Source organism: Amblyomma mixtum, chromosome 10, assembly GCF_055824585.1.
Source record: "Amblyomma mixtum isolate Tamu chromosome 10, ASM5582458v1, whole genome shotgun sequence".
Taxonomy (NCBI): Eukaryota; Metazoa; Arthropoda; class Arachnida; order Ixodida; family Ixodidae; genus Amblyomma; species Amblyomma mixtum.
The window spans coordinates 136,864,448-137,008,626 of NC_143021.1; the positions used below are offsets into that span (position 1 = coordinate 136,864,448).

The 144,179-nt window shown below is 47.8% G+C and overlaps 1 protein-coding gene, 1 non-coding gene and 1 pseudogene across 2 annotated transcripts; 1 reads left to right on the forward strand and 2 right to left on the reverse strand.

The window, feature by feature from the left end:
* Nucleotides 1-670: 670 nt before the first annotated feature.
* On the reverse strand, nt 671-116,519 carry LOC149327054 (uncharacterized). Its single transcript, XM_089562340.1, has 7 exons — nt 116,377-116,519; nt 109,123-109,298; nt 71,334-71,467; nt 69,601-69,644; nt 50,683-50,788; nt 11,067-11,159; nt 671-798 (listed from the first exon to the last, which is right to left on the reverse strand). The coding sequence occupies exons 1-6, from the start codon at nt 116,429-116,431 to the stop codon at nt 11,114-11,116; spliced, it is 561 nt and encodes a 186-aa protein (XP_089418466.1). The 5' UTR covers nt 116,432-116,519; the 3' UTR covers nt 671-798; nt 11,067-11,113.
* Nucleotides 105,239-105,312, reverse strand: TRNAT-AGU (transfer RNA threonine (anticodon AGU)). The gene has a single exon. It is a non-coding gene; the product is annotated as a tRNA-Thr (tRNA).
* Nucleotides 116,520-124,088: 7,569 nt separating the features above from the next.
* LOC149327056 (uncharacterized) lies at nt 124,089-125,572 on the forward strand (annotated as a pseudogene).
* Nucleotides 125,573-144,179: the final 18,607 nt, after the last annotated feature.

A 144,179-nucleotide genomic window follows, 5' to 3' on the forward strand; every position in this document is an offset into this window, starting at 1 on the left:
GATCAATTCCGCATATATGGGATTTGCCCCTTAACAGTATCGCTCATAGCCTCAAGGCGAGCGTAATGTGGCCAGCAGTTTCACCAACTGTCTTCAGCACCACGTAACCGTATGGATATTTAACTGCAACACTTCAGCAAAATCTTCGACAGACAATTACACCCAATTAAATTCAACTGAAAAAATTCTTTTAGAAAGCTTATCATTATTTATGAGGCTATTTAGCTTTTTCCAGACAAGATCACTTCAGCCTTCGGTTGGTTCGCAGTCATTCATGAAATATTAATTTTTAGATATGTTCAGTTCCTTATTTAGGCGGTAGCGGTAAGCTTTGAAAACATGTAAGTCGCCAAGCTCTCCTCTGCTGATAAGCTTATGGCATAGTTGATTCTTTTTATATTATTGTGCACCTCATTAATATTGTTTGTGATCATTTTTGTAATTATTTGGCATTTTAACTTGATTTTTTTTTATGCGCTGCATGCAAGGGAACGGAGACCGTTTCAAGTGTCTGCTGACATGCTTTTATTCAAAACCAAGCGCCCTGCGTTTCTTTCTGTAGAATGAAGAAATAAATATTTCATTTGATACCTCTCAAAATGCAATGGCTATTAACTGCAAACACTCTCTGAGTCATTCCAACTATTTGAGAGTGCAATGCCGAATTCAGTACAAACATGTATATTGCCTTTACAGGGCACAGAAGGAAGACGACCAGTTTCAGGAACTTTCCATATATTAAATCCTTGGAGAGGCAGACATTTCTTGTTCTTGTAGGTGAATGATTTTTTTGAGCATCTGGAAGCAAACAATATAAATGTGCCATATTACCAAGCAAGCACCGTATTGTATGAACGAGGTTACACAGATTCCACTGTGGAGAAATTGGATAGGACTAATATATATGACGTTTTCCAAATCTTCAGATACATACAAAATAGGCAAGAGAGGTTTGGCATGGGTTTAATAGCACGTGCCACTAAGTTCTGGAAGTCAAACTCCTCCTGTTCTACCCATCGCATTTGTCCCATATTTCTTTAAGCATCTTTGAGAGCATTGGGTAATTCTGAATGCTCGAAGGAGCCAAGCTTTATATAGGAATTTTTCAATTTACCTGCGACTACAAACTGCGCTAGTTCCTCTTAATCGCGCGTAAACCCACTACACGAATTATAAAGGTACAGTACAGCGGTTCATGCAGCCCGAAGAAAAATATACTGACGATTATGATGGTGTATATCGGCAAGAGCCGCTTTGGCCAAAAAGCGCCACGGCACAGGCTATTTTCAGTCTCGTGTGGAGGGGGATCAGACACAGTCATTTTCTGAGCATTGCACCATGTTAAGCTGCGCACCAGGCGAGGGCTCTACAGCGCAGTAAAAATGCGATCGGCTAACGCCCATCATCTGCTCGCATTTCAGGTTCCTCTTCATGTTTTCCTGGCGGCACTATTTACGACTGTGGAGCCAATGTAGACACCGTGGTGCCGACACCCAGTCTGTGCGCTACCCACTCGAACGTGTTTACTGACGTTTCATCATCTGGACCATCGAGCGCAACCAGTTCTCTGCATATTTGCTCTGTGGCGTCACTGGGCACGTTGCAACTGCACTCGACGGCAGCTATTGCTCCCAGACCAGCATCCGCATCAGGAGCGACGCCAACCATTTCCGGCAACCATTTCCGATAAGAGCACATCAAGTTCCATCACCCCCTTCAATGTAATCGGCGCCACAGCAACAGTGTGATTGACTTACGCCCGTCGTCTGCTCGCCATGCAAGTAAACAATCGATTCTCTATGGACGTGTGGCGTACCCGTTATCGTGAATTGCTAATGATCCCGAGCCCATGCTACTGTATTGAAATCATTCGTGAGTGCGCACGCATATTTATTTGAGCTGTTAACACTTGCCGGAAACATTGAAGTTATCCCGGCCCTAATATGCGGTCCCATTCGACAGAGAAACCTCACGAAATCATGGAGGCACTTGCCTAAATTCGTGAAGGCCAAATACCTATTCTGAATGAAATGAAAACGATTGGGACCCAACGATACCAAAACGATGTAGTCCTAGGGGATAATAGATTTAGTATTTTGGTTATATTATGGGCATTATACTTTTACTGAGTATTTTATTTTCCGTTATTTGTTGCTTTATTTGTGTACTTTACTAGCTTTATCTCATAGTTCGTTATTACATGCATTATATTTATTTCAATTGCCAGTGTCGTATTCTTATGCAACAATCTACCCCCCCCCCCCCCCCATGTAATACCCTCGCACAAGGGCCCTTAGGGGTACTGTATATAAATAACTAAGTTGAAAACGTTAAGGCATGTGTCAAAGCGAAAACAAAAGAAATATCTATCACAACATCCAGGATAGACCATTCTGAAGATAGGGCACGCCATTCTAACCTCTTATACTTTGTATTGACCGATGAAGATCACGAAACGTGGTCGGAATTTTAGAATTTAGTAACACAACATTGTGCTTCTAAGCTAGGCGTCAAGGTCTCGTCAAAGGATATCAAGCTGTCACATCGACTGGGAAAATTTACAGAAAGTGAAATAAGGCCTATCATCGTAAAATTCGCTCATTTCAAAGTTAAAGAGTAGCTACTTTCAAGCGCTAACAAACTAAAAAATACAGATTACAACATAGTTCTGGACTGCTCACCCAGCATCTGCGCAACAAAAAAAAACACCTAGTTGAAAATGGCAAGTCACAGAAGAAAAAATCTAAGCTCCGGCATGATAAGCTCATTATCGATAACAGAGTTTGTGTATACAACCAAGCCAGGCAAAACGTTATGCCGAATTCATAGCTATAACAGACCACTGTCACAATTCTGAGTGGTAATACTATTTCATTTATCTGCACTAACATCAGAAGTACACTAGCCAATCGTGAGACACTTCGCAGCCTCCTAGACGAAACAAAAGCAAGGTTCTCGTGCTAGCAGATACTGGCTGAATTCATCTGTCTAAGGCTCAGCGGTTCTTTCATTTCTTCCTGGTTTCAATGTTTTTGGCGTGACCGCAAAAACAGACGCAGAGGTGGTGTACTGATAGGTACTGATCGCAACCTTCATTGCGCTGTTACTAACCTCAACGATCTTTTCGAAGCTGTGTGTGTAATGTGCAACGTGTCATACCCACCCATTATTATTGGAGCCAGGTAAAGACCATTACACCCGTTCGAATCCCCTACCCCCTCCCCAGACCCTTCCTTTTGCAATGATTTCCTTGATACGCTTCAAAATTTGACGTCATCCTTCGCATAAGCTTCTATGCTCCCTTTTGGCGACTTTAGCTTCGCTTGTTCACATCATCTGCTATAACTTTAACAGCCGCAAAAAAAACCATTCAAAGCGACTTCGTAAATGCATGCCCTACATTCAATTTAGCGCTGCTCGTTTCCATCCCTACTAAGGAAGGTATCAATTCTTCGACCATAGCAGACCTGATACTAGTTTCACACCCTGCAGCTGTCTCGCCTCTTACGTACTTGCCTGGGATCAGCAATCATAAATATTCCATGCTTCATTCGATTCTATACTTAATAACTGCATAACCGAAACTGAGCGACCGGCATCCCCATGGCTTAACACTACTCTATAGCATAAGCACAACAAAAAGAATAGCTGCTTGATAAAGCAGCTAAACGCCTGAAGACCTCATCAGCATGGGGAAAATACGACGCCTTCGAAAAGGTATTTCCAGAAGTCGTTGCCAAGACCAAGCGCGCTTTCTATTCAATAACGTTGTCCAACATGCTGCGCGCCAGTGCCATGGAATTTTAGAAATCTATTAACCACTCCCACTCTATTCCCTTAGCTCTAGTAGGCAACGAAAGTAATCCTATTCCTGATCACGGAATTCCTGGAACACTAAATTTTATATTTTCGCCCGTATTTAGTCAAGAACCCGATGGAAATCTCCCAGCCACAGTACAATCATCCAGTCATGCCTAGCATATCTCTTCATGCTATCGGCATCGCGAAACTAATAGAATCAATTAAAAGTGTCATCGTCAGCCGGTGTGGATGGTATCAATTCTAAGCTTGTAAGAAACACGAAAACATTAGAAGCATTATTTTTGTACACGTATTTAAGAAGTCATTATCAGACGTAGTGAGGCCACAGGACTGGAAGGAAGGCAAGGTTATTCCAGTACCAAAAACAGGTTCCCTGTCTTCATGCAATAGTTTCATCCCATATCACTTACTAGCATTTGTTTAAAACTTATGGAGCCCATTGTTCACTCACATATTGTAAACTTTCTGATATCGGCAAATTTCTTTCATCCTAACCAACATGGTTTCCTGAAAAGTATCTCAAGTGACACACAACTGGCTCCATTCATTAGGGACATCAGTTCCAATTTAGACCTTGAAATACCAGTGGATACATTATTTCTAGATTTCGAAAAACATTTGACAAAGTTGCCCTCAAGCGGCTTTTCTATAAACTTTCATGTTTAAGTATTTATCCCCTCACTCTTGACCCAATAAAACGCTTTCTTTGTAACCGTCAACAGTTTCTATACGCTAATAGACAGAGCTCTGATTTGACCCCTGTTGCTTCCAGTGTGCGCCAAGGGACAGTACTCGGCCCTTTGCTTTTTTTAATTTACAGAAATGACTTGCCGGCTCGCATCAGAACTAATTTTCGATTATTTGCCGACGACTGCGTTATGCATCGACCTATCACTAACAGCAACGGTACCCTAAAATTACATTGAATCATGGTACAACAACTTGCTGATGACTCTAAATGTTAACAAAACTTCTCTAATTACATTTCACCGGAGGCAGTCCTATCCTTCGACAAAAAGAAATACGTCTCCAGTTCCGAAATTTCTGCAGTAACCCCTTATAAATACATTTGTGCAACTATTTCCCACTATCTAGCTGGATACTCCGCATTTGCAGTATTACTAAGGGTGCCAACCGTACGCTTGGTTTCTTAAGCCATAACTTGTGAATAGCCCCTCCCACTATAAACTTCTGACCTATTTAACGCTCGTTCGTCTCAAGCAGGAATACGCATGCGCAGTTAGAAAACCTCACCAGTCAAATCTTTCTCTCACCCCCGAGTCGGTTCAACGTTGTGCGGCACTCGGATTATTCTTTTATTCACGCTTCACCAAACAGAAATCAGAACCTAATCTTCCATCCCTCTTTTCATGCCGTAAAATTGCCAGATTATGTATCTTTCATAAATTATATCACTTGCTGCTAGGAAGCTCAGTTATAACACCAGCTTACCGCGTTTCTGATCACATTCATCACGAGAGAGTCCTTTACCCACAATGCGCACATAGTACCGCACATCTTAACGCTTTCTGTCCACCGACAGCCATGGACTGGAATCGCCTTCCGACCGACGCAGTTCTCCACATTGATGCAGCTCGCTTCAACGCGTTCACTGAAAAATTATTGACATGCTGTAACGACCCACCCGTCATGTATTAACCCCAACAGGGGCAGTTGAGGTGTCAATGAAGAAGGAAAAAAAGTTTACGCACTATCATTGGTGTGTTAGGTGGGATTTGTTCTGTGGAGCTTCACAACGGGGGCAGGGCTAACAGCAGTCCAAGGTGAAGTGGTCGACAGGAGCGTGCACCAGGCGATGGCAATGCGGCTCGCGCGTATGCCTGTCGTCTTCCTTACAATGGCTTCTGGACAGAAGTGGAGCCATCCTGGCGACTTAAGGGGGCGGACAAGAGAGCGGGGTCGTGGTATGTCTTCAGGCGGTTCATATGGACAGTTTCACGGCTGCGGCGTCTGAGATCGGGTGAAGACCTGAGGGGCTCAACAATGTAGTTGACGGGAGATGTTTGCTGCAAGATGCGGTAGGGCTCGTGATACCTAGCGAGCAATTTCCTGGAGAGACCCGGAGTACGGGGAGGTATCCACAGCCAGACAAGAGAGCCGGGCGAGAAATGCTGGGGAGGTTTTCTGAAGGGTGGCGGGTTTTCTGAAGGGTCTGGGTAGCTGTCGTGAGCGACCGGGCGATCTGGCGGCAGTCTTCGGCGTACCTGGTGGCTTCGGAAGCGGTGGTACACTCAGATGCGTCATGGAGGCAGGGGAGAACAGTATCAATGGGAATGGAGGGATATCGGCCGTAAAGGAGAAACAAAGGAGAAAATCCGGTTGTAGACTGCGTAGCAGTATTTTAAGCGAACGTAATATACGGGAGAATGAGGTCCCAGTTCGTGTGGTTCGAACCAACGTACATAGCCAGCATGTCCCACAGAGTTCGGTTAAAGCGTTCAGTGAGGCCGTTTGTCTGAGGGTGGTAAGCGGTGCATGTCCGATGGATGACGTTGCACTCATGGAGAAGAGCTTTGATGGCGTCAGATAGGAAGACGCGGCCTCTGTCGCTGAGGAGTTCACGCGGGGCACCGTGTCGAAGGATGATCGACACAGAAGAAAGGATGTCACATCCTGTGGCGTGGCAGCAGAGAGCGCGGCGGTCTCAGCATACCTCGTGAGGTGATCAACGGCAACAATGACCCTTCGTTTGCCAGAAGCAGTATACGGGAGGGGCCCGTATAAATCAATGCCAACGCGGTCGAAAGGGCGAGGCGGGCAAGACAGCGGCTGCTACCCGTCAGCAATACGGTTGGTGGGTTTCTTGCGGCGTTGGCAGTCGAGACAGGAGCGTACGTATTTCAGAACGAAATTGTACATGCCACGCCAGTAGTAGCGGAGGCGGAGGCGCGTGTAAGTCTTGAAAAGGCCCGCGTGACCGCATTGCAAGTCACCGTGAAAGCATGAAAAGATATAGGACCTGAGGTGGCGAGGTATGAGGAGGAGCCATTTTCGTCCATCAGAATGATAATTACGGTGATAAAGCAGGTTATTTCTGACCTCAAAATGTGAATCTTGACGGCGCAGTGCGCGGGATGGTACAAACGCCGATGGGTCGGAGAGAAAGTCGAGAAGAGCACGAATCCAGGGATCCTTGCGCTGCTCAGAAGGCAGGTCACTGATGGTGGGAGACGGAACAGGGGCGTCGATTTCGCAGAGGCTGGCAAGTTCGGCCGGGAGCGCGCAGCGAGACAAGGCGTCGGCGTCCTGATGCTTGCGGCCCGATCGGTACACGACTCGGATGTTGTACTCTTGAAGACGCAGCGCCCATCGCGCCAGGCGACCGGACGGATCCTTTAGTGAGGAAATCCAACAAAGGGCGTGATGATCCGTAACGACGTCGAAAGGACGGCCGTACACGTAAGGACGAAACTTGCCTAAGGCCCACACAATGGCGAGGCACTCTTTTTCAGTCAAAGAGTAGTGTGACTCAGCCTTGGTATGTGTGCGGCTGGCATAGGCAACGACATATTCGTCGAAACCAGATTTGGGCTGGGCGAGCACTGCACCAAGACCAATACCACTGGCATCCGTGTGGACTTCAGTGCGGGCCGCCGGGTCGAAATGTCGCAAGATGGGTGGTGCCGTGAGGAGACGACGCAAGGTGTTGTAGGCGTCGTCGCATGCGGGTGACCAAGCCAAAAAATCAACATTGGTGCCGAGCAGCTGAGTCAAAGGGGCAGTAATTGAGGCAAAGTTGCGAATGAAACGCCTAAAATAAGAGCAGAGCCCTAGGAAGCCGCGAAGTTCATTAGTGGTGGAAGGTTTGGGAAACTCAGACACGGCTCGAAGATTCGCAGGGTCAGGGTGTACTTCATCTTTCGACACAACGTGACCTAAAATTGTCAGTTCGCGGGCAGCAATGGTGCATTTTTTTAAGTTCAGCTGGAGGCCTGCGTTTCAGAGGCATTTCAAGACGTGCTTCAGGCGACATAGATGCGTTTGAAAGTCGGACGAAAGAATAACTATATCGTCCGGGTAGCACAAGCATGTCTTCCACTTCAGACCACGCAAAACGGTATCCATCATTCGCTCGAAAGTAGCAGGAGCGTTACACAGGGGTCACAAACGCGGTTTTAGCATGATCTGCAGCTTCCATTGGGACCTGCCAATAACCACAGCGCAAATAAAAAGAAGAAAACAGCTCCGCGCCTTGTAGACAGTACAAAGCGTCATCAATACGGGGCAAAGGGTAGACGTCTTTGTGTGTGATCTTATTAATGCGGCGTTAATCGACGCAAAATCGATCGGAGCCATCCTTCTTCTTGACGAGGACAACCGGTGAGGACCAGCGGCTGGTGGAAGGCTGAATAACGCCGTTCTGAAGCATGGTGTCTACCTGTTCTTGAATAATTTCTCGTTCAGTGGCGGAAACACGATAAGGCGCTGTCGCAGAGGGGCATGGGCGCCGGTGTCAATGCGATACTCGACAGTCGTCGTGCGGCCCAAAACACATTGGTGGCAATCGAAGGAGGAGAGAAACTCCTTAATAAGCGCAAGAAGCTGGGTTCGCTGAGTTGGCGGAAGACTGGCGTCAATAGAGCAAAGGAATAGATCGGTCGACAACGTGGCGGGCGCAGGGGTAGGTGATTTGAGCGCGTCCATGGCGATCGGCGGTAATTCTGAGCCAGCGTTGGGGTGGTTGAAAACGCAATCGAAGAGCTGCACGGTTCCGACGCACTCCCCACGGCGCAATTCGAAGAGGCTGGAAAACGGGTTGAAGACCCACAGTGCTGTGAGGCCGACGGATAAAGCGAACAGGGCATAAGGCAGAGGCAGACAATGTCGGCGTAGAAAAGTAGGAGACGGCGCGAAGATGACACTGGCATCGCGAAGGGAGTCACAGGAGAGAGGCACAATCACGGAAGAGCACGCAGGAATATCGGTACTGTTGGCGATAAAAGCTTTGGCAGAAACAGGGGTACCACAAATTTCAGTCTCTTGCACGGGATTTGGCATGGTAGAAAGCTCTACTTGAGCCCGAGCACAGTCGATGACTGCGTCGTGGAGCGACAGGAAGTCCCAGCCCAAGATGATCGAATGCGAACATGACGGCAGAACGATGAACTCGACCAATTATAAAATGTCTTCTATGACTACTCGAGCAGTACACGGTGCTAACGGCTGGATGAGTGGCGCACTTGCAGTTCGCAACGACGGGCCAGAAAGGGGCGCCTTCGCTTTCCTCAAAGAGCGGCAAAGCGCTGCATCCATGACAGAAACCGCAGCACCGGGGTCGACAAGCGCCATGACAGATGCGCCCTCTACAAAAACTTCAATTAAATTAGCAGCAGACAAACAAGGCCTTTCAAATTTCGACTACTGCGCAGTTTTCGCCTCAGTAACTGCGGCACCTAGTTTTCCTCTTGAGTCGTCGAGGGATGCCGTCGCATCGGAGTGATGGATCGCCGACGTGAAGAAGGCGAACGGCGTCCATAGAAGGCGGTGCGCTCAGGAGACAGAGAACGGCTTAGGGGCAGCTCAGCAGGAGGCGAATACTGTCGCTGGGACCAGTAACTGGAAACTTGTGGAGGTGGTCGTGAGCCGTTCATGCGTCGACGGCAAAGCCTCACCACATGACCTGGCAGGCCGGAGAAGTAGCAGATCGGGCGGTTGTCAGGCGTGCGCCAGGAGTTGCCCAGTTGAGCTGGCGGTCCAATGTTATCAGGCGTGCGCCACGAGTTGCCCCAGTTGAGCTGGCGGTCCAATGTTATCAGCCGTGCCCCAGGATGTTTGCAGATGAGCAGGTGGTGGAATAAAAGCAGAAGGCTGTCGAAGAGGACTAGGAGGCGGAACGTAGGTGGGTGCTCGAGGTCGCGCAACAACCTCCGCATATGTCAGCGGGGCCGCGAAAGGTGTGGGCTGAGGGGCTTGCGGGAGAGAGAGCTTCAGCGACCTGTTCTTGAATGACGTGCCTCAGATTCGGAGTTATGTTTGGTGGTGGCTCTCGATGGCTTGAAATAAGCGAGAGCTCTCGAGCAACTTCTTCACGGATGAAACTTGATTTGCGGCAGGAGCGATGACTGGTCTCTTGCATCGTTCAGGCCAGCAAGCGAGTCGATGCTCGTGGTGTGTTCGCGTGTCAGAGCCCTCTGCTTGCGTAGTTCGTCGAAGCTCTGACATGCTGTGACGACTTCGGCGACGGTGCGCAGGTCTCGCGCCAACAACATCTGAAAGGCGTCGTCATCAATGCCCTTGAGGATATGCCTGATCTTGTCGGCTTCGGACATCTGTGCGTTCGCCCTCTTGCACAGGTCCACGACATCTTCGATGTAACTCGTGAAGTTCTCGCCTACCTGCTGCGACCACGCGCGCTAGCGTTGTTCGGCACGGAGTTTTCTGACAGCCGGGCGGCAGAATACCTATGAGAAATTTGTTTTGAAAACGGACCATGATGTAATGTCCGCCTCGTGGTTTCGATACCACAGATTCGCCACGCCCGTCAGATAGAAAATCACATTGTTCAGCTTGGTTTCCGCGTCCCACTTATTGTATGCGCTCACCCGCTCATACGATGTGAGCCAATCTTCAACATCATGGTCGTCCGTGCCGCTGAAGATAGCGGGGTCCCGCTGGCGGAGAAAACCAGCACAGACGACGGCGGCCGGGCTCACTTGGACGGCTTGGTGGGTCGAAGGCATCGCGGTAGGGGGTAGCGTTCGGCTGCGGAGTTCAAGGGCAAGAGGACATTACCCCGCACTTCCACCAAATGCAAGGTGGGATTTGTTCAGTGAAGCTTCACAACGGGAGCAGGGCGAACAGCAGTCCGAGGTCAGCTGGTCGACAGGCGCGTGCTCCAGGCGATGGCAATGCGGGTCGCGCGTATGCCCGTCGTCCTCCTTACAGGTGTATAACCGGCGGCATTGGCGATGGAACCGCACCTCCCGCATGCGAGTATGATGCCTAAACCGCTGGTTCAAAAGCGTGGTCCATGAAAAATATATCGCAACCAGTTGTGAGGAAACGTTTCATCGTACACTTACAACGATAAACAAACAAAACTAAAAACCTTAATTGGCCACAATCACTTATAAAAATAGAAAGATTGGCTCCTTTAAGCATCGTAACTATACATAAGAGGTGAGAGTAAACACGAAACAGTTAGGTTTCCGAAACCTGACTTGAAAAGTGATAACGAGGCAAGATAAAAATAATTTTACTTAATAAGAAAGTGAACACCGTACCCGGCCACTGTAAAACGGTAGAGAGGTAGAGACAGCAGTAGCAGGGCTCACTGCTGCGTGCCGTCTGACAGCAAACAGAAGGCATTTTTCGAGCTGCAAAAAAGTAAGAATGTTTAGTAAAAACTACAAGGCAGCGGTATTGGCACCAATCTTGTTTTAATTACTATCGTTGATTACTGAACAGGAAATCCCAATAGGGCAAATCTACCGAGCATTAATCACTAGACGTTAAAATGAGCCCAGTCATATGAGGGTGTAGTTGACAACTTTCCAATGCGTGGAGCTTGAATGAAACATAAGAAACTACGAAAAATGCAGCTTAATTCAGAATATTGCATCTTCTGAGACCTCTTTTATGCAGCAAGAAGCACTGCTTATTGATCTCTGCTCAGTAGTAGGGCAAACAAATTTACAGGAAGCAAAATGTACATCTGGCATAAATTGATAGCTGCCACATATGGATGAAGAATGTTCAGTGCACTAACAAGATCATGACGGTGTTTTTTTTGTCTTCATTATGTGTATGCGTTCAGCGGGGAAAGTCTCTCTGGATGTCGAATTCCGGATTAATATGGGAGGTGGTGGTAAAGTTCTACGCATAGCGGAAATCTCCTCGTTTACTGAGGTGTTGTGTTTTGCAATGCCGTGTTGTAATATGTAAATATTGATATATCGTGAATGCAGAAGCTCTTAGCTTTCCTGTGCTGAAGCATTATCGAGAAAAAATAAAGCCTTCGACATAAAGTTTATGACATCAATGATAAAAGGACCTCTCATAAGCGTTAGGCGCTTTGCTCGTAGTATGCTGAGCGCAATAGCTTCGGTGGCCAGCAGCATGGAAATAGAATGTAACCATATGGTAAGGCACAACGTACAAAAAAGCAGTTGGAAAAAACAACCCATAGCTTGAAGGGAGTTGTGTTACGCTGCTAACAAATCACCGCAGGAAACAATGCCATGATTTCAACGATTCAGTCTGTTTTATTGTTTAGGTGGATTTAACATCCCAAAGTGGCTCCGGCTATGTGGGCTCAGGAAATATCAACCACTTGGAGTTGTTTAACATGCGCTGACATCACACTGTACACGGATCTCTAGAATTTCGCCCTCATCGAAGTTCGGCCGCCGCGGCCGCGATCGATCCCGCGTCTTTCGGGTAGTCTATAATGTCAGAGAAATCAAAAGCTTTGCTGCGATAGATTTGTCCTGTGTTGTTTTCTTTCCTCATCAAGGAAGGCTATAACAAGTGATTATTTGCTTGTCGCACAGGAAGAGCTTGTGACCGCAATGGCTGGAGGGGGTGGGGAGTTTCAATGCATACCTAATTGTGTTGGAATATAGTAGGCATGTCACATGTTAGCAGTGTAATAGTGGTATATTTAGGGACATCGAGGACGACGGAAGCAGCGTTGAAGCAGTGGCTGTTCGCCGTCGGCCAGGCAGGGTCTCGCTCGGAGCGATGGCAGTGCGGATGGGTTAATGCCCATCTGCTCCTTCACAATGGCGCTGGGGAGAAAAGGAGCAATCCTGGTGACTGATGGTGCCGACAATACAACCGAATCGCAGTATAGATTAAGGCGTTGACTATGCACAGTCTCGCGGCCATGGCAGCGGATATCGGCAGACTGCATGAGTGGCTAAACAGTGTAGTTAACGGGGGAGGTGCACTCCAGGGCGTGGTACGTGCTATAATATTTCAAAATAATTTTCTTGAAGAGGCCGAGGGTACTGAAGGGTATCTAGAGCCACACGGGTCCACCATTTGGGAAGTCCGGTGCAAGCTGATCTTTGTCGTGGTGGTGTTTGAGGCGCCCCTGAGTCTCGGCGAATGACCTTGGGATCTGGGGGCCGTGTTCGGCGCGTTGGGCAGCTTCAGAGACAGTTGTACACCCAGATGCGGCAGGGCGTAGGAGACAACTGTGTCGATGGGAGCGAATAGATGCTGGCCGTTAAGCAGAAAAAACGGAGGGAAGCCTGTAGTGCACTGTGTGGCAGTGTTATAGGCGTACGCTATATGGGGTAGAACGAATTCCCAGTTCGTATGGTTGGCAGCGACGTACTAGATGGTCAGCATGTCACCAAGTGTCCGATTAAAGCGTTCGGTTGGACCATTTGTTTGGGGATGGTAGGCGGTAAAAGTCCTATAAATTATGTGGCACTCGCCAAGGGCAGCGTCAACGACGTCAGACAAGAAGACGCGCCCTCTATCACTGAGCAGTTCACGAGGAGCACCTTGGTGAAGAATGAAACGCTGCAGAATGAGCGGCGGCACATCACGAGCCGTAGCAGCAGGGAGCGCCGAGGTGGCCGCATCAGCTGTTGAATGGAAACGATAACCCACCGGTTTCCAGCGGCGGTGTATGGTGGAGGGCCATTTAAATCAATTCCAACGCGGACGAAGGGGCGGCGCCGACAAGATAGTTTCTGCAACTCGCCAGCGCCGCGATTACGCTGTTGCTTTGGCATTGGCAGGCCGGGCACGAGCGCACCAACCTGAGGATGAAGCTGTACATGCCGTGCCAGTAGTATCGGGCACGGATGCGAGTATACGTGTTGAATACTCCGCCGTGACAGCATTGCGAGTCAGCATGGAAACAGGTGCAGAGCTGGGAGCGTAGATGTCGTGAAATAACAAGAAGCCATTTGTGTCCACCAGGGTTACAGTTACACCTATAAAGCAGGTTATCGCGAATGGCAAAATGGAAAGATAGGCGAAGAAGGGCGCAGGATGCTGGAAACCTAGATGGATCAGATATAAAGTCGAGAAGGGAGGCAATCGATTGATCTTAATGCTGCTTTCAGACTTTCAGACTCTGAAGGCATGCCGCCGAAAGTGACCGAAGGCGCAGCGACTTCGATGGCGGAGAGCCTGGCAATCTCCGCTGGCAGCCGGGAGCGGAACAAGACATCGACGTCCTGATCCTTGCGGCCCGACCGGTAGACTACGCATATGGTATAATTCTTCTAGGTGGGGAGCCCATGCACCCAGTCGGCCGGATGGATCTTTTAACGAACAAAGCCAAGAAAAGGCATAGTTTTCCTTGACCATGTCAAAAGGATGGCCGCGAGGTAACGTCGAAACTTGCGGACGGCCCAGACAATGGCCAGACGCTCTTTATTCCTGAATGAGTAGTTGGACTCTGGTTTAGTGATCGTGACGCCGGTGTAAGCAAGTACAAATTCTTGGAGTCGAGATTTACGCAGTTCGAGCGCAGCACCGAGTCAAATACCACTGGCGTCCGTGTATACTTCGGTTGGTGTTTGCTGGTCAAAGTGGCGAACGATAAGAGGGGCCATGAGGAGATCACGCAAAGTGTTGTAGGCATCGTCGCAAGCAGGAAAGGAACTCGAGAAATGTACGTTGCTGCCGAGGAGTTGAGTTAAAGGGGCAACAACTGCAGCAAAGTTCCGAAGAAAACGCTGAAAGTAGGAAGAGAGGCCTAGGAAGCTGTGCATTTGTTTGATGGAAGTAGGTTTTGGAAAAGCAGTCAGAGCACAAAGGTTGGCGGTATTAGGACGGACCCCCTCTTTTAACACAACATGACACAGAATCATCAGTTCGCGAGCAGCAAAGCAGCACTTTTTAAGTTGAGGTGCAGGCCGGCCTCCGTAAGGCATGTATGTCAAGACGTGCTTTAGCCGGGACAGTTCAGTGTCGAAGTCGGGAAAAAAGACCACGACGTCGTTTAAATACCACAGACAGGACATCCACTTCAGGCCGTGCAAAATAGTGTCCATCCTGCGCTTCAAAGCAGCCGGATCACTACAGAGGCCTCAAGGCAAGACATTAAGTTCATACAACCCGTCAGTGGCCACAAAGGCGGTTCTTGGGCGATCGTCGGCAGCCATGGTGACCTGCCCGTACCTAGAGCGCAAATCGAGAGAAGAGGAGTTCCAATTCTTACAGGCAGCGCAAAGCGTCATGAATACGTGGCAGAGGGTAAACGTCTTTCCGTGCTATCTGATTCAAGTGGCTCTAATAAACGCAGAAACAAATAGAGCCATCTTTCTTCTTCTCGAGTACCTTGAGGGTTGTCCATGGACTGTGAGAGGACTGCATCACGCCGCTCTTAAGCATGGGGTTAAACAGTCTTGAATGACATGGCACTCAGTGGCGGAGAAGGGGTAAGGGCGCTGACTCAGAAGGGCATGGACACCGGTGTCGATTTAATTGACGGCAGTAGATGCGGCCAAACGCGGTTCGGTTTCAACCGAAGGAAGAATGAAATTGATGAAGCAGCGTAAGAAGTTGTGTTTGTTGAGGGGGTGGAGGCCAAGGGTTGCCTCAGTGGAGTGCAGGAAAACGTGTCCAGGCGAAATGTCGAGCGCGGGAGCCTGACACAGGCTGAGGGAGTCTAAGATGAGGGACGGTGAATTGTCATTCTTATCCTGGCGGAGAATGAAATAAATTTGCTGAATGGTTCCGACACGCTCACTGCGCCGCACAGCGGAAAGATACGCTAAAGTATTGGTGACAAACAACGCGGTAAGGCCAGCTGACAGGGCAGTGACTTGCGGTGGATAAATATGGGGGATAGCGCAAAATGTACGTTAGCACAAGATGGGCACAAGAAAGCAGAGCATGCAGGTAGGTCAACGCGTACGGCAACGACGGCTTTGTGATAAGCAGCAGAAGGGGCAGCGGCTGACGGGGAATCGCTGAGCGAAAAGAACTCCAGTTCAGCAGGAGCACAATCGATGGCGGCGCTATGGCGTGACAGCAAGCGCCTACCTAGATTATTTAATGAGAACAGGTTGGCAAAACGACCAATTCATTTGTATATAAAACTTCCTCAATAACTACTCGGGCAGTGCACGTCGCTAACGCCTCAATAGGTTGCGCAGTTACCATGCGCAGCGAGAATCCAGAAGGTGGTGCTGCAACCTTTCGCAAGAACGGCGAAATTGTTCTACAGCACCGGTATTGACGAGCGCCGGAACAGGAACTTCCCCTACAAAAGCTTCGATAAGATTGTCGGTAGAGAACTGAGGCGTTTAACATTTCACTGGCGGCGCACTTCTCGCCCCAGGAACTGTGGTATCTGGGTTTCCTTTTGCGAAAGAGTGGGGCGCCGGCGCATTGGAGAGAGGGAGAGAGGGAGCGGCGACGCGGTGAAGGTGAGTGCTGCGTGGAGAAAGCGGAGCTGTCAGCTGAAAGAGGACGGCACTGGCGGCTTGCCTGTCACTGAGTATTGAGCTTGAGGAGGCCAGCATTCGGTAACTCGTGGAGGTAGTGGGGGATATACTGGCACACGACGGCGACAAAGCCGGAAAACATGACCAGGCGGTCCACATTAATAACAGATGGAACGATTGTCACCTGTGCGCTAGGGAGTTCTGATTCTTGGAAGCGGTCGGAAAAAAATTACCGACGATTACGTTACTTCCTAATGCGAAATTTGAGCGCAGCAAATAAGCTGTTTCACCTTTTCGATAGATTGAGGCAAAGAAATCGAGCAACACATGTATGCGCTATCACAGAATTTTTTTTTATTTTTCACACGTATTCGCAATTTCGGCTCGGGCGGTGCACATATACAGATCCGCCGCCACCGATCTGGCTCTCTGATTGCCACCGCACAGGGGTTGTATTGGAGGAGGAGCGAAGAAAGGAATTAAGTTCGAGCCGGCGCTTTGACAACCGGAGACTCGCAGGAAGAGGGGGGAGGGGGGCGGCGTGTACACCCAGCGGCAAACGATGGGGGCAGAAGCGCGCGCAGCAAGCGGACAACACGATAAAGGGAGGAGGGAAGAGATAGCAGCGACTGACTGATGCCGCTGACGCCGATAGCGCTGGGGGGATGAAAGGGGGGCGGAGCTGGTTACGAGGCCGACGCCGACGACGACGCGAAACCCAGGAACGGACGCCAAAGAGCTGCGCTCTAAAAAGGCCTCGTCGCTTGAACGACCTGAGGCACAGGCACTTGAAGCGTAGCAACGCTCGAGCGGTACCTAGGTGGCCGCGGCCGTGCAACGGCTTCAGCGTATGTCAATAGGGCATCGACCGGGGTGGAATGACGTGGTAGCGCAGCCGGCTGGGTCGGTGGAAGGGCTTCAGCTACACGTTCATGATGGTATGACAAAGGTCGGGCGCAAGGCATGGAAACGGCGCAGAGTGGGACGGCAGAAGGGGAAGTTCACGAGACACTTCCTCACGCATGAAGTCCTTGATCTGTTGCGACAGCGCTGAGTGGATCAGGTGCAGCTGACAGCCCCGCAAGTGACTCGTCCGGAGCGGCGGTCTTGCGAGTGAGAAGCGTCTGCTTGCACCACTCGTCATAGTTTTGGCAGATGCTTACCACTTTGGAAAAGGTGCGAAGATCTCGAGGCAGCAGCACTTTAAATACGTCATTCTCGATTCTTTTCAAAATATTATTGATTTTTTCAGCCTCGAACATCTGGGTGTTGATGCGCGATAACAGGTTGACCACATCTTCAATGTAGCTCGTAAAGGTCTCACCTGACTGCTGTGAACTTTCGCGCAAGCGTTGCACGGCACACAGCTTAAGGGCAGCAGGGCGACAGAACACTTCGGAAAGGATCTTGAAAGTGGCCGAATTGGAGAGGTCTTCTTCATGGTTCAGATACCACAGGTTCGCAACTCCGGCCACACAGCATACGAAATTGTTCTATTTCGTAACGTCGTTCCACTTGTTACACGTCATAACCCGCTCGTAGGATGTAAGCCAGCCTTCAGGAATGTGGTGGTCAGTCCCGCTGAAGAGGGGGAGGTCCCGATGGTGAGGGGAGCCGGAGCATAGGACTGCCTGGCCAACATGGACGGCATACCGGGGGTCGGCAGCGTGCGACTGCGGAGTTCGAGGGAGGACGCGGGCGGCAAACCTAACCTCCTACAAATGCAACAGTGGTTTATTTGGTGAAGTTGAGGACGATGACAGTAAAGAAGTGGCTGCGATAGTAGCAGTGTAAAGATAGCAGGGTAAATATGTTGCTCTACAACGTGTTAGTACTAACTCATATACAATACTTCATCTTGGTTTGGGGAACAACCGGGGTAACAAATTTTCATAGATTGCATTTGCTGCAGAAAAAAGCCGTCCGGTCCATAGCAAATGTTCCATTCATTTTCCCTGCAAGAAATATCTTTATAACGTATGATATCCTTCCAATCTTCGCATTATACTTTTACAGGCTTCTATTATGCTATAAATACTCTTCACAACAACGTGATTATCTCTTCACTGTACTTGGACAACTGAGAGAAAATAACAGCTGCCATAACACTAGATACAAAGAAACTTGGACCACTCCAACACCAAGAACTTACTCTATGAACCAGTCCTTAAGTTACAGCCTTCCCGTCTTGCTAAACAAACTAATCAATGACAATTTTGCTATTACCAGAAATTCAAAACACAATATTCGTGACTACTGCCGTGACAACTGACGGCAGCCCAGCGGTCAGGAAGACACCAACCAATCTTGGAAACAAAGTTCTTCATTTGGGCTGACTTGCGCCCGCAAAAGAACTGAATCACTCGGCGGCGGCGTAAGCAACAAACGTGCTCGTCGGTCGTCGAACTACGAGTGCCCGCCGCTCGCGGCATCGCTCAATGTAAAGCGAGCAAGGAAACTTCGATATAACAGGTCAAGATCGTCTACAGTAATCTAGAAAAACGTAGATGCAGCTCTTCATGGCTCTGATCAATCGAGATTAGTCCGGTCTCTTCTCGCGTCACAAACAAAAATGATAACAGCCCTTTCCTGCGGCATTGAGCGCGAACAAATGGACACTACATTGATACGTGGCATTATCCCCCTTCCAAAGAAGCGTCGCCTCGACGCTTCAAAAATGAAAAATAAATAAGCAGAATGTAAACGTCGAGTCGATTAGCGTTCATAGTAAGGTTTAAGGCGTACGACATGTATGACTTCCGGGCGTGTGCATCGTCGTTGAGATGCTGTAGTGCCGTCGGGGATGACTTCATAGTCGAGGTCACCGATGCGACGGAGAACCCTGTACGGGCCAAAGTAGCGTCGAACCAACTTTTCACTCAATCCACGGCGGCGAATTGGCGTCCACATCCAAACACGATCACCTTGCTTATAATGCGTGTCTCGTCGGCGCAAATTGTAGCGTAGGGCGTCGGCGTACTGCTGGTCTTTAATGCGAAGCCGCGCAAGTCTTCGAGCCTCCTCGGCGCGATCAAAGTAGGCGGCGACGTCGTGCTTGTCTTTGTCTGAAACGTGCGGGAGCATTGCGCCGAGTGTTGTCGTCGGCTTCCTGCCGAGTACAAGCTGTAATGGGGTAAACCTGGTAGTCTCCTGGACGGCAGTGTTATAGGCAAAGATCACGTACGGTAGAATGGTGTCCCACGTCTTGTGTTCGGCGTCGATGTACATGTAGAGCATGTCTGCGATAGTTTTGTTCAGACGCTCTGTGAGTCCGCTCTGTGTGGTTTGTGGATGATAGGCAGTTGTTCTCCGATGGTTGTCTGACTGTAGTTGAGAATGGCTTGCGCCAGCTCCGCTGTAAACGCCGTTCCTCTGTCTGTGATGACCACTTCGGGGGCGCCGTGTCGCAGGAGAATTTGTTCGACAAAAAATTTAGCGACTTCTGTTGTGGTACCATTAGGCAACCCTTTTGCTTCGGCGTATCGGGTCATGTAGTCGGTGGCCACGATGATCCATTTGTTAACCGATAATGAAATCGGAAAGGGGCCGAGGAGGTCCATTCCAATTTGCTGAAAGGGGTTAGTTGGAGGTGTTATGGGGTTCAGGAGTCCGGCTGGTCCAGTCGGAGGCGTTTTGCGTCGCTGACACTCACGGCACGTTTTCACGTAATGGGAATCATCGGCAGCTAGCCGCGGCCAATAATACTTCTCCTGGATGCGGTGCAACGTGCGAGAAATCCCGAGATGCCCTGCAGTCGGCTCATCATAGCATGCCTGCATAATTTCTTGCCTGAGATTTTTGGGCACGACAAGAAGATGCACTGTCCTGTTGGGCGCGAAGTTCTTCTTCAGGAGTACATTATTGTGAACGACGAAGGACGACAGTTGGCGCTTGAACTCTCGGGGAGGCGATGCGGTCTTTCCTTTTAGATAAGCAACTAGGTTTTGCAACTCAGGATCCGAGCGCTGCTGCTGCGCGAAACTGCTCGCGCTTACCGGCCCTAAGAAAGCGTCGTCGTCTTCCTCTTCCGGTGCTGCGTCGACGGTGGCTCGGGACAGGCAGTCTGCGTCGGAATGCTTGCGGCCAGATTTGGAGACTACAGTTATGTCAAATTCTTGAAGACGCAAGCTCCAACGAGCAAGGCGGCCAGAGGGATGCTTCAAATTGGCAAGCCAGCACTGAGCATGGTGGTCACTCACAATCTTGAATGGTCGTCCGTGCAGGTAGGGTCGAAATTTGGACGTGGCCCAAATAATGACGAGGCATTCTTTCTCGGTCGTCGAATAGGTGGCTTCGGCTTTGCAGTGAATGAAGCCGATGAGTGGGCACATCGGCTGGCCGTCCGACAACATCGCCATGAACCCATTTCTGCTTTTTACGCAGATATTGACGCTAGGAACTGCTCTGACGGACAGCGCAACGGAAGAAGCAGTGTGCCGAACCTATCAGGCTTACCTGATTGGAGCCTGCGCACGCGAAAAGTCTGCCCGTATCGACACCAACGCCTGGACACCGTCCCCTCGCACGTCATCGTCTTCGCCCTATAGGCACCCTGCGCACCTAACTCCAGCGCGACGCGCGCGCCACTGGCGGCGGCGCGCGCGTCCCTGTCAGGAAGGCGGGGGCAGTCCGACAGCTCCCGCTGTGCTGCCCGCGCGGTCCCGCAGCAGTTTTGGGCGTCCTTACCGAGCAAAAAATGGCACATAACAACAACAGGACGCACTGCTGTGTTACAGGATGCAATAATGCGTATATAAATTCGCCTGGGACAAGGTATTGTGGATTTCCGACGCGACATTGGGAGACTGCCCGCCCTTCGCGACGGGCAACACGCACGCGCGGTTTCTGGTCTAGCAGTGGTCAAACCCGTGCAGAAGCTTACTTGACTCATGCATGGCTGTAAACAATATGTGGTCTTAAAAAGCCACGCATAACTCTGCCGCAGTCACGCCTGAGGAAGAAGCCCGAATTTTGCGCAGTAAAGAATCGTTCACCTTAGTTCCAGTTATGCGCGGAATCCTTGCTCGCTTCCACTGCGCGTTGTCGTCCAGCGTCTTTTTCGACAGTAAAGGCACGTTTTCAGGGGCAACGGCAACATGTTCCTGATAAATCTTTGCCGCCACATCTGAACGACTGGGTGATAATTTAGTACAATGCCAATGTCGAAAACTTAGGGTACTTGTACTGAATGTGTAGAAATTAAACAAAGCTTGCAATAAAATCCCGCTTTTTGAGCACACGCTTTCTGCAAGGATCCTGCATGAAATAGCTGGGATGCTCCTTTTTTTGTAAAAAGTTTTATGTTTTCCGCAGGAGTTTCATGCGCACAGGCGCTTCGCCGCAGCTTGCATCCTTTTCTGCTTGCAAAAGCTCGTTCATTGGACATCTCATATCATCAAAACACTGACGCACGTGTTGCAACAATAAGGACCTGGCAGTTGCTGGAAAAATTAGAAAATATGAGCGGCAGATTACGCCATGGGTACATCATTTCAAGGCGTAGTATGAACAGGGCGTTTCACATCGAACACCGAAGGTGCGGCAGACGAGAATGTTATGAAATTAAGTTTGCGCCGCTCGCTCAAAAACTGGACTTTTCTAATTACCTTCAATGTTATGCCGCCTGGCCGTCTTTGAAAGTTTAGGATAAGTTTTTTTAAATGCAGGAACGCTCCAGGCTTGCGGTTGGCTCGTTTTGGAGAGCGTTTCACACCGCTCCAAAAACACGGCAACGGCAGCAGCGCATTTACATTTGCCTGCGATCCCTGCCTTGCAACTACAGCTTGCGGTAACAAGCTGTCTACTGGAATATAGCTACATAAAAAAAATGAGTGAGAGTTCAGCGGTAACAGGCACCAGATACAAATATTTATTAGCGTTAATTTGGTGGTTTTCGGTGGCGCAGGGATGCTTGTCTGCGCAGTGCACCGGGCTGCTACTTCGCTCCCGTCGCAAGATACCGCCTCTTTCACGTTGTGTACATGGCCTGCTTCAAAAATCTTCGTTCCTTTCCTGACGTTCGCTCTTGGAAAGAATTTTTCAGCCTCATGAATGAATAGGTCGAAATCACGCCTCTACGAACAGCGGCAGCCGCTAGCAGACGCCATCCCTTCGAAGTCGCGGGGCGAGCCTTCCTGACAGGGACGAGGAACTGGCCGCGCGGGGGAGCTGAACGCAGCCTCGACGGTGGCGGTGCCTGGCGGGTGCAGGGTGCCTATATAAGGAGCGGTCCGATCTGCGATTCCTTCAGTGGGCCCATCGGCTCGCCGTCCGACAACATCGCTATGAACCTATTTCTGCTTTTTACGCAGATATTGACGCTAGGAACTGCTCTGACGGACAGCGCAGCGGAAAAACCAGTGTGCCGAACCTATCAGACTTACCTGATCGGAGCCTGCGCACGCGAAAAGTCTGCCCGTATCGACACCAACGCCTGGACACCGCCCCCTCGCACGTCATCGTCTTCGCCCTACATAAGGAGAGGTCCGATCTGGGATTCCTTTAGTGGGCACATCGGCTGGCCGTCCGACAACATTGCCATGAACCCATTTCTGCTTTTTACGCAGGTCAGTAACAAATATGGCACTATTCGAACCAGTGATCGTTTCCTCGTCCAGCTGATGTGCCCTCAGAGTGTGTGTACTTTATGTTCGCGCATTCGGAATGTTTTTGTTGATCTTCGCATGCTTTGCGGAGATGTCGAGTGTAACCCTGGGCCTGGTAATACAGCAGAGCTGCTCCAACGGTTACTTGAAGGACAGAAAGCTATTCACAACCGCTTGGATGGCATAGAAGCAAAGTTAAAGCAGCTAGATGAAACCGTGTCAACTATAAAGGAATTGGGCAGTAAAATTGCTCACTTGGAAAGCACTATTCATAGCCTGGAAAAAAACTGGTCGATCTTGAAGACAGGAGTCGCCGCAACAATGTTATCATATATAGCATGACTGAAATGGTCGATGAGACTTCTGAATCACTTTCGGAGGCAGTAGTAAACTCATTTCATGAAAAATTAGGTGTAGAGGTGTCTTCGATGGAGAAAATTCACCGATTAGGGCGCAAACAAACAAACAAATCACGACCAGTAATCATTAAACTATTCGACCACCATGAAAAACTAAACATATTCAAGAATTGCCACAGGTTGAAAGGAAAGAGCATTTCTGTATCTGACGACTTTTCCACTGCCACAAGAACTATTCGAAAGTACCTCTGGGATAGTACAGCTGAGGAGAGAAAAGAAGGAAAAAAAGTAAATCTAGTATACGATAAGATTAAAATAAACGACGAAGTGTTTCAGTGGGACAGCACTCTGAAGAAAAGAGTTCCTATAATCGAAGAACGCCGCAGTTCAAAACGGTCACAATGAATAGATGATTGCTCTAATAAGACCTTCCGTTGTATCTACGTCAATGCCCGAAGCATTTTGAATAAAGTAACTGACATAGAGAGCATTGTCCTGGCACAAAATCCTCACGTTGTAGTCGTGACAGAAACGTGGTTGCATCCTGATATTTATGATTGTGAAATAACACCCTGTGGTTATAACATTTTCCGGAGCGACAGAGATGGCCGCGGTGGTGGCTTTGACATATTATACAAAGAGTCCCTGCGGGTCACAAGGTTGCCAAACATATAGGGGTTAGAAAGTGTTATACTCAAAGTATTCCTTGAGGAATGTCATGTAATTATAGGAGGATTCTACCATCCCCCGAATTCGAATAACATATTTCTAGAAAAGCCTAATGAATTCCTATGCCGAAATGAAATCCGCTCAGCCAATTTGTTATCGACGGGTGATTTCAACTTTCCGTCAACAAATTGGTTGCCTGATACTCCGGTGGCTCTCACTGGTGCCTCCCAACTATTTCTCGACGTAGTGTTCTTTCATAACTTGACACAACTAGTCACTGAGCCCGCCCGTGTACAAAACGACTCTCAATCACTTCTGGACCTGTTTCTTGTTTCTGGCAACCTGCTACGCCGAACACTACGTCTGTCTTTCTTAGAGGGAATATCAGACCATAAAATGTAAAGTTTAACTTTGCAGTTGCGCCCTATATCAAAGCTTCAGCAGAGCGAGACAATTATACCGATCTTCTCACGTACAAGGGATGTCGATATCTTAGATGCACTAGACACTTCATTTTCTTCCTTTTCCTGCTTGTACGAAACACATAGTACCTCTATTGAGCACATGTGGTGCTTCTTCAAAAACTTAGTTCACCGATGTATAAGCGATTTTGTGCCAAGAAAACGGAAAATTTTGCGCATTAGCAATCCTTGGATGACAAAAGATATTGCTCGTCTGGGACGTAAGCTTAAGCGAGACAACAACGCCAAAGCGTCCTTCATCGGCCACTGCAGATAAGATTTACATGCTACGCCTGTCGTTGCGGAACGCTATCAATACAGCCAAACATCAATTCCACACTGCACGTATAAAAAATTTCCTTGTTTCTTCTCCAAGCAAGTTCTGGCGACATCTCGCGCCGCGCAAGAAATTGATTCTTGGCCTTTCTGCAGATAGTGCGGGTATGCACGACAAGTTAGAAACAGCGCAGGCGCTCAACCAGTACTAGCTCAATATTCACTCACGATGACGGCTGCAAGCCACATTTTTCTTCTTTTGATGATCTGGCACCAACCAGTGACATTTGCATAACTGAGGAAGGTGTGCTAGCTCTTCTGCTTAACTTGGACACAAAGAAGTCGCCAGTGATTGACGAAATACCTAATGCCTTTCTGGTACGGTACGCTGAATGGTCCACCAAATGTTTAACTTGAATATTTAGGAAATCACTAAACCGCTCTAAATTGCCAAGTGATTGGAAACACGCGAAAATCACTCCGATTCCCAAAGACCAACACAAATCAGCACCTTCTTCCTACCGGCCAATTTCTCTTTTGTGCACTTCAGTAAAATTGCTTGAACACATCATCTGTAAACACTTGACTAATTTCCTCGAGGAGAACCACGTCCTTGATAACCGCCAGCACGGGTTCCGTCGCGGTCTCTCCAAAGTAAGACAGCTTATTGCAACAGTCTACGATTTAGCGGCAGCACTAGATAGGCATAATCAAGTAAATATTGTTTTTCTTGATTTCGAGAAAGCATTCGACCGTGTGTGTCATCAAATATTAATCCAGAAGTTAAAACCTATACTGAAACACGAGTGCGTACTCTCATGGATCGAAGCCTATCTTTCGCGTAGATGTCAAAGTGTGGTTGTTGATGGTGTCCTCTCTGATGCTTTTTTTTCTTTTCTTTTTATTTGTTGCTTAGACATTTGCCTAAGAAGGGGCTCTCTCCCAGTAGAATCCGGTATTCCGCAGGGCTCAGTCTTGGGGTCCCGTTTTTTTTTCTAGTATTTATTAATGACATAGTTCACAACGTACATGCTAAAATACGGCTTTTCGCAGACGATTGCATAATTTATCAAGAAATTTCTAGCCCTGAAGATCAACTCATTTTAAGCGATTCACTGTCTGCAGTAGAAAAATGGTGCTCCACGTGGCAAATGACTTTGAATTCCAACAAGACAGTAGCGATGACTGTGAAACGTAAAAAGAATCCTTTTAGTTTTACGTACCGCTTAGCCAATGAGCCCCTCTCAGATGTCAACGCTTTTAAATACTTAGGAATTAAGATTGCCTCAGACCTTCGATGGAACGAGCACATATCGTATGTAGAAAAAAAGCTCTACGACAACTGCACAACTTCAGAAGAACGCTGGCACAATCCACACAAGAAATAAACCTTTTAGCTTATGAAACATTTGTTCGGCCAATGTTGAAATATGCTGTGGCAGTGCGGGATCACTGGACCGAAAGTAACAAACTTAAATATAAAATGTCCAATGCGAAGCTGCTAGGTTTATCTTTAATTGTTACAGTTGGAATATTTCCCCAATTGCCCTACTGCAAACCGCAGGACTTGAACACCTTGCCATGCATCGTCATCGTGAAAATTAGTTATTGTACCTGTATTATCTCAATAAACTAACAATAGAGGAAGGAATTTTAGTTGAGCACACATCTCGACACCCTACACGCTCTTACCATACGAAGAAAGTGCCGCGTTTTCATGCAAAACTAATGTTTTTAAGCATTCGTTCTTTCCCCATACTATAATTAAGTGGAATAGTTTACCTATTCCATTTGCTCAGCGGCGGTGGCACCGAACGCAGCGGCCTTCGCTAACAGCAGTATTCATACTTCGCAGACTGCTATCCAGGCCCAGCGCTGTTCTTCGAGTTTGCTGCCCCCATTCCTCTGCAAGGACGCCGAAGCGAGTGATTGGCCTGCTGCTCCTGGATGGGACTACGTCAGCCACGATATCTTGAAAAAGACGGAGCTGACCCACGCTCGGCGCATTTGCTCAGCGGCGGTGGCACCGAACGCAGCGGCCTTCGCTAACAGCAGTATTCATACTTCGCAGACTGCTATCCAGGCCCAGCGCTGTTCTTCGAGTTTGGTGCCCCCATTCCTCTGCAAGGACGCCGAAGCGAGTGATTGGCCTGCTGCTCCTGGATGGGACTACGTCAGCGACGATATCTTGAAAAAGACGGAGCTGACCCGCGCTCGGCGCATTTGCTCAGCGGCGGTGGCACCGAACGCAGCGGCCTTCGCTAACAGCAGTATTCATACTTCGCAGGTTAGTTGGGTTTTTCTGTAGTTTTCCTTGCAAACTACCTGCCCCGCCACCGCCGCTGTTGCTGAAGTCCATTCTGTGTGTTTTGCATCTTTTGCTTTGTTACACATGGCTGCAAACGACTCCTGCTTGGTTTGCAATGAGCTGCTACCGGAAAACGGCACGTATCCGATGTGCTGTGAATGTGCTTATGGTTATCACTTAGGATCCTGCTCCGGAGTTTCTAAAACTGCCTTTAAATCTAAAAGTCTCACAGACAGGAAGGCATGGACGTGTCAAACATGCGTCATTTTATCGGCTCGCGGCACTGCATCACCTAGGAAAGAAAAGCCGGAAAAGGAACCTGCCTTTCTGGACGTTTTACTACAGATAAATAAGAAGCTGGCAGAAATAACGGAGATAAAAGCCAAGGTCGAGACACTGCTGCAAATTAAAGAAACTGTAGACAGAATGGAACATTCTGTTCAACATATGTCTGAAAAGTACGACGAGGTACTTGTAGAAATGAAACAGCAGTCAGCTGAAATCGCGGCTCTTCAAAAGAGGGTGGAAAAGGTTGAGGCTACTAACACCGGACAGGAAGTTCAGGAGCTCAGGCTCAGGCAGTTTTCTAGAACTGGAATAGACAGAACCAAATATATAGCCAACCCTGATTACGTGTCTTTACGTAGAGATCATTCACTTAAAGTTAAAGAATACAGGTGCCGGACTGACCTTTTTAAAATGTCTTTTTTCCCCAAAACGGTTCGGAATGGAACAAGCTGCCTGAGGAAGTAGTGTCCATATTATCAAATGATTCATTTTCTTCCATGCTGTGACATTTTTTTGTGTATAATAATTCCGTGTTCCTTCTATCTCATTGTTATCTTTTTTTTGTAACCACCTGCACGCGGTGGCATTTGTGTACTTTTTCTTCTACCCCCCCACTGTAATGCCAGCCAGTGGCGCTGTGGGTATGATGATAAATAAATAAATAAATAAATAAATAAATAAATAAATAAACAAATAAATAAATTGAACAGCTTCGAACAATACACTAGGCGACATAACTTGGAAATTCATGGGTTGATGCACGATAGTAATGAAGACCTGCTTGGTAAACTAAATGCACTGGCAAATGAACTAAAACTTCCTCTGCTGTACGAACATGAGCTCGATGGCCTGCACAGGCTGCCCGAGAAACAAGGAAAATCGCCGGCGGTACTTGTTCGCTTTGTGTCACGTACAACACGGGACCAGTGGATGGCGAAGAGGCGTGCTCTCAGTGACACGAATTCAGGTGTGCATATGCTCGACAATCTGACAGCATATAACAAAAAGCTGCTATAGACAATGAAGAGGAAGGCTGCGGAAATGGCTTATCAGTACGCTTGGCAAAGCAATGAAAAGTTGTTTGTGCGCAAGGCACAAGGTGACACAGCTATTCGTATTGAAAGTCATGCAGATCTAGATAAGATTCGCTGAATCTTTTCTACTTCCTGCTGTGTTGTTCATTCAAAATTCTGATGTCACAGCCCCGAGTAAATACTTATCATGACTGCTCGTCTTTTACACGCATTGCACAGACTGAAAGTGGAAAGATGTCATTGTTTCATGTTAATATCAGAAGTTTAAAAAACAAATGGAACGATACTGAGTTATCTTTGAGTTCTCTGAACCACGAGTTTGATATTGTGGCCTTCACTGAAACGTGGTTTTTAGACTAAACAGGTTGTCGGGGTCCCAGGATATAAAGAAGTAGGCGTGTACAGAAGAACTCGAAAAGGGGGTGGAACTTCACTCTACATTAAAGATAAACATTTGTATGAAGTCTTGCTGAGTTTTTTGTTGTATGCGACCACTATGAGTCTGTCGCCGTAATAATTCATGGGACCCTAATTGCTTCAGTTTATCGTCCACCTTCTGGTGATATCAATGACTTCTTGAATTTTGTTTCTAGTATTTTCGAACATTCCTTCCTTCTCAATGTACCTATTGTTTGCGTTGGTGATTTCAACATTGATCTGTCATCTGAAAGCCCTCTTTGCCTACGTTTCCGGGATACCTTCGAGTCGTTTGGCTGTTGTAATGTTATAAATGCACCAACCAGGATAACACCTAACACAGAAACACTGCTTGACCTGTGTATAACTAGCCATAGTAACGAGGAAACTATTTCAGGAATTTTAACACTGCCACTTAGCGATCATCTACCCATATTCTGTTTTTTTCCATGGGCAAAAAGAAGGGGAGGTCGTAACCGGTTCACTCCAATTTTTCATCGTAATTATAGTGCTGAGGCGCTAGCTACGTTCCGTACTGGGTTAGAAGCGACAAACTGGGATGATGTTTACTCGGAGGAAAGCCCGAGTTTACCCTATGATATTTTCCTACTTAAGGTAAAGGAAAGTTATAACAGAGCATTTCCTTTGCAGCCGGTCAAAGTTTGCAAGAAATCCAGAAAACCCTGGGTAACCAAACAGTTATATAAAAGAATAAAGGCACGCGATAAACTGTACGACAAGTTTGTTCGGTCAAAGAACCTTGATCTCTTAGCTGAATATAAACGAACCAGGAACAAGCTCAGTTCAGATCTTAAGAAGGCCCGGTTACAATACTACACGCAAAAGTTTGAAGCCATCTCCAGTAATACTAAAAAGGTATGGAACTGCCTCAAAGACATTATTGGAAAAACTAGCAACAAGATACCTAACGTTCTTAAAATTGATGGTGTTGAGTATAAGGACACTTGTTTGGCCAATAAATTTAACACTCATTTTGTAAACTCCGGGGCTACGACACAACAGGTGTTAGATATTGATGGACTTGACAAATACATATCTCCTAGTGTGGTTGATTCATTGTTCCTGACTCCATGCAGTGAGCTTGAAATTATTTGCGGTCTTAGCTCTTTAAGCAAAGATGCTGCCCCAGGGAACGATGATATCAAGGCTCTGCCTATAGCATCTGTTGTTGACCTCATATCTCGTCCTTTGCAGCATATATCCAATAGCTCGTTGGCTACAGGAATCTTTCCAAACAGCATGAAAATTGCAAAGGTGATGGTTTTGCATAAAGGTGGTGCGCATTACGATATTAACAAGTACAGACCTATTTCAGTACTGCCATTGTTTTCTAAAGTGCTTGAGAAAGTGATAAAATCACGCCTAAGTAAGTTCTGTATTGAAAGAGAGCTTCTTGTGAGGCAGAAATATGGTTTCCGTCGAAATAGCTCAACTGAAATAGCCCTTCTGAATATTAAAAACAAGGCTATCAATAATTTTGAAAATAACCGATTCACGCTAGGTCTGTTCCTTGATTTCAGAAAAGCGTTTGATTCTATTAAACACCAAATATTATTTTATAAACTTCCTTTTTTTGGAATCCGTAGCGTTGCTCTCAATCTGATTCGCAGCTACCTGACGGACAGATACCAATTTACAAGCCTTAATGGACATTCTTCTATTATAGAACCGATTGCATATGCTGTTCCACAAGGTTCAATCCTGGGACCCTTGGTGTTTATAATTTATATTAATGATATTGTCCTCATACCAAATACACACGATATTATACTTTATGCAGATGACACCAGTGTGTTTTTTTTTCAGGAAAACAGTTATCTACACTAGAAACCTTCGAGAACACCTGGCTACATGAGCTTTCATGCTGGCTCCGGATAAACCAAATGCAATTGAACGTTCGGAAAACAAAGTACGTAATGTTTAAGCCGCGAAATAAACCTGAAAATTTTAATATCCAGGTCAATACCAAGACTCAGCCCTTGAATGCGTTTCCAATTATAAGTTCTTAGGTGTCTTATTTGAGGAAAACTTAAGCTGGACTTCTCATATAAATAAGGTGCACACAAATATCTCTAGATCTCTAGGCATTTTGTATAAAGTGAGATATTTGGTTCCCAGCTCTATTAAACGTCAGTTGTATTTTGCTTTAGTACAATCTCATTTACATTACTGTCTGTTAATCTGGGGCTCCACTACCAAGACAAACTTGCACAGGCTTGAGATATTGCAAAAACGAGCTCTGCGTTGCATAGAAGATGTAGGTCCGCTAGAACATACATACCCATTATTCTTAAAACATAATTTACTCAAGATAAATGAACTGTTTCAACTAAAGCTTGCATATCATATTTATCATGAAGTCACCCGTGACCCAGTTTCCTTTTATGCTTTATACTTCCCTAACAATAAACCTTATGATTTCAGGTATAGTCATTTTCAAATGCCTCTGATGAGAACGAATTATGGTATGCAGCACATTGATTACTTAATTCCTGATTTACTTAATAAACACCCACGTATTATGGAACTTCTGCAGCAGCCTCGTTCCCCCCGTAACTTCAAGAACAATGTTAAAATGTACCTTCTGTCCCTGTCTCCTCCATAAAGTGTCCAGTTTCTAGTTTGTTTTTTTTTACTCACTGGGTGTATGTCCAGGTTCGATATTTTTGGTTTTGTTGTCCTAAAGACGTAGGAGGCATGCGATGCGGTTTTCATTGTTTTTGGTTTGCGTGCTATTTCTCCCCTTGCCTGTATGTTAATTCTGTGTATCTCATTGTTTGCTATTTCAATTTTTTTGTTTTGTCCTAGAGACATTTTAGCTATGCGTTGTTGTTTTCTTCATTTTTCATTGCATCTGTGTTAATTATGTGTAACTCATTGATCGTTACATATAATTCATGTAGTACGTGTGCGATGTGTTTACTTTTCTTGTTTTTTGCTTTGTGTACTTTACTGTGTAATTTGCAACCCCCCTGAGCAATGTAACGGGTGACGGGGCCACGTCAGGCAAAAAATGAATTGCCTTTTGTCCCGTCACCTCTGACAAATCGATGTCAAAATAAACTTCACTACTACTACTACTACCTGCTGTTGTTGTCAATTGCGAATCGGTGAATTTATTTTTACAAGCTCTGAAGGATGTATAGGGCTCTTATGTATCCTTGTTGTGGGCCAAATCCGATGCCTTCGTTTGCTGCCAGGTTCGATGTCATCATATGTTCTATGTCTTTGTAATCGATTTTATGTTGTATGTTCTGGTTTTTGCTCTGTTCCCTATCTGCTTCTTTTGCAATGTACTTGTCATTTTTATCAATGTTTCCTCCCCACTGCTGCCTAAGGCCTGTAACACAGGCCGGCAGTATTTCGTAAATGAATAAATAATAAAAAACGACTTGCGTACGCGATAACTTTCTCCTGTTTACCATTTTTCTGAACGAGGACCGCTCCTAAGCCCACACTGCTTGCATCTGTATGAATTTCGGTTTCGGCGTTTTCATCAAAGTGTCCGAGCACAGGAGGGGACTGTGAGCGGCGCTTCAGCTCTTTGAAAGCTTCCACTTGCGGCGTTTCCCATTTAAAAGGCACGTCAGCCTTTGTAAGTTGGGCCAAAGTCTCAGCGATGCGTGAAAAGTTCTTGACGAATCGCCGGTAATAAGCGCAAAGTCCAAGGAATCTACGTGTAGATTTCTTGTCATTAGGTGGTGGAAACTCTGCGATCGCGGCCGTCTTCTGAGGGCCCGGGCGAACTCCATCCTTGCTTACGACGTGACCAAGGAACAGCAGCTCCTCGTAGGCGAAGTGGCACTTCTCTGGTTTCAGTGTTAGTCCTGAAAACTTGATTGTTTCCAGCACTGTCCAAATCCTTCTGACATGGTCTTCAAAGCTTGAGGAAAGGACAACAACGTCATCTAAGTAGACTAGACAAATTTGCCACTTCAAGCCTGCGAGCAGCGTACCCATTACTCGCTGGAACGTCGCTGGGGCAGTGCAGAGGCCGAATGGCATCACCTTGAACTCGAAGAGTCCGTCTGGCGTGATGAACACAGTCTTCTCACGATCTCTTTCGTCGACTTCAATTTGCCAGTACCCGCTCTTCAGGTCCATCGATGACAAGTACATAGCGTTGCGTAGCCGATCCAATGTGTCGTCGATGCGGGGGGGGGGGGGGGGGGGGGGGTAGACATCCTTCTTCGTAATGCTGTTCAGGCGGCGGTAATCGACGCAAAAGCGAAGGGTGCCGTCTTTATTTTTCACTAGGACGACTGGAGCTGCCCAAGGGCTCCTCGACGGCTGGATGACGTTGTCACGAAGCATTTCCTCAACTTGCTTGCGGATAGCTTTGCGTTCTAGCGGCGATACGCGGTAGGGCTCTGTCGCAAGGGTCGGGCGTGTTCGTCTGTGACAATGCAAGCCGGGTTCGTCCCACATTCGATGCTGATGAGAAGCAATCGCTGTACTTTTAAAGAAGATTGCTTATTTGGTCTTGTCTGCTCCGTGGTAATGCTGGGTTGATATCAAGCGTTGGTTGATGGCCTTGGTCAGATGGTTCTACGGGTTGGTCGGGTAGGGTAAATATGTCTCCGATGTCTGCCAGCTCGTCCAGAAAAGCGATCGTCGTACCTTTGTTTAGATGCCGGTATTCTTAGGTGAAGCAACTGGGCTTGGCCATTTCGGATTTGGGCGACTCCCCTTGCGAGGCCCAGTCCTCGATCAAGGAGTAACTGGGTGTTCCCCACGACGACGCCTTCGGCATTCTCGATGTCTCCAGTACCCAGTCTCGATGTCTCCAGGACACTTGATCGTGCGGCAGGCTCAATGCTTCGTCGAGGACGTTTAAGGCAACGTGATGAGCCGCGCTCGTCGTAACAGGTATGGCTTTGTCTGTGGAAAGCTTGATCGACTTGGATCGAAGGTCAATGATCGCTCGATGTTCATTCAGGAAGTCCATTCCCAAAATCACGTCACGCGAGCACTGCTGTAGGATCAGGAACATTGTTGCATAGGTTCTCCCATTTACAGTAACTCTCGCGGTGCAGCGTCCTGACGGCGTAATCAGGTTGCCACCTGCGGTGCGGATCAGCGGGCCATCCCAAGTTGTTGTTACCTTCCTGAGTCGGACAGCGAGTGGGCCACTCATGACAGAGTAGTCAGCTCCCATGTCGACCAAGGCAGTAACCTCGTGACCGTCGACCGTAACTTCAACCTCACTTGTTCGCGTTCTCGTATTGTACGTTGTCTTCGGTGTCCGATCTCGGCTTCGTCGAGTAGTGAGGCTGTGTTGGGCGTACTCCCACGTTACTTCACTGGGCAGCGGTAAAAGTTTCAAGTCTGGCCGCGTCGTCGTCGTCGTCGTTGTCGGTGTTGTCGTCGGTGTGGTCGTCGTACTCGTAGTTGAGGCACGGACTTGGGTTTTCTTCGATGGAGAATCTTTGTGCTTGCGCTAGGAAGCAACCTCACCTCCATCATCATCACATCATCATCATCATCATCAGCTTGACTACACCCACTTCAGGCCAAAGGCCTCTCCCATGTCTCTCCAATTAACCCTGTCCTGTATTCAGTTTAACCTTTGGGGGCTGGGTGAGCGTCCACGCATCGTGTAACCTCGGCTAGGAGATACAAAGCGCGGTGAAGATGGCGAAGGGGAACGTGATAGGCGGCTGGGCGGTGAGCATTCTTCCCGACGCAAAAACTCCTCGATTTCGGCTGGTCGCTGGCCGGGTCGGGGTCGTGGGGCGTCGTAAGAAAACCCACGGATGCCCATTCTCCTGTATGGGCAGTGCCAGAGAATGTGACCGGCTTCGCCGCAGTGGAAGCATAGTGGGCGGCGCTGGCCGGGAGTTCTCCACTCGTAGCATTCCCTCGGCTGCGCGCGTCGCTCGTAGGACGGGCGGGTTGGGGCGAGTGGGCGGCGGTTCAACGCAGCTGGCTGAGGGCGATAGGGGCTTGGGTCTCGTCGTCGAGGTGTAAGACGGCGCACAGCTGCGGCGTAAGTCATCGCTGGAGGCTGCAGAGGCTGCGTGGTTGTCGGCGTCAAACCCAAGGCCTGTTGAACCTCGTCCCGGATTACGTCAGTGAGTGATGTAAGCTGCGGCAGCGTTCCCGTTGGCAGCAATCGTCCGAACTCTTCTCGCACAACTTGGCGTATAACCTCCCGCAGGTAATCATTGTTAGCGGTGCCCAGGCAGCTTGATGAGAAAAGCGCTGCTGGCGGTCATACTGGCTGGCTCGGGCATGAAGTTTTATGCGAAGCATACTAAAATAGCCCAACCCAGCTCCTCGAGCGCGGCGGTGTCATTACCATTGACCTTTCGTGACCTCCATGTCATACCACGTGATGCGTGACGTCACAGCAGATGAAAAACGGGGGCCCAGGAGGTATTGGCCCAACTCGTGCCGTCGCGCGAGGCGTCGTGACCAAGGATGACCACGTGGTGCGTGACGTCACAGCAGATGAGAAACGGGGGCCCAGCTCGCGCTGTCGCGCGAGGCGTCGCGACCAAGGAGGACCCCGTGATGCGTGACGTTACGACATAGGAGAAACGGGCCCCAGCTCGCGCCGTCGCGCGAGGCGTCGCGACCAATGTGTTTCCTGCTTCTGCCGCTAGGTGCGCTGTAGTGAACACGTGATGCTGGAGCGGCGGTATACAAGGGGGTGCGCCTGCCTCTGCTAGGCGTACACGGGATAGAGATGCCTCCTGGAGACAGGGCTGCTCGTTGGAATGAGAAGCAAAAGTTGCGGTGTGCTACAGAGACCGATGAAGAGCGTGAAGAACGTCTAGCCAAGCGGCGTGCTCGATATGCAACTCGGCGACAATATGCTTCGCATCTGAGTAGGCTTAACCTAAGCTAAGCCTCAGCCATTTTAAGCATGAAATGCTTTTAGCCCCCGTTGTCGGCAGTATGGTGACGTCACGCCGAGACCGAGAGCCATCATCCCGGCACTGAAATCCACTCATCCGGGCATTAAAATCCACTCATCCGGGCATTGAAATCCACTCATCCGGGCATTGAAATCCACTCATCCGGGCATTGAAATCCACTCATCCGGGCATTGAAATCCACTCATACGGGCATTGAAATCCACTCATCCGGGCTCTGAAACGAGAACATCCGGGCACCGTACGAGACTTAACGAGATTTAACGAGACTCTCTAAGCCCTCCTACGCGACCGGCATGCAAGCGCCGGTTGGTCTCCAAACGAGACAAAAAATAACTGCTGCCAGTGCCTTCTCAATGTTTATCAAGATATCAGTGGAGCTGTGGGTTTGATAATGCACGGAATTAGAATTTCCGATTTCTAATAACGCGTACAAAAAGCACATAAATGCCATGTTACACTTCGTTGTCATACGTGATCCGGGGGAGAAGCGCTGCGTTCAAAGGGCAAGGCATCGCGCCGAACGGGTGGTGGCGTTCCTCCCTTCCTTTACGGTGCGGTTCGGGTGTCCACCGAGATGGCAGAGAATTACTGCGCCATTTCCTTCCCTCAAAAAACCTTGCGTTCAAATGGCAAGGCATCGCGCTGAACGGGTGGTGGCGTTCCTCCCTTCCTGTACGGTGCGGTTCGGGTGTCCGCCGAGATGACATTAGGCCCGTAAACATTTCATGCTTACTCTACTCTCGTTTACGGGAGAGGCAGAGAATTTTTTTTCCATGGTGGATGCCTCTTCGACGAATTCCGCGACGGTTTTGGGTGGGATCCGTACGAGGCCCGCGAAGAGTTGCTCTTTGACTCCTCGCATAAGAAGGTTTACTTTTTCTTCTTCTTTCATGTCTGCGTCGGCACGCCGGAAGAGACGCTTCATCTCCTAAGTGTACATTGCAACGGTCTCGTTTGGATGTTGTATGCGAGACTGCAGGAGCTGCTGGGCTCTCTTCTTTCGCACGACGTTTGTGAAGATCTTCAGAAGCTGCTCCTTGAAGGTTTCCCAGTTCGTGAGGCTAGCTTCCTCATTCTCAAACCAGATTCTTGCTGGTCCCTCCAAGGCGAAGAAGACGTACCTAAGTTTCGTACCATCATCCCAGTTGTTGATGACAGCAACACGGTCGAACTGTTCTAGCCATTCTTCGGGGTCGGCGCCAGGCGAAGCGTCGAAGGTTGGTGGCACCCTGGGCTGCTGAAGAATGACTGGAGTCGTCGTCTGGGGCAAGCTCATGGTGGACGTTGCTACTGGATTTCGCTTCCGGGTAGGGTCTGGCAGAGTCCCGAACTCAGGTGTGTCCCCTAGCAGACGTCGGCTTGCGCGTTGGACTGGAGTCACGTCCTCCGGTGAATGGCTCAAAGGGCTGGTGTCACGACTTGCAGGGGGAGTCCAGTACATGGAAGGCTATCCAGCACCTCCACCACATATCACGTTGTAGCGACGGCAGTCCAGCGGTCAGGAAGACACCAACAAGTCTTGCAAATGAAGCTATTTATTTGGGCTGACTTGCGCCCGCAAAAGAACTGAATCTCTCGGCGGCGGCGTAAAAAGGGAAGTTTATTTTTTTATAATGTCAACAAAAATACAAAGCAAAACTGCTGAACTCAACGCTCTGATCAGTCAAGCACCTGGGCAGTGACGCAGCACTGAGTACGTCAGTAAGAAAGCCGACACTCGACCGCCGCGCAGGACGATCAAATATGTCGACCATTTACGCAAGAACTGAGCCTCACTCATTGACAGTGCGTCCACGCATGCTTGCTCAAAGAGGCGCGTGCGGAGGCGCTGCAACATGGGAAACAATGCTCTTTGCGGACGCACATTTAGGGAAGCCGCTCCACGCTGCCGCCACAAAACGAACATGCCGACACACAAGAGCATATTTGTAAACAGTTCGCGTGAACTAGTGCGCGCTTCGAGGCGGGTTAAAAACATCCGTGACACTAGTACCCAAAAGGTCCGCGCCACTACACAGTCGAACATAGCGTGCCGCAACGTTTCTAAAAGACCGCATTGCAGGCATCGGGCGGAGGGCGCCACGCCCCACGCCGCAAGGCGGTCTCTTGTGGGCAGGACCCGCCAGCCTCGCAGCCAGCCGAAGTCCCTGACATCTGCAGGAAGCGCAGCTGAGGTCAGTTGGCGCCAGCGTGCCCGTCTCGTTTTCTGGAGTTGTTCGCGGGTCAGTGCAGCGACCGTTAGTGCTTCACACATCCTGGAGGGCGGGGTTTCATCAACATCCAGATCGGGCACGCTGGCAGTCAACGACGCCAGTGTGCGACACACATTAACGAAAAATGCCGGCGGCTTCTCGGCTATAGGGCCAACCACGTGTTGTAAAAAAAACACGTTACGCGCTGTACCCAGAAAGTATGTGAGCAGTGTTCTCCCGGGATAGTCTGGGTTGCGTACAAGATCTCGTACTCCTCGCAAGGCGAGCACATTGCACATGGTGCGGATGCAAGGTATACCAAACCCACCCATGTACGATGGAAGGCGCATAAACATTCGTGACACAAGTTCGGTTTTGCCCGCCCAAACGAAAGAGCCACAGGACGAGGTTAGCCTGCGAGCAAACGTGCGCGGTGGGTTTGCGACGCGGGCGACAAAAAAACATGCGGCTAGGATTGTGGACTTACCTACATAGCTGCGCTCTGCCATTGAAAGGCGGAAAGTTGACGCCACCGAGAGGCGTTTCTCAGCATTCGTGCTGAGGTTAGTCCAGGTTTCGCGGGCTACTTCCCCGCTGGCGAGGAATCTACTCCCAGGACTCTCACTCCCTGCACCCACTCCACCTCGCGCGCAAGGTTTGGTGTGAAGGTGCCAAACCTTAGTGCCTTGCTTTTTCCTTGTTCAATAGGGCCCCCGATATCTCGCTGTACTCGAGAAACAGCCGCGAAAAAGCGGCGTAGCTATCCTCGTCCTTGAGGAAAAGCGACACGTCGTCGGCGTAGGCCGAAACCTTGATTTGGCCCTTGCCAGACAGAGGGAAGCCGCGTATGGATGGGCTGTCGTTAATGCGCCGGATGAGTGGATCCAGGCATAACACGAAGAATGTTGGGGAGAGAGGGCATCCTTGCCTTATGCCCCTGGTGACTGAGAAGGGAGCGCTCTGGTGGCCGTTTACGGAGAGGCGAGCATTCAGGTCTGCGTAAAGTAAGCGCAGCCTGCTGACAATTTGCGGAGGGAATCCGAAGGCTTCGAGGACTGCGAACAGATACGAGTGTTCCACCCGATCGAATGCTTTCGCCTGGTCTAGTGAAACAAAGCACCCGCTGAAGCCCGTCCTGCTGGCAAATGTGAACAGGTCTCTGGTGAGTGCCAATGCATCAAACACAGAGCGGTCAGGGACACTGCTGGTTTGAGCCCGGTGGATTAGGTGAGGCAAGATCGTCCGCATTCTTGTGTTCAGTAAAGATGCGACTATTTTGTAGTCTGCGTTTAAGAGGCTTATTGGGCCGCCATGCTTGCGGGTCGGAGGGGTCACCGCCCGCATTCGGAATGAGTACGATGCGACATTCGCGGAAAGAGTTTGGACGTAACCCATCCGCGAGGAAGCCGTTGACCATCTTCAGGAGCGCTCCTTGGATCTCGTAAAAAAACTTTGAACAAAAACTTGGTGGAATGCCGTCTGGACCGGGGGCAGAGGCTGCATTCATACTCTGCAGGATGGCGTGCAGCTCTTGGCTTGTGGCTGGTGCGCAAAGGTTTTCATGCAACTCTTCAGCTACTCGTGGCAAGTTTCCAAAAAAACTTTGTAGTAGCCCGTCATAACCATCTTGAAGATTTAGCAAACTGCCTGTAGAGAACAGGTTCGAGAAGTGGCTTGCGAAGATCGTGCTGATATCGGACGTGGTTTTGCTTTGAGTGCCGTCTGGGAGTGTCACGAGAGGCACAGTAGCGCGAGCGAATTCCTCTGCCTTGCCTGTGCGTACGTGTCGTAGCACAGCCGGGTCTGATATAGGCCGCCCGAGCTGGTGTGCGTGACTAGCTGCCCGTGATGACTGGCAGAGCAACACGTGGTAACGTGCTTTAAGTAGACTCAGGTAATCGCTCATGGCACAGGTTAAGGGTGCTCCCCTCTGCACTATACGGTTGCGCTTGAGGGTGTCATTGAGTGCATGAGTTACTAGGCGTCTCCGGTCTTTACCGGCCGCCACCAGAGTTGCCTGCCAACGAGCCTTAACTGTGTCCCATGAATCAGTCGCAACGAAGCTCTTGCACGATGCGGCCAATGCCGTACGCAGTGACGCCACGCTTTCCGGGTCCGCCAGTAGGCTTGTGTCCATGCGCCACGTAACAGTACGTGGGGTGTCCTCACCAAAGTCGGGCCTGACTGACAAGGGGTGGTGATCGGAAATCACCGGCGTACCTGCAGGGAACGCGAGAACTTCGCAGCTAACGACAAAAGAAGCGAGCTCTGGTGGAAAATAGAATTTGTCTATCCGACTCGCTGACTGTGCTCTCTCCCACGTCGCTCCAAAGGTATCCCCGTGAAGCTGTACCCACGCGTCAGACAAGCGCAACTGAGTCACGAGATCGCGGAGCGCGGGGGCACCGCTATAACGGCGACCGTGACCCTGTCCGCGGACGTCGCGGTCGACGTTAAGTACACAATTGAAGTCACCGACGATGAAAGTGGGGTAGGGATCAAGGAGGAATGAGTCGAGGCGCTCAAAAAAATCAGAACTACTAGTCTGCCGTACTGGCGCATATACAACCAACGCACGTACTCGCCGCTGGTTTAGTGTGAAGTCGACCGCAAGAGTGCGGCCGTCCAGCCCGAAAGTGCAATGACCACCCGCGCGCAGGCAGGGGTTTACAAAAACGACACCAACACCGCACATATGAGAATCAGTCAAGGAAAAATAAGCAAAAACAGAAAACCGAGTGTTGAAATTCAGCACATCAAGCGAAGTACGAAAATTGCACTCCTGTAAAAACAGGATGTCGACGCCCCTAGCCCTGGCAAAATGCATCACCTCTCTCTGTCTGTCTACGGATTGAAACCCCGAACATTCAGGGAGAGGAGATGCACAACCGCCATGACTGCCAAGAGCACCGACGGCATAACATACAACTTAAAGAGCGCTGCCATTGGCGGCGCTTGACGCGCGCGGCACTTTTTTGCTACAACGTTCGTTAACCGTCCCTTCGGATTCCGATGATTGGGGGTGGGCACGTTTGAAGTCTGGTCGGGAAAAGTCCATGTTTTCGGGGTCGTCGGCGCTTGTGGCCTCGCTCACCGGTTGCTGCGTGGTCTTGGCGACGCTCGCAGCTGAAGCCGATGCCGACGCCAGGGTCGCCGATGGGAGGGTGTGGCTGGCTGGTGACGGGAAGCGCGCGTCGTCCGCACCTCCAGGAGTCGTCGGTCCTGACACCTGGTCGCACATCAAGTCGCCTGTCAGGCGAAGCGGCGTGACGTTGTCCGGTACGTCCACCAGGTCGCCCGACGCCACGCTCGACTCATCGCCGCTGCTGCTCTCGGTGTTGAAGGAAGCGTCGCGGAGGTGGGCTCGGGCTCCCCCGGCCTGCTGGTCGTAGGGTCGGCGTCGGCAACAGGCGTCCGGACGGTTGGTGTGCTCCGCGTTTCTGCGACCACGTTGTCCTTGCTCGGTTCCTTTATCGAGGCGGCGGCCGCCGCATAGGACCGTGGTCGCAGGCAGTCCGCTGTGGCGTGGCTTCCGCCGCAGCGCCTGCAAGCCGCTCCGCATCCGGCCGTGTCGTGGCCGAACACCTCGCAGCGAGCGCACCGCGGCGTTCGACACGCCGCGCCGATGTGGCCGTCCTGCCCGCAGCGGGAACACACCTTCCGGACGCCTCGGTAGTCAAACATGAAGCGGTGGCCCTGGGCGGTCAAGAAGTTCGGCACCGCCTCCTTCATCTCGATCCGGACCACGCGCGTCCCGTTGCCGACGTGACGACGGCCCTTGAGGACGGGATGGGTGATGTCAAGCACCTTGCCGTAGGAGCTCGGTGACGCTGCCTGCGCCGCGTCTCCCACGAACAGCGGCACACGAAAAGCCGTCACGTGGACCACGGCAGGACCCACGCAGGCTACTGGGACGGAAGTGCCGTTCACGTTGAAAGCGCCTTCCACGAGCATCTTCTCCGCCGCCGCAGCCGAGGCCATGGCGACGCAGAACTTCATGCCTCCATGGTGCTGGAGGCTCTCTAGCCCTTTCGGGCCGACAACCAACTGGATGCCGTCGACGATGTGGTCAGCTGTCGCGTCGGAAGTAACTGTGAACGAAAAACAGTGCGCCTTTGGGGGCGGCGCACGGAACACCGGAGGGGCAGCAGGTCCCGGGCCTCCCATGACGTCACGGGTGGCCGGCTGGGCTGCTGCTTGCACGACCTTCACGCAGTTTGCCCTAGCACCGGCAAAGGCGCGGCGCCTGGGCAGGGAGGCTTGTTGCGGTACCTCCGGGTAGCAGTGGATCCGGGGCCCGCCTGCACTTATCGTTGAAACTTCTCAGGAAGCCAGCGCCGAAAAAACTTCGCTGGTTCTGGATGAGCTCGGGCGTAGAAAGAGAAGTTTATTTTTTCTAATGTGAACAAAAATACAATGAAAAACTGCTGAAGTGAAGTCTGATCTTTCAAGCACATGCGCAGTGACGCAGCACTGAGCACGTCAGTATGGCAGTATGAAAGCCGACACTGGACCGCCGCGCAGGACGATAAAGTATGTCGACCTGGACGAGCTCGGGCGTAGAAAGAGAAGTTTATTTTTTCTAATGTCAACAAAAGTACAAAACAAAACGGCTGAACTCAAAGGTCTGATGTCACATGGACATGCGCAGTGCCGCTGCACTCAGCACGGCAGTAGGGCAATAAGAAAGTCGATACTCGACCGCCGCGCAGGACGATGAAATATGTTGACCACTTGCGCAAAAACTCGACGAGCTCGGGCAGCAACAAGCGTGCTCGGCGGTCGTCGAACTACGAATGCCCACCGCTCGCGGCATCGCTAAATTTAAAGCCTACAAGGAAACTTCGTGATGACAGGTCAAGATCATCTACAGTAATCTAGAAAAACGTAGATGCAGCTCTTCATGGCTGTGATCAATCGAGATTAGTCCGGTCGCTTCTCGCGTCACAAACAAAAATGATAACAGCCCTTTCCTGCGGCCTTGAGCGCGAACAAACGGACACTACAATGATACGTGGCAATATCAGTCTGTGAAAGAAGCAGACATGAATTTCCTTGTCGAAATCTTGGGACATCTATCCTGTATATTCTAGCTATTTATAACATTTGCTTTGAGTACATGTGTGTATTGCGATTTTCTTTTCGCATGTGTGTTCGCGCTTAGCGTAAATGTGGATCTGCATCGCATACCCATGACATTACGAATTGTGTGAATGATGTGACCCTCGTCTTCCTTCTGTACTGCTTTCCAAAGGTAAAAACTTGCGCAAAGAGTAGAAGAAGAAGGAGACGGTACAACAGGACAGAGCGCAAACTTCCAACTGGTTTATTTAGGAAACTGTACCTACATATATAGACAGGTGAAATCATATCAGAGTGATCAAGCGTAAACACGTGTGCACACAACCAGCGAAGATCCACTACCAAGCAGGGCAAAACTAATAAAATCTCATCATGTTATCACTGAGGCCAAAAGATGCTAGCTGTAAGAAGGCTGAATGAAGTATGCAGGGTAATACCAGCAACGCAGACAGATACACACACATACACATGCACGACTGCGCGCGCGCAAACAACACATGCACAGACACACACACACACACAAATAGACAAGCACACGTAACCTTGTAACAACACATATCTTTGGCAAAGCCAAGTCAGACCTAAAAACAAAGTAAAACAGGCAGTCACAAACTAAAACCGATAAAACAGCCAAAAGGCTAAACCTGAGTGAATAAAATCAATTTTCTAGGCAAAAGCCGCGTCACTCATAAAAAACCAACAACAAAAAAATCAACAACAAATACAAGACGTATAGATTTCTAAGCAAAAGCCGCTTCAGTTATAAAAATCAACAACAGACAAGAAGGTATGTAACAGCAAGTAGCCCAACAAATCACACATGTCCTAAAAAGGCTAGCTCCTTATCAAGGAGTGTTAAAGAGGTGGAACTAATACATTTTTCACCGTTTTTCGTTATTAAAAAGGCCTCAGTGATCTCTCTCTGCATTTTGGTTTTGCTACGTGCGAGAATTATAGTGCCCTCATACACAGGTTTGCATTTATGGCAGACAATATGGTCATACAGGTTGCCAGTTTTGTAACTCTCCACATTCCTCTTGTGTTCAATGATGCGGTCATTCACGCATCTACCCGTCTGTCCAATATATATGCACCCACAAGTGAGAGGCAGGCTGTACACAACATTGGTGGAACATTCGACGAACCTAGTGCCATGCTTCTTTTCACATCGCTGAGGTTTTTTGGCCAGAACGGTACATACGCTTGACAGCTTAGTAGGCGCGGAAAAAAGTACCGTCACATCATTCCTGTTTCCAATCTTCTTCAGGTTATGGGAAATTTTGTGCAGATAAGGGATGACTTGAATCTGCTGTCTTGGCCGAGGCACTGTCGAGGCTTCCTTACTGTCATTCCTTCGTGCTTTATGTAGTATACCTGCTGTTACACTGTGGATTGCGTTGGCGGGATACCCTGCTTTTTCAAGACGATTGATCTGGATGGTGACGCTGCTTTTCAGGTTGTGTGAACAGCTCCTGGCAAGTGCTGCTTGAAGAAGACCAGCTATTATTCCACGTTTGACGAGCTTCGAGTGGGCGCTTTCATAGGGCAATAAGCTTTTCTTGCTGCGTGGATTGTATTTGTAACAAGGGCCGCATCCGGAATCGTTGAAGGTTATTAGCAAATCAAGGAACTGAATCTCCTGACGATGTGGTAATTCCCAGGTGAACTTGAGGCCTTTTGCTTCGGCGGTGAACAACCCTACAATTCTGGCGACAACGGCATCCATGTCGCAACCAGGAGTCGCTTGAAGTATGATAAGGTAGTCATCCACATACCTCAGGACTTTCAGTACACCCATGCCTGTCAGGAAGTCATTCATTCGTCGGTCCACGGCAGACAAGTAGATGTCACAGAGCACCGGTGCCACAGATGAACCTATGCATATCCCTTCTTTTTGGACAAAGAATTTTTCGTTAAAGAATATTGCAGTGGAATTGAGATAAAACTCAAGCAGGGTGATGAAGTTGTCAGTGCTTAGCCCTGATGAGCTCTGGAAGTTGATTTCACTAGAGCACTCAATCTTGTCCCGGACGGTTTCGAGGAGCCTTCCTTGTGGAACAGAATAATATAGATCTTCCACGTCTACGGAAAAGGCTGTCTTTGCTGATTCCAGGTTTAGAAGAGCTTCGACTGCGTCAGCAGAACTTTTAACTAGGAAGGGATCCTCAAGTGGCAGGGACTTAAGCTGCTGCTGCAGGAACTTGCTTACTGCGGCTTGCCATGTTCCCTTTTCCGACACTATGGTCCTCAGTGGGCATTCAGGCTTGTGTGTTTTGCCTGAAAAGAATATTTCTAAGAAGTGATTCTTGGACTTTTCGGCAACTTTCTTCACTCTCTCAAGGGAAAGATCCTGCAGCAAGGGAAAGATCCTGAAAAACGGTGAAAAATGTATTAGTTCCACCTCTTTAACACTCCTTGATAAGGAGCTAGCCTTTTTAGGACATGTGTGATTTGTTGGGCTACTTGCTGTTACATACCTTCTTGTCTGTTGTTGATTTTTATAACTGAAGCGGCTTTTGCTTAGAAATCTATACGTCTTGTATTTGTTGTTGATTTTTTTGTTGTTGGTTTTTTATGAGTGACGCGGCTTTTGCCTAGAAAATTGATTTTATTCACTCAGGTTTAGCCTTTTGGCTGTTTTATCGGTTTTAGTTTGTGACTGCCTGTTTTACTTTGTTTTTAGGTCTGACTTGGCTTTGCCAAAGATATGTGTTGTTACAAGGTTACGTGTGCTTGTCTATTTGTGTGTGTGTGTGTGTCTGTGCATGTGTTGTTTGCGCGCGCGCAGTCGTGCATGTGTATGTGTGTGTATCTGTCTGCGTTGCTGGTATTACCCTGCATACTTCATTCAGCCTTCTTACAGCTAGCATCTTTTGGCCTCAGTGATAACATGATGAGATTTTATTAGTTTTGCCCTGCTTGGTAGTGGATCTTCGCTGGTTGTGTGCACACGTGTTTACGCTTGATCACTCTGATATGATTTCACCTGTCTATATATGTAGGTACAGTTTCCTAAATAAACCAGTTGGAAGTTTGCGCTCTGTCCTGTTGTACCGTCTCCTTCTTCTTCTACTGTTTGCGCAAGTTTTTACCTTTGGAAATTATGAACCAACTCGCCCAGAAGAAAGTACTTATTGTTCTGTACTGCCACTGTCTCAAGGAGTCGGGACCTTCAGTCAAGCTGTTACCACAGCTTTTAGTTCCGGCTCCTCATTTGTAAGAAAGGAAAATGAACTTGAACTTGACTGGGGCGGCTTGACCATATCACCACTCATGAGACATTCTCAAGAGCACTTACTTGGAAAAAACAGCGCTGAACGAAAGGACAACGAAAAAGAGTACAACAGGACCGGCGCTGACTTCTCGACGTTCATTCGTTGCGGGCCAGACTGAGTCGTTTTGCCTGAATACAGGTGGCACACTGGCGAGTGCGCACGTTTTTCTTGAGGTAATCGTTCGTTCCCCATCCGAGTCAGTCGATAGACACCGATGTTTCAATAAGCAGGAAATGTACTATAAATACTAGGAACGTTACGCGATTTAGAGCGGTGGAATATCTGTATAGGGTCTTTGATATAAATTAAGATCAATATTTGGAAAAAGTGGTGCAGCGCTGCTGGGCAAAACCGACGACTTATTCTTCGCCAGCATGCGGTTATTCAGAGTACATCTTTATTATTCCGTATATTTAGGTAATGCACTAAGAATATTCAAGCGTCATTTGAAACATTAATTTTATGACGAAGTGCGTTTCATTAGGTGGTATGGCGATTCAAATAGAATCGATACGATCCTTCCAAATGGTTTGGGATCCAAACAGAAGATTTCAAAATTGGTATGATAGGCTTCAGCTAATGTTAGAAGAAGCGCCAAACAAAGGCACACAGTAGACACCTTTAGAATGACGTGCATCGCGCTACCTTTACTAGACTACCGGGAGCCCCCGCGCCGTCAATGCTGATGTGCAAAATTGCCTCGAGGGTGCCAACTGGTGCCAGGTACCTGGCAGTTGCGCGCGTGCCTGCCGCATTGGTATGAATCAGCGAGGCGGACTTGTGGTGGGCGAGCTCCCGGTGCTCCGGTAACGGAAGCGGTTACACGGTGCATGGTGTGGCTAAAGATTTCCAATATGTCATAGGTGTCACCGGGCGGCGGCCTACCTAGTTTCTGAAAATCTTGGCTAAGCTCACATGAAGTACCCTGTATACAGACAGCGCACTCAAACACCCCTGGACATTTCGCACTCCATCAGGGTGAAGTAGTTGAAACTGTACTCTTCATTACTGTATTTTATGTGATTCCTTTGTTTTTATACATGATTTGTGTGTCTAATGTATTTCTTGAACCGGTTGTTGCAATCTTCATTCGGATTTAGGCTGCGGCCACGGCAGTTAGACAGATAGATTTTTGAAAAGCGGCTTTTACCTGCAGCTCCCTATAGCGGAAATATAAAAGAGGAAAGCCTAGTGCTATTGTTATTCTGACGCACAAATTATATGACAGAGAGACAAGACGTACCTCAGAAATTTTGCAACAGCTTGCTTACTACATCTTGAGAAGGTAGCTTGCTGCATTCTACTGCCGTGTGGGCTCATGAGATGACCGGTGGCTGGGCAGCTACTTGATGTTCCCTCACCATCGTGAGGGGAACCTAGGCTGGAGAAATTTGTTTGGTGGTTACGAAAGGAAGGGTCAGTAGGAAGAGTTGCACGGAGTGAACCCAGCATGCCTTGATTTTAAAGTGAGTTACTCTCTAACTTGTGCTCACGGTAGAGAGAGGGCTAGTAGATAGGTTTTCGAAAACAGAAAGTCAACAAGGGAGATGGAAGCTTCGGAGTGCTTGCAAACGTTTCGACAAGAGAACTTGTCTTTGTCTGGGCAAAGCGTTCATTATAGGCAGAGTTTAAGTAGGGTCTTCACCCCGAGGAGGAAGGCACTGCGAGGTGGAGGGTAGCGTAAAATGATAATGTTGTTAGGATACGGAGCGTGAGTCTTCTTTCTTCAGAAGGCTACTAAACGCGACTATCCGGTTCACCTCCAAGACTATGATAAAAAATATGCTACCTCAGCTGAAGAGATGCGGGGTAGGAACGTTGGACAGAAATTGGACGTGGGCTTAAAAGACGGTGTGTGCACTCGAGGGCAGCAGCGACAGGTGCATGGTATGACATGAGGCTGATCTGAAGAAATAAAAGAACACAGTTAAGCCCAAAGACCGAGAGAAATACTAGCAAACGAGAAAAAAAGAGGGCTGCACAGAAAGAGCGAAAGGAAGGAGAAGAGAGCGTGGAATCAAAAGTGTCTTATAAAAGGTACCAGGTGGTGGAGATTATAAAAGAAAAGTTGCTAAGAAAAAACTGATAATAAAAGGCAGAATAGGAGGTGCAGGGAGTGAAAGAAACGATAAAGAGGGGGAATGGAGGGCTGGAGAGACAGTATAATAATATTTTGTATTTTTTTTTTGCTATGACAACGCGCAAGGCATTTTTAAAGATGTACTTGAGTGCCGGAACATAACGGAGAGATTTTAAGTTTATTTAGGAGATGATGATCCTTGGTCGTTGCAGTTTTAAATTAGTGGATTAGGAATGCTGCCAGTATTTTGTATTCCTTGCATATTTGAAGCATGATAGAAGAATGAATCGTTGAATGGGGTCTCGTGTATGCTACGGTAACCCTTATGCTTGAGTTGCGTCTTTATATCCACTGTGCTGCATCAGAATATATTTTCTTCAGATGCTCGTCGCTAGTTAAAATAGGGTAGTATTTCTGGAAAATATTTGTGTTGTTATGAACTGCGCTTGAGTATTCCGTTATAAGTGCAGGCAAGCTGATCTGATAGTACTTGATACGAGGCATGGAAGCATTTACCAAGTGACACTACTGATAGCAGCCCGACAATCGATGTCATATTAGATAAAATTGCTACCATTTAACCTCCCGTCGTCTATTGTTGTCTGCATGCTTCAGTGCTTCTGTTGTCAGAAACATTATATCTTCGAGACACTTGGCAATCATTGAGCGTTCAACTAAATGGTCGCCATGCTGACGCAAAAAAGACGCCCAATGGAAGTTTGGGAAGATTTGGTTATAAGTACACGCTACGCTCGATAACAAACCCGCTCCTACAGCAAGCTTATGTGCTAAACATAGATATGAGGCATGGAAGCAATTACAAAGTGACATTACTGTTGGAAGCATGACAAGCGACTTCATCTACAGTAGAAAGACTCCCTTTAACTGCACATGGGCATAAATTTGATGAACTTAAACTATTCATTATCAAAACAGGTTTCAAATCATCTGCAACGGATAGAAAATATAGAGAGGCATTCTTAATTCGCCCATTCAACACCTTCTATCTCCGGACGAAACAGACTCTCTCGGATAATTCTGACACTAAAGCAATTCTTTAAAATCATCCACATGGTCAGAGGAAAAATAATTCGAAAAATTATTACATCCGTCGGCGCAGTACTCCATGTCACCTCTTTATAGGTTATTTCATCCTACCTCTCCATCTCTATTGATTTGATCTTCTTCTCATCCTTTTTATTTCTCTTTTGTATTATCGTTTATCATTTTACCTTATGCTTTGCACCACCCGCTACCTTTCCTCAGGAACACTGATCCCACACTCCCACCACGTTCTTTTCGATCAATCTCCTCACCGCTATGACCCTCTCTTTTTTTCTGGCTTCCCGGTATTTCTTTCCGCCTCACTTATGAACTGCGTTTTTCTAGGTTTTGCAAGTCAGCCGCACCAGTCATACCATGCTACCTGTCGCAGCACCCCATGAGTGTTCACACAACCTTAAAAACCAACGCTCCCTATCCCTCCCCTCCCTCCTCAAAGTGTACCGTTCTGCATAGCTAGCATATTTCCTTATCACTTTCGCACATCAACCAGCTAATCCTCTTTAGCAGCAGTCATGCCTACACAATATTCACGTGCCCGATGCAAACACCCTTTCCACTTCACGCCTTTCTTTCCCTCACCTGGCGTTCCTACTTGGATTGAAGGCTCTATTTAAACCCCTCCAATGAAGAAACCTTTAGCCAGACAAGGGCAAGTCCTTTGGTCAAATGTAGGCAAACTTCCTAGGCTGTCTACTGTCTTCTTCACTTTTCATTTTCTTTAAATTGTTCTGTCTTATTGCGAATGAACGCTTTCGTAAGGGAAGCGATTTGAGCGAATATTGACACAAACAGGCGATGTGAAGAAGCGCACCGCCGCTACAAAAGCCGTCTACCTCACAATGGCTGTCGAGTTCACCTCAGCTCTGACGTCTTAGATAGACAGGTCTGCTGATAGGATGGCCGTTGACGGCAGTGACGTATTAAGGCGAAAGCCTCTAATGGTTCATGCTCGCTGTGTCCGTCCGTGCGCTGAAGCGTGCCAGCTGTGGCCTCTCCTCCGCGCAGCGGTGCAACCTCCTCCTCTTCTTAGCAACCGGTGCGCCGTTGGGGGGCGCAGCTGTGCACAGAAACCGTGACGTCACACGGTAGCGGTAGAACGAGCGCACGCGCGTCGGTGGTGGCAGCTGCACGGCCGCTCCTTCGCCACACGTCTCGATGCACTCGAGTGAGTGAGACGCATGGCTCCGAAGCGGCCCTGTGATTGCGCGCCAAGCGGCTCGGGGAAACGGCAGTGGGTTGACCACAAGGCGTTCGCCAAGCATACTTTATAATTTCCAAAGTGTCTTAGATAATTTCTTTTTTTACCTAACTTAGATTAATGTCACGTTGCCGTATGGCTCACATCTCGTTTTGAGGCACCATGGGAGGAGCTTCAGAGGCAGTTACGGTTTCCGGAAATTATTTCGTTAAAAGATGATACATTTCTCTTTAAATGTGGTGAACGCAATGTTTGAGGACTCTTACAGATGTGTAATTTCGTGGGCTGCTGTGTTGACTCCAGAGTAATTTCCGTCATCATAGACAACTGCAACGTTCTGCGGGCTGCAGGCTCCTCCTTGAGGGGCGGCTCCTGTTTGCGAAAATTGAATAAAATATATTCATTACAGACATGTCTGCGATCGCCGGACGATGCTACGACAGAAATGAATTATGTGCAGCACTACACATGTGCTAGCCGAAGCGCCATTTCTCCTTCATTAGAGGCCATTTAACAGCTGACACCAGACACTCGACTGCACACGTGCTCTCTGACCTAACCTGTCTACGCTGTGTTGTGTCTTCTCCCTTTTCTACATCGGCTACTTTTAGCTGATATCGCTGCGCACTAAAATGCAAAACACCGATGAATCGATGACCCCGTCTTCGAATTTTACCACAAAAATCTAAAACAACCATGAGGTAAGAAGTCTTCATTGCTATCAGGATACAGCTGTTTTGAGCTCCCATCAGTTTTGCGTATCACTCTTGCGTGACGCAAGCAGTATTGCTTACCGCCTGCGTCCGCAGCTTAAAATTGCTCATGCTTGGTCCTGCAAAGTTAGTGTATTTAGGTTCAGTTCAGTTTTATTCCTTAAAGGCCCCCATTCAAGGGGGTGGGGATACACTGGAGTATGAGAAAACAAACGGCGATGATTATTTAACATTGAACACTATCAGTTACACAATCTTAAAAAAAAAGATGTTGAAGCGATGACGATGATCTCGTAGGGTAGGCCATTCCAGTCTGTAGCTCCTCGAAGGAAGAAAGAAGCAGAAAACATAGTAGTATGTGATTTCTAGCGCGCAACTTGAAGTGGATGACTGGTGCGTTGAGCTATGCGCGCTACGGGTGTGATATATGGTGCTTGATTGAGAGGAGAATAGAAAAACAAAGACAGCGGTGGAAGTCCAGATTTGGCTTTGACAGAAGAAGCACTAACATCGTATGAATATGCGAAATGAATGAATCGGGTGGCACGACTTTGAACAACTTCCAAAGCAGTCATTAGGTACGCCTGATGTTGGTTCCAGATGCCAGATGCATATTACAATTTGGGTCTTACAAGTGATTTATACGCGAGAAAGTTTACATGTGATCGGCAAGACGGAGGTGGCGCTCAAGAAAACCTTGTGTTTTGTTCGATGCTGAAAGGATGTTAGTGATAGGAGCGCGCATGATAAATTGCAGCCGCTGGTGTCGCTCTGGGGTTATAGCACTCGGATGCTGGCCACAAAGGCGCGGAGTCGATCCTGATTGCGAAGTACAAATTTCGATGGAGGCGAACTTCTAGAGGCCCGTGCACTGTGCGTTGTCAGTACACGTTATAACCCCAGGTGGTCTAAATTTCCAGAGGCCTTCATTACGGAGTCCCTCATAGCCTGAGAAGCTTTGGGACGTTACACCCCCACAAACCAAACCATGATGAATTGGAAGACAGGGTGACTCCTGAATACTTACATGACTGTACCAGCTCAACCGGTGGGCTAGAAATGAAATAATGGAAGGGATAGGTATTCTGAAGACGCGTGAAGGGCATGAGTTTACACTTGGTAGGAATGGGGCACATCAGCAAATCATCGCACCAAGTTAGTACGCTGTTAAGATCTGTCTTAAGAGCTTGTTGGTCATGACAATAATGATGCGATAAATGACGCAATCATCGGCGAACGTACGAATTCCACGGGAAACATGCACGGGTAGGTAATTAATATATATCAGAATAGAAGGGGACCGAGGACAGACCCTTGTGGTATTTAAGAAGTGGCCACTAAGACAGACTCAGTAAAAGCAATTAGGAATTCTTCACTCAATTTAAGAATATTGGGTGGGAAGTTCAGCTGTTCAACTTTTAGTAGTAGACGGCGGTGAGGAACCTTCTCAGAAGCTTTCGCATAATCTAGAAAGATAGTGTCGGTCTGAAGTTAGGATCAAAATTTATGTTTAGGTCGTGAAGGAAGTGCGCTAATAGGGTTTCGCAATAGGGGCCCTTACGAAACCCGCGCTCTGAAGAATGAACAAGAATTCATCTGAGTCCGAGAAGTTCATTATTTGTGAGTAGATGACGAGTTCCATGATTTTACAGGGCACGCTTGTTAATGATATAGGCCGGTATTTCAACGGTGAGTTTCTGTTACGTGATTCGTGGACTGGAACGACCTCTCGCGTTTTCCAATCATCTGGAATGATTCCTCAGGAAAGCGACTGTGAAAAAATGACATTCAAATATGCGGCACAGACTGATTCTACATTTTTCTGGAGTTCTGAAGTAATCATTTCCGTGGCAGCTCACGACGAAAGGTTCTTATTATGGATTGTAGATGAAATATCTTCTTCGAAAAAGATGATAGCTGGCATGAAGGTTTCTAAGCTAAACGATGGAAACTCTGCTTCTGCGTTAATTTCAATAGTGAAGACAGATGCGAATGCATTGTTAAATGTTGCACAATCATAATCAGTAAGCCCCTCATGTGTGTCGTTTGTAAGTGTATTATCGGGAGGATGTTGAGGATTAAACTTGCCAGCATTGCTTGGGATTATTGGTTAATAGGTTGGACAAGGCACGGTGATAAAATTAGTATTTCGTGTAATGAACAGAAATCAAGTATTGTTATTCGGCTTCGAAGTATTTTGCCATGCGGTATGCGTGCCGTTGAGTTTGGTCGCACGAAACAAGCGCTTCTTTTTGTTTTCTATTCGTGCAGGCCTTTAGGCGTCGGATAAGTCATGGTTTACTAAGGTTAGTTTTAAAAGTAATACTTGGGGCAAAGGAATTACTGAGATGATTTATTCTGCTCTTGAAGATCAACCAGTTTTCATGAATAGAGCGAGTGTGAATGCTCATTCCTATTCGGGATAAAAGGCGTTAAGATCTTCAGTTATTGCACTATAATTGCCCTTCTCGAGAGACGTATATTTTTTCGTATGTATACATGTTTTTGGGATGAGGTAAACGGGAATAGAGCTCGTATGACTTTGTGATCGCTGATTTCAGGAAGGTAACTGATGAATAATAGCTTTCCAGGGCTGTTGGTTAGTATTAGGCCGAGGATGTTTGCTGATCCTCCTGAGACACGAGTTGGTTGAGGGTCCAATTGACTGACATTAAAATTTACGCAGATGTCAACGAAGTGCTTTGGCTCTACATTACATGTTATTGTGGCACTAGCTACAATCTGCTAATTTATGTCCGCGTAGCTAAGATCACCAACAAGAAAAATGTGGGCATTTGGATAGATGGAAACAAGTTCATGAACAGTACTGTGCAGAGGACAGGAGAAATCTGGATTAGTTTTAGGAGGTGTGTAGCAAACGCCAAGTAGCACTGTTACGTGAGAAGCGCGACAGATGAGCCATAATGATTCGATAACGAATGCAACAACAGGACATGCTATACCTCGACGAAATGCAATACGAACACCCCCCCCCCCCCCCTCCCCTCTTCCCCCCGTTAGCCTTTGTGATCATTTCGATCGACTTCGAAATCAGGTAGATTAGTTGTGATTTCAGCGTCCATTACGTCACTGTTTAGCCAAGTTTCTGTTAGCATGAGTATGTTGCTCTGACACGACGAGGTGATATACGATAATAGCCTACGTTCTGGAAGGAAGCTGCGGATGTTAGTGCATATAGTTGAAAGCGATAGAACATATCATGCCGAAGCAGGTCAGCGGCTTTTTGATGCTTGCGGACGGGGCAGTCGCTATACTATTCCTTTGAAGGTATTGCACGATGTGTCGTATGGATAGCGTTTAGAGCCAATCTGAAGAGTTTTGAAGCGCAAGGAGTAGCGGTGAGAATGTGTTTTGGCAAATGGAAGTAATTGATTCTGTGCGTGTCGAATGGGGCGGGAAAAGTCCACATCGATACAGTAGTTCGTATTTTTAAGTCTGCGGTCTTTTCATAAAAGTGCGTCTTTGGTTTTATGAGACCGGAATATCACGATTATGGGACGAGTTGTGTAAAGTGAATGCTTACCGAGATGATGTGCTCTTCCTATATCGTTAGGCTGTGCTTCTATTTCAAGATTATTGTGAAAAAATTACTGTTTAGTTTCTCAGACTCAGCCCACGTATCATGGTTAGTAGGGTCACGAATGCCATAGAAAATAAGCTTATTCCAGCGTGATCTATTTTCAGCACCTGTTTAAAGCGCGTGAATCTTTCCAGACATGTTCACTGCGTTTTTCTGCACTCTATCAATGTGGTTTCTGAGGTGAAGGAGTGTTTGGTAATGCGTCTTCAGTTCAGTCATTCGCTTGTTCAAGTCTGTTATCGTTTTGTCCGTTGTGCTTTACTGGGTTTCCAGGCCATGTATTTATTTATTTATTTATTTATTTATTTAGTTATTTATTTATTTATTTATGTATTTATTTATTTATTCAAATACCTCACGGGCTGCGACTGGAGCATTATGTAAGGGGGGTTACATAACTGGGGTGGGAAAAAGAAGCAAGTAGAACATGGTTATTTTAACATCGTTATACAAGTAACAAACAACCAACCAGAAAATAGAACTAAATTGAAACACTAAATTGAAAAACACACTACAGAACACACTTCAGGAAAAACACACTTCAGAACAAAATGCTACTTAATGTTTCTTTGAAAATAACATCATCTCTTATGTGAACAATGTTGTCAGGAAGACTATTCCAATAAATGATTGCACGGGGCAGGGCTGATGAGTTGAATGCAGGGGTCCTTCCCGAAAGGCGTTTAAAACTGAAGTGATTGTGCAATCGGGGAGATGTGCGGGCCGGGTTTGTAAGGAGTAGCGTGAAGGAACCCATTTCGGTTATTAAATGGGTTTGCCTAGCGCTTCGCTACGGTACTTCAGCCAGTACAGCAGCAATGCTTTCAGGACCAGGGTTAGTATCAACGTCACCCGATAACATGAGCAAGGTTTGGTTTGGTTTGGTTTATTGGGGTTTAACGTCCCAAAGCGACTCAGGCTATGAGAGACGCCGTAGTGAAGGGCTCCGGAAATTTCGACCACCTGGGGTTCTTAACGTGCACTGACATCGCACAGCACACGGGCCTCTAGAATTTCGCCTTCAAGAAATTCAGCCGGCGCGGCCGGGATCGAACCCGCGTCTATCGGGTCAGCAGCCGAGCGCCGTAACCACTGAGCCACCGCGGCGGGGACATGAGCAAGGAATCATTTACATGAGCACACTGAACGGCAATGACAACAAAGCAGTGTGGGCTCTCAAACTGCACCGCGAGGTATTTACTTGATTTTTAGCGAAGGGGACATATGTTCTACTGTCCTGCATAGCAAAGGAAAACGGATTAGATGGCTGCGCCGCAGTGCTACCACCGAGCCCACGGACTGGTGTCAGTGGGTGAAGCCTTTTTATAGATGACGTTGCTGATGATGTGGCCATTGATGTAGCGATGATATCCTGCGAGCATAGCTCCTATGGCGGCACATGCAGCGGGGACGAGCAGCTAACGAGCGGCAGGTGGCAGAAGCCCAGTCCGTTTCCGGCGGACGGCAGTGCTTACACCGATGTCGCCCCCTCTGACAGGTATGCCAAAGTCAGTAACAGCAGGCTGACTGTCAAAAATTAAAAGAACTTTTGGAAAAAAAAAATATACGGCGCCGCGCGAAAGCAATCTCGCCAGCGCGCGTCGCTAAAACAGGGGAGAAGGAAACCTCGGAGAGCGCGCAGCCTTGCGTGTTTTCCTGCCGTCTCCACCATCGCTTACGAGAGCGGCTACAAGAGATTACTTCAGCGCATGTCGTCGATTTTGATATAATGTCGGAGTAGTTTCTCCTGTTTGCTGACGGAGAAGGCGTAGCCTTGAGAATGCTAGGTGAGGTCCTCTCCCTCTTCTCTCGCTAGCCAGAAGCGGCGCCACACAAGAAAGATCCCGAAGCATCTCGAAGCAGTCTCCGCGCCTGACCAATGGGGACGCGCACACGGACCCCGAAGGATAAGGAAATAAGACAGTTAATGCTGTGTGTATGCGCGCCTGCCTTGGCGCGAAGAACAAGAAGACGTGGACTGCGCCTATTCATAAAGGGCGTTGACCGCTGTCTATTAGCTCGAGCTGCCGTTCAAGGTGAAAAACGTAGCGCAAAGAGACGAGGACACAGAAAGACGGACAACACACGGCGCTAACTTCCAACAATGGTTTATTTCAGAAAGAAAGGTGGTTTTATAACGACATCACGACCAACACGCCGTCAAACCATGAGCTAGCAAAGCGTATCAGCCAGATATGCGAGCTCTTTCGCCATCAATGATACAGAGGGGGTACTAACACAATCATCTTTCAAAAGTGATATCCATTCCGCTTCTATGATTTCTCGTGTCAACCGGTTATTGTGCACTTTTAAAACCAAGCATTGTTCAAGAAGCGGTATGCAGTGACACGACCGGCAGTGGGCTGGCAATCCTTTTCCACGCATATCATCTACGTCACGCCCATGCTCTCGAAGCCTATCATTCAGGCATCTGCCAGTTTGCCCTACATACTGCTTGCCACAGGAAAGAGGAATTTGATAAATGACATTTTCAATACAATTGACTAACTTTTTCATATGTTTTTTCGTACAACCAACACCCTTTTTAGATTTTTTGAAATGTTTCGTACACAGATGACTCAACTTCTTAGGCGCCGAAAAAACCACTCTAGCTCCCGAACGTTGCGCTATTTTTTTGAGATTATGGGAAAACTTATGAAAATAAGGAATGACGGCAACTTTTTCTTTCTTACTCATGGCTTCCTGGTTATCCTGGCCTTTTTTATTGCAGACTTTTTTCAAAACACCTTCCGCCACAGACACTAGGACATGGGAAGGGTATCCAGCATTCTCAAGCCTCTTGCACTGCTGAGAAAAACTTTCATGCATGAGGTGCGGACAAGACTTCTTCAGAGAATTAAAAAATGAAAGGCTAGCAATAGATCTTTTTACGAGCTTAGAATGGGCTGAATGAAAAGGTAACAATGGTTTTTCGCCGCGAGGTTTGAACATCCAGCACGTCCGGTCATGATGCATTGCAATGCTGATGTCAAGGAATTGGATAACCCTGTTTTCAGGTAGTTCAAACGTTAGTTCAAGAGGACTAAAATGGTTACGAAAAAGGGTGAGAACATTAAGAACGTCATCTTTAAAGGAACTGTCATTACTGTTAAGAACAATCAGAAAGTCGTCAACGTACCTAAAAATCTTGATTACATTGGTATCTTTTACAATATCAGCAAAAGACCTGTCCAAACGGGCTAAAAACAAATCGCTGAGGATGGGTGCAATGCAGGAACCTATACAGATGCCATCTTTCTGAAGATAAGGTTTTTCATCCCATACTATGAACGTTGACTTGAGATATAATTTCAAAAGTTCTATAAATCCATTCACCGAGATGCCAGAAGCATTTTGAAAAGCAATCGGCCCTTGCTGGTCTATACATTCTTCAATACAGGATAACAAAGCATCATGCGGAATGGAATAATACAGATCTTTTATGTCCACAGAGAAAGCGCATAGGCCTTGTTTCTCATGTGACTTGAAAAAATCTAGAACCTGCTCAGAATTACGGACAAGAAAGGGATCCTGAATAGAAAGCAGCTTTAGTTTTTCTTGTAGGCACATTGCAACCGATTTTTGCCAAGTACCATTCTCGGATACAATAACTCGGAAAGGAACATCAGTTTTATGGGTTTTTGCATTGAAGAAAACGTGAAGAAAGTCCTTATTACAATCCGTAATTCTTTTCAAAACAGAACCAAGGTTTAACTTTTTGCACAGTTTCTTCGCTTCAGTTTTTTGCTTTAAAATGTTTACAGTTGGATGGCAGTTAAAAGCAGAGGACAGAGCTTCACACGCTTTTTCATTAAACATACCAGACGGAAACACAGCAAACCCTCCTTCTTTATCCGCAGGAAGGAGGCACAATGAATGCTGCTCGAGATACGACTTAACACGATTTACAGGAAGTCTGGAAGGCTGCCACTTACATCTCACCAAGGTATCAACGCCTGCCGAAACACACCGGTCAGCCTCTTGTTCAGGGACGATTCGGGAAATCTGGTGAACGAACGTGAGCCGCTCCGCTGAAGACGTACTTGGCTCCAGAGCAAACTTAGGACCCAACGATAGAACAGATTTCACATGGTCAGGAAGATCCAGTCCTTGCGGGGTATGGATGACATACCGGGGTGAAGATGGCTTGTTGCCAAGCTGACTTCTGAGATAGCTCAGTTGTCGCTGCCAAACGAAGTCCGTAGTCTGACTGACAAGCCGCTCGCACTCTCGAAGCTTGTTCTTTGCTGTGGATTGGCTCGACCTTTGGTGAACAAGAAGATGCAGAAATTCCTTGTAGAGACGAACTTGTCGAAACGACTCAGCCTTCAGAATCTTGCACACTCTGACGCCATGTCCTCGTGAAGGGATAAACCCACCGAAGAGACGCTTCACCTCATCTGGTAGCAGATTATTCCGGCAGCAAAACGAGAATGTCCTAGCGCGACTGGTTGCAACAGCAATGATGGCTATGACAGTCGAAGTATCCACAGAACACATAAAAGGGCCCGTTGTACTAGAAATATATTTCAGAAGGGTATATGCTTGGGCTTGTTGGTTCATAACTGCAAGGTGAAAAACGTAGCGCAAAGAAATCTGTTCTATCGTTGGGTCCTAAGTTTGCTCTGGAGCCAAGTACGTCTTCAGCGGAGCGGCTCACGTTCGTTCACCAGATTTCCCGAATCGTCCCTGAACAAGAGGCTGACCGGTGTGTTTCGGCAGGCGTCGATACCTTGGTGAGATGTAAGTGGCAGCCTTCCAGACTTCCTGTAAATCGTGTTCAGTCGTATCTCGAGCAGCATTCATTGTGCCTCCTTCCTGCGGATAAAGAAGGAGGGTTTGCTGTGTTTCCGTCTGGTATGTTTAATGAAAAAGCGTGTGAAGCTCTGTCCTCTGCTTTTAACTGCCATCCAACTGTAAACATTTTAAAGAAAAAAACTGAAGCGAAGAAACTGTGCAAAAAGTTAAACCTTGGTTCTGTTTTGAAAAGAATTACGGATTGTAATAAGGACTTTCTTCACGTTTTCTTCAATGCAAAAACCCATAAAACTGATGTTCCTTTCCGAGTTATTGTATCCGAGAATGGTACTTGGCAAAAATCGGTTGCAATGTGCCTACAAGAAAAACTAAAGCTGCTTTCTATTCAGGATCCCTTTCTTGTCCGTAATTCTGAGCAGGTTCTAGATTTTTTCAAGTCACATGAGAAACAAGGCCTATGCGCTTTCTCTGTGGACATAAAAGATCTGTATTATTCCATTCCGCATGATGCTTTGTTATCCTGTATTGAAGAATGTATAGACCAGCAAGGGCCGATTGCTTTTCAAAATGCTTCTGGCATCTCGGTGAATGGATTTATAGAACTTTTGAAATTATATCTCAAGTCAACGTTCATAGTATGGGATGAAAAACCTTATCTTCAGAAAGATGGCATCTGTATAGGTTCCTGCATTGCACCCATCCTCAGCGATTTGTTTTTAGCCCGTTTGGACAGGTCTTTTGCTGATATTGTAAAAGATACCAATGTAATCAAGATTTTTAGGTACGTTGACGACTTTCTGATTGTTCTTAACAGTAATGACAGTTCCTTTAAAGATGACGTTCTTAATGTTCTCACCCTTTTTCGTAACCATTTTAGTCCTTTTGAACTAACGTTTGAACTACCTGAAAACAGGGTTATCCAATTCCTTGACATCAGCATTGCAATGCATCATGACCGGACGTGCAGGATGTTCAAACCTCGCGGCGAAAAACCATTGTTACCTTTTCATTCAGCCCATTCTAAGCTCGTAAAAAGATCTATTGCTAGCCTTTCATTTTTTAATTCTCTGAAGAAGTCTTGTCCGCACCTCATGCATGAAAGTTTTTCTCAGCAGTGCAAGAGGCTTGAGAATGCTGGATACCCTTCCCATGTCCTAGTGTCTGTGGCGGAAGGTGTTTTGAAAAAAGTCTGCAATAAAAAAGGCCAGGATAACCAGGAAGCCATGAGTAAGAAAGAAAAAGTTGCCGTCATTCCTTATTTTCATAAGTTTTCCCATAATCTCAAAAAAATAGCGCAACGTTCGGGAGCTAGAGTGGTTTTTTCGGCGCCTAAGAAGTTGAGTCATCTGTGTACGAAACATTTCAAAAAATCTAAAAAGGGTGCTGGTTGTACGAAAAAACATAGGAAAAAGTTGGTCAATTGTATTGAAAATGTCATTTATCAAATTCCTCTTTCCTGTGGCAAGCAGTATGTAGGGCAAACTGGCAGATGCCTGAATGATAGGCTTCGAGAGCATGGGCGTGACGTAGATGATATGCGTGGAAAAGGATTGTCAGCCCACTGCCGGTCGTGTCACTGCATACCGCTTCTTGAACAATGTTTGGTTTTAAAAGTGCACAATAACCGGTTGACACGAGAAATCATAGAAGCGGAATGGATATCACTTTTGAAAGATGATTGTGTTAGTACCCCCTCTGTATCATTGATGGCGAAAGAGCTCGCATATCTGGCTGATACGCTTTGCTAGCTCATGGTTTGACGGCGTGTTGGTCGTGATGTCGTTATAAAACCACCTTTCTTTCTGAAATAAACCATTGTTGGAAGTTAGCGCCGTGTGTTGTCCGTCTTTCTGTGTCCTCGTCTCTTTGCGCTACGTTTTTCACCTTGCAGTTATGAACCAACAAGCCCAAGCCTATACCCTTCTGCCGTTCAAGCTTCAGAGAAGCGCGCCCGCTTGACTACTGGCACAACACCACGCGCCCAGTCACAGACCAACGAGACAGCGTGCGCCAAACTGCGGGACAGCTGCGTCCTGAACCACTGGTCGTCGCACTGTGGCAGTGCCCGGTGAATAAATTATGTTTTGTTTCTTTGCCTCTCTCTTGTGTTGGTGCAGTTTAGGTGCAATAATTCATTTTTACTGTAATACCTCTTGAGTGTAACTTAGCACTACTTGCATTGTTTGTTAATCACTTGGTGTGGGCTCGTACAAGTGATTGTGAAAGCTTGTGTATCTTATCTTTGCTGTATAAAGTTTGTTTTGTTTGTGAAACTTTGGCTCTGAGCCATTCCTGGCTTATGACCGGCAAAAGCTGGGCACCAAACGATCAAACCGCTTGTCATTTGGTAGCTTGTCTCTGGTTGAGCTTGCCAAGCTGAGTCGAGAGCGCCTCTTTTCTGACCGAGACTCCTGCACCCATATGCTCCAGGGGTATCTCAGAACGCACGTAAAAGTGCGCGAAGTGGTGACACTGGCGAACTCAAGGAAGGTCCGCTGCATCGCGAAGGTAAATGGATTAGGTGGCTGCGCCATGGTGCAGTCACCGAGTCACCATTGAACCTCTACCCCACGCTGCTATGTATATATTTCTAGAATAGTGATGTCTCCTTGCGAGGCACCGTTTTAGTATAATGAACGGTGAATAACGTTCATGCAAGGATTTTCGGCGGCTCAGCCCTTAATTTCGTTAACCTAACTGCTATTCAACCACGGTCGCATAGGGCTCTACTAACTTGCTAGTTATAGTAATAGGGAACAATTGTATGATTAAGCACCACGCGCCAGCCATAAGAAATGATCCATTGAAATCTCATTCACAGCTTGCCTCCATTAAACCGAAAGGAGCCTTGAAATAAACAAACTACATACTTTTATTGAAGGTAGATTCTATGAAATAATAATGCATGAACTACGTTTTCTCGCTTCTATTGAAGCAACATTTCATAACCAAGCTGCTGGACCCGAACTGCTAGTCTTTAGGAAGTCAGTAAATCAACCGATATTGCATTCCGAAGTCGCTTTTCCTGAAATTCGGCTAGAGCATGCTTCCGCACATCCACAAGCAAAAAATAAATAAATAATAAGAAAAAGGCTCTTTTTCGCGCAACGGACCGAGACTAGATAGTTGTGATTAGAAGAAGTGGTATGTCACCCAGACTGCTTACTTGTCTTCTGTTGTCTTCTCTAGCCCAGACGCAAAGCGCTTTGTATTGTACACTAAATTGCCTTTAATAAGTGGACTGACCAGAAAAAAAAAATTCAGCTACGAGTCCTGAGCTGTCCTATCGGTTAGTGCACAATTGGCGAGATGAAGAAATAATCGCTGATATTGACTTTGCCAACAAGCTACACCTAGCACGTTTGCTCATGTTTTCCTGGGAGGCATGTTAAAGCGGAAGCTTGGGTGAGTTGGTACGACATTTTCCTGAATAGCAGCGCGAACTTGGACAAGGACTAATGTAGCTGATGCCTACATTAGCTTTTGTTTTTTTTAATAAAAACACCGTATATGCCAGCCACCGCTTCTTCTGTTTGTGGCATTGTTTCTATTCTTCAAAAAACAAACGTTCTTCCGCGGCCAGCAGAAAATAACTACGCGGAGCAATCTCAAAAATAACGGGCAATTTTTGTTTCATAATTTCACAGTTCTTGCCTACAATTTATCTGCTTCACGTTTTGAAAGGAACAAAAATCGCGCTAATCTTTAAAATAGGTAACACATACGACCGCCCTGAAATTGAACCAACCAATTTCACAAATTGGCGTGCCGTAGAAGTACCGCCACAAAAGTTGCAACAGAAAAACATGAACTTTGTTGATTTGGATTACTTACTTGAAGGAATTTGTGAGCAATAAAAACCACGGAAAAGGGACGAACACACAGGACGAAGCGCTTTCTAACAACTGTTTAATCTCAAAAGGAACATGACTATATACACACATGTTCCTTTTGAGATTAAACAGTTGTTAGAAAGCGCTTCGTCCTGTGTGTTCGTCCCTTTTCCGTGTTTTTTAGCGCTCACCAATTCCTTCAAGTATGTATTTTCAACTAGCCCCAGTAGTAGCTCTTTTGGATTACTTCTTTCATCATTCAGAACACGAGTTCCTGATTCATCCGAATCCTGGTTGAAAGCTTTTCTTTCGCTCCGCCTTGCAGATTTTGACTGCATCGTCTAAACATGTGCTGTATCCTCAGATTAAGCCTGAAAAAGTTGTCTTAAACATACGCCTTCATATTGCCAGATATGTAAAAGTTTGTTCATCGCTCCTAATCAGGCAGTCAATCAATCACTAATTCAAATCTCTAATCTATCATCCACTCAGCTTACATCAGGCTCCCAATAACTGGGCCCTCTTTTTTGTTGCGAAAGCAACACTACACTAGTCGCCGAGCCATTTCGCGGAGCCGAGGAAAGCCCAAACTGCGCATGCGCTAGGAGCAGTGACGTCACACGGCGCACAGCTGGTGAGCCGCCGCCCTCGCTGCGCGGGTGACTCAGAGATGCCGACGCCGCGCTCGCCACTTGCGCATGTGCAGTAGCGGCGCATAGCTAGAGTGCCGGCGCCGCCGCCGCGCGCTCTCCATCGACTCTCTCTCTCTTCTCTCCGATGCGCAGTAGCGGCGCACACCTAGCGTGCCGGGGCCGCCGCCATTCCAGCTGTGCATAGTTACGTCACTCGCTCCTCGCGCATTCGCAGTATGGTCGTGCAAGAGCACGCGAAACGGCGGCACTGTGGGCGATGTGGCCCACGCGACACTATATGGCTACGCTCAGATGTTGTTTTCGCAATCCTTTAGTAGTTTTAACCAGAGAAAAATGACAGCCCACTTTTTTGTTACGATCTACCATTTCATGCATGTTTATTGATACGCCCATATTCTGATGAGCTTGCCGTTTATCCTACTGTAGCTTGTACAATTTCATACACAGTATTGTGCCGGGATATGCACAATATTACCGACATCAGTGGTTGATGACTCCAAATCTTAACAAATCCTGACTCACGCGCTCGAGCCAGTATTAAGCTACTCAAACACAACTGAAAATGTTCATGCGGAATCGGTTCACCTATTTATAAAGCAGAGCACCACTTTGTGAGATGAGTTTTTAATGGGCTAACATATCATCATCATCATCATCATCAGCCTGACTACGCCCACTGCAGGACAAAGGCCTCTGCCATGTCTCTCCAATTAACCCTGTCCTTCGCCAGCAGCGGCCACCATATTCCCGCAAATTTCGTAACCTCATCCACCCACCTAATTTTCTGCCGCCCCCTGCTACGCTTGCCTTCTCTTGGAATCCACTCCGTTACCCTTAAGGAGCAGCGGTCATCTTGCCTTCGCATTACATGCCCTGCCCTAGCCCACTTCTTCGTCTTGATTTCAGCTAGGATATCATTAACGAGCGTTTGTTCTCTCACCCACTCCGCCCGCTTCTGATCTCTTAACGTTACACCTATCATTTTTCTTTCCATAGCTCGCTGTGTTGTCCTTAACTCAAGCTGAAACCGCTTTGTTAGCCTCAACGTTTCCGCCCCATAGGTGAGTAGCGGTAAGATACACCTGTTGTTTAATTTTCTTTTGAGGGATATTGGTAAACTGCCATTCATGATCTGAGATAACCTGCCATATGCGGTCCACCCCATTCTTATTCTTCTAGTTATTTCCCTCTCATTATCTGGATCAGCTGTCACTACCTCCCCTAAATAGACATATTCTCTTACTACTTCCAGCACGTGGCTACCAATTGCGAACTGCAGTTCCTTTGGTAGGCTGTTGAACATTACTTTGGTTTTCTGCATGTTAATTTTAGCCCCACCGTTCTGCTCTGCCTGTCTAATTCATTGATCATGCTTTGCAGTTCATTTCCTGAGTGACTTAGCAAGGCAATGTCATCAGCGAATCGCAAATTACTTAGGTTTTCTCCATTAACTCTTATCCCCAACTGTTCCCATTTCAGGCTTCGAAATACCTCCTGTAAACAGGCAGTGAATAGCATAGGCGAGATCGTGTCTCCCTGCCTGACACCTTTTCTTATTGGAATTTTATTACTGACTTTATGGAGCAGTATGGTAGTTGTGCAATCGTTGTAAATATCTTCCAATATTTTCACATCGCACTCTTCTACACCCTGATTCCGCAATGCCTGCATGACTTCTGAGGTTACTACTGAGTCGAATGCTTTCTCGGAATCAATGAACGCTATTACAGGGGCTGGTTATATTCTGCGCATTTCTCTGTCACCTGACTGGTTGCGGAAATATGGTCCATTGTAGAGTATCCTTGACGAAAGCGTGCCTGGTCCCACACTCACTAACACACACTAACATATCACTAACTTTTTTCCTTGGTTAAAAAACTGCCAGGTTTTCTAAAACACAAGCTACTTGTTGCAAAATTTTTTACAAGTTGAAACTATGCTTAGATGCTTTATCTGTGAAACTCTTGAGGATTTGATCAATAATAACTGCCATTGCTTCAATGTCATGCAACTAAGTGCATTTAATCTTTATACTCATTTAACGTAGCTTAGTTCCCTTAAAGAAGAAAGTAACTCGTAAGTTCTTGCTTCTCGTCCCAGTAGTTGTACCCTCTATCGGCTTCACAGGTTTGCATATTGGTCGCTATACACGGATTCTTTTATTTAAGGCTACACACGCACACATATACACCTCATTATTCGGCTTCAAGTTTTCTTTACAAACTCCCAGAACGCACAAGCTTCTCAACCCCCTTTATTTTTTCTAGCAGCATCTTACTGTAACGGCCTTCCTCGTCAACCGGCACCTATCATCAGCTTTTCTACAATTTCTCGACCAATGCAAAACTATTTTTATGAAAAAAAGTCATGAACTAACGTACTATTAACGCTATGCATTTGCACTGCGGTCATTCAGAAAGTGAAGTAATTTAACCTAAAGTTCCAAAATGTGTAAGCCACTTGCATACCCAGCAATTATTAAGAACCTTTTTTATTGGGAGAGAGTTTAAAACGCAACTTCGTCCTGTAATTACAATTTTACTATAACGAACAATATATCCCCAGATATCGCGTCGGTAGGCCTATACTGTTTTGCTATCCTCAAAAACGTTCCCTATTCGTTTTCTATGGCACACTTAACTGCTTGATTGGCGCTATGGAAAAATTTCGAAAGAAAGATTTTGGAACGCATCGAAAGAAAAAGTCATTACCTTGAAGATTTCTATAACAGGAAATACATTATCATCATCATCACTATCCTGACTACGCCAAATGCAGGGCAAAGCCCTGTCCCATGTCTCTCCAATTAACCCTGTCCTTTGCCAGTTGCGGCCACTGTATCGCTGCAAACTTCTTAATCTCGTCCGCCCACCTAACTTTCTGCCGCCCCCCTGCTACGCTTGCCTTCTCTTGGAATCCACTTCGTTACCCTCAAGGACCTGCTTGCGCATTATCGTTCTTTCGCATTACATGCCCTGCCGAAGCACACTTCTTCCTCTTCATTTCGACTAGGTTGTCACTAACCAGCATTTGTTCCCTCACCCACTCTGCCCGCTTCCGGCCTCTTAACGTTACACTTATTTTTATTTTCATAGCTCACTGTGTTGCCCTTAACATAAGCGGAACCTTTTCGCTTAGACTTCAAGTTTCTGCCCCACAGGTGAGTATCGGTAAGGTACAGCTGTTGTGAACTTTACGTTTGAGGGTAAACTGCCATTCATGATCTGAGAGAACCTGCCATATGCGCTCATCTCTTTTCTTATTCCTTTACGTAGTTAGTTACGCGTCATGATCTGCAAGAGCGGCCACTTCCTGCTCCTCGCTACCAATTGTGAACTGCTGTGGCATTGCGAGGCTGTTGAACATTACTTTGGTTTTCTCGACGTTAATTTTAATACCTAGCGTTCTGCTCTGCCTGTCTAACTCATTGATCATGCTTCGCAGCTCATTCCTAAGTGACTTACAACGGAAATGGCATGAGTGAATCTCAAATTACTTAGGTATTCTTCATTAATTCTTATGCCCAACTGTTTCCAATCCAGGCCTCTGAACACCTCCAGTAAACAGGCGGTGAAAATCATTGTCGAGATCCTATCGCCCTTCCTGACACCCTTCCTTATTGCAATTTTATTCCTGACTATTAATGACTGTGGTAGCTGTTAACTCATAGATATCTTCCAGTATTTTCAGGAACTCCTCTACAGCCTCATTCCGCAATGCCTGCATGACTGCTGAGGTCTCCACTGAGTCAAATACTTTCCCGTAATCCATGAACGCTACGTATACGGGCTGGTTATATTGTTTGCATTTCTCCATTTCTCTATCACCTGAATGACAGCGTGGATATGGTCTATTGTCGACTATCCATTATGAAGCCTGCCTGTTCATATGGTCGATTGAAGTCTAAGGTTGTTCTGTTTCTATTTGCGACTGCCTTAGTAAATAGCTTGTAGGCAACAGACAGTAAGCTGATCGGCCTGTAAATTTTCATGTCCTTGGCATTTCTTTTGTTCTGAATGAAGATAACGTTAGCGTTCTTCCAAGCTTGCGGCATGCTCGAGGGTATAAGGCATTGCATATACAGGGTGGCTAGTTTTTCAAGCACAATCTCGCTTCAAGAGATGTGCTCCTACATGATCCTAACCAGCTGCTTTCCCCCTTTTCATTCCTCCTAAGGCTGTCTTTAGTTCCTGTTTCGGTAGTGGCGGGATGTCCCATTGCTCTGCACTACTGCCCCTCTCAGTAACGCTCTGAGTACACTGCCTACCGTGCAGATTTGTGTAGAACTCTTCGGTGTTTTCAACTGTCTTATACATACTGGTAATGACATTGCGCTCTTTATCTCCTAGCGCATACATCTGGCTTTCACCTATGCCTAGTTTTCGCTTCACTGTTATTAGGCTACCTGCGTTCTTTAGAGTTTGTTTCATTTTCTTCATGTTAAACTTCCTTATGTCGGCTAACTTGCGCTTATGTATTGAATTTGGTAGCTCTGCCAGTTTGATTCTGTCCGTAAAGTTAGAGGCTTTCATGCTTTGGCGTTTTTAATAAGATTTTTTCTCCCCTGAGATACCTTGACGGCATCCTGCCAAACCATCCTACCGCCTACTTCTACTGCACATTCCGTAATGATAGATGTCTGACTACCGTTCCTTCTTTCAACAAGGTCTCCTTCCCCAGAGCTGAATATCTCTTTTGCAGCGATATCCTGAATTCATATACTTTCTCTCTTACAGCTAACCCTTCAAAGGGCTTCAGATTCAATAATTTCTTTCGTTTCCTTCTCAAGTATAAGCTTAATTCTGAAGTAACAACAGGCACCTTTCCAACGACGTCCATATCCTACACGGTGAGAGCACAGTATGAAGGCTCCTTCATTTTTTGTCTCACCGTTTGGGCTCTTCGATATCCACTTCCTGTTCTTACGTTTACGAAAGAAGGTCACGGTCAGTAAAGTATTTCTCTCTGTGAACTCTACTAATATCTCTCCTTTGCTATTCTTGGAGCCTGTGCCCTAGTCGCCTGTGCCCAGTTGCCTACCTTCACACTGAAGTCCCCCATTAGACGGTGTACTGTAACCTTACTTCAAATATTCAATATTTTTTGTCCAACACAGCTGGACGTGTTTTTCTGCCCACTCTTTGTTCTTATCTTTTGTATTTTTTAAAGAGGAATGAACGGATCTTTCAAAATATTTTTTTAATGAGTCGATGCATGGTTTTTGATGATATTTTGGCCGAAGTTACAAATATTATCTGGAGCGTTGCCGCTACTATGTAGTGTAAGTGTTCAAGTAAATGCATAGAAGGATGTGTAAATAGGAGCAGCCAAGACAGAAGATTTTACTTGAGGCATACTAGCTATTATTGCATTGATTGTCTCTTTGATGGCCCCAAGGCTGCTTCCTCGAAGTGCTAATAGCCAAGCCTGTTCTTTGGGTGTTTCATTCAGTGATATGTTATGCTCTTCGTGTTTTGGTTTGGGGCTAGTTCGTATTTTGAACTATTCAGGCAAGAAGTGTTTCTGGAGAAAATTTGCCGTTTACTAAAGCGCCCAGTGTTTCAACATAGATTATTTTCCTCGCACTTAGTTTGTGTCATGCCTAGAGGATCGAACATAGTCGTACCGTACTTGCGTTCTGTGGATCCTCTCGCACGAATCATTCTTCGCCTGAAAACAAAGGAAATGCCAAAGGTTCACCGGTGTGAATATAAAGCAATAAAATACTCTTACGATATCCTAAATGAACACTTTGGTTGCCTTAACGCGTTCTGTCGCTGCTGATTTTATTGTTGCTGATTAAAGTTCACTCGTACTTTTGCTCGCATTCGTTTTACATGTCTGTACTTTTCACAACACTGTGTATGGCTTCTTTGGATTACAAACAAACTGATTATTCTTTTTCCGATGACGTCATACTTAGATTGCCAATATCCGATGCTGACCACTGAAGTTCGTTGTATATATGGTGGTAAACTTAGGTGGTACAATTAGGCCTCCATATCCAAATGTTCAAAGAACTCTCGTCAGTGTCCCTAGCGGGCTGAGGAGGTCTATTTACCCTGGCACAATAATGGGGAAATTTCCCAAAGATTGTGTCGTTCCGTAAAATAAGTACGTCATCAATCACGTGACAGTTCAAGCGAGAATTCACGAAAAGAAGTTCTACGCTGGGTGACAGCCGCAAGCCTGCGCCCGTTCCAACATCTACATGTCCTACGTCTTCTCCGCCTCAGCAGCTTTTGTCATCTAGGCGGCGCACCTGGCACAGGCAGGTGGAAGCCCGCGCCTGTGCTTCGACGCGACTCCATTTTCCGCTCCCTTTCCATTGTGTATTTCCATATCCACACAAGGATTCCAGAAAAAGCGAGGCGCGCAAAAGTCAAATGCATATGCGCCTCAAAAATCCGCCGCGGTTGCTAAATGGCTTTGTCCGTCGGCTCTCGAGACCAGCGCCGTGGCATTAAAACTGGGCGGCGGCAGCCGCATTTTGACGAAGACGAATCACAAAACCTCATCCCTGTGCTTTGCGATGTCATCGCCCGGTAACGAATCCTTGGTGGATGAAAATAATCCAGAGTCCTCCTCTACGGTGAACCTGGTGGTCCACTCGCATACTAAGGACGTTACACTCAATACATTATGCTAGAACATAAACGGCGCGACAACCAAACGTGGCGGTATTTTTATAAAAGAAATAGCTTGTGTTCCCGTTTCAGTTTCTTCCGTGTTTGTGCGTCCAGCTAGGCTGGCCCAGGGATTTACACTGTCGCTTGACTGAAATTCATTTTGAAAGCACATGTACAGAGCTCGACGGCTGCGAACAACACATGGATTAACTAGTCACATTTGACATGAAATAACCAAATCAAACTTGGAAGGAAGTTGTGTTAAAATTATTCTTGTTAAACTGCATAATCACAAAGCATTACCACACGAAATACTGCCAGCTGACGCTGAAACTATCCTCACAGATAGTGAAGGGCGTTTTAAGATTTTTTTAAGTTTGTCCGAGAACCGTGACATGTTGCCGCAGTTGACCAGAGGGCCTAGCCCTAGTGACATACTTTGCCAGTGCCTTTGCACTAGTTCTCTGCCTTTATTTACACCTGAAGCCTACACAGTCTACCGGCGGCCCTCCTACATGGACTAGGTTCATCCTAGCCTCGGCAGCATCTAGATTTAACTATATGGCCGTCAGCTCGACACCCACGCCAGAGGGAGGGCCGTGTCCTCAGAGCGGCTTTAGTCCGACAGCTGCGGCAAAGCATCCTCCAAACAAACACCCACGCTGACAGGGCTGAGGCGGTTGGTTGCAAAGGTGACAAACGTGAAGCAGACCACAACGGTCTCTCTTACCCTGATAGTAGGACGATGATATCAGGTGGGTGCGTTTTGAAGCTTTCCGCTGCATAGCCTATTAATGTGAGCACGGTTTCTCGAATGGCAAGTTGACCATCACCTGTAAGGGTAACATATTCTCCGGCGTGTTCCTGCAACCACAGTTAGTTTTCAGTGCAGTGCAGGGAAGCAGGTAAGAGTTTAAATTTTGCTACTTACAGATAAGGTGGTCTGAACACCTTTTACGAGTATTGAAATTTCCGGTCCCAGCTCTACCAGTACATCTTGAACCTATGTAGAAGCATCGCGAGAAATGTGCTAAAATTCTGTCCGAACACTTTCACACTGGCGCGAAGCTTTCGCTATGCTGGTTTCTGTGAGTGTTCGCTACCTAGACACTTATCAATTATCATTAAGCCACGAAAAAGAAAATATAGGTAGCCTGCTAGCTAGGCGCTGCCAGGGCCAATTTTACTCAACATTCTATTGTAATGACACTTTTTTCGCTATTTGATAAAGGATGAAGTGATTGCATGACAAGCGTTCCTTCGAGGTGGTTGGTATTAACCCTGACCAAAATATGACATGCGAGTTACCGTAAGGTATTGGGGAAAAACTGGTGCCTTTAAAGTATATACTGCCACTCGATTGTTTTGCTTCCTCCAGCTTTTGCTTCCTCCAGCTGATGTGTCCAGCTTTTTACTTCAGTTGGTAAACAAAACTGCGTGCTGAAAATCGACTGCGCCGTCACATAACACAGGTTCTAGTGGTGCCAGGGGAACAAAATTCAAGTTAAAATGAATATTTGCAAAATACAGCCTGAATGTGCCACGCAATTTTGATAATATTGTTACGTGACGGCAAGCGATGAAGAAAGGACTGCATGACCGATGGCGATGATATGATTTAATGTCTGCGAGCCTAGCACGAGCTCTCCTGCCCATGCCACTGCCCGCTTCGTCGTCTTCTAGTCCGTCACATGACTCGGGGCCACGAAGCGATCGTCCCGATCGCGCGAACTAGAAGAATGCCACAGACGATGACAAGCAGGACGTGACGATGGACGTGGCAGAACATATGAACAGAGAAGAGAAGATGAAGGGCTTGCCGTCATGATGAAAGAGATGATGAGCGGGTGAAGCCAGGTCCACGAAGACTGAGGAGCCACCGGTTTCTGGAAGTCAACGTCGAGGCCCGTGGACACACCCAACGGCAGGGACAGGGGTACTTGTTTCTCGTGTGAGTGTCGGTGGTCAATGGGTTCTCTGGTCAGTGGCGGCGGTCTCGGTTCAGTGGGGTCAAGGTCGTTGGGTCTTCTAGGGCCTCATGTGGGTTCTCATGTGGGCGGTGAGTGGGGTCACAGGACAGTTGCGGCGGTCGTTGTGTCGTCGTGTCTTCTGGTCGGGGCTTGGGGTGGGGCGGTGAAGAGCGGCGGCGTCGGGGCATACCTGGCAGACTGGGAAAGCGCCGGGAGGTGCGAAGCCGTGAGCTCTCCACAGCAGACCTCGGTGTACAGCAGGCTCCTAAGCTCCGGGACCGGGATGAAGAAGGTACCCAGCACCTCGACCAAATGTTACGTGACGGCAAGCGATGAAGAAATGACTGCATGACCGATGGCGATGATATGATTTAATGTCTGCGAGCCTAGCACGAGCGCTCCTGCCCATGCCACTGCCCGCTTCGTCGTCTTCTAGTCCGTCACAATATGGGACAAATTTTTTTCTCTTTCTCAAGTATGCATCTAGAAACACTTCCTGCGCAGGAGCATTTTAATTATGCACTGCTGACATGCTATCATTATTCAAACGCTTTTGAAGAATGGTAAAATCGATTATGGTAAAATCGATGCAGCATTATAAAAAACAGACAAATATGTTAAACCGTTGGTATTGGTAACCTATACAAAGGAAACAAGAAACCATTATTTACCTGACATGTTTACACAACTTATTGAAACACTTGTGGCACGGAACCACGATGTAAAATCATGAAAGAATTGCGAAAAATGACGTTCAACATTGTTGTATAACGTGTTAGTTCTTTTTTCTTCTGCTGGGTGGGACCGTTTTGTTTTTCGTGCATAGAAGTTTTTTGCTTTGAAATAGCAGGAAGATAATGTGTACAATTTACATGGAATAAAATTTGCTTTTATTTTAACATTTATTTGATGTCGTGCGACGTACTCAGAAAAGTGATCCCGACGAGTGCAAAGTACCCGTCACTTTCTCCTCCGGTGAGCTGTTTCTTTTTGCTGAACAGCACATAGTCGCCCAATAGACTCGTATTTTAGAGCCTATCCTCAGTTTGACTACATTAGTGTGAACAGCAGTGCCTCAGTAATTTACCTGGCAGCCTAAAACATGTCTCGTAACGGAAAAATAGGCTGACAAGGATGTTACCAAATGCTATCGTGATCACTGGTATCCTCCACCTTCGGCAGATCTGCGCCACTATCATCTCTCGAGATAAACATCTTAATAGAATTTACTGAAACAAAAGTACACAAAGTATCTATTGCTTTTTAGCGTTTTGCTAAGAAGCTACATCTTCAAAGTCTAACACTGCTGGCAGGAATAGTTAGGGTGTTTTTTCAAGCAGGAGCTGTTTTTTCAAGCAAAACTCACTTCATCCGCTGGAGAGGCAAAGCGGGTGCTATCTAGAGCCTGGAAGCTGTAACAGGAGGGGTCGGGGGGGGGGGGGGGGAGAGAGCGGCGTTAGCACAGCCGGCTTCTCCTAGAACGCTCGGGCGACGGATCGCATGGTAGAAGCTGGGAGGGAAGGGAAATAGCAGCTCCAGCGCAGTCGGCTCTCTTAGTAGGAAGCGGATGAGGGGAAGGCCGTTGGTTGGATGGGTGGAAAATTTTATTACACAAGAGAATTTGGACCCTTCAAAAGTTCAGAGCCACCGCAGAGCCCCCACGTTACGCGTATGTGTCCAGGAAACGTAGGGCCATGAAATCGGCACCCCGGTTAACAAAGCGAAGTTGGGGCTCCCATATTCTGATGGCGGGTTGTCCTTTTCCGGCGAGTATCGGCAGGGCAGCAGAGCTGAATGTGATCTAGAGCGGAAAGCCATTCTCCGCAGAGCGTGCACTCTGGTGACACTGGGCGGAACTAGGATAGAAGCTGAAGGTTGAGAAGAGTTCGCGTCTGGAGTCGTCTCCATATGATTTGTTCGGAGTGGGATTTGGCGGGGCGGAAGCTAGGAGAGGAACATAATGCGCAGCGCACTCGGCTCTCCTTGCAGTGACCAGGTGAACAAAAGCACAATGGAAGCCAGTAAGAAATTTAAACTCGCCGAGTAATCGACAGTTCTAGCATGAAGCTGATAATGAAAAACATCACAGAAGATGGAACGGGGGGGGGGGGGGGGCGACTCGCAGCGCAAGCGAACTGCATTGAATGGCTGATGGAGAGCACGATAGAAGCTTGAAAGGAGGGGGCAAAAGCATCGCCAGCGCGCCGCTCTCATATCAAGGAGCCGGAGATAGAAAGGATGGACGCCGAGAGGAAAATGAGACCACAGCGTCCGCGCACTTGCACCACGCGCCTCGTACCAGATCCTAGGAACAATTGTTGAAGCTGGCAGAGAGGAGGAAATCACATCGCCAAGCACCCTTGGCTTCAAAGCAGGAAGCGGGTGAAAAAAAAAAGGGCTGAGGCTTAACTTGGTTAAGCCTGGAGGATGCGAAGCATCATCGTGTCGCGTAATTTGGAGGCGCACAACCACAGCGACGGCGTGAGGTGGGCCCCCGTTTCTCAACTGCCGTGACGTCATCGTGTCACGTGGTGTGGCATCATCGTTTCACGTGATTTGGAGGCGCACAACCACAGCGACGGCGCGAGGTGGGCCCCCGTTTCTCCAACTGTCGTGACGCCATGGTGTCACGTGGTGTGACGTCATGTATCACGTGATTTGGAGGCGCACAACCGCAGCGACGGCGCGAGGTGGGCCCCCGTTTCTCCACTGTCGTGACGTCATCGTGTCACGTGGTGTGACGTGATGTATCACGTGATTTGGAGGCGCACAACCACAGCGACGGCGCGAAGTGGGCCCCCGTTTCTCTATTGTCGTGACGTCATCGTGTCACGTGGTGTGACGTCATGTATCACGTGATTTGGAGGCGCATAACCACGGTGAAGGGCTGAAGTGGTAGCTAAAGTACTATGCTTCGCATAAAAAAGTGGACCTAAGCTTACCGGCTTAGCGCCCTAATCAGTTATACGTCTACTTGCACTAGCGGCCGTCAGGTCTGGAGCTACAGGTCTTTTTTAATGTTTAAACGGCGGTTGCCGGGCTGGACGTCGCTGTGTTGACGTGCACACTTGGCCTTCTTTCGTCTACGGTCTCGGTTGGAAAGCGCCGGGGAAGCGTCCCCTGCGCAATTCACGGGCTCAAGGATCCGCTTTCATGAAGCAAACAAAACTGTATAGTTCTCAGTGTAACCTCATTTGCAATCGTGACCGTTCCCTGGATTTAAGTAAAGAAAAGGTGCGTAACTAGGTCATTTTATCGGTGGCAACCTGAACCCCTCTGCGACAAAAAAAAAAAGACGCGAAGGTTGGAATGTGGCTTCCGTGTCCGGGACCGAAATAGTGTTACATGCGAGTGGAATGAACGACTGGAATAGAAAGTGATGTGAACGACCAGTGACGCATGCTTGATTCAGAGTGTTGTCTTGCATCAGGCACTGACCCTTTAAATCCTGCCTGCAACAGATTGCTTGAAGCAAATTATCGCCTACTTCTTAGGTACAGCCTTATTCGCACTTTTGACCACTTTGCTGGTAGTGGTCTAGAGCATCTGGTGGTTTTCAGAACGGGAAATGCCCACGGCTGGTTCAGTTTCCAGATGGACACCGAAACCGCACCGTGTTAGACTGTTTGGGTCGGAAAAGAGTGTGTTGTAAGTACTAAACCAAATGTTGGGACTATAATAGGTGGCCTCGATCCCATGCCTCTCGGTGACCTTGGGAGCCTACTCAGTTGCTCGGACTTCTGTCAACGGGTCTGAGCTAGCCAGTATAGCCTCCCACCGCCCTGTAGAGGGACTGGTAGTAATTCCGCTAATGCAGGTGCCTGTTTCCAGGTCCACAGAATGTGGTCGTAACAGCTATCACGCCGAACTCTTTGCCAGGTGGATTCTATTGCGTTTCATGCATGAGTACTAGTTTCGACGGGCTAAGGAAGGCTTGCATATGGAGCCGACAACACCTTTCCTGCTGGAAAATGTTGAGCTTCTTGTCTCGTGGCGGATATATCCTGCTTTTCAGTTTAAACTAATTAGTGCAGGTGTGAAATAATATTGCCACGCGCCTAACCCGCCGCGAGAGCCCACCGCAGCTTCGTCGTCGTCTTCGACTCAGCGCGGAGGCCGCGCGGCGGGTTAGGCGCGTGGAAATATGAATGCATCTCTCATGAAATTGGGGGTTCAACCCGGCTCATTATTCGGCTGACATAACCTCAAACTACAGTGTGAGCCATCTCATTTTCCCTGTTAACCTAGTGTGCCAGCACCCATATTAGTTACACCTCTCGTTGGTTCCAGTCTTGATGCTTTAGGATTTGTTTTTTATAGCTACCTTGGAGTCGCTAATAATGGTGATTGCTTTGTTGCAGACCTTTGTCTTGGCGATAGGAGCCTCCTCCGCTGTCCTTGAGTTCTTTTTTTTGACCGAACCGGCCTTTAATGTTTCACTCGAGTGGCCCGCACCCACTACCACAAAGGAGTCACATCCTTCATATTCCGCCACATCTATGTAGGCGGTGTATTCCGAGCCTTTTAGCATGGCTTCAAGGACCTTTGCTCTTGCTCTCCTCCTGCCTTCGTGAAAAGCAGTGTGCATGATTTTTGGAATTCGTTTATTAGTGAGTAATTTCCTCACTTTGGCCTGTAGTTTTGTCAGCGCGTTATTTATGTGATTCTATAATTTAGTCCAAGGTTGCACAGGATCTTCCACCACGCGGGTGTGGTTTGGAGCCTTCATATTTTTGCAAATAAATGTGCCTCGCAAAGTTCCGTGGTATTGGAGTAGACCCCAAGCTGAAGAAGTCTTTTCGTAGAGGTGTAGTGCGGTAGCCTCAAGGCTGCTTTATATGCCTGCCTAATGATCCCCTCTATTTCGTTCTTTTCCGGCCGCCGCAGCTTGCGGTCGGGGATGGCGAATACTACTCTGCTTATGACAAAAGCTGGAACCTTTGGGCGAAGATCCTTCTCTTTGACTCCTCGTCTTTTGATAGCTATTCGCCTTATGTGCCTGGTTGGTACCTTAACAGTCGACTTAAGTCTGTTTATTTTCTCGGTGTTCTTTCTGTTGTCCATGAGTTTTGCGTCCAGGACCCTGATTTTGTCCACTCTGGCAACCGATGTCTCATTTACCTCTACAAGAAAGTCTCCTGTGTTGATATCGCATTTGCTCGCCGCCGGATCCGTAGAAGCTTGTACTTGCTTGGCGACCATTTTAACCCAGCCCATTCATCGTATTCTTGGACAACATCGATTGCTTGTTGAAGACTTTCTTCTATTTGCATATCTTTGCCTGTGTGTATTCATATTGTTATGCCATGCGCATATAGCGTTTCTTTTATCTCTTTGACGGTCTTCAGTAGTGGCAGGTTCTTCAATACTATGCTGAATAAGAAAGGAGGTCAATGAGCCCTGCGCGGTGCCCTTGTCTCCTAGCTTAAAAGTTTAGCACTTGATGTTTCCTTGATTTATTTCTGCTGTTCTTTCAGTTCTGAATTCTCTAACGTGATCGTAGATCCTCCTGCCAGGGGCAATCGCCGCTAGATTAGTTCTATGTCCTCGTGTTTGACGTTATCAAAAGCATTATTGAGGTTCAGGCCCGGTATAGGTTTGGTGGTGGTGGTGGTGGTGAAAAACTTTTATATGCAAAGAGAGTTTGAGGGTCAAAAAACCCTGCTACAAGGTCGGTATCCTTAGTCCGGGACACCGCACGACGAGGCCCCGTCTCGCGCCCGCTTTACTAGAGCCCTTTGAGACTCCAGTGTGGAGCAGTTGAGGAGGGCAGTCTCCCATGCCTCTCGGGTGGGGGTGGGGGAAGGTGAGGATTCTGAGTACACATCCACACCATGTGAAAGATATCGCAGATCTCTCCACAGTGCGGGCAGCGCCCATCTGTGTTCGGATCAAAGTGTTTTGCTATGGCAGGACAGAGAAGAGTTCCTGTCTGCAGGCGCCGCAGAATTCGCTCCTCCGCCTTACTCAGCCCCTTGGCGGGAACTGGGTAGTGACGGTGGCTGTCGCAATAATGAATTAGGATTTCGCGGAACCGCACAAGCGGTTTATGAACTTATGAGCCAGGAGAGCTAGGATGAGGAGCCCGGTGTGTGAGCGCACGGGCGGCCGCATCAGCGCCCTCATTGCCTCGTAGACCCTGGTGGCCAGGAGCCCAAATCACTTTTGTGCGAGTTGGATCGGCGGGAGCGCGTCTTAGAATTTGGGAGGCAAGAGGGGATATTTCGCCTGCAAGATAATGTTCACAGGCCCGGCGAGAGTCTGTGATAACTCTTCTCGATTTTGGATCGGCGGCAGCGAGAGCTATTGCGACTTCCTCCGCTCGTGTTGAATTTGGGGCCCGAAAAGATAGCCCATCGACATTCATTCCCCGGTGGACTACGGCAGCCGTGAAGAATCCCGTGGGCGACGGCCCTGTGATGTCCACGTAGTAGACGCCCTCTTTATATCCATACTGCCTCTCAAGCGTGCGAACCCGCGCTTGTCGTCTGCCTTCATGTGAAGCCATGCCCATGTTACGAGGGAGCGGAGCGACCAAGAGCATGTGGCGCCATAGCACCGGGTTGTTCTCCGTCCCCTCTGGTATGCATATGTGTTGAATGTGTAAGCGGTTTAGCAGGCGGCGCCCAGGAACCGTCTGCGATAGCCGCGTATATTGGTTCACGAGGTGGGCCTCCCGCAACTCCTGATAGGAGTTTACCACTGCCAACGCCTTCAGTTTGGCGTTGGAGGTAGCCACCGGGAGGTCCAATGCTCGCTTTGTTGCCTTCCTGATGATGGCGTCAATGCGCTCGTCTTGTTGTTTGGTGGTGCGTAGGTACGGCATGGTGTAGAGGATCCGGCTGGTCACGAAGGCATGGGCGAGTCGTAGCGCGTCCCTGCCCCGCAGACCACCCCGCTTGTTGGAAACAGGGTGGATCATGCGCCCTACCTGTTCACCTATGCTCTTGAGTTTCGATATAGTAGAGTCCGCCTTAAGTTTGTTATTGATAAACAGACCCAGGATCCGGAGCTCTGCCACTTCTCTGATGGGACCGCCCGACACAGATATGTGCAGAGACGTGTTGTCCTTGTGGTTTGGCCTGACGTGTAGAAGCTCTGATTTGGCGGGAACACATTGGAGACCACAGTCGGCAGCATATGCATCGACTATGGAGGCGGCCTGCTGAAGGCGGTCCTCCATCTCCCCAAGGCTCCCCTCGGTGGTCCAGATTGTAATATCGTCTGCGTAGAGTGCGTCTTTTATGCCCTCCACCTGAGCCAGTCGGCCAGGCAGGTGCATCATGGCGATGTTGAAAAGGAGCGGTGATAACACCGCCCCCTGTGGTGTACCTCGTGTACCCATAGGGTACGGGCCGTATTCCTCGTCCTCGATCCGGAGGAGTGCCTGACGCGCAGAGAGGAAGTCTCTGACAATGGCGAAGGCCTTCGCCCCGCAGTTAGTGGTGTTCAAGTGAGAGAGTATGGTGCCATGTTTAGCATTGTCAAACGCTCCCTTAAGATCGAGGGCGAGAATGGCCTTGTCGTTTTGTTGCATGGCTGTGGGTCGTATTATGTCCCTGTGTAGTTGGTGTAGGACATCCTGTGCAGACATGTGCGGGCGGAACCCGAACATAGTGTCTGCATAGAGGCCCTTACCCTCCATGTATGGAGAGAGGCGATCCCGAACCATCGTCTCCATGAGTATTCCCACACACGAGGTTAATGAGATGGGTCTCAAGTTGTCCGTAGTCACGGCTTTACCTGCTTTGGGGAGGTATAGGTTTGGCGCTCCATTTGTTGGATGCGCCTATGATGTTTTCTTTGAGCTAGAGCATGACGTCCTGCGTGGACAACTTGCTCCTAAAGCCTTGCGTTGTTTCGGAAAGTACCTTCCTTTTCCCTTCGTATTCCTGGAGTATATGTACTATTGCATGCTCCATTAGCTTCCTCGTGCACGAAGTTAGTGATATCGGCTTGAGGTTGTCCACTTCAAGATTCTTCCTGGGTACTGAAATAGAGATCACTTTGCAGTGTTTTCATTATTAATGTAGAATACCTCGTTTCCATCTTTCGTTTAGGTAGTCTGTGACTGCCGTGACCGAGACTTGAACTCAGTTCCTGTGCACTTTGTTGGTTACCACATTTGCCCCCACTGCCCATGTGGTTCTTCGTTGACTCATTGCTGTCGATACATCTACTATCGAGATGTCATCTAGCTCTGCGTTGTCTGCTGCTCAGTGAGCTGAATATGGTCCCCTTGGTCTGTGTTGAGCTATCTGCTTATCAGATCGTCTATTAGGTCCGCCGCCATTCCCTGGTATTTCTGAACAAATCTTTCCAGCTGCCCTCAGGCCACCGACTTAGTTCGTCCTGTGTCTTGCAAGTGGGGAAGAAGATGTCATGTGTTCTCGCACCCTGGCTTCCAATCCATTTCATTGCAAACCGGTCCGCAGTGTTGATCTGAGCTCGTTCGCGTTCTCTTCTATCTGTATCTCTTGTGTCAATATTCTCTTGTTTAGCCTTCTGCTGCTTTTTTCCAACGCTTCATGAGGCTCTCGTGGATTTACCACATGTGGGCTGGCATCGAGTCTGTGATACCATCATGTCCTGAGGTTTGGGTCCCTGTAATGTGTCATTTTAGCTCTTTTTTGAGAGTCTCAACCCATTAATTTGTAACCGAAATGTCCCTCGGAGCGGTTCTGTACCTGACTTTTTCAGTCTTACAGTTTCATAATGCGCATGGTCCTTTCAACGGCCTTGTTTGTGGTTCAATATCCATGATGTAGTGATCGCTAACCAGGCCTGTTACAAAATTAGAGAAAAATCGAACACTAGCTGGAAACAACCTTTCAGTCGACGTTCGTTTCTCTTTGTAATGTCATAGTTGAGATGTCCACCAGCAAAGTGAGCGATTTCTGCGTTTTTCATTTCACCAAATACAGTGGAGCTTCCAGACTGCGAATGCAGACAGCGACAAAACTTTACTTGCCACAAGTGTCGGGATATAGGGAATGTGGGTGGTTTGTTGCCTCCAGGTAGGGGCGACACTCTGGGCCCGTGAAGTGAGTGCAAGTTGAGTGATCTTGTGTGAATGGGTGAACAATTGGTTCCAGCTTTCCGCGGAGGGGCTGGCTCAGAAAGTACGTGGTAGCGGGTTATATCCCCATCCCCAGAAGAAGTGCGCCTGAGTAGCGGGTTCTCCGTGATTGCAATATGGGCGCGTGAGGGGATATTCCTCGTTGGTTATTAGAAATAGCCTAGAGTGGCTAAGAATTGAGTGCATCTGCAATCTGCGGAGTAGGGTGGCTTGGGATCGGTAGATATAGGGGTGGAGAGGGGAGGAGGGAAGCGGTTTTCGTCTCTATCGCAAGATTGGTGATATCGGCAAAAGTCTTTGCGGCGTCAGCGAGGGCGTCTGGATCCGTGGGGCCTGCCGTTAGGATTGTTAATCCTCGGGCAAGTCGGTCGGCCCCTTCGTTTCCAGGGTTGCCCACGTGAGCGGGTATTGCGCGGTCGCGAGTAGAATAAGGCTAGACTGGCAATCTTATTCGCGGTCTAGAAACTCTCTTGGTTACGAGCAAAGCAAAGGCGCATTCCTGGCTCATTTTGTAGGTGGACACGAACCGCGGAGTGAGAAAATGCAAAAGCAACAGGCGTACCATGCTGAGCTACGTGGGCCGTTCTAAGTTTTTTTTTTTCAACTTCAAATTTATTCAGTAAATGACAGTATATTAGTGAATATAATAAAAACAGCATAGAAGGAGAAGGTACCCGTTGTATCCCATAAATGGCTTACATCAAAGCTATTTCAGCTTTCGCTGTAAAACGCCGTGGAGGCTAGGAGGAGTAGAGCTCGCCACGCAAGCAAATTTCTGAGGAAGGAACCGGTTATGTAAAGCATGAAAGCAGCTTCGAAAGAAATTGAACTTATAATGCAATGGGCAGTTTTAACGGGAAGAGGCTGATTAAGAGAATGACAGAAGGTGGAATGGAAGCAGAACTCGCAGCTACAAACAGACTTGGCTGTCCTTCCAGGGAGCGGTGGATGGAAAGCACGATAGTAGCTAGGGGGAATGGGACAACTGCATCACCAGCGCAATTGGTTCTCCTAGCAGGCCGTGAGTGAGATGAAACATTGGAGCAGTGGACCTCGCCGTGCAATGAACTCTACTAGCAAGGAGCGCCGGTGATGGAAGACACCATGGAAGCTTGCAGAATACAGACAAGCAGCGTAATAGGCTGTTCTACTGGGAACAGAGAGATCCAAAGCACTCCAGAATCTTGCATGGAACAGCGACACGAAGCGCCGAGCACACTTACCTGTCCTTCCAGTGATCGGGGGGTGGAAATCATGATACATGTTGGGAAGGACGGAGAAACTGCATCGCCAGCGCAATCCGCTCTCCTAGCGTACTGCCGGCTGTAGAAAGCGTGGCAGAAGGCAAGAAGAAGGGAAGAGCAGGGTGTCAACATACTCGCTCCTTGTCCAGAGTGCTAGTTTGGGAACACGTAGCTGGGAGGGAAGAGGAAATCTTATCTCCTTGCACACTTGGCTCTCCTAGCAGAAAGCGAGTCAGCAAGAACAAGATAAAGGCTGGGATGGAAGGGCAAACTACTTTACTAGCTTACTCGGCTCTCCTTGCCGGTTGCAGGTGAGGGAAAGCACGGCAGAAGGTAGGAGGCAAGTGGAACTCGCAACGCAAGCGCTCTCTGGTTTTCTAACAGGTCGTCAGTGATGAGAAGAAAGCTGGAAGCTTCGTGGAACACAGAAATCGTAGCACCAGAGCACTTGGCTCTCTTAGCCTGCTTCGGCCGAGTGAAAGCAAGATGGATGTTTAGTGGATAAGACGAGGTTATATAAGCTTGGTTGTAGCGGGGTATTCGAAATTGCATCTCCTAGTACACTTTGGCTATCCTAACAGGGAGCGGGTAAGCAAATACAACAGAAAAGCTGGGAGGGAAGAGCAAATTATTTCGCCAGATTACTCGGCTCCCGTTCCACGTTGGAGGGGAAGGAAAGCGCCGCGGCCACTGGCCGCAAGCATGCAACGAAGAGACCGTGAGAAGATCACGCAGCCGGTGAACCTTTGGGCAAAAATGCATGAAACATGGTGGACCATGCCGCATTTACGGACATGTCTCACATGAAAAAACCAGCTGTTGGGGTTCCTGTCGTCTTCAGGCATGAAAAAGAAGCAGTAGACTTATCTAAAGACAACCTCACCTTAACGTCGTGCAACGGAGGTTGTCATGTCGGCCCAAGAAAAGGGGCTTAAACATCGTCTCAACAAGAACGGCAGCTTGATGTTGTATCGGTACCGACTCTGCCCACTGCGAACCATCTGCTTACTGCGACTGAACTGGATGGAGTGACTGTAGACGCCCGCGGCCCATACTCGTAAACGTAAGCTATGCGAAAATTGAGGCCGTGCCCTTTAATTCCTCAAGCGAAAACCCGCATCAAGACCTCCGTGATGAAGGCTTTGTCTCAGCAAGGAGACTCACCGCTTAAATTCTTGAAAAGGGTGGAGAAATCAAAGAGATACGTAGCCGCACCGTAAAATTGGAATTCGCCATGATTCTTCGCTGCCTAAATGGGTTACAATGGGCTTTAGCATTTACCCTGTAACTGAATACTCTAGACCAGCAACGCAATGCTTGAATTGCCAGAGACATGGACACATCTAAAGTCAGTGCACCGAACCCCTTCGCAACGTGACAGGATGACCTCTGAAAAGCAGAAAATTGGCATAGGACAACCAATTTCGGGATAACTGGTACCTATGCTGTTCGCAGCCATCAAGGTTCTTGTTCTGGCAATGAAGCCGTTGGCGTGGACATCTTACGGCCCGCTAGGGCGCATATCAACACAGCAGTAATCACATGCATTCTGCAATAACAACCTCATATCATCTAACCATTCGCGCCTTCCGCAAATGCACCATATTTCAGTGAAACGGTCGTGGCCTACAAATATTCAGACTTTCGACAGCTGTTGCGAGAGCACAACTTTTTTTATTGTCATATCAGAATCGCCTGTTGGAGACCAGTTCCGATTGAACGGCTTTCACCTCCTTCATTCGCAGCGACCAGACGACGACAGCAGGCGTCCCGCAGGGTAGTGTCCTCAGCCCACTTTTGTTCAATAACACCTAATACAAATAGCACAAAACGTACCCCAAGTAGTACTTATCGAGCGTTATGCAGATGATATCTGCATCTGAAGCGAATCTAGATTGCGCCACATAGCACAGCGTCGTCTTCAGAAAGCATTTCTAAACATCTCTCCGTACTTAGGTCCCCGAGTACTTAATCATTGCTTGGAAAAAAAAGTGCCGCCATGGCATTCAGCAGGAAAAAAACTGGCTGTGGTTTAGCTCTGGTTAACCCTTGTTGAATTGCGAAAGCCTCGAGTGTCGAGTCTTCTTCCACGTTCTTCATCTGTTTCCTCGCCACGTCGTCTACGCAGCGTCTCATTCCAACGCTCTCGAGAACTCAAACCGGTCTCTTCCGCATTTGAAGAGTCACTCCGAGACGTGGCACGAATTCTTCTAGCCGCATTTTTGTTACGACGCTTCTCGAGTCGTGCGGCGCGTTCTTCTTCCATCTCTTGAGCGCATTGTCTCTTCCTCGCTTCGTTCTTTCTTTCTTGCCTCTATGTCGCACTCTCCATACGGTTGTCGGCCGATTGAAGCCGACGACCTCTGCCGACTCTTAAAATTCTGCCTCTCCAATACTTACTTCACCTTCAACAGAACCTCTACAGACAGACTATCGGAACAGCCATGGGTGCCTGAGTTTCTGTAGTATGTGCAAACCTTGCCTTAGAATCAATAGAATCCGCATCACTTGCCTCATTCGACCTCCCCACCGCAGTTTTTTTTTGTACGCTATGTCGATGACTGCTCTGTGTCATAAACCGGCCAGACGTACACAGGTTTCTATCGCACCTCAACACGTTCCAGCAAAGCATTCAGTTCACCCTAGAGGAGGAGGTGGATGGCCACATCGCTTTCCTCGACGTCCTCGTGGAACGCTCACCGCATTCTCTGCAAACCACCGTTTATCGTAAGCCCACTCACACCAGAAGGTACCAAAACTTTCAGTCATCTCATCCCATCGGGCACAAGCGCTCAGTCAGTTAAACAGGTCAGGCAAGACCTGATACGGAACGGCTACCCAGCCCAAATACTGCGATCCCAGGAACGACGCGCCTCTGCTCCGACTATCCGAACTGACGCATGCGCAAAGAAGCGGGCACCTATTCCGTATGCCCATGGTGTGAGTGAGACCATTGCTCGGATATTTTCAGATTATTTACATTTACATTTACATTTCTGCAGCGCCATGAAGGCATAATTGCAGGGGGGAATACATACAAATATTCAATCGTACAGCATGTGCCTACTTTTTGCACAGGATAGGAAAGAACGGATGGCAGAGGATGAAAAAGAGGTTTAAACAGAGCATTCACATCAGTCAATTGGTCGGGAAAGGACAGGAAGAGGAAAAGCAGGAAAACAGCAGATGAACATGGGTGTACATCACAGTACCGACAACAGCGCACGGAACTTTTCTTCGGACTGGTTTTGAACAATGGTATGAGGCAGCTTATTCCATTCATTTATGGCGTGCGGAAAGAAAGAGTGTTTGAACACGTTAGTACGGCATTTTATTTCACGTAGTTTCCAGTCGTGGTCGCGCCTTCTGGATATAAAATGAGGGGGCAGCAGATAAGTTTCGGGGTTAATAGCAGTTTTTTTTTTAAATAAGTGCGGTAAAGGAATTCTAATTTTATTTGTAAACGGCGCTCCTCCAAAGAGTCCCAGTTCAGCTCTTGCTTAATACTGTTGCTTCGATAATTAAAAGAATATTTATTGGTAACAAACCGCGCCGCACGATTCTGAACCCGTTCCAACATGCCACAATAGGTTACTACGCGAGGGTCCCATACTGCGAAGGCGTACTCCATAATTGGCCTGATGTTAGTGAAGTATAAAAGTTCCTTAACCTTCTGAGGAGCGTCCCGAAAATTCCCTTTTAAAAAACTTAGCATTCTAGATGCCTTTGCGATATATATTCAGTCTGCTTTCTCTATGTCAGGTAAGCTGAAAAATAAACACCGAGATATTTAAAATCTGTTATTTTAGATAAAAGCTGGTTGTTTAAAACATAGTCTGACAAAACAGGAGTACGACTGCGCGTAAAAGAAATATAGTAACATTTTTTAGCATTCAAAGCCATGTCCCATTTCTCGCACCAGCGCTGAGTGCGGTCCAGATTTTGCTGTAAATTATTTGTGTCACATGAGGCTTTAATCGAGTGATATAAGACACAGTCATCTGCTACAGGCGTACCTGACGGTTAATATTTTCTACGATGTCATTGATATAGATTAAAAACAGTAGAGGCCCCGGTACTGATCCCTGCGGAACACCAGATGTGACAGAAGCAGTATTTGAAAGCCGGCCGTTGACCAATACGCGCTGCTTGCGCCCTTCAAGATTGTTTTTAATCCATTGAAGCACTTCTCTTGTTAAGCCAAGAAACGATAGCTTGTGAAGTAGCAGGAGGTGGGGAACTGCGTCGAATGCCTTTCTGAAATCTAAAAAAACGCAATCAATCTGCTCATGGCGGTCGAAGGCAGAGCAGAGATCATGGTTCAATTCAGCTAGTTGAGTTTCGCAAGAACGGCCAGCCCTAAAACAGTGCTGTCTGCCGGTGAAAAAATTATTGCATTCTAGATGTTTTATCACAGAACTGTAAATGATGTGTTCTAATAGTCTACAGCATATGCAAGTAAGAGAGATGGGCCTGTAATTAGCTACATTATTCTTGGAACCACCTTTATGAATCGGCACCACGTTCGCTACTTTCCACTCGTCAGGCAGAGAGCTTGTTTAAAGAGACCTATTGAACAAAATAACTAAATAGTGAGCAATCACAACCGGACAGGCGCGTAGGACATGCGAGGAAAGACCGTCTGGTCCACCTGCAGAGTCAGCTTTAATGTTCTGAAGTAGTTTAACAACACCACTGTGAGTAACAACCAGCTCAGGCATAAGAGTGGATAGGCCCTCGGAAACAGGGGGGAGGTGACCTGAATAAGGCTGAGTAAAAACAGATTGGAAATAAACGCTGAATGAGCAGGCCTGTTTATAATCGTTATCTACCACAACACCGTTATCGTCTACTAAGTTCGGGATTCCTACAGGTTCCCTTCCGTGAGATTTTAAGAATTTCCACATTTCCTTAGAATTTGTTTGCAGCTTAGTACCCAAGGCATAAAAGCAGTTATTCTTGGCGATCAGGTTCTTGGTTTTTATTTCTTTACCAAGACGCTTTAACAAGTCATAAACATTACGATCCTTTTTCCTTTTGTATCTGCTTAGGAGGCGGTGTTTTTTGTTGACAAGTAAGCTGGTGTCTCGAGTTACCCATGGCTTGTCAGCTCTACGTTTACGAGACATGCATTTACTAGGAATGTGCCGGTCAATTAATTTTTGAAGTGTGTTCCTAAACATTATCCACAGCTCATTGCAGCCTAAACTTTGGCTGGACTCAGCAAATTCTGGCAGGAAGGATTCAAGCTCAGCGCAGGTGGATGTGTAGTAGCCCTTTTCATCGAAATAAGCCCTTCTGGATCCCGCATGAGCTACCCTAGAATTAACAGGCGCAAGCTGTGCAACAACGCAGTCGTGGTCACTTATGCCGGCAGTGACTACAACGTCCGTAATGATGGATGGTCTATTAGTAAAAATTAAGTCGAGGACAGAAGCATTCTTACTTCTTCGTCTAGTTGGCTCCGTAACAAATTGATACAGGTCATTAGCTAGTACAAATTCAGAAAATCCTGCGGACAAGGCACTGGAATCAGTCACAATGCATTTGTTATGGGCCCACTGGACATTGGGCATATTAAAATCGCCACCTATGATAGAATTTTGTTTAGTGAAGATAGAAAATTCGACAGAAATTTAAAAACGCCAGGATCTGTCCATGCCGGGGAGCGGTAAAACGAAGCAATAGCTATATGTCGACCATTATCCAACTGAACATTACATCAAACGGATTCACCGCATTCAGAGGGAGAAGCTAACGCAGAAGACCGTAGGCATGCATCGACAAGCAGGAACAAGCAGATGACATTCATGTGGCCCACGTTCCGTCGTGCAAACTTCGGCAACGACTCTTGCGAGTCAAGGATCCTCTTGACCTCGATATCTTTCCAGATGTGGTCTACAAGATCCCCTGCCGTGATTGTGACGCCTCCTATGTCGGAGAAACAGGAAAATTCAAGACAAGGCTCAAGCAGCACCAAAATGACGTCGCCAAAGGAAAAATCTAACTCAAACGCTTTAGCGCATCATCATCAGGAAACTGGCCATACCATCGACTGGGACGCATCACGTGTAATGGCAAAGGAAAACTCATTACCAAAACGCCTTCTCACCGAATCATTGTGCATTCAATCCACGCCAAACACGATTAACCGGACCCGTGGCAATCTCCCAGAGATATACCTGCGCACCCTTCAAAAAACCGCCCATATATAGCTCTCCTGCCCGTTCTTCGCTTCTTTGTGATCAAGGCACCCGTACGGGCGCCGAAACGTCAATTCTTTTTATTTTTCTTCGAACCTTAGCGAGTGTATGTTTTTTTCGACAAATAACTATTAATCTTCCTCGCCTGACGGGATTCTGTCGAACCCTAGACATCATTACTCTCCGCGAAAAGTACGGGCCGCCAGCCGTAACGAAGATTCGACAGTTCATTGCACTGAAAACAAGGCTTGCCTCATTCCAGTGCCACCTACGCTTCAACCTCCGATGCAAGAACCATGGGTTGGTCCCGAAGTCCATACGTCTACCAATTCTGGTATGTACCCCATTTGGGAAAAATGTTATCGCTAGAGCCGAAAAATTTCTACTCCAAGCGAGAATTCTGGAGACAAAATCAACGATTAAGCGCCTGTAGAACGACATCTTCTTCGCTCACAAGTCACTAGAACGTACCCTTGCTATGGAGGCCTTTGATGTCCTGCTCTACGCGAACAATTTGGCAGCGAACACTCAGGAACAAAGACAGAAGAGTCAAGAAACGAAGTTCCGGTTGCTCCTAGGGCGGCAGACAAAAGAGACAGCAACATCACGCGTACACAACCTGTCTTCGTACAAGCTAGACCTAGCTGAACTCTCGCTTCTTAACAAGGGGCTCAACTTCAACGCTGGGCCCGTCACCGATGCGAAAAGCATGACATGTGCCGTTGAGCCAGCAGTGCGAAAGATTGACGCCAGCCTACGCGACCAAGCACGTTCTCGTGCCATCGGAGCACTTTCAAAGTTACGCAAAGAAAAAGACAGCGCACTCCCACGCCCTGAACAAGAAGCCCTCAAAAGACTTCAAAAGAATGAGGCCGTCGTGATCCTTCCCACCGACAAGGGGAACGCCACTGTGGTGTTAGATCGGGCTGATTATGTAGAAAAGATGTCGGCACTTTTGGAGGACAAACATACCTATGCAAAGATAAACCGGGACCCGACCAGAAAGATCGAAGCTGAACTTCAGAAGCTTCTCGCTGAGGTATTCAAATACGTCCCCCCGTCCGATGGTCAATATATCTACAACAAGCTTCTGTGTCACAATGGCGCCGCTCCTGCCATCTACGGCGTGCCAAAAGTGCACAAGGAGGGCACACCGCTCCGTCCAATTATGGACTTTACACGGTCCCCGCTGAACAAGCTCTCTGGCTACCTTCACCGGGTGTTGGCCCCTTTAGCGGGAAAAACCGCTACACATGTCCAGAATGCAAGCGACTTCGTCGAGAAGCTGAAGAATGTGCCCATTGACAACACCCAAGTAATGGCTTCTTTCGATGTGAAGTCTATGTTCACATTTGTGCCTGTGGATTTTGCGGTGGAGTGTTCGAAGAAAGCACTGAAAGAAGACGCGACTCTGCCTGAACGAACCCCGATTGAAGCCGACGACCTCTGCTGACTCTTAAAATTCTGCCTCTCCAATACTTCACCTTCAACAAGAACTTCTACAGACAGACTTTCGGAACAGCCATGGGTGCCTCAGTTTCTGTAGTATGTGCAAACGTTGCCTTAGAATCCATAGAATCGCAGCACTTGCCTCATTCCACCCCCCACCGCAGTTTTTTTTTGTACGCTATGTCGATGACTGCTCTGTGTCATAAACCGGCCAGACGTACACAGGTTTCTATCGCACCTCAACACGTTCCAGCAAAGCATTCAGTTCACCCTAGAGGAGGAGGTGGATGGCCACATCGCTTTCCTCGATGTCCTCGTGGAACGTTCACCGCATTCTCTGCAAACCACCGTCTATCGTAAGCCCACTCACACCGGAATGTACCTAAACTTTCAGTCATCTCATCCCATCGGGCACAAGCGCTCAGTCGCTGCGGCTCTGTTCAACCGCGCATTTAGGATATGCTCAAGTCCTAAGCGCAGAGCAGCAGAAGTTAAACAGGTCAGGCAAGAACTGATACGGAACGGCTACGCAGCCCAAATACTGCGATCCCAGGAACGACGCTCCTCTGCTCCGACTATCCGAACTGACGCATGCGCAAAGAAGCGGGTACCTATTCCGTATGCCCATGGTGTGATTGAGACTCTTGCTCGGATCTTTTCAGATTATGACATTCATGTGGCCCACGTTCAGTCGTGCAAACTTCGGCAACGACTCTTGCGAGTCAAGGATCCTCTTGACCTCGACATCTTTCCGGGCCTGGTCTACAAGATCCCCTGCCGTGATTGTGACGCCTCCTATATCGGAGAAACAGGAAAATTCAAGACAAGGCTCAAGCAGCACCAAAATGACGTCGCCAAAGGAAATTCTAACTCAAATGCTTTAGCGCAACATCATCAAGAAACTGGCCATACCATCGACTGGGACGCAGCAGGTGTAATCGCAAAGGAAAAATCATTACGATAACGCCTTCTCATAGAATCATTGTGCATTCCATCCACGCCAAACACGATTAACCGGACCCGTGGCAATCTCGCAAAGATATATATACCTGCGCACCCTTCATAAAACCGCCCATATATAGCTCTCCTGCCCGTTCTTCGCTTCTTTGTGATCAAGGCACCCGTACGGGCGCCGAAACGTCAATTCTCTTTATTTTTCTTTGAACCTTAGCGAGTGTGTTTTCTTCGACAAATAAAAAAGCTGAAGAGAACAAAATCATCAGCAAGCTTCACATGACATTAGATACCTGCACTACTTGGCTGTTGCTGAAGGCCACTTTATAATTTTTTATTGGATTCCAGCTGATTGCGGCATCCTGGCCAACGAGAGAGCAGATGAAGCGGCCCACAGGCCTGCAGCGTCGTGACTATAAGTACATCTTCACAAAATCGGATGCATCCCAAGTGGCCACATGATGTACCCAGACTAAAAAAAAACCGCCTCTGGAACTTGCCAAGTCATCATTACGCCTTTCTCCATTCATTCGACCCACAGCTCAAATTAAAGTTGCCACTCGGCTTTCTGCATCAACTAGAAACAATTTATCATCGCCTTCATCTTAACATTCCATTCACGAACAGCCTACGATACCTTGTCAAGCAAACAGACAGTCCGTATTGTGACAACTGCGGCTGAGTGGACACTGGCGTTCATATTATTTTCGAAAGTCCAGGTATACTAACGAGCTCGGGCACTATGAACAATGCATGCTGTCCGTCAGGCAAGTGCCACTCACAGTGGAGCCTCGATTAGGTCCTTTAGGCTGCTACAGACAGCAGCGACGTGCAACAGCCTTCTCATTTACCTGTTTAGACGCTATTGGTGTTTTAGACTAGCTATAAATTTTCGCAACACTTTCTCACACGTGCTCACCGTGCTGTGCATGCACAGAACTTGACTTTGGTTGCATTCTAAGAAACCATCATGCAGTTAACTACTGCGTTGCAACCCTCTTCAATAGCCGCATTCTTTTCTAGCAACCTTCTTCCATCTTTACTCCCCTATTCCGTCCCCTATTCAGAGTAGCATATCAGAAAATATTCAGAGCTAAAATCTATTTTTCATTAAACAGCTTTCTCTCTCCCATTTAGAGCAGTTAGCTTGAAAGCAGGACTCGTAGACAAGGTAGACGCTTGGGCTGAGGACCTGTAGTTCAGTCATTTTCTGTTTTATGCGCTTGTTCTGGCTTGGTTATTAAGCATGAAATGCTTTTAGCTCCCGTTGTAGGCAGTGTGGTGAGGTCACGCCGAGACCGAGAGCCAACATCTGGGCTGTGAATTCCACATATCCGGGAGCTGTAACGAGAGCATCCGGGCACCGTACGAGATTTAACGATACTCTCTAAGAGAGAGGACAGCTTAGAGCTAGAAGGGAGCTCCAGGGCGAGGAAGGTCTTTGGGCGGAAACACTGGTTCCGCGCCGTCCCCAAGGATGGCGCAGCGGTCCCACACTCACGCATGTAAAAGACCGGCCGCTGGGCCTTCACCTCATGACGCTTTCCCCTTTGGCAGGCAGATTTATACACGCTCACGAAGTATTCGAACATCTGCCGCATGGCTCCATCGTTTTCTACGTTGACGCAGGCATCCAGGCTTGCGAAACCACTACTGCAATTTACTGCCCTTGCAAGCCTGCCCTCAACAAAACCTCTAGGTTTCGCTTCCCAGAACCTCCTTCCTCCTTCTGTGTGGAGATGCTTGCCGTTCAAGAGGCACTATGCTCAGTGGCCGCCGTTCCCTTACTACCTACGGCTCGCATTGTCATCCGCACCGACGCTCTTCAAGTCATACGCCTACTACGACGGGTCAGTCGCACCCCAGGCATTTGCCAGGACATCCATCGTCTCGCGGCACGCATCCCGCAGCCAGTCCGAATACAGTGGGTCCCACGAGACCTCCTGAGTTCGCAAAGCCGTGCAGATTCTGCGACCCACCTTGTGACCCCAACTTCGTCTTCGCCTCCAGTCCTAACACTGGATGACACCACCCTCCTTTTAACAAAAAAGGAACACCTCCGGCGCCGCACACGTGCTCTAATCCCTCCGTGTGCGGTAACCCTCCCCCGTGGTCTTACCCGTGCAGAGGAGGTTGCGCTTCGGAGGATCCGGGTCGGGGTTGCCCTAACTCCAGCCGTTACACGAAAGTGGCCGCAATTTGAAGGTGTATTTCCCCGCCCCGGGTGTCCAGTCTGCAAGAACAGAAATCTTGAGGCCGACATTCACCACCTGCTGTGGGTTTGCCCGGCGCTGAAGCCTACAAGAATTCGGCACCTGGCGGCAGCGGGTCTTTCGCCCGAGAACAGTGCTTCATACACTGCTTGGACACAAGGACCTCATCATCGTTCACTGCTCGATTTCATTAGATCAGCGAACCTTTACTCATTTATTTAGGCATCCTCATTTATCATTACATGCCGTTTTATGCCCTGAGGCAATAAACATCGCATTAAAAAAAAAAAAGTATTCGAACGCGCTGCATATACATTCTTGTCAGGCCTCCGTCTCGTCGTGCCCGCGTACGCTTCTGCATCGTCCTGCATTTCAATGCCGCCACCGTTACAGCTGCTTAAGCCGAGCAATGGAGCCTGACAGAAACCGAATACAGCTGACGAGGCAGGGCGTAAGAGATTCCCCAGACACTCGCAGGAAACGATTGCGTCCACATGGACCAGTGCACAGTATGTGTGGTGTGTCGAACACTAGAGCCATTTCAAGCTTTTGGCTAGTATCATCTACAACCAATGTGTTATGCCCGTAAACATTTCATGTTTACTCTACTCTCGGTTACGGGAGAGGCAGAGATGTTTTCAAACGGGCGTTCGCTGCGAACATTATCGTTGTTGCACGGCGGAAATACACTGCGATAAATTTTTCATCAAACCTTTTTTTTTGCATAAGACAGTGTCTCGATAATAGGCGAAGCTAACAGAGAGACACAATAAAACGCGATATCAGTTTATCGCTAGCACACTCCAGAAGATAAAGGTATTTTGCATGTTGACATGTAACAAAGAATGATGAAAAGGTAGCTGTTTTATACAATTTAGGTGGTACAGATTAGCACCACACACACAGCCACAGAACGGGCACTTAATGGCGTCTACATTGTCCACTTGATGCCAGCGAGGGCTGGTAAGCCGTTCACGGATGATGTTTGGCGTGTAGGCGGCATCGGCGATGATCATGGTAATGAAGATCTGGTCATGCCGATTGAGAGCCACCTAGCTTGGCATTGTTCAGAGTTCCGCAAGGAACGCGACGACCTCGTCTCCAAGCATGGTTTTCCCACCGATTACGGGGAATTTCGTGCATTGACCTGAGCCGGAGAGAACGGAATCTGGGAAGATATTAAGGCGAAAGCCTTTAATGCCTCATCGTTGTAAGCAGCAGTGGTCGACAGAAATGTCACGCTTTTCAATTGGTCGAAACGGTCGGGACGTCACAGTGCGCGAATTTCAAACGGGGCCAATTGTACTTGGCTAGTAACCATGCAACCAATTGAAGGGATCGTATAGTGATGCTCCAAGTAAGTGTGACTGAGCTTAGTTAACTGCTTAATTACCCAATTAGCCTAATTAACTTTCCCAGTCAGGCCATCTAAATAAATAAAACAGAGCAGGAAATTGGTCGAGCTCGGAAATCGAACCCCGGTCTTCGGCATGCGAGACGAGCATGCTATCCACTCCGCCATGCCAGCTCGATGGTTTGGAACGAACAAAGGCGCGTCTAGTGAATACGATGTCTTCGCTCACTCCCATCGTCCTCCCTTCCCTTCCGGCGAGGTTTAGGTTTCCACCGAGATATGAGAGACAGGTACATTTCCTTTCCTCAAAAACCAATTTACTGACGAGCGAGGCGTGAAACCGAATGGGCAATGGCGTTCTATGGACTCCCTGGCAGCGTTGCAAGATGCTGTCGCGTTCCACTCTTAGAGGCGAAGCTTAACATCTTAACCACACATCAGTGACCGCACTTTAGGTAAAAAAAGTGCCCCCCTCCCTGAATTTTGACGGGTGTCTACCGGGATATGTGAGATAGTTACTGCGTAATTTCTTTTCCTCAAATACAATTTTCATTTCCTTCATTACGGGCCCTCTGTGTCTTCCTTCACTCCCACTACCTCCCTTCCTCTACGGTGCGGTTCAGGTGTCCACCAAGATGACAGATAATTACTGCGCCATTTCCTTTCCTCAAAAAGCGTTGCGTTCAAATGGCAAAGCATCGCGCCGAACGGGTGGTGGCGTTCCGTGGACTCCCTGGCAGCGCTACAACACGCTGTCGCGGTCCACTCCTAAAGGCGAAGCTGAAGCGTCATTAATTAGTAGTTAATTAGTATTAAGACATTAATCAGTGATTAACCATTAATTAATGATTTGTCATCACTTAGTATTTAGTATTCAATTATATGTGACGCCACCAGTGCCACAGAAGCAGCCAAAGTGGTGCGGAAAACGCTTCCGGCTCTACGCACTTTAGACAAAGTGCGCCCTGAAGCAGTGTACATCATGGCTAGACCACAGATGCCTTCCTTTCATGTATCACTAGGCCCCTACTTTTCTCATCCTTAACAACTAAATACCCGAACAAACGGCCCCGAGCGTCCCTTTCTAAATAAACAGTTCATTATTCATTCCAGTTTACTACATAACTGCTACCCTGTACAAAGTAGTACGTCGCGGGGTAGCATGTAGAAGGTTACTTGTGAATGCTGGACCAAAATTCCATTCGACCAAACGTAATTGACACAAAAACAGGGGATATCGTTTACGTAATATTTCCCTAATGTCAGATTGTGTTTCAACAAGTACGGTAGCTGGGAACACTTGTGCTCTTTCTATTTTCGGCATCGAAAGGTGCACTGTAAGTTCATGGAATACCGCTGGAACGCGTAGTTAGCTGCGCAGCAGTCTGCACAGAATTGTGCACAGAATGCGCTGCATAGTAGTCTGCAACATCAGTCATTATTAAATGGCCAGGCAACTCAGCTCAAGTTCTCAACAGCGTGAAACTCACTGGGGCTTATGTAGCTATCATCTAATTCGACAATATGGCAAGATTATTGTAGCCCCAATATACTTACTTTCTTCATAAAGGTTGAAACATACAGGAAGCGGGTATATGAAGCCATGTGTCCACATCGAATATCACAAAACACGTATGCCTCTAAGACGTATGCTTTGGAATCAGATCGGCTCTCTGTAAATATCGGAACAATCAAAAGTTGATGCTTTTCAACTAGATTAGTGAGGTTTGACTATCTATATCAACGCCCATCTCGCCAACACGGATTGTTTTAATATAAAAGAATTTAAAAAATAAAAAGGAAGAATATTCAAAGAAGCAGTAATCCTTAGGTATATATGGAACAATGAGTTCTGCCCCCGTATGTCCCCGCCAGAGCATACGTCCACGCGACCGCTTTACCTTGCCCACAGTACGGACAAGATATGGCAAACAAGTCCGTGCCTTTTATGTACCAGATGTGTTCAACGACCTGCCAGATAATGTTTTATCTTTCAGCACTCGGAAAGATGTGAAATCTGCTATCTTTATTTGTGTGTGTAATTTTGTTTCTTTTCTTTTTTTTTCCATTTTTTCCCTGTTCTTTCTTACTGCCTTTCCTTAGTTTTATTCTGATTCTTGTGCAGTATTTATTGACTGTGCCGTTCTCTGGCTTGCTCCATTCTGCCGAGCACTGCCCCTCAAGCCCATCACTGGCTTGGGCAGGCTCGTATTTGTACAATGTAATTTTTAAAATAAATTATTTTTATTATTATTACAGGGTCATTAAAAGGCGTTCAGGCTACCAGATTTTGCTCATGGCATAGGGGCAGAAGAATAGTACACACATATTCAGATCTAGTCTGACAGCGCTATTCTTATTGTGGTAGCGAAAGAGATTAGTCGAATGCTGTAACTTCAGCACTTTTTCATACACGGCCCGCCCTTTTACGTGCGTAGTTATATTGCCAATTTGGAACTACTTGCCTCGTTTTCCGAATACTTTCTGTATATATAAGACAGCAAGACTGGAACTTCAAATGATATACGATGGTTAAAAGACTAACGGGAGAAGAACTCTACGTTTTTTCACTGTTGCAGTATGAAGAGCTTGGAGCGGTAGCTGTGACGTCTCGAAAGTTATAACATTATCACTACAGCTCAATATGACTTTCGTGCAAACAGATCGATTTAGTTAGCTCTCCTTGCTAAGAAAGAATTCATAGTAGAAAATTTTGAGCAAAAGACATGGTACTTGAAGTTTTTTTTAGATTTTTCAAAGGCGTTTGACCTTGTTAATCACTTATTGTTGCTTAAAAAAAAATCGGATACCTGCGGTATTAGAGTCATAGCCCATATGCTGATTTTCTCATACTTGCGACATAGGTCTGAGTTAGTTAGTATTGCCGGTGAATGCTCCCTGCTGAAATCGGTAGCTTCTGGCGTTCCGCAAGGGAGCATTTTGGGTCCGTTTCGTTTTGTTCTTTATGTCAATTATATTGTCCACATTGGTAGCACTGCTAAGTACATAATTTACGCAGATGACGCTAGTCTGCTTTTTTCAGCTACCATAACTGCTCATCTCGCAAATCGAGCTAATGAAACATTAAAAGAAACGAATACTTGAATGGCTGATAATCACTTAAAAGTTAACGTTAGTAAAACTGCAGCAGTCATGTTTCATCCACGTCATAAACACTTTGCACTTCCTCCAACTGAATTAAACAATACCAGAATAGAATTTGTGCAGTCTGCGAAAACCCTGGACGTTTAGTTCGCAGAAGATATGTCGTGGAATGACCATATTAATTACGTAGTTCAGATACTTTCCAGAAGAGTTGGTATCATGCGCCGTAATTGCTTCAATCTTCCTACGTCACTCAACATGTTACTCTACCACTCTTTGTTCTCTTCCCAAGCCAACTACGGATGTATGGTGTGGGCAGCAACCACAGCTGAAAATATTAACAAACTCACTATCCTAGAAAAATGTATTATACGCATTGCATGTAAAGTGCCGCGTTTCTTCTGCACTGCGGGCGTTTTTCATCAACGCAGCGTTATACAAATGAAGTCCATGCATAACTATAGGCTGTCCTATAAATATAAACTCGCCATAATGAAAAATGATGACTCCTCACTTACACTTGCTGGGTTAGAGCAAAGCAGAACTGTGTAACATGCCCGCGCAGCAGAGCCTTGGAATGTTAAGAAATGCCGCACAAATTATGCCAAACAAATGTTGCAGCATACCTTACCGACGCCTCTGAACCAGTTGTACTGCCACAAGAATCTTAATGTATCCAATATATCTCTGACATAACTGCCCCAAATGCTCGTTAAGTAGTTTTTTCTTCCAATTCTCATGTTGAAGCTCTTGTCAGTTTTGCTGTCCTTTATTTTCTCCTGCCCGTCTTTGCCTTTATAGGCTCTTTGATCTAACACAGTCTTTTTTTTCTTTTACAAGCACACTGCACTACATACTAACGTACATGTCTTATTCTCTTTACCGAACATGCCCGATTTTTCTCTACATTTTGTTTGATATGCTCCGCCGCCGTCAGTGCCGCACTCTAAGAGGAAGTCAGGACCTCTCAAGCTGTCTATACAGCTTTTTCTCTGGCTGTCCTCGTAACACCTAGTTGTGGAAATAAACCTTCAACCTTCAACCTTCAAAATACAGGGGCAATGCGACTGAGCAGCTTTAATGACATTCTGTTTCCTTTTATAGCAGCGCTCACTGCAAACGTCATGAATGTTATTGGCACGTTTAACGGTGGAAAACCTGTGTGCATTGAATTTTTTTTTTCTCAGGTAGAAAGTGAATGCTGCTTTGCCCTAATTACAGCCAGCAGCGATTATTATTGAGCGTCTTAGATTGCTATACGTAATCAATACTGCATCGGCTTAAGCTTTTTCGTTGTGACAAAAATGTATACCGTGCGATTAAGATAGAAAAGAATCCCAGGAAATTACATCAGCGACTTACTGACTATTTCAAGTTTGCTAGATGCTTCTGCCTCAAAAAATGTTTTCGGCGCCTTGTGAGGAACTTGTTGAGGTGCAGACGAATTGAAGCTTCCGGCGGACGCAATCCGATGCGTTAAATATAGCAGGCTCACCTAAATAAAAATAACGTGATTATATGCACTACCGGTGTTTCCGTGTTCCACGAAGATATAAAAGCATATTGCAACGAATTGTCATATGATACACTTTTCCTCACTGTATCAGGAGTAGTGAAGGTGCTTTTGTGATATTTGTGTTGAGGTATCCCGCGTGATGGGTGACAAATCTTAGCTTAGTTCGACAAATGCGGAGTACGGACGCTAGCACGTTTCGTTTCATTTCACTTTCGGTTCGAGCCTATGGTTTAAATGTCAGAATTCTAGCAAAGATAGGCGAGATCGGGAGCAAACTATTACATTTTGGGGTCGCTTAACGCAACTTAGCCGGGCCTGCGTTAGTGGTATGTTCTGGAGCCACTGCGCACGAATGAAAGTTGCTGAAAACCACGGCATTCAATGCACCGCTCAATAGAGTGGCAGCTAAATACGAGGGGTGATCGGTTGCAGCTATAGCATAATACTCTCGTGCCGTGGCTAGCGAGGCTGATCAGTTCGCGCCACCGCTGCCACAAACCCAGTCGCGGCAATATTTATTTCTGCAGGTCTCACTCGTTTCAAACAGACGATGGGTTTTCCTAAGAATGTAAGCATTAGTGCTCACTCATTAGAAAAAGGATTAGTGCTCACGCATTAGAAGAAATGGACCAAATCAATTATTTCTTTACCTTTACCTGCCGCCGCGGTGGCTCAGTGATTATGGTGCTCGGCTGCTGACCCAAAGGACGCGGGTTCGATCCCGGCCGCGGCGGCTGGAATTTCTTTGGAGGAGAAATTCTAGAGGCCCGTGTACTGTGCGAGGTCAGTGCACGTTAAAGAACCCCAGGTGGTCTAAATTTCCGGAGCCCTCCACTACGGCGTCTCTCATAGCCTTAGTCGCTTTGGGACGTTAAACCCCATAAACCAAACCAAACCTTTACCTTTACCGGCTTCAAATGATTAAAGGCCATCCAAAATATTCGCTTGGATTTTAGCCCTCTATCTAATATGCGTTTATTAAAGCAAGAAAAAAAAGATAATAAAGCAGCCCTAACTACATATAAATCATAAATAGAGAAGAGTTAGTCATTGAAAACCAATCGGTGTAGAAAGGAACGCACCCAAGCCGTGAGCGGCTTCTAGCCGCTGTTCTATTTGGCAGCGTATCTGCTCCGCGTCAACCATTTGTTCGACTCTTTTTTTCGGGACATCTCGGAGGCACCTTTGGCCGGCTTGTTATTCTGGACCTACTTTTTCGCGAGTGTACCTCGACACCCTATCTTCTATCAACAGTAGATTCGAGACAATTTCATTTTTTAAAATAAAAAATATTTCTGGTCAAATGTGTGGTGGCTGCGCGCCTACTGATAGCAACACGCGCGCTACCGGGACACGCCCCTTTGATAAGGGCTTATATACCGGGCCACCGAGTGGTGTCGCGGGCACTTCCATGCACTTCTTCCTAGCTTGTCATTGACGTCGGCCCAGATCTGCTGGCGCTCGCCAGTAACTTTGTTAGATGGAATTAAGAAATTCCGTCGACGTACTTAGCTGCAGCTTCGTGGTTCTTGCTTGCACGGAAGAACACCAAATAATGGCGACGAGGATCAACGCATCTACAGCGGGAACCGGGAGCTAAGTTGGTATTCTTTTCCTCACTTCGGAACTGAGACTACTGTGAAATGGCCTTGCAGCTGGGACAGATGGAGCCTTTCGACGACTCGACCAGTGACTGGACGTCGTACGACGAGCGACTTTCCTCGTACCTGAGGGCGAACAAGGTTCCAGCCGACCTTCAAGTCGACGTTTTCGTGAGTCTCATCGGTCCGAAAACCTGCCAACTTTTAAAGTCTTTGACTGCTTCCGATACACCTACTTCGAAGTCGGTAAGCGTGTTAAGAGAAGTTTTGAACACACATCTGTCTCCAAAGCCATCCGTAATTGCCGAGAGAGGGAAGTTTTACCGAGCAACGCAGCGTGAAACGCAAACGATAGCGCCGTTTGTAGAAGAGATACGCAGGCTGGCTCAAACCTGCGATTTCACTTCTTTTCTCGACGATGCGCTTCGTGACAAGTTTATTTGTGGCATGCGGCGAACTGACATTCAAAGACAGCTGTTTGTCGAAGACAAGCATTTAACGTTTCAGAAGGCAGTTGACCGAGCATTGGCCTCGGAAGCCGCAATGAACAATGCAGCGACAGCTCATGCCTTATCATACAGTGCTGAACAAGTTCACCGAATGCAGGGTGGAAAGGAAAAGAACAGGCACGCTAGCAGTCGCGAAAAGCCCCCTTCATGCTATCGTTGTTGTTCTGTCAAGCATGACGCACAAGCATGTCCGCACTTAAGAGCTACTTGCTTCGAATGTAACCGCCGAGGACACATACGCAAGATGTGCAAAATAAGGACAGATTCGAAAGGACAGAAGCAGTGCATGCGCGCTCTTCAGTGCAACGCCCAGCAAGACCTAACAGAGCTGAACAGTGTCGGCATGTCTCGGACACCGCCCATAATGGTAGAAGTTAATGTGGAAGGAACTACCTTAGAAATATAGCTTGACACTGGAGCAGCAGTATCGGCCATGTCTCATCGTCAGGCGAAAGTGTACTTTCCCGGTATACGTTTGCAGCGAACAAAGATGCAACTGAAGACAGGGGAAACTGTGAAACATGTTGGCGTAATAGATGTGCTCGTACGCCACAACAACCAAGAGGCTTTACTGCCGCTGTACATTCTAACGCAAAACCGGACACCACTTTTAGGTCGCAACTGGCTACAGCATATCAGGCTGGATTGGGCAGGCTTCCAACGCCTTTGCAAGGTGTCCTCTACATCAGGCAGTACGCCGGCAGCATTACAAACTCTGCTACGAAAAAACGAAGACGTGTTCAAGGACGAGCTAGGAACCATACAGGGAGAGCAGGCAAGCCTCCGGTTCAAGGATGGCCAAGTGCCCCGTTTCCTGAAGGCACGGAGTGTTCCTTTCGCTCTTGTAGAAGGGGTAGAGGCTGAACTACAAAGCTCGAGAAGTTGAGAATCATTTCTCGCGTCGCCAGTAGCATGTACGCTACGCCAATTGTTCTCGTAGTGAAGCGCGATGGGTCAATTAGAATTGGTGGCGATTACAAACTCACGCTGAACCCGATTTTAGATGTGGAGACTTACCCGCTTCCAAAGTTGGCTGAACTTTTTTCAGCGTTGGCAGGAGGTCAAAAGTTCTCGAAAATCGATCTGAATAGGGCTTATCAGCAAGTAGAGATGGACGAAGAGTCGAAAGCCTACCTGACTTTGAATACGCACAAAGGCTTGTATGTGCTTAATCGTTTGCCTTTCGGCATAGCCTCAGCACCCGCGATCTTTCAGAAGATCATGGACAACGTCCTGAAGGGTCTTGACGGAGTTACTTGCTACATTGATGACATGATGGTCACCGGTAGGACGGAAGAGGAGGATCTGAAGAATTTGGAGGCGGTACTGAAACGGTTGTCAGAGAGAGGCATCAGAATAAAGAAGGAAAAGTGCGAATTTTTCAAACACAAGCTGCAGTACTTGGGCCATGTCATTAGCAGGCACGGAGTAGAACCAGCTACTGACAAGCTAGAAGCTATTGCAAAGGCTCCTCGTCCTACGGATAAGCAACAGTTGCGTTCGTTGTTGGGCTTGATAAACTACTACGGCAAGTTTGTTCCCAACCTATCAAGCGTTGTTTTTCCTTTCAACAGATTGCTGCGGCTTGGTGTTCCCTGGGCCTGGAATTACGAGTGCGAAGCTGCGTTCTCGGACATAAAGAAGCTGATTTTACAACCACCCGTTCTTACGCACTACGACCCCAGTGCACCGCTGCAGTTGTCGTGTGATGCATCGGCATACGGTATAGGAGCTGTCATCTCTCATGTGCAGCCAAACGGTGAATGCCATCCGTACGCATCGCGCACACTATCTTCAGTAGAGGTATATTATAGTAAGTTGGAAAAAGAGGCACTTGCTCTAGTTTTTGGCGTCGAGCATTTCCACTACTACCTTTTTGGGCGTTCGTTTGTTCTTGTTACGGACCACAAGCCCTTGCAGACAATTTTCGGTGCCAAGACGGGAATCCCAACCATTGCCGCAGCTAGAATACAACGGTGGGCTGTACTTCTGTCTGCCTACAATTTTAGCTTGAAGTATAAACCGTCGTCTCAAAACGCCGACGCAGATTGCTTATCTCGTTTGCCTTTGCCGAGTGACAGCGAAGAACGCTCGGATGAGCAGTTTTATCTCCTACGCATGCCGTCCCTGCCAATTGACTATCGTGAGGTGGCACGTGAAACGAGCCGAGGTTCGCTTCTAAGACAAATCAGGCAGCACGTAATGAACGGGTGGCCTGAGGGCGTCGTGAGTGAAGAAATGAAGCCATTCTTTCACAGGCGCTATGAACTTTCCGCGCAACTAGAATGCCTCATTCTTCCAATGCGTGTTGGTATTCCTCAAAAATACCAGCCTCAAATGCTCGAAGAATTGCACCAGGGACACCCTCGCATTCTTAGAATGAAAGAACTAGCATGCAGCTACGTGTGGTGTCCAGGAATCGGTCGCGACATTGAATCTCATGTGCTGTCGTGCAATCCGTGTCTAACGCAGCGCACAATGCCTTGCCATGCTCCTTTGCACCCGTGGGCATGGCCAACCAGACCATGGGAACGTCTGCACATCGATTTTGCAGGACCTCTCAAGGGTGCCATGTTCCTGGCTGTGGTCGACGCTCGCTCCAAGTGGCCTGAGGTGTGCCAGATGCGCGACACGTCAGCAGAAAGCACTGTAAACCGGCTACACGAAATCTTCTGCAGGTTTGGTTACCCTGAAGTGGTGGTGTCCGACAATGGCCCGCAATTCATTTCGGCTGCTTTTTCAAATTACCTTAAAAGCACTGGCACGCGGCATGTGCGCACATCAGCCTACCATCCCAGCAGTAATGGACAAGCTGAACGATTTGTCCAAACCTTGAAAGCGGCATTACGTAAAAGTACCGCCGCAAACTTAAGCACAACGTTGGGGGAGTTTTTGTCTTACATCAGTGAGTGGAATTCTCTGACATGATAAAATGTAAGCGCATAGTCATCCTGCATGCCTTTTTTATTTTTATTTTTATTTTACTTTTACCCGTGTATCTGTGTTATCTTGTTCTGCTTGGATCTGTAAGATGGTCTGCAGTATGAAATAAATAAATAAAATAAAATAATTACTCATTGGCATCCACCCAAGGGCAGCCATACGGCTACAAAGGGAAGCTATACAACTTTCTCAGAAACTTCATAGTTAAAGAAAAATTCGTCCTGGTCCGGGGTTCGAACCCGGGACCACCGCTTCACCGGAGCAGTCTCTATACCAACTGAGCTAACTGGGACGGCAAGCTTATGGTAGGGCGATAGCGAATTAATAACTCGAAGTGGGAACAGTGTTGGTCAAATGTTTAGGGGAAGCCCCCAGGGTGGAGTAAATTTGTAATAAGGGAGTAATTACTCATTGGCATCCACCCAAGCGCAGCCATACGGCTACAAAGGGAAGCTATACAGCTTTCTCAGAAACTTCGTAGTTAAAGAAAAATTCCTCCTGGTCCGGGGTTCGAACCCGGGACCACCGCTTCACTGGAGCAGTCGCTCTACCAACTGAGCTAACCGGGACGGCAACCGGGACGGCAAACTTCGAGTTAGTGATCAATTCTCTCTCGCCCTACCATAAGCTTGCCGTCCCGGTTAGCTCAGTTGGTAGGGCGACTGCTCCAGTGAAGCGGTGGTCCCGGGTTCGAACCCCAGACAAAAAGCATTTTTCTTTAACTACTCAGTTTCTGAGAAAGCTGCATAGCTTTCCTTTGTAGCCGTATGGCTGCGCTTGGGTGGATGCCTATGAGTAATTACTCCCTTATTAAAAGTATATTTCTGTTTCCTTTTTGTCTCAACGTTCATTGGGCACAAAGGGAAGATTGTAGTGCTAAGAAATTTCAAGTAACAAAAACGTACTGTTTCTCGACCCACTGGTTGCGTTGATTAGAAAGTTGAGAGAATAAAAGATAGTGATCACTGGCACGTGTGGACAGAGATGTTCTCTAGCGTTAGAGATTTGCAATAAAAACCTGTCTTCATCGCAGTTTGCTTCGCAAAACTGTTTGGGGCATAAACATCTGCGTTACATCTGGTGGCTTTTATAACTAACGCAATGACAGTTTTCGTTGAAAGTATTCTTTTCTCATTTAATATGAGTAGTCAGTAAACGTTGGTCAAATTCAATTTGTTCTCAATACCGCTTTAAAAACATGTACCATCTGTCTGTGGGCTTGATTTGGGAAGGGATCTCGGTGTCGCTGTCTTGCGAGCGCTCTAAGCCTGTGAATAGTTTATGCAGCAAAATAAACACTACCGCCAGCCATGTGACGCAATGCGCCGGCGCACAAGGTCGATAGCAGACTCTAAAGAGTGAGAAAATAGAGAGCACGATGAAAGCGAGGAGCATGACAGCAGCATGAACAAATGGGCTGACCTTCGTTAGAACAAGCGGGAGTTCTCTATGCTGAAACATTAGCTTCCGTATGCATTGATGCATAGCTGTTTTCTTGCATGAAAGGACCACCTCCCTGCAGCTAGGCACGGCCCGAACCTAAACCTTCACGTTGGTGAGCAGAGGAACCTTCCAGGGCGCATTCCTGTAGCCCTTCCTATTTATTATTACCGTAATTGTACTAGAACTCAAATTGGCAACAATCTCGGCGCTGCAGCAGTACACCGACGACACCACTATCTGATCTAGCACGGTTGAACACTGTGAAATATAATCATATCTGCAGCAAGCGACCGACACTGTGTCAGCACACAGCCAAAGTATAGGCCTAAACTGTCTGCATCAAAAATTGGAATTTTAATAATAATTCTGAAAAACATCACCCGCCTGCTCTTCCCATCACCTTGCGTGGAGCCCCCCAACAAAATGGTCAAAACCTCTAAGCTCTAGGCACCTACATCTCCAATGATAGCACTGACACCAATGCCGTGAAAGTTATTCGCGCATCAGAGCAGAACACTGTCGCTGTAATCACACGCATCTCCAAACGCCACCGCAGTGGCGGTCCTAAGGGGGGGGGGGGGGCGGAGGGGGTGGTCGCTCCCCCTCAAAAGCCTTTGCATATCTTCCGCCAGTTTTCTGGGTCTCATACAGCGAGATAAGATTTTTGACGTAGAAATATAAAGCTTTTTCGTCTGTGATGCTTAAAGTAGTCCCCTACTTTGTACGTTCACCGTGTTAGCCGCTGCCTTATTTCACACAATTCTCCGTTCTGCAGGTTTATTTATTTATTTATTTATTTATTTATTTATTTTAGTACCTTAAGTACCCCAAACAAGGCGCATTGCATGAGGGGTGGGTTGACAGAAATATCAACAAAAAACGAACATATTCTGTACAATGCCAACACCACGGTTCAAAATAAAAATGAAACAGGCCAGCATCTCAGAAAAACACTGTGCAGAGCGCTCATATGCTTTCGAATACAACAGAAAAAAAAACAAGACCAATAAAAGACAGGAATGAGCGGTGAACGGTGGGGAAGAATTCAATAACAGACTAGAGAACAGTAAAAATCGCATAGTAAAACATGGTACAATAGGTCAACGTTAGAGGGGAAAGGTACACGAAAACATAAAATGTTCCATAAGGTTTAAGCTTATCTTTGAATGCAAGGGTGTCTTCTAATATGACAGTGGCATTGGGAAGCCAGTTACAACATTTTGCTGTTGGGATGAAGATAGACTGCGCCAATGTTTGTGTTTTTGGGCAAGGCCATGACACCTGTTGTCTGGTTTTGTGACGAGCTGAAAACAGGGCGTGTTTTGTGATGTAGACGCTTAACGAAAAGGAATAGCAGAAATGATGAAAAATGGCTAAAGTTGCTAGTTTTCGATGGTTCTTTAATGATGGGAAGCTGGATCGGTTCTTCAGATCGGTTACACTTGTGTAGGATGAATAATCGGAATGAACAAATCTAACAGTGTGATTTTGATAGTTTCTATGCTCTCAGAAACGTATTCCTCCTGCGGGTTTCGAAATGGCGGCTGCATAATCTAATTTTCGGCTCATTAATGTGGTGTAGGCTAGTAACTTTACATGTGCTGCGGCAAATTTCATTGAGCGTTCAAGATACCCAGGGGATCGGCTGGATGCTGCAGTGATGTGTTTGATGTACGTTGACCACGTAAGATGGTCTGACAGGTGTAATCAAAGATATTTGTATGCTTTGGTATATATGCCCCATTCGCGACTCGACCGAGTCCATCGAAGCGGAAGTGGCGGCAATAGTTCTAGCAATTACTTCTCTGAAGATATATTTCTCCCAGATTCTATCAGCATTTTTGTAAAGCAAAAATTCCATGCCCCTGCCAGTAGCATCCTGCACTCTGCTCCGATCCAATCGCCACATCACAGTCCTCTAGGTTCCAGCTCACTACAGACACCCAGGACAACACGGCTGCCCACGAGCAAGACCGAGACCTCGTCAACCGTACGGTTGGTCGGCTGCGCTTTTTCCGCAGAGCGAGGGACCACCTCGTCACATATCACGACATCACTATGGTTTATAAAAACTCACGCCAAATCTTCCGCCCTCCTTAATGTTCCGTAACTAAAACCGAACAGATGGTATGGTGTAGACTACAAACTGCCACCATGCCATCCCCTTTGCTACTTTCCCTCATACATAGAGCAAAAAATCTCCATCAAGTCAGTTATGCCCAACCACCAGACCGGATTTTAAGCACACTTATCAAGCTTACTCAAACGAACTGAAACATCCCTTTCAAGTGATGGAATCATAGGAGTGATGGGATGCTGCATTGCGCCGCTCACAAACGGAGTTATAGCATCGCATTATTGGCTATGCCTTCCAGGTCGCTGCCGGCCAACCGTGCCCGGTCATCTAGAGTGGCCCCAGAGCCAGTCGCAGCCCTGCTCATCCAGTCTCCCTTCACACTCCGTCACTTAATTCACTGCAGTGGATCCAATATATTTTTTTACAACCAACCTTCCAATACCTTGTCCCTGATAGTCCGTGTGGCGTTTAGGAACGCCAAATCGGTTAATTCAGAAGGCAACTTTTGTTAGGATGCACGTCAGAGTCCCGTTTGCCGAGGAATACTGTAAATGAGGATATCAAAATTTATCTAGTTAACACACTCAACGCTTCTCTTCGACTCATGTAGTACTCTTGGTAAAAACATTACACTGATAGCCATTCCGGACAATGACCTTAGCTCTGCCGCTTTTTATTCGAGAAGAGGAAGCTACACACAGTTCAGCTAGTGCTGTAAAAAAAGAAATCAGGCACATAGGATTGCAGCCTTTGCTATTTCATCCCAACAATACAGTTATATATACTGGTGCTACCAGCAAAAGCCGTCATGTACGGAACCTTTTGGACGATAGTCTTGAGCTTTGTTGTAGATACTTACATTGATGTGCATGGTGTTGTATTCACTTTTGTCTTCATGCAGAACCTTAAGGGCAGCCACTGAAGCTTTCTTTAGGCATAGATGCCATCCGTTTTGAACGATCACAGCCGGCTCGAAGCTGCATGCTGGACGAATTGCTGGGTAACCATTTAGAGTGCTTATTTGAAAGATAATGCCTAGAAGAACAAAAGAAAGCAGAAGTCAACCCCTTTCGCGAGCAGCCTAGCCTTGGGCTCACCAGAGGGGGGGGTAGTAGCGCCTATGGCCAAAATAGTTTGTTCTCGGAGTTAGGTCTTCAATGTAGTTGGTGTTTTTTTTCTCTATTTTGGTATTGGAATCCCCATCGCAAAAAAAACGCGGCGTCCACTGTCTGCCGTGAAATTCAGTGGTGTCATGAAGACACCAACCAAAAAATAGTAAATTGAAGAGCGCCTCTGGTATGATTCTAACCCGTGTCGGCGCGAGCACGTCAGCTTCACTCGCCGCGCGTTATACCAATACGCCGTCGGCGCCGTTCTTTCCTTTATTGATCAGAAAAACACCAAAGGAAGAAAAGCACACTCATTCCCATATCACTGGGTGGCGTAATGCTGTCAGAACACACACTTAGATAATCCTGATGATACGCCATGTCGGTCCGTCATATGGCTTTTCCCCAGACTGAATAGCCTCATCAATAACAAGAGGTCACAGGGCACAGCACACTTTCCTGAAGAGGCAAAAATCAAATACTGTACTTTGCTATTTCAAAGTCATTCTAATCATTCGTTATAATATGTTCCGGAGGAAAATATCATCACGGCACACATAAAGGATGAGAAATTGACTCTGGTGTGCTGCACAGGCGGCAATTCGTCATTCATAGGGAGAGAGAATAAAGAAATTTTATTATTGGGTGATGCTGAACACATCATAGAGGAGCTCTGAGTCAAGGACCGTTGTGGCCTGAACTTTCAACTGGGCTCAGCTAACAACCATCTGAGTGAAGCCAAGCCTTCACAGGTATGGAATTGTGTGGAATTATAAATGGAACTTTTTTGCAGAAAATTGAATATACATGTACCTAACACGCTTTGAAGAACTGACTTTAAGAAACTCCAGATAAGGCTACCGATATAACGGTATAGGGAACAAATATTTGGTAAGAACACGAGTCATCTGCCTTCTGGACAGGCTTTAAAGGCAATCTAAAGAAAACTACACTGGTGAAATTGAAAGTGCCTGCAAGTTAACCAATCTCCATAGAGTTTCCTCCTTACCTTGTCAGGTAAGCTCCAATAGACAAGGAAAATCAGTATTAAATGCATAACAAGCACTGAAGCTACTAAAAAAAATAGTGGTCTACTGATCTGAAAGAGACTGCGATATAAGCTGTTTGTCAAATGTTTTAGGGGAATCCTTAGGGTGTACCAACACTGTTCCCATTTCGAGTTACTTATCATTTCGCTCTCCCCCTACCACAAGCTAACCATGCTGGTGAGCTCAGCTGGTACAGCGACTACTGCGGTCAGAATGTGGTCTAGAGTACGAAACTTGCAGCAGGATAAATTTTCCTTCAGCTACTAAGATGCTATGGAAGCCCTTTCCTTTCCAGCCATATGGATGCGCTTGGGTGGATGCCAGTGTGAAACAAGCTGCGCGACAAATGAAGAATGCTTACTCCACAACGCTTTAAAGGGAGCGCAAAAATATTTAAATGGGCGTATTCTAGTGCAACAGATCTGTAGAGGAGGTATTTGTGGCTATTCGAGTCAAATTTGAAAGCTCTGTGCGAACCCCATATTAAGAAATACATATTAAAAATCTGCTTTCACTAGCTCGCAACCAATTAGGGTGACAGCTCACCGCCCCGCGTCATCTACTCCGATGAGGTCTTTGGGCAGACGGAGCGAGCTTGAAGGCTGGCCCTTCTGCCCACTGGCATCTGATCAGCTGATAGAGTACTGTACTAGAAAAGCGCATGTAGGGAGGAATCAGACTAAGCAGGGAAGGATAAATATGAAGATCTCGGAGCTGGATTGTTAAAACGACCGCGCCTTTCAAGGAATGGTGGTTATTCAGAATGGAAACAGGTGCTCGTTGAGGCCCAAATAGCTCTCTAAATAGGTGCCAGGTTTTATATTCATGGAAGTCTTTTTACCACAGCCCAGTGCCACTGGGCAAAACATCACCATATATACATGCTCCAATACCATGCACAAGGATATTTACAAGCTTAATCAAACCTCTTCAAGCTACTTGGCTAGTCTCACCAGATAGTCTCCTTCATCGAACGTGCAATTTAGATATTGGTTTGGATACTTACACCGCTCATGCCACAGACCTGATCTGAACATGTGAAGTTGATGAATACGAGCTGAAGACAGCTGAAGAAAAAGTGCATACACTACATTGCATCGCCAAATTTGATGGTATCCGTCATCAGATTTCTTACCAAGCGGTATCTGTTAATGTTATGCCCCAAACAGGAGGGGGGAGGAATCATAACGCAATACTTGCAAACTTCCTATTAAAACAGGCGTAAGGCAAGGCAAAAAACTTCATCGAACCCGGAGTTTCCCGGCCAGAAGTTTTGTTATTCGGCAGGTGTGAAACTGCACCTTTCGTTTCGTCCAAAGGAAATTACTGAGCACTATCGTGCCGAACACCGGCGATACCCAGTTCCTATGAATGGACTGGGTAAAGCTGGCGAACAAATTCTCCTCGGGCTCTTTACAAACACCCTGCTGTGCCCGGCGGTTCTCGAGCACTTTAATCCTTCTTTTGACGGCCGCTGCTCATTCTGTGGGGAGGTGGCCGACACCTTCCACATGGTTTAGGCATGCAGAAAAAATCCTTCTCTCCCCCCAATCACCCCTTCCCCTACCCGAGAGGACTGGGAGGAGGCCCTGCTCAGCTGCCAGGAACTATCGGCCCAACAGGCCCTGGTTCGGCGGACTTGTGTAGCGGTCTCGACGAACGGGATCCCGGGATGAGGGACTCCGCCTAGTATTGTAAGGGGGAGACCCATTAGGGGCCTCTCCTCGAACACCTCTCTGTAAATTACTAAATAAATGCTCTTCACCACCACCACCTCTGCACCTCGGCTTGCTGACACGTCAGCCCTCCGCTCCTCGTGCCTGCCTCGCGCACACCATTCGCACGCGCACACGTGCAACGCGGGGCTGCCACGCAGGGCACTGCGCTGTCTGACGCACCACTGCCGAGACGCAGCGTTCCAAAAATCCCTCGACAGTTAAGTGTGCACATCGATCAGGGCAAGCTTGCCGTCGGTACCTGAAGTCAGAAGCCTCCACAGTGGGCAGAAAGCCAATGACGCCTGAAAAGCTACAAGCCATTGGCCGTAAGTTGCATGTCACAGTGGTCCATGCATTATGCTGTGTGTCAGTGCCCAATTACATGACCAGCTGGGGGATTAAGTACTAGCAATCGTATTTTCTTTTCTGCAGGTTTTTTGACTACTTCATTGGCCAGCACCCTGTAGAGACCCCAGCGTCGGCAGATAGTCGCAAAAAGTTAAATTATTACCTCAGTGAGCTGGTTCAAGACATGCGAAAAAAATAAACATCTTTTGGAGTTTTTGATGCATTATAATACTCACCCAGCTACCAATATTTGGTAAAAGCTGGGAGCAAATAACACAATTGCACATCGGCTGCAATGCGAGTCGCTGATAATCGAGTTCACCCGTGTTGCAATCTGCGATCAATGTTGTATCTTGCGAATTCCATTTTCCATGGTTCCATGGTTCCATTTTTCCATTGTTCCATTTTTAAGAAGAGAGAAGTGTTTTGCATCGCGTATCTGCCAAGCTGCAAACCCCCCTTTTCCCTGTTTGTGTTACGTCGATGGCTCGAGCGATAGCCATTCCACTCTGCTGCTTCCCCGAAGCACCCTTTCCACCTTTCGCTATATATTGCCCTGTGCTGCCAGAATTAAACGGCTCATTCCACGCCAGCGGTGTCCGTGTCTGCTTGCCTCTGGCTGGGCGCTGGCGGTACAACAACCTGTTCCTGAGGCTCTGTATATTGCAGCATTTGGCATGCACTCTTATGGCACTTGTTGGAGAAATGCTCCAGTTTTTGTGCGGATTTAATACAAGTGGGATATATAGAACAGTCCTATATAAAGCAGGATTGTCCTGTTTTATACAGGATATTCCGGTATTCCGGTATCGCAAATTGTGTACAATAACCCCGTATGCGGTTCCGGTTTAAAATTCATACCGGATTTTTCAGTAAGGAAGGTACGCAAAAAAAATTTACAAAGCGGCGCACACAGCACATACTGCGTTCGCTATTACATGCTCGGGGTGCTGCAGCAGGTTTTTAGTGGCGCATTTTAGCGAGTTTGTTTTGTCATCACATGCGAAAATTTTTTCTTCGCATAAGGTGACGCCTCGATTAAAAGGCATTTTTTAGGCAGATAAGCGCGTGGTGGCCGGTTTACGCCCAATCTCGAAACCTCAACCCATAGTCTAGTTCCAAGTTTTACATAAAATTTCAGTGAATTAGTAAAAGACGACTTCAACTCAAGACAATATTTAGCCACACCGCTTTATATGCAGTACCTTAAACATCAACTCATTCCATTGTTCGTCATACAGAAGGAATGCTTTGATTGATAGCTACAGTAATTTTACCCCAAAATATTTCTATGCTAGACAGCTATCCTCACTAATAATTTTTAATATATTTGCTGCTCGTATGTGCTGGAAACATCGGTGTGTTGAAATCAATCAACAGCCCATCAACAACTAAAGCTAATCGTTTGCTGCTGGAACCTTTTTGATCAAACGCAACTGTTTATTTCTTTCAGATATATCTACTTGACAGAACCCGTCCTAATCAACACTACAATTTGTCCTCAAATGATGATATCCAAATGTGAACATTCTTATATTCAATAAAGTACCATAACAATTTGTGCTATGCCAAAGGTATATTATCTAGTCAGGAATCTTGACCGAAGGTATTTTTGAAATATAGAGGAGCAATTAATAATGAAGCCAGTTCTCACTCGATCAGCAATGCCGGTGCGCTAGCCGTCGATGAAAAATCAGTGGCGTTGTAGCTGTTCACATGCATAGTTTGCTCACTTCAGATCAAGGTGACAGGTTACCGGAGTGCGTGCTAAGCCGGAGTGCGCAGGCACTGTCCCAACGAAAACACACCGCTGCTGCTGCTGCACTCCGCCTATGTCGCCGTCGTTTGCTGCACGTTCGCAACGTTGAGAACGACGGCGCTCCTCGCCGGCCGCGCAGCATCGGCATGCTCTTAATCGCGCACACGGAGCTCACTATGAATGGTTGAGACGCCGATGCTCGCAGATCCAAAACAAGTGTTTTTGAGTAACGTTTTGATTTTGTGACGCGCAAAAACAGTCGCCAGCATCTGAATACATGTCCTCGAGTGCACCGAAGGTGGCACCTTTATTTTTGCGCTCACTATACAGCGGTAGGGCTACACGGCAGAAGGAGCTTTTCGCTGCTGTTGCAATACTTATACCAATCATTTTAATTTGAAAACGAACAAGTCACGGACGAGAACAAGCATGCAGCTACTTCATGCGCTCCGTGCTCTGGATACAAAGCTTGTTTCCGTGCGCGTCTCTTACGCCGCGCTGGCTTCAGAAAGGCACACAGCAGCGTACCGACATCGCGATTATAGCTTGGAGCACAGAGCCAATGTCAAGGGAGATGGTTAGGACACAGAAACCAGAAAATTGCGCTTGTTGCTTCGCCGGGCGCCGTACTTTCAATCCGACCCGAGCGCAGTCCGGCAGGCGTATGCCCAAGTAATGGCGGAGGCACCGCGGTTCGCGCACCACACCCTAGATGGCGCTGAATTTTCTAAAGGTTCTATTGTGGACAAAAAGGTCATAGTGCTCGATAGGTACAAATGTTACTGCATTTAATTTATCCAAATCATTAGGTAGCGACAGTGGTGTTCACCGCTTTTCTGCCCTTGCTGCTATATTTTTGATTGAGGAGCAGTGATTATTTTTCAGTTCAAGCCTAAACGGCCGCTGCTTTCATGGCCATCCTGTACACTTATTTATTACACGGCGGCTTAGAAATGCTGTATCTACGATGACACATACTCATTATGCAACTCTAGAAGTTTCGGAATAGGCTCCACAATTTGTGCGCATCGTCCGGGCTTGCTAGGCTTCGACGGTGTTGCAAGACGCATGTATTTACACCGATACAACATATGGACAGCCTTTCGTACGTCTGTAAACGTGCCGCGGAGCATAATTTGCAACTTCGAAACCTGCAGACTTACAGGCAAGAAGTGGTATCATGGTGGCTTGTGGCTGAACGTACTACTGTATACCGCTGATCCATGGGAGTGTTTGTGATTAGCAGATCTTAAACTTCAGTCCTTCCTGCAGGCTGCAGGATGAACTGTGGAAACGATCAATAAGCAAAAAGTAAATAAAAGATATCAACAGATTCCTGCTTTCTGATATCACCACTTCTAGTTTCAACGTCTTTGTTTCAAATATTCTCATCCGAGGAAGGCAGCAGTGACGCAAATAGGGGACAGCCTGTTATTTTCCGCTTTGTCAAAAAACTTGCCGCTGGATGTCGTGAACTAAGATGCTCGCGACGAAACCCGTCCGGAGAAAAAACAACCGGTAATATATTTAAATATGGCTTCCTGCAAAAAGGTGCATATTGCGCATATACTGGTTACAAAGGTTATAGTCTGAAATGCTTTTCGGACCTTTCCGAAATTATGAGAGAGCGCAGATCGGTACCTATTAAAAAGCGTAATGCGAGAAAGGTGGAAAGTGTATGACGTTCATGTAAGGGCCGACTGATGTATCTGAATGTGTTATGTCATTTGTTGAACAACTCATTACAGATGAGTAAAGTATTCACTGCATTCTTTACGTTGGGATTACTTGCAGCAGAGTGCTACCTATAGCTGTCCCTTTCTTTTCGGTTCAGATGGAGCAGTACTGAAATCTAAACCTGATAAATTCAGTTCCTGAGAAGAAGGGATGGTACACACACAAACAAAATTAAGGAGGAGTTATGTAACAGGAATATGTTAAAATATATATCTGGTTCGCTCTTGAAAATCTAGAGATCATACAACATTTTGCAATGTTACTTAGCCTAACAGAAATAAAGCATTTCGGTATCGAAGGGTTTGCAGGTAGGTTCACGTAAAATGCTTTCTGTACATAAACACTGGAAACTGACAGCTCCGAACGTAGACTATGCAAAAGTACAGTACTCACTCATTAGTATCTTGCAACCAGCGGACTCAAGGCGATTTCTCAGTTGTAGGCACATTCCTCTGCATTAAATTTTTCCGCTACTTTGATTTCAAAGCGGCTGCGTTGTAGGGTAGCGTTCAGAAATATACTTTCCTTACGTTCCAGTTGTCGCCTCGAACCCTCTCAGTCACAAACGCCTTTCAGTTTAATAGCAGCAGAGCAGGAACTCGTGTGCGCCATCTGGAGCCTAAATGTCAGCGAGAAATGTCAGCGGCTTTACAAGAACCAGGCTTTCGCATTTCACGACTTTCTCATTGCAACACAATAGAGTAAGAAACGCTACGGCTATGTGACGTCATAGCGGATTCTTTTCTGGCTGCCCTGGAGTAAGAAAGGTTCAGTTCAACCTAATGCAACGCCGTGTAGATCTGCTCACTGCCAGGGGGCCACAGTTATATAAAAAAGGTCACGATGGCTTGAGCTCTGCGATATTTATTAATGCGAGAGAATTATATTGCCACGTATCATTGTAGTGTTTGTTCGTTCACGATTAAGGCTGCAGGAAAGGGTTGTTATCACTTTTGTTCGTGACGCGAGAACCGACCGGACTAATCTCGATTGTTCACAGCCATGAACAGCTGCATCTTCCTTTTTCATGATTACTCTAGATGATCTCGACCTGTTAACTCGAAGTTTCCTTGCCGGCTTTAAATTCAACGATGCCGCGAGCAGCGGGCATTCGTAGATCGACGATTGACGAGCACGCTTGTTGCTTACGCCGCCACCGAGTGATTCAGTTCTTTTGCAGGCGCAAGTCAGCCCAAATAAAGAGCTTCGTTTCGAATACACCCTCGTTGTTTTCCTGTTCGCCGTACTGCATTCACCACTGGTGTCTTCCTGACCGCTGGACTGCCGTCACTACAACGTGACATCTGGTGGATGTGCGGGGCAGCCTTCCATGTTCCGGACACCCCCGACAACTCGTGACGCCAGCCCTCTGAGTCATCTACCGCAGGACCTGAGTCCTGTCTACCGCGCAAGCCGACGCCTGCAAGGGGACGCACGTGAGTTCGGGATTCTGCCGGACCCTACCCGGAAGCGAAAGCCAGCAGAAACGTCTACCATGAGCTCGCCCCAGACGACGACTCCAGTCGTTCTTCAACAGCCCCGAGTGCCATCAACCTTCGACGCTTCGCCTGGCGCCGACCCCGAAGAATGGCTGGAACAGTTCGACCGTGTGGCTGTCTTCAACAACTGGGATGATGCTACGAAACTTAGGTACGTCTTTTTCGCCTTGGAGGGACCAGCAAGAATCTGGTTTGAGAATGAGTAAGCTAGCCTCACGAACTGGGAAACCTTCAAGGAGCAGCTTCAGAAGGTCTTCACGAACGTCGTGCGAAGGGAGAGAGCCCAGCAGCTGCTGCAGTCTCGCATACAGCATCCAAACGACACCGTTGCAATGTACACTGAGGAGATGAAGCGTCTCTTCCGACGTGCCGACGAAGACAGGACAGGAAAGACAGGAAGGCCGGCAAAGGAACTCTTTGCCGGCCTCGTCCGCAATCACCGAAAACCGTCGCGGAATTTGTAGAAGAGGCATCCACGATGGAAAAAACTCTTGATCCCCGAGCCCGCCAGTATGACCACCAGCAGCGCGTTTTCTCAGCAAGCTGCCTGGACACCGTTAACAACAAGGACCTGCGGGAGGTTATACGTCAAGTGGTGCGTGAAGAGCTCCGACGATTGCTGCCAACGGGAACCCAGCCGCAGCTTACTTCGCTCACTGACGTCATCCGGGGCGAAGTTCAGCAGGCCTTGGGTGTGACACCATCATCCACGCAGCCTCTGCAGCCCCCAGTCATGACTTACGCCGCAGCAGTGCGCCGTCCTACAGCTTGACGACGGGATCCAAGCCCCTATCGCTGACAGCCAGCTGCGTTGGACCGCCGCCCTCTCGCCCCAACCGGCCCGTCCTACGAGCGCCGCACACTGACGAGGAAATGCGACGAGTGAAGAACTCCCGACCAGCGCCGTCCACTATGCTTCCACTGTGGCGAAGCCGGTCAGGTTCTCCGGCACTGCCCATTCAGAAGACTGGGAATCCGAGGATTCTCTTACGACGCTCCACGACCCCGACCCGGCCAGCCACCAGCTGGAATCGAGGAATTTTTTCGTCGGGAAGGATGCTCATCGCCGAGCCGCCTATCACGTTCCCCGTCGCCATCTTCACTGCGCTTTGTTTCTCCTAACCGAGGTTACGCGGTGCATGGACGCTACCCCAGCCCCCGAAGGTTAAATTGAATAAAGCAGCCTCTAGAGGTGAGGTTGCTGAGGTGAGGACAAAGATCCTCCACCGACGACAATTCCGACGACAACTCCGACGACAACTCCGACGACAACTCCGACGACAACTCCGACGACACCTCCGACGACACCTACGAAGACAACTTCGACGAAAACTTCGATGACAACACCGACGACGACGACGACGCGGCCAGACTTGACGCCTTTACCGCTGCCCATAGAAGTAACGTCGGAGTACGCCCACCGCAGCCTCACTACCCGACGAAGCCGAGATCGTACACCGAAGACCACGTGTAGCACGAAAACGCGAACAAGTGACCTTGAAGTTACGGCCCACGGTCACGCGGTTACTGCCTTGGTCGACACGGGAGCTGACTACTCCGTCATGAGCAGGCCATTCGCTGTCCGACTCAGGAGAGTGACAACAACTTGGAATGGCCCGCTGATCCGCACCGCAGGTGGTAACCTTATTACGCCGTCAAGACGCTGCACCGCGAGAGTTAGAGTAAATGGGCGAACCTATGCTACAACCTTCCTGGTCCTACAGAAATGCTCGCGAGACATGATTTTGGGATTGGAGTTCCTCAATGAATATCGGGCGGTCATCGACCTACGATTCAAGTCGATCAAGCTTTCCACGGGCAAAGCCATATCTGCCGTGACGACAGCGACTCATCGCGTTCCCTTAAACGTCCTCGATGAAGCACTGAGCGTGCCGCCCCGATCAAGTGTCATCGCCTGCATAGGTACAGGAGACATCGAAACTGCCGAATGCCTCGTCGAGGGGAACACCCAGTAACTCCTTGATCGAGGACTGGGCGTCGCAAGGGGAGTCACCCAAATACGAAATGGCCAAGCCCAGGTGCTGCTAACCAACTTCACCGAAGAATACCGGCATATAAACACATTTACGACGATCGCTTTCCTCGACGAGCTGGCAGACATCAGAGACATATTTGCCCTACCCGACCGACCCGTAGAACCATCTGACCAAGGCCATCAACCAACGTTTGATATCGACCCGGGATTACCACGGAGCAGACAAGACCAAATACGCAGTCCTCTTCAAAGGTACAGCGATTGCTTCTCATCAGCATCGAATGTGCGACGAACCCGGCTTGCCAAGCACCGCATTGTCGCAGACAAACACGCCCGACCCTTGCGACAGAGCCCCTACCGCGTATCGCCGCTAGAACGCCAAGCTATTCGCATGCAAGTTGAGTAAATGCTTCGTGACAACGTCATGCAGCCATCGAGGAGCCCTTGGGCAGCTCCAGTCGTCGTAGTGAAAAAGAAAGACGGCACCCTTCGCTTTTGCGTCGATTACCGCCGCCTGAACAGCATTACGAAGAAGGATGTCTACCCCCTCCCCCGCATCGACGACACATTGGATCGGCTATGCAACGCTAAGAACTTCTCAGCGATGGACCTGAAGAGCGGATACTGGCAAATTGAAGTCGACGAAAGAGATCGCGAGAAGACTGCGTTCATCACGCCAGACGGACTCCGAGTTCAAGGTGATGCCCTTCGGCCTCTGCTCTGCCCCAGCGACGTTCCAGCTAGTAATGGATACGGTGCTCGCAGGCTTGAAGTGGCAGATTTGCCTAGTCTACTTAGATGACGTTGTTGTCTTCTCCTCAAGCTTTGAAGACCACCTCAGAAGGCTTTGGATGGTGCTGGAAACGATCAAGTCTTCAGGCCTGCCACTGAAACCAGAGAAGTGCAACTTCGCCTACGAGGAGCTGCTGTTCCTTGGTCACGTCGTAAGCAAGGATAAAGTTCGCCCCGACCCCCAGAGGACGGCTGCGATCGCAGAATTTCTACAGCCTAATGACAAGAAAGCTATACGCAGATTCCTTGGATTGTGCGCTTATTACCAGCGATTCGTCAAGAACTTTTCGAGCATCGCTCAACCTTTGACCCAACTTACCAAGGCTGACGTGCCTTTTAAATGGGAAACGCCGCAAGAGGAAGCTTTCAAAGTGCTGAAGCGCTGCTTACAGTCCCCTCCTGTGCTCGGACACTTTGATGAATACGCCGAAACAGAAATTCATACAGATGCAAGCAGTGCGGGCTTAGGAGCAGTCCTCGTTCAGAAAGATGGTAAACAGGAGAAAGTTATCGCGTACGAAAGTCGTTCACTATCGAAAGCCGAAGCCAACTATTCGACGACCGAGAAGAATGTCTCGCCATTATTTGGGCCATGTCCAAATTTCCACCCTACCTGAACGGACGACCATTCAAGGTTGTGAGCGACCACCATGCTCAGTGCTGGCTTGCCAGTTACAAGGATCCCTCTGGCCGCCTTGCTCGTTGGAGCTTGCGTCTTCGAGAATTTGACATAACTGTAGTCTGCAAATCTGGCCGCAAGCATTCCGACGCGGACTGCTTGTCCCGAGCCCCCGTCGACGCAGCACCGGAAGGGGAACACGACGACGCTTTCTTAGGACCGGCAAGCGCGAGCAGTTTCGCGCAGCTGCAGCGCTCGGATCCTGAGTTGCAAAGCCTGGCTGCTTATCTGAAAGGAAAGACCGCATCGCCTCCCCGAGGGTTCAAGCGCCAACTGTCGTCCTTCGTCGTTCACAATTATGTCCTTCTGAAGAAGAACTTCGCGCCCAACTGGACAGTGCATCTCCTTGTCGTGCCCAAAAATCTCAGGCAAGAAATTATGCAGGCATGCCATGATGAGCCGACTGCAGGACATCTCGGTAGTGCTCGCACGTTGCACCGCATCCAGGAGAAGTACTAATGGCCGCGGTTAGCTGCCGATATTTCCCCTTACGTGGAAACGTGCCGTGAGTGTCAGCGACGCAAAACGCCTCCGGCTAGACCAGCCGGACTCCTGAACCCTAGACCACCTCCAACTAAGCCCTTTCAGCAAATTGGGATGGATGTCCTCGGCCCCTTTCCGACTTCATCATCGGGTAACAAATGCATCATCGTGACCACCGACTACATGAGTCGCTACGACGAAGCAAAAGCGTTGCCTATTGGTACCGCAACACAAGTAGCAAAATTTTTGTCGAACAAATTCTCCTCCGACACGGCGCTCCGGAAGTGCTCATCACAGACAGAGGAACGGCGTTTACAGCGGAGCTGACGCAAGCCATTTTAAACTACAGCCAGACAAGCCATCGGAGGACCACTGCCTATCATCCACAAACCAACCGACTCACAGAGCGTCTGAACAAGACCATCGCAGACATGCTCTCCATGAACATCGACGCCGAACACAAGACGTGGGACTCCATTCTGCCCTACGTGATCTTCGCCTATAATACTGCCGTCCAGGAGACAACCAGGTTTACCCCATTCCAGCTGGTATACGGCAGGAAGTCCACGACAACACTCGACGCAATGCTCCCGCACGTTTCCGACGAAGACAACCTCGACGTCGCCGCCTACCTTCATCGCGCCAAGGAAGCCCGAAGACTTGCGCGGCTTCGCATTCAAGACCAGCAGCACACCCTCGCCCGACGCTACAATCTGCGCCGACGAGAGACGCATTACAAGCCAGGTGATCGTGTTTGGATATGGACGCTAGTTCGCCGCCGTGGATTGTGTGAAAACTTGCTGCGACGCTACTTTGGCCCGTACAGGGTTCTCCGTCGCATCGCTGACCTCGACTATGAAGTCATCCCCGACGGCACAACAGCATCTCAGCGACGCCGCACACGCCCGGAAGTCGTACTTGTCGTACGCCTGAAGCCATATTACGAACGCAAAAGGACTCGAAGTTTTCATTCTCCGTGTTTATTTTGATTTTAAAGCATCGAGACGATGCTTCTTTGGAAGGGGGGTAATGCCACGTATCGTTGTAGTGTTTGTTCTTTCACGCTCAAGGCTGCAGGAAAGCGTTAGTATCACTTTTGTTCGTGACGCGAGAACCGACCGGACTAATCTCGATGGTTCGCAGCCATGAATAGCTGCATCTACTTGTTTCTAGATTACTCTAGATGATCTCGACCTGTTATCTCGAAGTTTCCTTGCCGGCTTTAAATTGAACGATGCCGCGAGCAGCGGGCATTCGTAGATCGACGATTGACGAGCACGCTTGTTGCTTACGCCGCCATCGAGTGATTCCGTTCTTTTGCGGGCGCAAGTCAGCCCAAATAGAGAGCTTCGTTTGCAAGTATTTCTGGTGTCTTCCTGACCGCTGGACTGCCGTCACTACAACGTGACAATATGGCTCTGTCCCGTTATCAAAAGTGTCCGCCAATTTTACGCACTATACTGTCGTACATCTTAAAATAAATACGTGAAAGTAGGATTGTGACAGGTAGTCTGTGATACAATGTTGCCGGGGTAGAAGTTTGTTGATGAGGTGTAATTAGGTAACTGATTGAACACAAAAAACTACAAAATACACTTGTAAGTCAAAAAGCCACAGACGTCACTATAGTACATGGACGTCTGAAGAGCTACGCACGTCGATATAGTGTGTAGACGTTTTCCTGCAGGCCTGCAGATTGACTGTTGTACGGAAGCGGATATTTTTTAGGGAGAGGGGGGGGGGGGGCAGCATGCTTATTAGTGCGGTAATCAACACATACACTATTTTGTTGAAAGGGCTAAGAAAAAGGCTAAGTGTGAGCCGCGCAGTGGCAAAACGTGCAGTTTGTGCATGAAAGACGAGGGCTGCATGAAGGTGAATTGCGGGCAACCGTCATATTGGCTTCCCGTGCAGCACCCTGACAAAGCCAGGGTGGCTGCGTGCGGGCAAACGACTAGTATATATCCGCCAGCAGCCTTCGTAAGTAATGCGCAGATTACTCTGGGCTTCAGAGTGCAAACTGTCATGCGCCATTAGCGAGTGGCCGGGCAACACCTATCGACAGTCCAAAGTACATTAGTTCTACACAGGAAGAGTTGAAATTCTCATATTTAGCCAGCCTGCATATCCTAATTCAAAGGTAAAAGGGTTAAGCGTACCCAAATAGCAAGACCTTGTATGTTTCACTCTGATGAAGGGCTGCTCTTTGAACGTCGTAAAAAAAAGGAACCCGCTTCTGAGATTTGTTCGTGCTTGTTTTGCGTTTATCGCATTTTATTTTTTTCTGTTGTGCTACGGAGAATACCGACAGCATAAGGTTTCTTGCTTGTTTCAATGCACTTGAATTACGCCAGCACTGCAAGCGTTTTCGTCGTCTGCATGCAACATGTGGCGCATGGACTTCACGACTGGTTGATGAACATGGCGAGCCTCCGGCGACAGCGCCATAGGCTGCAAAAGGTTTGTTACTGTCGCGTTCATTGCACCAGCTTTCTTCATATCCGCTAGCAGCAGTCTGTAGCGACGCATCGATGAAGACAGAAAATTCTTGGTTTTCATGCAGGAGTTCTTTGCGCTTCTTCGTGGGCTCGGCAGCTGGGCAGGTGGGCTCGGCAGCTGTGCCACTGCGCGGACGAGTAACGCTCTTGTCTTCGCCATGCAGGTGCTCCTTCCTGTGTTCACACATGTGCTGTTGCCTGTTCTGGCTGCTTCCTGTGTCGACGTGCGGCCACATTATCGTCATCGCTACGGAAGTCATGAAGCTGATACCAATTCCATAAGAGCGGCTGACGTCACGTTTACCTGGATTTCGCCACCACCTGGCTCTGGGACCCTCCGTTCGTCGTGGGAAATACAATCGCCGCAGACATCATGTTTTTCGCCACATATAAGAGATCGCCCGTGGACCGCGGCACCTTGTGGGCTCTGCAGCTGTGCCACTGCGCGGACGAGTAACCCTCTTGTCTTCGCCATGCAGGTGCTCCTTCCTGTGTCCACACATGTGCTGTTGCCTGTTCTGGCTGCTGCCTGCGTCGACGTGCGGCCACGTTATCGTCATCACTACGGCAGTCATGGAGCTGATACCTATTCCTTAAGAGCGGCTGACGTCACGTTTACCTGGATTTCGCCACCACCTGGCTCTGGGACCATCCGTTCGTCGTGGGAAATACAATCGCCGCAGACATCATGTTTTTCGCCACCTATAAGAGATCGCCCGTGGACCGCGGCGCCTTGTGGGCTCGGCAGCTGTGCCACTGCGCGGACGAGTAACCCTCTTGTCTTCGCCATGCAGGTTAGAAAATCATACTCTCTTTTTGCAAGAAATCGAGCAACTACTTCTTAATTCAGCTGCCGAGCCCGCAGTGCTGTACTTGTATTGTCGTTGAATGCTTTGCTGTTGTCCATTCGTTGCTTATGCAATCCGGTGACATAGAAACTAACCCTGGTCCTGACACTGCCGCCATACTTGCAGAACTACAGAAACTAACATCGGGCCAAAGCACGTTAATCAGCGAAGCAAAAGACCTCAGTAGTAGGTTAGTAGCGACAGACAAATCGATCACCGAATTAAGTAAGCGCATTACCGAATTAGAAACCCACTATCAGGACCTCGCATCACTTAAAACAGAAGTTTAATCCATTAAGACTGATGCCGCCACGTCGGCGAGCCAAATCAGTAACCTCGAATCCAGAGTAGACGATGCCGAAAACTGGTCGCGCCGCAACAACCTGCTATTTTATGGCTTACCTGATATTAGCTCAAAGGAAACGTCCTCTGAGTCTGAAGAACTGGTCACCCGCCTTTGCAGTGAAAACTTGGACATCACCATAGACCCAAAAGAAATAGAGAGAGCACATCGTCTTGGCCGTCACTCAAATGAACGATGTCGACCCATTATCGTTAAATTCACTTTCCATAAGACAAAAGAATCCATCCTAAAAAACGCCCGGAAACTAAAAGACACCGACTACAGCATAGGAGAAGACTTTTCACATTCTGTCCGTAAGGTACCCAAACACCTACTACGTTTCGCGAAAGAAACATCTGATAAGTACGCACTGCGCTTTAAAACACTGTACATAGGCCCGAAGCAGTACATATTCGACGACTTGACGGAAACAGTAAAAGAAGTGTCATAGCAATCACACTCTACTCGCTCGAAAGCAACTCCCCGACAGCACACCCCCCGAAATAATCTTACATTATCTGCAGTATTTACTAACATGCGAAGCTTTTTACCGAAACAGGAGATCGTATCTAGTCTTGTCTTATCAACCAAGAGCACCCTTCTCATTCTTACGGAAACGTGGCTAACAGACAATATCAGTGACACCGAAATTTTAGCCGCGCTGCCCAACTTTAAAGTTTACCGTAAAGACCGGGAGAGAGCCCGTGGCGGTCGCGTACTCATAGCCGCACATCAGCAGTCTTCAGCATCCTTAATCAATGTAGATTCTAACTTAGAACTGCTATGGCTGCTCTGCCACGCTGCCCCCCGAACTGTGCTGATAGGAGTCTGTTACAGGCCACCGCAAAATGATCCGGACTTTTCCTACAAACTAAACAATGTGTTGAGTGAACTGACATCATCGTATCCTAACGCAGATATTGTTGTTTTTGGTGATTTCAATTTTCCCACTATTGACTGGCGTAACCACACCTCCATGACAAATTCTTCAGAAGCAAAAAATTTTGTCGATGTCTGTCTTAACTTCAACCTTACTCAGCTAATATCAGAGCCAACGCGCATTGCGCAGAATTCCGCCAACACTAGATCTGATATTAACCAACAGCCCTGATAGCGCAGCAAGTATTACATACCTAAGGGAAATAAGTGATCATAAAGTCATTCATGCTACCTTCAGTTTTACACCCATGCTTCGTCAAGTTTCCAGGAAAACAATTCGTCTTTATGAAAGAGGTGATTTTCAAGCAATAAATGAAGAACTAACTGCTTTTTTCCAACTTATAAAACCGATTTCCACAGAAAGTCTCTTCACGAAAAGTGTACAATTTTCTGGGCCAAAGTTCACGAACTAACAAACAATACATTCCGGTGGCTAGTTTCCGTGGTAACCAGCAAAAACCGTGGTTTACTACGGCCCTGAAACGCCTGGAAAACAAGAAAAAGCGTCACTATCGGGCAGCAAAGCGGAACCCAAGCCAAGCATCACGGGAAAAGTACTACACTGCCGAAGCTGATTACCTTGCTGCTATCCGCAACGCAAAACACACCTTTTTCCACTCTGACTTGCCAAATATGCTAATACACAATCGTAAAAAATTCTGGCATGTAGTAAACCCGCAGGATACACGTACAATCGTTCTTACTAACGATATGGGCCAAACCATCAGCGAATGTGAATGTGCTGACATTTTCAATAGAGCCTTTTCAGCTGTTTTTGCGAAAGAGTGTGATTTACTTGCTACCGCCTTCATAAGTTCCTTCACAGCGTCAACCATGGATCCAGTTTCTTTCTTCGCAGATGGTATATCATCTCGTATCGAAAATATCAAGCTAACGTCATCAGCCGGGATCGATGAAATTAACTCGAAATTTCTGAAAAATACTAAGCACATTTCCGCGGCCTACTTATCACTATTGTACTCTCAGTCTCTCTCTTCAGGTAACATACCGGATGACTGGAAAGTGGGAAAGGTCGTCAGAATCTTCAAGTCTGGTAACAAAAACTCGCCCTTAAATTATCGACCCATTTCCCTAACAAGCATTCCTTGCATAATCATGGAGCGTGTAATTTATTCTCAAGTCATGAACTTTCTTGATTCCAACAATTTCTTTCATTCATCACAACATGGCTTCCGTAAAAACCCTTCCTGTGAGACACAACTGGCTACATTTGTCCATGACTTACATGCTAACATTGATTGCAACCAACAGATTGATGCTATTTTTTTAGATTAGGCAAAAGCCTTTGACAAAGTACCACACCACAGATTACTACTTAAGCTCTCTTACCTAAATATTCACCCTAGCATTCTAAACTGGATTAAGGAATTTTTAACAAATCGAATCCAATTTGTCATAGTTAATAACGAATTTTCTGATTACATTCCAGTAACCTCGGGCGTCCCCCAAGGATCAGTGCTCGGACCGTTATTATTCTTAATATACATTAACGACTTGCCCCTTAACGTATCATGTCACATTCGTATGTTCGCAGATGATTGCGTCATTTATCGTACTATTAATAACTCTTCCGACCAAGAAACCATCCAGACTGATCTAACTAACGTTCAGAAATGGAGCGACCTCTGGATAATGACACTTAACCTTCAGAAATGCAAGATTGTATCCTTCACTCGTCGCACTAAACCATTTATCTTTTCGTAATATATAGCTCAAATCCCAATAGGAGCAGTTAACTCATTTCAGTACTTAGGAGTCACGCTATCTTATGATTTATCTTGGCGCACACATATTTCTAATGTAATATCATCCGCGAATAAAACACTAGGCTTTTTGAAACGCCACTTACGTCACGCTCCCCAACAAGTTAAACTCCTGGCTTACCAATCGCTAATCAGACCGAAACTAGAATATGCATCCCCCATATGGAATCCACATCAAATATACCTCATAAATGCCCTCGAATCCGTACAGAACCGTGCTACTAGATTCATCTACAATACCAATTCATACCAAGTCAGCGTGTCGTCTTTAAAAGCAGAATCCGCCTTATCAACCCTTGTTATTCGTCGCCGCATTGCCAGCCTAAACCTGTTTCATTAGTTCTTTTACAGCACCCACGGTTACGCAGGCTATATCACATCCCCAGCTCCCATATCGCATCGCACTGGCCATATTCTTCAAGTTGCCCGGCCTCGGACCCATACGACCACGTTCGCTGCCTCCTTCTTCCCCCGAGCAGCATTAGATTGGAACGGCCTTTCCCACAGCATCGCCGCTATCACCTGCCCATCCAACTTTTCCAAAGCACTAACAGATCATATTGTATCTTGAACCCACATGGCAACCATTGTACTTATTTTTCTGTATAATCCACGCCTTATGTAATACCCCTACGGGGGTCTTTAAGGTAATAAACTTAACTGAACTGAAGTGATCGTCCATTGATAACGCAACTTGTCCACGCGCCATCGCGAGCGGCCCCACCCTTCACTCTATCAGGAAGAGATACTAATCACAAATCGCCCAGAACATTTCTATCGACGAACATGAAAAGGTTAATTCAACGGAGCCGGCCGGTATCTTGGGTTGTTCCCTAAAGGTCGACGCTTCGGGCTAGCGAAAATGTATGTACAGCGCTCGAGAGAACAACAGTTTTTTCTTTCCTCTCACCACCGCATTCTCTGTTTTTCGTGGGTCCGGCCGCAACAAAAAACCTGCTCATCCCTGGTTTTACTGCCGTCTTTTGTTCCTTCCCCGAAGGTTCCTCTCTGTCTGTCCTGTTCCTACCAGCCCCCTAACCCAGAAATGGCGCGGAGGGGACTCAACAACCCACTACCAAGCATTTTAAGCCGCCCTCCCCACCACGCCTCCCCTCGACGCTTCCATAAGTGACGATGAGTTCCGATTCTACTTGTTCACTGTGCCCGGTCACTGTGCGGTGCTCCCCGGTTTTTCCTGCGTTGCTTCGGAACAGGTTTTTCTTGTCTCCTGCGGTTGGGTTGAGTGTAAGGCAATGAAGGGAGCTTCAAAAACACGCTTCCACTCGCTCGTCCTCGTTGAATTTGTGTTACACAGTTGTTTGCGGCTTTCCTCGTGTTGGCTTGATCAATCCACGATCGACGATGACATCGGCTTCCATGCGTACGTCCAGTGCAAGTATGGTGGAACCCTATCGTCCTTCTCTCAGTGATAAATGACTTCGCTCCGAAAGACGTGAGTGGTGAACAGTAATATTTACTGACATTTGAGCGGTGGAGGCCACAGCGGTGAAGGCGCATTTTATGACGGCGACGTCGTGCTACTAGGACGAGTGTATGTTTTATTTTACCACTATGCCTCTCACTCGCTAGACGGGATTCTGTCGAACCCTTTACTATGCTGCTACGACGTAAGTACGCATTTCAAATCACTCTGTTCTCTGAGTACTGCCTCTGTCTCGGTTACATGCTCGGCGTGAAAAGAAACGTTCTAACTGATCAGTGTGTTTTTAACTAGCAATTTGTATATTGCACAGCGTAGAGAGACGAAATACCGCAAAATTTTCTTTCAGTTACATACTGAACTTGCTTGTCCTTCGTGATAACACGACTGAAATTAGTTTTATGGTTTGTGTTCTTTCTTTAGAGAGGCATATGGCGTGTACGTCCGAGAGCAATCAGCGATAAGCGTTCTGAGGGGGGAGCGGCTGAAGGCCTTGAACAAGCATCACGCATCGCATCGATGCTGCGGAAAGTGCCGTAAATAAAGGAGGATGACCACGCAAGCATTGGAATCGTCCGAGCAACCTGTCTACACACCGACAATGTTACGACGCTAATTTTTAAAATAATATTGATTCAAATACGTAAGGTGTGAGTTGGATTCACGCTACGGGGCATTGCCAATGCTCAGGGCAAGGCGTCATGAGACGCCTGGTTTGTCTGGGCCCACGACGTCCCGCAATTCAGAGCCCGGCCGTTTGTGCCACTGGGGTATGTATTTGTGATTATTGCATACAGGTCCACCTCGGGAATGGAATTTTTATTTCTTCGGCAAAGTGGGCAGCAGTTATGCGGGCACCGGAACATTCGCGTTTCTGCAAGTCCGAACCGCAGCCCTCGGACGACTCCACAACTCCTGGAAAGGAGCGTGACAGGGTGTCGCGAATTGGGGGACGCGTCCTCGACGGCTGGAGTGGAACGCTTTCGCGAGCAGGTTCGAAGAAGAAAACAAACGAACCAAACAAAACAACACGAAGCCGTGTTTATACGTTAAAGGAATGGAGGGAATAAGAGAAACGATAACACCAAGGAAAACACGCCTAGGCACGCGTACAACACTACAGATAAAAAGGAGTGAGTTCACCGGATGCAAAGCGTCCCAGGTGGAGCGGAAATGCCTTGCAGGTAGCACGGACGCGGGTTGGCGACTTGCGATGCGTCCAAAGAAGAGGTGGTAGAGAGCCAGGAGGTGAGGAACGGAGATGCACACGGTTGACGCTGACGAACTCCTGTCAGCCGCCCCCAAGAACTGGGCAGCTGCAGCAGGAAAACCGTAGCCAGGTCCTGTCGGCGGCGTTCCAAACCTCCGTAGGCTTGTGCAGCCTATCCAAGGAAGCCTTGGAAGCAAGGACCCTCGATCCTTCTTCTGCCTCTTGTGACCTCAAAAGGGACGCAGTAGGCCTGCGTCGATGATTCAAGGGAAGTCCACGGCAGCACAGACCCGAGGTCTGACGGCTGCCACCTCCGCGCTTGAATGGGGCTCAATGGTCTTGCGTCGATGATTCAAGGGAAGTCACTGGCAGCTCGAACCCAACGTCCGCCAGCTGCCACTTTCACGCTTAATGGCCAGACTTGTGGTGCGCTGTCTTCCTCCAAGTCCCCCCCATCAACAGGCCAAAAGTAGTCATGTGATCCAGGGGCACCCGTATTCCAGAACGGGGATTTTCCGCCTCTCGAGGGCCGTCCGCTTGGCTCACCAAAGAAGACATTACAGCCAAAGGTAGGCAGCCGAGACGGGCCTCCTCCGTCCCCCCGCATTCCCCTACCTTCTTCCCCACCAACCCTTCCTCCTCCTCCCCCCTTAACTCTGTGGTTGCGGACCTCCGCCGTGAGCTCGAAAATCTCCGGGCTCAAAATGCTAAACTCCTGGCCAAAATTCATGCGCTAGAAACGGTTCGGTCCTCCTCGCCTATTGCCCAGGTAGCTCCGGAACCGATGCAACAAGTGCCGGTGGACCCGACACCATCTAGCTCTGACACGCGTTTCACCGCCCTCGAAAACGCCCTTGCCGCATTAGTGACTCAGATGTCAAATTTCGGCCAAATTCAAGAAAACCTGTTCAAGTCAGTCACGGCACGGTTACGGCCACCGTGACGGCCAATATTAAGACGTGGCTGGAGTCAAACCCCAGGCTTCTACGCCGAATGGGGCCCCTCAAAGACGCAAACCGCCCATCAATATTCAACCGCCCCATCGATCTAACCGAACTCAAGGAAGAGCCGGAACCGATCCTGCCGCAGGTGACGGAACCTGTGCCGGCTCTCCAAGGCAGTCTCCCTTCAAATCAACATGGCTGCGTCCCCTCCCAACCAACACCCTAAAGGGCGCCGCCCCCCGCAAAGACAGCAAGTTTTTTCCCTTGTGCAATGGAATTGTCGGGGTTTCAAAAACAGGACCAAACGCGCCCACGTAAGGGCGTACATTGACAACCTCGAACACCCCGCCGCAGTCCTTGCGTTGCAAGAAACCGGAGATGCGGTTAGGCTCACGGGCTATAACACTTTTCAACGAGACCCGTTCACCTGCATCCTAGTTCATAAGGGTTACACAGCGCAGGAGGTTGATCTCGACCTAAATCTGGAATATTCGTACGTGATGGTCTCTGTCCTCCCCCTGCGGCGAACAGATAGCCCCGCACACATACTTAATATCTACTGCCCCCCGAAACTCAAAAACAACTTTTTCTAACATCTTTAGCGCAGCGCTAAGGATCGCGGGTCGCGACCCCCTCATGATAGTGGGCGATTTTAACGCGCCCTGTCTCATGTGGGGTTATTACAAGGAAGAGACGCGTGGTCGGAAGTTGGCGGAACTTATATCTACGCTGGGAATCACTCTTCTAACCGACCCGGTCCACCCAACACGTGTAGGGAACTCCGTCACTCGGGACACCTGCCCCGACTTTACCCTCGTGAAACACATCCAACACGCAGAGTGGATCAACACCGAGGACACCCTCGGTAGCGACCACTGCATATTGAACACTGTCATTTACACTCGGCCCTTACGTCGGCCCCTTGCGCAAGCCAAACTTCCCGACTGGAATGCTTTCCGCCAGGCCCTCCCAGTAACTTCTCTCGTGGAACAGGACTACTCCACTTGGGCACACGGACTCATGCAAACACTCCGTTCACAAGAAAAGCATATCCAGCTTACGGAGCGTGCACCTGACGTGGATAACCACCTAAGGCACCTCTGGGAAGCTCGCCGCAGCCTCACTAAGCGATGGCGGCGGCAGAAACACAACCGTAAACTCCGCGCTCGCATCTCTGACCTCACGCAGCAGGCTGCCGAGTATGCTGCCCAGCTCGCAGACACTAACGGGGTAGATCGATGCAACAGCGCAGCAAAGTAGATGTCCAGCCGCAACACTTGGCGGCTCTTCAGGAGTCTCATAGACCCCACACAAACACGCTCGGAAACCCAGAAACACATCAATCGAGCGAAACACAACTTTCAAGGAAACACGAAGCAGCTAGCGAACACCTTGCGCTCACAATACCTCAATCAGGATCAAGACCCGCGCGGGCAGGATTATTCGTATGCAGGCTGCGATAATCCGGAACTGGATCAACTTTTCCAGCTTCACGACCTTCGCGCGGCTCTTGCCAAAATGCGCAGGGGGACGGCGCCCGGGAGGGATAAGGTGACAGTCAAGTTATTGACGAACCTTCCTGATCGGGCATACGAAACCCTACTCATTTCATTTCATTTCATTTATTTCATGTACTGAAAGGACATGAGGGGGCGAGAGAAAAAAGCTGCCTTACGGGCAGCTTGACAAGCTCGCACCCCCTATTACATATGGACAAGGGCAGACACAGTACATGCGCGAAACATCAGGAATTACATATTTTGTAAAGCCATTAGAGTAATTAGATAACAATTATTACCAAAACACATGACAACTCTATAAATACTGTAATAACATGCAAATTTGACAAACCAGAGAGTGGCAATTTTCCATTGCCGTGTAAAAAAAAATGTCGACATAATACACACCACTTTCACACACACATATACATATTAGCTGCATTCATCATAATTCATATACCATAAATAAAATCAACTGTACAAGACATCAAGGTTTCTAATATGTTCATGCATTGTATGGCCGTTATTAAGATTATTTAACAGTCTTGGAATTACATTACCCAACATTTGCATTCCATAGTTTGTTCGGGATAAGGGAACTTCCCAGAGTTCTGTGTGCCTTGTGTGATATGGGTGAATGTTGTGACCTATGTTTGCTAACTGCAAGAGGAAGTTACTTTGTTTCTTATCTTTCACTAGGGCCTTGCATAAACAGAAATCATAATAGTGTTCCATGTTTACTAAGTTAGGTTCTTTAAGAAGGGCAATAGATGAACATATTGGAGGTGAGTTTGCGATGTTGAGCTAGTAAGAAAGATATCAATTATTGTTGCAGATTCAGCAGTTACCCTCGTAGGTATACTAATAGCGTTCATTAGGCCGAAACTTTCGAAAAGCCATTTTGTTTCATTTGTCATTGCTGAATCTACGAGCATATCTATATTAATATCACCGCCACAGACTACTTTTAATTTATTACTTCTGCTGTACTCAAAAATATACTCCAGGTGCTTGAGGAACTTAGGAATACTAGAGCTTGGAGGACGGTAAACTACCGAGACAAGATAACCGTTCAGATAAACAGAGAGTACTTCACAGTCGGTGTCACTACGGGTGAGGGCTTCGATAATGTCGCATCTGTATGTGTTTTTCACTAATAATGATACACCGCCTCCACGCCGCGTTGGACGATTCAGGTAGAAAACGTTGTAGCCTGGCAGAGTAAAAACATCTTCGTCTGTATACCATGTTTCGCTGAGCATGATCACATCAAAACGAAAGCCGAGCTGGCCAAAAAGTACTTGTAATGGTACATGCTTATTTTTTGCTGATTGTGCATTTATATGAATAAATTTGATTCCAGATAAATATTCTTTTCCGAGGTGCTTACTTAAGTCGCTAGGACGAGTATACATGAAAGAAAGACCGCAGTCTGCCGAAGTTTTTGTCTCCTAAGCAATAGCTGTCAAATCGTCCTTTGACCTCAAAACCAGAGCCGAGTCTCCTTCGATACGCCTGACAAGAATTTTGCCGCTGCTGTGCCAAAAAAATTTGAAGTTTTTTCTTTCGCCCATTGCTTCGTCAGCCACAGTAGTGAACGTGTTTGTTTGGTTAGGTTTGCCTGAATGTACGTCGATGAATTCTCATCCTTTAGTTGCTTGCGTTTTTCAAACCACTGTTCCCTCAGAGATTGCTGGGCGAAGCGAACAATTACCCCTGGGGTTTTATCCGCTTTTGAGGGCAGACGATGCATTGCAACGATATCACTGTCTTTCAGTTCGGGAAGGCCAAGCGAGGCAGCAAGTGTGTTAACTTTAAGACGAAGATCTTCGTGTTCTGTCTTCTGTATGCCATGAATCTCGAGATTCAGCTTTCTGTTTTGCCATTCCAGTTCATCGACCTCTTTCTTTATACTTTTTATTTCTTCACTGGTCTCGTTCTTTTCAAGTGTTTCAACTCGCTCTTGGACTACCTTCATGTCTTTTTCTTGTTGTAATATATTAACGCCATTTGGACCGGGGACACTTCGTTGCCACCGGATTGGAAGACATCATTGGTAACCTTTATCCCAAAGGCGGGGAAACCGGTAAACAAAGACAACCTCCGGCCCATCTCCCTCACTTCATGCGTAGGAAAACTGATGGAAACGATGGTCCGTGACCGCCTCTCAGAATATCTCGAGAGCAAAAGCTCCTTTGCCGACACCATGTTCGGTTTCCGACCCAGTAAGTCCGCACAAGACATCCTCTTACAGCTTCATCACGAGGTTCTCGAACCCATAGAAAACCCACACAACGACAAAATAGTCCTAGCACTCGATCTCAAGGGTGCGTTTGACAATGTAAAACACGGCGTCATACTAAAGCACCTTAGCGAGACCAACTGTGGTCCTCGTACATTCAATTACATCAGAGATTTCTTAACAGACCGCTTGGCCTATATACGTATACAAGAGACCGAGTACGGCCCGTTTGAGATGGGAACGCGGGGCACACCACAAGACGTTGTGTTGTCCTCGCTTCTCTTTAACATTGCTATGATGTACCTCCCGGCACAGCTGGCGGCTGCCGGCGGTGTTCAGCATGCGCTGTACGCCGATGACATCACCATCTGGGCCACTACGGGAAACAGGAGAGATGGAGGAAGGCCTGCAAGCAGCGGCGAGCATAGTTGACCACTATGCCACGTACTGCGGCCTCCAGTGCTCCCCGTCCAAGTCTGAATTTGTGCATATTCGATCTTCTCCGAAATGCAAAATCTCCGTTCAGCTTTCTCTCGCAAGCGGCCCCATCCGTGAAGCGAAGGAGCTAAGAATACTCGGTCTCTTCATTAATCAACATAGTAAGGCAGACACAACTCTTGCCAAACTCCGCAAAGTCGGCGACCAGGTGGGCCGAATGGTTCGCCGCGTTTCCAACAAGCGAGGAGGGTTGCGAAGTAAGGATGCGATGCGGCTCGCACATGCCTTCGTAACTAGTCGAGTATTGTACTCGACTCCTTACCTCCGCTTACGGAAACATGACGAAGATCACTGGGAGATTGTACTCCGCAAAATATTCAAGAGAGCCCTCGACCTCCCGATATCCACTTCCAACGCGCGTCTCCTCGCGTTGGGGGTGGTGAACACCTATCCAGAACTCCGCGAGGCGCATCTCGTTAACCAATACACGCGCCTCGCCCAGACCGCGTCCGGTCGCCGCCTCTTGGACCGGTTACATATCAGACATGATCACCATACCATGGAACGGGTTCGAGTGCCAGAACTGCGGAGAAGCGCCCTCTACGTTCGACCCCTTCCGACTAAGATGAACAAGGAGGACCATAATGGCCGGCGCCAGGCGCGGGCGAATGCCCTGCACCGCCACTATGGCTCAAAAAAACACGTCTTTTACGTCGACATTGCAGGACCCTACCGCTCCAGGGGGGAATGGTACACGGCTGCAGTCATACACGAGGGAAAACAGGTGGACGGCCTCTCGTTCAGAGCACCCAACTCAGCGCATGCGGAGGAGGTGGCGATCGCCCTCGCAGCCTCCCATCCCGACTCTAAATTCATCCTCACAGACTCTCGCGGAGCCTGTCGTAACTTTGAGTTCGGTTGGATCACTCCACTCGCTCAAGAAATCTTACACCGCAGTACTCGCGACGGCGATCCAACTCATCGCTCAATCATATGGGTCCCCGGCCACCAAGGCATGCCAGGTAACGAAGCCGCCCATGAGGCAGCCCGCGCACTCACTCACCGGGCACCAGGCGTCCTTTGGGAGGAGCTTAACCCAGGTCACAGCCCTCTCCTTTCTTTTAAAGAAATTACTGAGCACTATCGTGCCGAACACCGGCGATACCCAGTTCCTATGAATGGACTGGGTAAAGCTGGCGAACAAATTCTCCTCAGGCTCTTTACAAACACCCTGCTGTGCCCGGCGGTTCTCGAGCACTTTAATCCTTCTTTTGACGGCCGCTGCTCATTCTGTGGGGAGGTGGCCGACACCTTCCACATGGTTTCGGCATGCAGAAAACATCCTTCTCTCCCCCCAATCACCCCTTCCTCTACCCGAGAGGACTGGAAGGCGGCCCTGCTCAGCTGCCAGGAACTATTGGCCCAACAGGCCCTGGTTCGGCTGACTTGTGTAGCGGTCTCGACCAACGGGATCCCGGAATGAGGGACTCCGCCTAGTATTGTAAGGGGGAGACCCACTAGGGGCCTCTCCCCGAGCACCTCTCTGTAAATTACTAAATAAATGCTCTTCACCACCACAACCTCTGCACCTCGGCTCGCTGACACGTCAGCCCTCCGCTCCTCGTGCCTGCCTCGCGCACACCATTCGCACGCGCACACGTGCAACGCGGGGCTGCCACGCAGGGCACTGCGCTGTCTGACGCACCACTGCCGAGACGCCGCGTTCCTAAAATCCCTCGACAGTTAAGTGTGCACATCGCACAGGGCAAGCTTGACGTCGGTACCTGAAGTCAGAAGCCTCCACAGTGGGCAGAAAGCCAATGACGATTGAAAAGCTACAAGCCATTGGCTGTAAGTTGCATGTCACAGTGGTCCATGCATTATGCTGTGTGTCAGTGCCCAATTACATGATCAGCTGGGGGATTAAGTACTAGCAATCATATTTTCTTTTCTGCAGGTTTTTTGACTACTTCATTGGCCAGCACCCTGTAGAGACCCCAGCGTCGGCAGATAGTCGCAAAAAGTTAAATTATTACCTCAGTGAGCTGGTTCAAGACATGCGAAAAAAAATAAACATCTTTTGGAGTTTTTGATGCATTATAATACTCACCCAGCCACCAATACTTGGTAAAAGCTGGGAGCAAATAACACAATTGCAAATCGACTGCAATGCGAGTCGCTGATAATCGAGTTTACCCGTGTTGCAATCTGCGATCAATGTTGTATCTCGCGAATTCCATTTTCCATGGTTCCATGGTTCCATTTTTCCATGGTTCCATTTTTCCATGGTTCCATTTTTAAGAAGAGAGAAGTGTTTTGCATCGCGTATCTGCCAAGCTGCAAACCCCCCTTTTCCCTGTTTGTGTTACGTCGATGGCTCGAGCGATAGCCATTCCACTCTGCTGCTTCCCCGAAGCACCCTTTCCACCTTTCGCTATATATTGCCCTGTGCTGCCAGAATTAAACGGTTCATTCCACGCCAGCGGTGTCCGTGTCTGCTTGCCTCTGGCTGGGCGCTGGCGGTACAACAACCAGTTCCTGAGGCTCTGTATATTGCAGCATTTGGCATGCACTCTTATGGCACTTGTTGGAGAAATGCTCCAGTTTTTGTGCGCATTTAATACAAGTGGGATATATAGAACAGTCCTATATAAAGCAGGATTGTCCTGTTTTATACAGGATATTCCGGTATTCCGGTATCGCAAATCGTGTACAATAACCCGGTATGCGGTTCCGGTTTAACATTCATACCGGATTTTTCAGTAAGGAAGGTACGCAAAAAAAATTTACAAAGCGGCGCACACAGCACATACTGCGTTCGCTATTACATGCTCGGGGTGCTGCAGCAGGTTTTTAGTGGCGCATTTTAGCGAGTTTGTTTTGTCATCACATGCGAAAATTTTTTCTTCGCATAAGGCGACGCCTCGATTAAAACGCATTTTTTAGGCAGATAAGCGCGTGGTGGCCGGTTTACGCCCAATCTCGAAACCTCAAACCATAGTCTAGTTCCAAGTTTTACATAAAATTTCAGTGAATTAGTAAAAGACGACTCCAACTCAAGACAATATTTAGCCACACCGCTTTATATGCAGTACCTTAAACATCAACTCATTCCATTGTTCGTCATACAGAAGGAATGCTTTGATTGATAGCTACAGTAATTTTACCCCAAAATATTTCTATGCTAGACAGCTATCCTCACTAATAATTTTTAATATATTTGCTGCTCGTATGTGCTAGAAACATCGGTGTGTTGAAATCAATCATCAGCCGATCAACAACTAAAGCTAATCGTTTGCTGCTGGAACCTTTTTGATCAAACGCAACTGTTTAATTCTTTCATATATATCTACTTGACAGAACCCGTCCTAATCAACACTACAATTTGTCCTCAAATGATGATATCCAAATGTGAACATTCTTATATTCAATAAAGTACCAGAACAATTTGTGCTATGCCAAAGGTATATTATCTAGTCAGGAATCTTGACCGAAGGTATTTTTGAAATATAGAGGAGCAATTAATAATGAAGCCAGTTCTCACTCGATCAGCAATGCCGGTGCGCTAGCCGTCGATGAAAAATCAGTCGCGTTGTAGTTGTTCCCATGCATAGTTTGCTCACTTCAGATCAAGGTGACAGATTACCGGAGTGCGTGCTAAGCCGGAGTGCGCAGGCACTGACCCAACGAAAACACACCGCTGCTGCTGCTGCACTCCGCCTATGTCGCCGTCATTTGCTGCACATTCGCAACGTTGAGAACGACGGCGCTCCTCGCCGGCCGCGCAGCATCGTCATGCTCTTAATCGCGCACAGGGAGCTCACTATGAATGGTTGAGACGCGGATGCTCGCAGATCCAAAACAAGTGCTTTTGAGTAACGTTTTGATTTTGTGACGCGCAAAAACAGTCGCCAACATCTGAATGCATGTCCTCGAGTGCACCGAAGGTGGCACCTTTATTTTTGCGCTCACTATACAGCGGTAGGGCTACACGGCAGAAGGAGTTTTTCGCTGCTGTTGCAATACTTATACCAATCATTTTAATTTGAAAACGAACAGGTCACGGACGAGAACAAGCATGCAGCTACTTCATGCGCTCCGTGCTCTGGATACAAAGCTTGTTTCCGTGCGCGTCTCTTACGCCGCGCTGGCTTCAGAAAGGCACACAGCAGCGTACCGACATCGCGATTATAGCTTGGAGCACAGAGCCAATGTCAAGGGAGATGGTTAGGACACAGAAACCAGAAAATTGCGCTTGTTGCTTCGCCGGGCGCCGTACTTTCAACCCGACCCGAGCGCAGTCCGGCAGGCGTATGCCCAAGTAATGGCGGAGGCACCGCGGTTCGCGCACCACACCCTAGATGGCGCTGAATTTTCTAAAGGTTCTATTGTGGACAAAAAGGTCATAGTGCTCGATAGGTACAAATGTTACTGCATTTAATTTATCCAAATCATTAGGCAGCGACAGTGGTGTTCACCGCTTTTCTGCCCTTGAATGAAAGGAATCAATAAATTTGTCTTTCTCTGGCTTCTTTCCGCTTATATTGTGACGAAGACGAAGCTGGCAGTGGCGCGGGACGGAGCGCTCGCGCTAGGTCAGCGGCCATTAAAATCATCTCTTTTTCATAGTTCACCACGCCTCATTCATCGGCTGGCCGCCACGTTACATTTGGTGTGAGGTGCTGGGGTCTCTTCATCGCCATCCTGGTCACGGAGCTTCGGCATCCTGGGCCTGCCGTGGACGTCGGCCGTGAGTACCTGGTCAGCGCCGCACGGCCGCGCCCCAGCCCGCCCGACCTGAACCGACCTCGACGCTCACCCCAGCCCCGTCCACCGCCCGGACCACACGACACGACGACCCAAGACCCGACGGACCCAAGACCCCACCGACCCAAGACCCCACTGACCCAAGAACCAAACGTGAAGACACCGCCCCCCTGCTCCTGCCGTTCGGTGCGTCCAGAGACCTCGGCCGTCAGCTCCTGGCACCCTACGGCCCGGATGCTTCGTGGACCGGGGCTCATTCTCTCATCTTTCTCATCGTGGAGGCCAGCACTGCACCATCTTCTACATACTGTTCAACCCTCAACTCAGAACCATCGCATTTCACGCGTCTGTTCGTCATCGATCGGGACGATCGCTCGGAGGCCCCGGGTAGTGTGACGAAGACGAAGCTGGCAGTGGCGCGGGACGGAGCGCTCGCGCTAGGTCAGCGGCCATTAAAATCATCTCTTTTTCATAGTTCACCACGCCTCATTCATCGGCTGGCCGCCACGTTACATTTGGTGTGAGGTGCTGGGGTCTCTTCATCGCCATCCTGGTCACGGAGCTTCGGCATCCTGGGCCTGCCGTGGACGTCGGCCGTGAGTACCTGGTCAGCGCCGCACGGCCGCGCCCCAGCCCGCCCGACCTGAACCGACCTCGACGCTCACCCCAGCCCCGTCCACCGCCCGGACCACACGACACGACGACCCAAGACCCGACGGACCCAAGACCCCACCGACCCAAGACCCCACTGACCCAAGAACCAAACGTGAAGACACCGCCCCCCTGCTCCTGCCGTTCGGTGCGTCCAGAGACCTCGGCCGTCAGCTCCTGGCACCCTACGGCCCGGATGCTTCGTGGACCGGGGCTCATTCTCTCATCTTTCTCATCGTGGAGGCCAGCACTGCACCATCTTCTACATACTGTTCAACCCTCAACTCAGAACCATCGCATTTCACGCGTCTGTTCGTCATCGATCGGGACGATCGCTCGGAGGCCCCGGGTAGTGTGACGAAGACGAAGCTGGCAGTGGCGCGGGACGGAGCGCTCGCGTTAAGTCAGCGGCCATTAAAATCATCTCTTTATCATAGTTCACCACGCCTCATTCTTCGGCTGGCCGCCACGTTACAATATGTACATAGTTAGCTGCTATATTTTTGATTGAGGAGCAGTGATTATTTTTCAGTTTAAGCCTAAACGGCCGCTGCTTTCATGGCCATCCTGTACACATATTTATTACACGACGGCTTAGAAATGCTGTATCTGCGATGACACATACTCATTATGCAACTCTAGAAGTTTCGGAATAGGCTCCACAATTTGTGCGCATCGTCCGGGCTTGCTAGGCTTCGATGGTGTTGCAAGACGCATGTATTTACACCGATACAACATATGGACAGCCTTTCGTACGTCTGTAAACGCGCCGCGGAGCATAATTTGCAACTTCGAAACCTGCAGACTTACAGGCAAGAAGTGGTATCATGGTGGCTTGTGGCTGAAAGTACTACTGTATACCGCTGATCCATGGGAGTGTTTGTGATTAGCAGATTTTAAACTTCAGCCCTTCCTGCAGGCTGCAGGATGAACTGTGGAAACGATCAATAAGCAAAAAGTAAATAAAAGATATCAACAGATCCCTGCTTTCTGATATCACCACTTCTAGTTTCCACGTCTTTGTTTCAAATATTCTCATCCGAGGAAGGCAGCAGTGGCGCAAATAGGGGACAGCCTGTTATTTTCCGCTTTGTCAAATAACTTGCCGCTGGATGTCATGAACTAAGATGCTCGCGACGAAACCCGTCCGGAGAGAAAACAACCGGTAATATATTTAAAGGGAGTGGCTATTCTCCCGGCAGCCGTGAGAATTCCTCTCCCACAATTCTCACGGCACTCGCCTCTGATTGGCTGTACACGGTCACATGATAACTGCCGGTAGAATAAGATTTTGTTATTCTCCCGGCAGCCGTGAAAATTTCGGCAACGCAATTTTTACGGCTGTGCTTGATGAAATGATAATTTAAGGCTTTGTTGCTCTCTCCCGGCAGCCATGAACCCTGAAGATCTTTTCCTACCTTTTTTATTTTTTGAATAAAACTACTACCACCGGTTGAGCGTTCCTAGACTTCTGCGGGCAGGCGCCTCTAATTATCATTCATGGTTTCAGCGTTTCAGTAGTTTATGTGGTTGGAGGAGCAATTGCAGCATTGGTGCAGAAGTCGACCCCGTCAGCGGAACGCTGCGGGCTTTTCACCTCTGGGTCCAGCGATACATGTTGCCTCACGTACTTTTCTTTTTGCTACGTAAGTGCTAATAAATAGTATTATTATTATTAGCACTTTTAGGCGTTGCGCGAAGTTTTCATCTAACCAAGAACCTGAAGAACACGTTTCAGCGGCCTTGGGCGCATCGCGCTGCAAATTATCGTCACAGGCGGTAGTGCTTCCCGTTTAGTCTTTATAGGTCGACTGTTTAGTACTCGGCTCACAGAAAAAAAACAATGACCTTGAGTGATTACGTGATATCCTGACAGAAGTACCGACACTCCAGTGAAACAAACATCCTCGATGGCACAGAATTTTATTCCAAGTAAATTACGTCGCCGTGTGCCTTGTTTAGGCAGCCTGCGTAGAAAAGAAGTCTTTTGACGACCAAGAGAAGCGAGTCAGCTACTCAAAGTATTGACATTACAAGGGAGCATTACATTGATGAGGGCAGTTTTGATGTGCATTGGCAATGCACAGCCAGTGAGGTCGGGCAGTGGTCACGTGACAATGCACAGCCAATGAGAAGCGAGTGCCGTGAGAAATTCGCAAACACATTTCTCACGTCTGCCGGGCAGTGGTCACGTGACAATGCACAGCCAATGAGAAGCGAGTGCCGTGAGAAATTCGCAAACACATTTCTCACGTCTGCCGGGCAGTGGTCACGTGACAATGCACAGCCAATGAGAAGCGTGTGCCGTGAGAAATTTGCAAACACAATTCTCACGGCTGCCGGGTCAGGACCTCTGTCAGGATATCACGTAATTACTCAAGGTCATTGTTTTTTTCTGTGAACCGAGTTCTAAACAGTCGACCTATAAATAGCAAACGGGAAGCACTATCGCGTGTGACGATGATTTGCAGCGCGATGCGCCCAAGGCCGCTGAAACGCGTTCTTCAGGTTCTTGGTTAGATGAAAACTTCGCGCAACGCCTAAAAGTGATGATAATAATAATAATACTGTTTATTAGCACTTACGTAGCAAAAAGAAAAGTACGTGAGGCAACATGTATGGCTGGACCGAGAGGTGAAAAGCCCGCAGCGTTCCGCTGACGGGGTCGACTTCTGCATCAACGCTGCAATTGCTCCTCCAACCACATAAGCTACTGAAACGCTGAAACCATGAATGATAATTAGAAGCGCCTGCCCGCAGAAGTCTAGGAACGCTCAACCGGTGGTAGTAGTTTTATTCAAATAATAAAAAAGGTAGGAAAAGATGTTCAGGGTTCACGGCTGCCGGGAGAGAGCAACAAAATCTTAAATTAGCATTTGATCACGCACAGCCGTAAAAATTGCGTTGCCGAAATTTTCACGGCTGCCGGGAGAATAACAAAATCTTATTCTACCGGCAGTTATCATGTGACCGTGTACAGCCAATCAGAGGCGAGTGCCGTGAGAATTGTGGGAGCGGAATTCTCACGGCTGCCGGGAGAATAGCCACTCCCATATTTAAATATGCCTTCCTGCAAAAAGGTGCATATTGCGCATATACTGGTTACAAAGGTTATAGTCTGAAATGTTTTTCGGACCTCTCCG

Bases quoted from the DNA above. Each gene is read 5' to 3' on its own strand.
- LOC149327054 (XM_089562340.1), bottom strand. From the start codon at position 116,431: ATGTGCCTACAACTGAGAAATCGCCTTGAGTCCGCTGGTTGCAAGATA. The intron at 69,645-71,333 runs GTAAGAGAGACC...CTTTGTTTTCAG, and splicing joins ATCATCGTCCTACTATCAGG to GCGAAGAATGATTCGTGCGA. The intron at 50,789-69,600 runs GTACGACTATGT...TTTCGCAAACAG, and splicing joins ATCCACAGAACGCAAGTACG to GAGCCGCCCCTCAAGGAGGA.